At 46.1% G+C, this 144,179-nt stretch overlaps 2 protein-coding genes across 3 annotated transcripts; one reads left to right on the plus strand and one right to left on the minus strand.

Annotated features, from left to right (window-relative positions):
- Positions 1–7,440: 7,440 nt before the first annotated feature.
- Positions 7,441–30,207, minus strand: lrp11 (low density lipoprotein receptor-related protein 11). Its single transcript, XM_041182387.1, has 8 exons — positions 29,491–30,207; positions 27,881–28,038; positions 23,487–23,628; positions 16,908–17,033; positions 16,580–16,774; positions 11,787–11,957; positions 8,945–9,046; positions 7,441–8,490 (listed from the first exon to the last, which is right to left on the minus strand). The coding sequence occupies exons 1-8, from the start codon at positions 30,026–30,028 to the stop codon at positions 8,336–8,338; spliced, it is 1,587 nt and encodes a 528-aa protein (XP_041038321.1). The 5' UTR covers positions 30,029–30,207; the 3' UTR covers positions 7,441–8,335.
- Positions 30,208–43,612: 13,405 nt separating this feature from the next.
- On the plus strand, positions 43,613–67,895 carry iyd (iodotyrosine deiodinase). Of its 2 annotated transcripts, XM_041182722.1 has the most exons (6): positions 43,613–43,799; positions 45,298–45,326; positions 52,476–52,629; positions 55,753–55,912; positions 61,268–61,421; positions 67,713–67,895. In XM_041182722.1, the coding sequence occupies exons 1-6, from the start codon at positions 43,613–43,615 to the stop codon at positions 67,893–67,895; spliced, it is 867 nt and encodes a 288-aa protein (XP_041038656.1). The 2 variants fall into 2 exon arrangements, with proteins under 2 accessions (XP_041038656.1, XP_041038654.1); XM_041182720.1 differs by lacking the exon at positions 45,298–45,326 and having other exon boundaries at positions 52,441–52,629.
- Positions 67,896–144,179: the final 76,284 nt, after the last annotated feature.

The raw sequence follows: 144,179 nt of genomic DNA on the forward strand, positions 1-144,179 counted from the left end.
GGGCGGTGGAATTCATGAGGAACTTTCAAAATGGATAATTGGATAAATACTTGAAGGGGAAAATTTACAGGGAGATGGGGAAAAGAGGAGGAGGAGGAGGGTATTAATTGGATGGCTCATTCACAGAGCTGACAGAGACACAAGGGACTGAATGGCTGCTTGTCTTGCAGTTTGATTGTGTAATCTGGATTTGTTGGGATTACACTTGGGGACATGTTGTTGACCTGTTCCTGGTGATTCTCACAGACTCTATCACTTCTTCCTCTTCTTCGCTCTGGTGGTCATGGATCAGCTTAATCCCATTTTGTGGAATTTTGTCATGATGGGGGATGAACTACAATAAAACCCAGAGATAAAAACAAAAAAACTGCGGATGCTGGAAATCCAAAACAAAAACAGAATTACCTGGAAAAACTCAGCAGGTCTGGCAGCATCGGCGGAGAAGAAAAGAGTTGACATTTCGAGTCCTCATGACCCTTCGACAGAACTTGAGTTCGAGTCCAAGAAAGAGCTGAAATATAAGCTGGTTTAAGGTGTGTATGTGGGGGGCGGACACACACCTTAAACCAGCTTATATTTCAGCTCTTTCTTGGACTCGAACTCAAGTTCTGTCGAAGGGTCATGAGGACTCGAAACGTCAACAATAAAACCCTTGTAGGTAAGTGCAATTTCTTTGCAAGTCTGTGCCTGCAGATGAGGAGGAATTTCTTCTCTCAGCAGGTCGTTAGTCTGTGGAATTTTCTTGCCCGGAGAGCAGTGGAGGCTGGGTCATTGAGTATATTCAAGGCTGAGTTAGTCAGATTTTTGATCGACAAGAGAGTCAAGGGTTATAGGAGACAGGCAGGATAGTGGAGTTGAGGCCACAATCAGTTCAGCCATGAACTTATTGAATGGTGGAACAGGCTCCAGGAGTCGAATGGCCTACTCCTGCTCTTATTTCTTGTGATCTTACGATACTGACAACTGGGAGACAGTTGCTCATGGACATTCCTCTGGAGACTGATTGTTTGGAAGGGTGTTGGAAGAGGTAAGCAGAAACAAGGACCTCAACTGGCCAAGGAAAGCCCGAGAAGACAGGCACCTTCTCAGCCCATTGTCCTCTTCAGCAAATGAGGCAGAGGCTGCAATGCCAGAGTGGAGCTCCTAAGCCACAGCAGGCAATGCTTAACACAGAGATGACCACCACAGCGCAAACTATTGTTTTATGAAATGGAAGGCAGCCACCAGGTGCCAGTGGAAAGTTTCTCTAAATCAACTTTAATCTAAAACCTTTGTAATTTTGAAGGCCTATTAAATCTCCCCTTCAGCTTCTCTGCTCTAAGGGGATTGGCCACCCGTTAATCTGATACTATGGCCCCTAGTTCTAGATTCCCCAATGAGGGGAAAAATCCTCCCAGCATCTACCCTGTCAAGCCCCCCTCAGAATCTCTTATGTTTTAATAAGGTCCCTTCATATTCTTCTAAACTCCAATGAGCATAGGCTCAAACTTTCCTCAAAGATAACTTCTTCATCCCAGGAATCAACCTATTAAATGTTCTCTGAACTGCCTCCAATAAAAGTATATCTCTCCTTGAATAAGGACACTAAAACATACTTTAGGTGTGATCTCACCAATGCCCTGTACAGTTGTAACAAGACTTCCCTACTTTTATACTCCATCCCCCATGCAGTAAAGGCCAACAATCCCCATTTGCCTTCCTAATTACTTGCTGTGCTTGCCTGCTAACTTTCTGTATTTAAAAACAAAAAACTGCGGATGCTGGAAATCTAAAACAAAAACAGAATTACCTGGAAAAACTCAGCAGGTCTGGCAGCATCGGCGGAGAAGAGTTGACGTTTCGAGTCCTCATGACCCTTCAGCAGAACTGGGTGAATCCAAGGAGAGGGGTGAAATATAAGCTGGTTTAAGGGGGTGGGGATGTTGGGTGGGGGGAGAGAAGTGGAGCGGGGTGGTGTGGTTGTAGGGACAAGCAAACAGTGATAAGAGCAGATAATCAAAATATGTCACGGACAAAAGAACACAAAGGTGTTGAAGTTGGTGATATTATCTAAACAAATGTGCTAATTAAGAATGGATGGTAGGGCACTCAAGGTATAGCTCTAGTGGGGGTGGGGGGGGGGCATAAAAGATTTAAAAATAATGTAAATAGGTGGGAAAAGAAAAATCTATATAAATTATCGGAAAAAAAAGGAAGGGGGAAGAAACAGAGAGGGGGTGGGGACGGAGGAGGGAGTTCAAGACCTAAAGTTGTTGAATTCAATATTCAGTCTGGAAGGCTGTAAAGTGCCTAGTTGGAAGATGAGGTGCTGTTCCTCCAGTTTGCGTTGGGCTTCACTGGAACAATGCAGCAGGCCAAGGACAGACATGTGGGCAAGAAAGCAGGGTGGTGTTAAAATGGCAAGTGAGCCCGGAGACGAAGACGGCGGAAGAAGAGTTCAGCATCGTGCCAAGCCCAAAATTCATTGAGATGAGGGTGTAAGGGTATGAAACTAAGTCCTTTGCTGAGCACTGAACGTTTAGCGTGATCCTTATACCCGTTCAGCGGATCCTTTTACCCACCTCCAATATTCTCCCTCCACCTGGATCCCTCCTTCTGGATTCTTACCTTCTCTTGATCTTTTCATTGAGAACTGTCGGCGCGACATTAGTCGTCTCAATTTCTCTGCTCCTCTCACCCATTCTAAGCTGTCTCTCTCTGAACTTACTGCACTCCGTTCTCTCAGGTCCAACCCCAACATTGTCATCAAACCCGCTGACAAGGGTGGCGCTGTTGTTGTCTGGCGCACTGACCTCTACCTCGCAGAGGCTGAGCATCAACTTGCAGACACTTCCTCCTACCTCTCCCTGGACCATGACCCCACCACTGAACATCAAGCCATTGTTTCCAGGACTCCTCTGGAGATCTTCCTCCCACAGCTTCCAACTTGATAGTCACCCAACCTCGGACGGCCCGCTTCTACCTCCTACCCAAAATCCACAAACAGAACTGTCCCGGTAGACTGATTGTCAGCTTGCTCCTGCCCCACAGAACTCATTTCTCGTTATCTTGGCTCCCTTCTCTCTCCCCTTGTCCAGACCTTTCCCACCTACATCCGTGATTCCTCTGACACCTTACGTCACATCAACAATTTCCAGTTCCCTGGCCCCAACCGCTTCCTCTTCACCATGGATGTCCAATCCCTCTACACCTCCATCCCCCACCAGAATGGTCTGAGGGCCCTTAGCTTCTTCCTCAAACAGAGGCCCGACCAATCCCCATCCACCACTACTCTCCTCCGTCTGGCTGAACTTGTTCTCACACTGAACAATTTCTTCTTCAACTCCTCTCACTTCCTCCAAATAAAAGGTGTGGCTATGGGTACCCGCATGGGCCCCAGCTATGCCTGTCTCTTTATGCGGTATGTGGAACATTCCTTGTTCCAATCCTACTCTGGCCCCCTTCCACAACTCTTTCTCCGGTACATCGATGATTACTTCGGTGCTGCTTCATGCTCTCGTCGGGACTTGGAAAAAATTATTAATTTTGCTTCCAATCTCCACCCCTCCATCATTTTCACCTGGTCCATCTCTGACACTTCCCTTCCCTGACCTCTCTGTCTCAATCTCTGGTGATAGACTGTCCACCAATATCCATTACAAGCCTACCGACTCCCACAGCTACCTCGACTACAGCTCCTCACACCCCACTTCCTGTAAGGACTCCATCCCATTCTCTCAGTTCCTTCGCCTCCGTCGCATGTGTTCTGATGCTGCTACCTTCAAAAACAGTTCCTCTGACATGTCCTCCTTCTTCCTTAACCGAGGTTTTCCACCCACGGTTGTTGACAGGGCCCTCAACCGTGTCCGGCCCATCTCCAGCGCATCTGGCCTCATGCCCTCTCCTCCCTCCCAGAAACATGATAGGGTCCCCCTTGTCCTCACTTATCACCCCACCAGCCTCCGCATTCAAAGGATCATCCTCCGCCATTTCTGCCAACTCCAACATGATGCCACCACCGAACACATCTTCCCTTCACCCCCCCGGCGGCATTCCGTAGGGATCATTCCCTCCGGGACACCGTGGTCCCCATCGCCATCACCCCCTACTCCTCAACCCCCACCTATGGCACCTCCCCATGCCCACGCAAAAGATGCAACACCTGCCCCTTCACTTCTTCTCTCCTCACCGTCCAAGGGCCCAAACACTCCTTTCAAGTGAAGCAGCATTTCACTTGCATTTCCCCCAACTTAGTCTACTGCATTCGTTGCTCCCAATGTGGTTTCCTCTACATTGGAGAGACCAAACATAAACTGGGCGACCATGTTGCAGAACACCTGCGGTCTGTCCGCAAAAATGACCCAAACCTCCCTGTCGCTTGCCATTTTAACACTCCACCCTGCTCTCTTGCCCACATGTCTGTCCTTGGCTTGCTGCATTGTTCCAGTGAAGCCCAATGCAAACTGGAGGAACAGCACCTCATCTTCCAACTAGGCACTTTACAGCCTTCCAGACTGAATATTGAATTCAACAACATTAGATCTTGAACTCCCTCCTTCATCCCCACCCCCCTTGTTTCTTCCCCCTTCCTTTTGTTTTTTTCCAATAATTTATATAGATTTTTCTTTTCCCACCTATTTCCATTATTTTTAAATCTTTTATGTCCCCCCACCCCCACTAGAGCTATACCTTGAGTGCCCTACCCTCCATTCTTAATTAGCACATTCGTTTAGATAATATCACCACCTTCAATACCTGTGTTCTTTTGCTCGTCTGTGACATCTTTTGATTATCTGCTCCTATCACTGCTTGCTTCTCCCTACAACCACACCACCCCCAAACCAGCTTATATTTCACCCCTCTCCTTGGATTCACCCAGTTCTGAAGGGTCATGAGGACTCGAAAGGTCAACTCTTTTCTTCTCCGCCGATGCTGCCAGACCTGCTGAGTTTTTCCAGGTAATTCTGTTTTTAACTTTCTGTATTTCAGGTACGAGGACACCCAGGTCCCTCTGTACCACAGCATTCTGTAGTCTGACTGTCTCTCTTTTTCAGTAATATTTAGCTTTACATTTCTTCCTACCAAAGTGGATAACCTCACATTTTTCCACATGAAATTCCATTTGCCAGATTTTTGCCCAGATGCTTAACCTATCTACAACTCTTTGCAGACTCTGTGTCCCCCTCACAACTTGCTTTCCCACCTACCTATGCATTGTTAACAAAGTTGGCTACAATACGCTTGGTTCCTTCATTTAAGTTATTAGAATATTGTAAATAGTTGAGGTCCCAGCACTGATCCCTGTGCACCTTCCACCCCCACCTGGTGGTTACATTTTGCTAATCTGAAAATGATCCATTTATCCTGACTCTGTTTCCTGTTAGTTAGCCAATTCTTAATCCATACTAATAAAACACCCCTAACATCATGAGCTTAGCTTGTGTATTAACCTTTTATGTGGCACCTTGTCAAATGCCATTTTGGAAATCCAAATATACCACACCTACGCATTATATTCTCAAAGAACTCTTAATAAATTTGTCAAACACAACTGCCCTTTCACAAAGCCATGTTGACTCTGCCTGATTGTATTATGGCTTTCTAAATGTCCTGCTGCTTTCTTAATAATGGATTCCAGCATTTTCCCAGTGACAGATGTTAGGCTAACTGGGCAAGTCTTGTTGAAATCTGGCCATTTGTTTTTGTGATGTATTGTTTACAGACGAACAGGCGACAATGGTACCACCAAACCTCCCCCCCCACCATGACAGAGTAAATTAAAGTCGCTACGATTTCTGCAGTACCTTTCTTTCAAGCCCCTATTATTTCTTGATTTAAATCCTGTCCTACAATGTAACTACTGTTAGGAAGCCTAGAGGCTTATAAAATTGTAGTTATGGTACTGGACTGCTTCTCCATAGAGGTTGAGAATTCAAAGCCCTTGGTGGTTAAATTGGATTCAAAACAAATCTGGTTATCTATAGGCTAGCTCCAGATAAAAGTAACTTGACAGTTGTCAGATTGGTATAAAACCCCAACACTAAAGTACATCAAGGAAGGAAACCTGCTGCCTCTATCTGGTCTGGTCCCTTGAGCAATAAATGTTGCCTTACTGGTATTGCTTATATCCCCAGAACAGTTTTTGTTATTAAAGAATGGATGGATCTTTAGCCTTACTGATGTAGAATGTGAATAAATGGATGAATCACCACCTCAGGATAATTTTCCTCTATCTTGCCATCCTTTCAGGTACTTACAGTTTGTATCATCTTCATTATGGAGTGCACATTACCGCAACCTCTGCATATTGCCTGCCACTGAATGGGCTTTCAGTAGGGAGACACCAAAACTTTCTTTGATTCGAAGTCAGCTGGAAAGTGAGATGCTTTAAATCCCTGAACGCGACTCATTTCTCGCTTCTAGACAGTAGCGCTCATTTTGGCAAGGGAGATACTGTGAACGTAGATGGAGCAGGACCTTTCTACATTTCCTTGTTGAGTCCTGCTTGTCTCATTCATGGTGCTCAACATCTTGACTTCCATCTCATTCTTCCTCCTCTAGGCACTACCCAGTTCTTGTGCAGTGTTTTGTCTTCTCTGGAACCCCACTCCAGAGACTTGAGGATGTAATTCAAGCTCGTACTTCAATGCACAGCTGAGTGAATGCTGCACTGTTGGAAGTGCCTTTTTTCAGATGAGGCAATAGATCAAAGTTCGCTTTCTCAGGTTGTTGTAAAAGATCCCGTCACACTATTTTGAAGAACAACATGGGAGTTCTCCCAGTGACCTGGCCAACGTTTATCCCTCAACCAACATCACTAAAACAGATTATGTGGTTATTATCACAATGTTGTTTGTGGGACCAGTGCCCAGGTCGTTACCACGCACTGGGAGTGGGGAGAGTGGGGGAAGGGAGGGGCTGCTACTGCAGTCAGATTATTTTTCTGGATCTTGGAGAATTAAAATTATTCAAGAAACTCTGTTGGGCCTCTTCTCTTCCATTGCCTGTGGACTGGTCAGAGTGTGTACAATGAAAACTCTGGTCAATTAAAATGGTAATTGGGTCCATTGAAGAACCCCTGTTAAAGAAAAACTTGCTTTTATATAAAGCTATTCATGACCACAAGACATCTCAAAGCACTTCAGAGCCAATGAAGAGCTTTTTCTAATATTAACAGACATCCATTACCTGAAACATCATCAATGTTAACATCAGTTCATTTCTCATTAACACCAGGCAGTGATTCAGAATTGACTCAAGTGTTCTTATGAGGGAGTACCTTCAGCTCATGGACGGCAGTAGTTCAAGAAGCCCAGCATCATTTCCTCAGAAGCAATTAGAGATGGGCAATAAATGCCTTTGATACCACATCCTAAGATTTTTTTTTAATAAACAGATTCAAAAGCAGCGATCTTTCCTAGCTGTGAGTGAAGCAAATAATTTTGTCGAGTTGATCTGGAGTCACACTGGGTAAAAGCCATTTATTAGGGATGAACCAGGAGCCAAGAATTGTTGGTATTCAGTGGAATCATTAAAGAGGAAACTCCTCCAATTTTACAAAGTTCAACAGTTTGTGCACAATATACTGTCTGTACTAAACTAGCAAACTGATGGGCCAAATGGTCTCCTTCTGGGCTAGGAGTTTCTCCGATTTTGTGTAATTTGCAGAATTGCATTTTATCGCTACTTTGCTTCTGATATTCTGCAGTCATGTTGCTGGCTTTCTGACTGCTGCTAAATGTCTCCAGCAGGAATGACCCAGAAGCTAAGACAGCAGGTGGAACAAACACTGGCACAAATTTGCATTAAAATAATGTAGTGCTCCCAGCATTACCAAAAGGGAGAGCAGGAATCTGTCCTCAGACAGAGAGAAACTGCAGCTTTCTCAGGAGCAGGCTGAGAGTGGAGGGGATTCACCCAATGCACACCCCCTGAAGGATTGCACAGCAGGGGGAACTTATTGATCAGTGGGATGGTTGAACTCCTTATCAAACAGGACAAAGCTCTTCTCAATAAGCAAGTGAGGCAGGAGCAGAAGTCAACTGGTGTAAAAGTTTCACATTAAGGTAGAGAGTGAAAAACACTTGATCAGCCACCAAGTCTTACTGACAGAGCTACTTAGAAGTACATCACTATGGCAAGAGCACGGGCTTGGTCTGAAAATTGGTTCTGAAGAAAGGCCCAACACCTGCCAGATTTGCCTGTGTGACTAGGAAGGAAAAAACTCAAAGGGCTCTACTGCGTTCCACATATTGATTTGAACAAACACACATTCACATTGATTTGTTTTACATCGAGAACCACACTGCTACGATGATTGTTATTAAGAGGGACCTTTTCTTGTATCACTCCTGGCTCATAGGTACATGCCATTGATTAGGTAGTCCGACTCTTCGGATGTTATGGGTCGGAGCTTCTTTAGTTTGTGCCTCACCAACTGCAGCCGGCAGCCGATCATCAGCAGGAGCAGGGCGGTGATGGCAAGTCCCAGGGCGAGGGGTAGCACGGCACCTGCAAGGCAAAATCAGTCAAATAGTCAGCATCCTTTTCTGCACATTCAAGGAAATTGGGGGGGGGGGTAAATAAGGCAGAGTTCGGGGGGCAAGTGGGGTAGAGATAGGGGGAGGTGGGGCGTGTGGTAGAGACAAGAAGGGTAAGGTAGAGAGGCAGCATGGGGCAAAGAATGGGCCAGTGAGCCCCATACACACAGCATCCTCACACCCACGCACAGACCCCATTCACCCTCATGCCACAGCCCCTCTGCTGCTCAGTGTTTCTTGGCTACATTCAGTCCCAAACCATTAACCAAGAAGAGACTTCTGAAAGGGAACCTCAGTCAACACGTGTTTCCTGGAGAATTAGGGGTGCTGACCTCTGCTGGGAGCTCCAGCTGAGTATAACTCCACACTGGGGGTTGGGGTTCAATGAATTGCACCTGATGAAAAGAAACACACACACTACTGACCTGACTCCGGGATTGGGTGACCTCCTCTCCCGTGGCTGACCTTAGACATCATGACATCGTCCCGACTTGTTTCAACTGAGCTCGTCTCTAGAGAGTTGTCACCTGAACAACATGGAAAAACAAACTCAACAACAAGGCTGTGCCAACCCACTTAGCGGACCTGCTTACAGGTGTTTGCCCAATTGAAACAACTGGGTCACAATGAGAGAGAAAATAGGATAATGTAATAGTGAGAGACATAATACATGCCTGCTAACAGGTCTGATTGGCATTATTACATAAATATATATATATAAAGAACTTGAATTACTGAGCAATTTTCACATCCTCAATATGTCCCAAAGTGCTACAAAGCCAAGAAGTTAATTTTGGAAATGCAATCACTGTTGTCAAACACAACAACCAACCTGCACACAACAAAGTCCCAGTAACCAAATATGAATGAATTGTCGGGTTCTTCCAGCATGGAACAGAAACCCAACCCTGTATATATTTAAAAACTTTATCCTTATTACTATTTTTTATTTTTAAACTGGACTTTTCTGCAAAACAAAGACAAGAAAGATGGTTGACCCACTGTCTGGAAATTATTCCCATCAGTCTCCAGGACAAAAGAATTATCTTAATTTCGGGAATGCCACACCTCATTATTCCTAAGGAGCTTCTAACAGACCACCTGGGACTGTACAGACCAATTTCAAAAGGAGTGACAGGAATGCCATTTGTATTTGATAGATCAACCATGCTAGCTGAGTCCGTGGGTCTGCTGAGGCAATGGCTTCCCAAATACCAGACCCTCAACAAGAATGGCAACCCTTTCAACCCATAATGGCTGAGACATCATCAGTTTTGAAAACAAAGCCAAATTTCAGATGCTGGATAAACATCCTTTGTTGAAATCATTGTGGAGAAGGAAGGTCACATGAACCAAGATCCCGTCATTTTGAGCAGTTTAATATTACCTTTCTGCACTATGGAGCCAGTCTGCTGTTTAACATACAACTGGCAGGCCACATAAAAGCAAGCTCTGTCCAGATTGGACCACCAGCCCATCTAACCTGTATCTACTGGAAGATTTTATATCCTCATCTACAGAATTGACACAACCTCTGTGTGCCTTCTTTCATCTTGCCGAAAAAGCAAATCTTACAACACCGGTCTCTAGCCAGCTGACCATCAAATGCCTATGTGAAAGACTTCCTCATTAGACTTTGACTCTGGGAGTCTGGAACTCACATGAACCAATATTCATTTTCTATCTGGTCCTTATACTATAAAATTTCCTTTTCTCTATTCCTCCCTTTACTGTGTGAATACGGAGTAGGACGTTGCTAACACTCCTATTCATGGGTTTTGAATGTGTACAATAACTAACCTGCTGCGTTAATCCTAATTCGAGTTTGCTGTGGGATTATTAGTGAAATTGGATCACACATAAACCGAGAGGTAGAGAAACTACATCACCGCTTATTCTTAGAAAAAAATTAATTCGAAACACCTTCTACTTATGGACAGGCAGTAAGAGAAACAGTGCTGTTTGAACTGATTGCCTCTTGCCTGTAACAGAAAGAATAGTTAACCCATCTTTGATGGTGTCTGTCAAGATGGGAATGTTGGTCAGGAGATTGAGGGAAGTCCCAGTGGCTAGGATTGTCAATCATGAATTTCTAGCAAGGAGAAGCATGAAGCATAGTTATCAGTTCCAAGGCATTTGTTTAGAAGGAATGACTGGGGTGGAATTGTTCCCTTAGGCAAAGGTGGCAGTGAAACACCTATCCAGGCAATACTGAGAACATGAGCAGGGCAGGGTGAGATGTAATCAGGAGAGTGAGCAGGACAATAACATAAAAACACAAGAAATAATAGCAGGAGTCATATATCCCTTCAAGCCTCCTCCGCCATTCAGTAAGTTCATGGCTGATCTTTGACCTCAATTTCACTTTCTCACTCTACCCCTATACCCCTCGATTCCCTTAGAGTCCAAAAATCTATCAATCTCAGCCTTGAATATACTCAACAACTGAGCATCCATAACCCTCTGAGAGAAGAAATTTCCTAATAACAGGAGAATGAGCAGGGCAGTGAGATTTAACAGGTTAAGTGTGTAGAACAGCGTGAAATCTAACAGGAGAGTGAGCACTACTTTCAGCACTGTTCCCCAAAGCTCCTGATTTTGATTAAATTAGGGCAACATCCGATAGTGCAACTGCCATCAGCTCGTTCTTCCACAGGTCACAGTCACTGAACCAGATTCTATTGCTTCAGCCATGACAGCCTTGTCTCATTGGTAGAATTCTTGTCTCTGTGTCAGAAGGTTGGGGGTTCTAGTGCCATTCCAGAGAGGAGCACAAAAATCTAGGTTGACACACCAGTGCAGTACCCAGGGAGAAATGTCTTTCAATTGAGAGGTTAAACTGAGAACCCATCTGTCCAGTCAGGTGGACATAAGAGATCCCACAGCATACTTTGGAGGGGAGGAGTTATCTCCAGTGCAGTGGCCATTTCCTATCCCTCAAGAGCACTGCAAAACAGATTAATCTGGCCATCATCATCACACTGCTGATTTCTGGGAGATGGCTGCATGCAAATTGGCTGTCACATTTTCCACATTACAACAGTGACTACACTTCAAAACAAAAAGTTCTTCACTGGTTGCAGAGCACTTTGGGTCATCCATAGGTTGTAAAAGTGCCATACAAATGAAAACCTTTCTTTCATTCATGACCAAACCTACTGTATTGTCCAAGTTCTCGAATTACAAGCTGCTACGGCACCTTGCGCACAGACCTTCGTTTCAAAGAACAAAAAGCATTGCAACTGTGCTCGGGTTTTCTGAGTTTACCTTGCACTTCTGCACATTCATTCTTACAGTCCAGTTCCTGTAGGAAGTTATTCCGATTTCCCTGGCATCCACTGTAAATGAAGTGTCTGCAGGTTTGCGAGGCGCTATCGAAATACCAGCGTGGGAAATGGCCCTCGCAGGGACCTGTGGCAGGAGCAGCCAAGCAGTAATCTGCAAAAAAAAAAATCAATAACTTGCATTTATGTAGCATACTTATTGTCATAAAACTTAACAGACAAAAATTGATACCAAGCTTAATAAGGAGAAACCAGGACACAGGACTAAAAGGTTGGTCAAAAAAGGTAGGTTTTAAGGAGCATCATAAAGAAGGAAAGAGAGGTAGTGAGGCAAAGAAGTATAGGGAGGGAAGATGAGAGATTAGGTCCTAGGCAGCTGAAGATATGGCCACCAATGGAGGATGAAGGAAATTAGGAGTGTACGAGATGTCAGAATTGGAGGACCATATAATTCTGGGAAGGTTGTAGGGCTGGAGTAGGTTACAGAGATAGGGAAGGGCGAAGCCATGGAGAGATTGGAAAACAAAGATGAGAATTTTAAAAATTTGAGGTACTAACAGATCTGGAGTCAACGTAGATCACTGAACCCAGGATGTGCAGGACTTGGTGAAAGTTAAAGCAGGATTTTGGATGAGCTTAAGTTTATGCAAAGTGCAAGAGCAGCCAAGAAAGCACTGGAAGATTGTTGGAGGGACAGGCCAATTACGTTTCACGGTACATCGAAGCAAGAAGCGATATAAAAGAGGGAGCAGGAAGAAGGGGAAGTTTAATGTGGTAGCTGCAGGGTATTCAATATTTGGGGGGATAGAGAGCATTGTTTTTAAACAGGATCGAGTGTCCCATATGGACTGGAGGCTTCCTGGATGGAAAGGATATTGGAAAAGGAGCGGGGGGAATTCATGTTCGGTAAAACAACGCAGGAAAGAATGTGCAAGAACTAAGTGCTAAATTTAAGAACAGGACCTCAAGGTAATCCTCTCTAGATTAGCCTGAGTAGCATGCAAACTGACCAAGGGATAAAGTACATTAGGGAGGTGAACATGTGGTTGAAGCTGTGGTGTGGGAAAGAGGGGATCTTTAAAACGGGAATGGTGGAAGGTGGATGCGGGGAAAAGTTAGTAGATGTAGTAGTTCAAAAACAAATGGCAGGGAACAGAGTAGAGTAACAGTCAGAAATTCTACTTTTAGGCACTACAGGTAGAGGGAAAACTAAAAGCTGTGAAGTAATTAAACCAGGAGAGAGAAATGAGAAGTGAGAGAGTAAAGAATTAGAGCGGAAGCAGAAGTTAGAGTGTGGCCCAAATAAGCGTCCTTTATACGACAGCAGAGTCTAAGGAACAAATTTAGTGAATTATATGCGCTAATTCAACTTGGAGGGTGTGATATATGGTAGATGTTAGAGAGACATGGCTGTAAGAAGGTGAGGACTAGAAATTAAATATACCAGGTTATAAGGTCGACAGGAAAGTTGGAAAAGTGGTAAATGGGGATAAGTTACCTTAGTAATTAAGGATAGAATCACTTCAATGATAAGACGGGAGATAAACAGGCAGTGGAAATTTTTTGGTTAGAACTAAGAAATAGAAAAGTATTTAAGGTTGTAACATCCATACCAATTGGGATAAACAGGAAAACACATGTCAGAAAGTTGTGAATTTTTTGAGTCTGTCTGGGATGGTTTTCTGCAATAATATGTCCTAGTGCCAACAATGGGGACCATGACATATTACACATAGTAATAAGTAATGATCCAGATTTAATTGACAGCCTAACAATGCACGAACACTTATCTAATAGTCACCATAATGCGGTTAGGGACAGCAGAATCTGGGGGCTCATGTGCAAAGACCTTTGAAGATAGCAGGACATATTAAGAGAGTAATTAGCAAAGCATATGGGATCTTGGGGTTCATAATATAAATGCTGAGTAGAAAATTAGGGAAGTTATGCTGAATCTTTATAAAGCTCTGGTTAGGTTACAACTAGAGTATTGCGTTCACTTCTGGTCATCACACTTTGGGAAGGACGTGGGGAGTCCTTGAGAGGGTGCAGAGATTTGCCAGAGTGGTAAATGATTTCAGAAGGAAACAGGTTGGGCATTTGAGGGAAATAAACTTGCAGAGCTACAGGGATAGAACGGGGTAAATGGATCTGACAGGATTGCTCTACAGAGAGCTAACCTGGACTCAACATGTTGAATAGCCTCCTTCTGGGCTATAATGGCTCTATAATATGACTAAGTTAAATGTGATGTTTGAAAGGGAGAAATGTAAAACAGCTATTAAGATTCCAGAATTAGGTAAGGCTGACTTCAATGGAATGAGACAGAGGCTGTCCAAAGTAAACTGAGCAATTTATAAATGGGTAAAATAGTAGAAGATCAGTCGGAGGTAATGGGAGGTGGAACCAGTTTATAACCTCAAGGGAAAAAGTGGTCTACTTTCCAATTAAGATATCCATGGACAACAAAGGAGGTAAGAGACAACATAAAACTAAAAGAAAAAGTGTACAAAAATCAAAAAAGACAGATACTGATGAATGGGGAAGATACAAAGAACAGCAAAGGGTGACAAAACACATAATGAAAGCTGAAGAGTATGAAAACAAACTGGCAAAGGAGATCAAAATCAACCCAAAACATTTTCCAATTACATTGGATCAGGACCAGGGCCCCTTAAAGAATGATGACGGTGGTATTATCAATAAAATTAAGGAAATGGCAGGCATCCTGAATCAGTATTTACAGTAGAGGAACAGGTCAGCATGCCAGACATCCCAAGGAAGCTATTCAGAGTTTTAAAGGAAGTAGGTGAGAACACTGCTGATGCCCTGACAGTAATCTTCCAAAGTTCTCTCAATTCAGAAACCTTTGCTTTAGATTGGAAAATTATGCATGTCACTCTGCTATTTTACAAAGGTGAGCAGGTATCCTGGGAAATATAGACTTGTTATCCTTTTACCTGTTGTCGGGAAATTACTTGTTCATAATTAAGGATATAATCAAGAGATGTACGTAGGGATAGTGCAGGAAGATGGATGTTGAGATAGATGATCAGCCAGAATCATATTGAAAGGTGGAGCTGGCTCGAAGGGCTGACTCCTTTTCCTATTTCTTTTGTTGTTCTGTGTACTTTTAATAATTATGCAGAAATGCATAATCATGCCCCAAAAATGGGCTAAAACACTTCACACAGAACAAGTTTGTTTGAAGTGCCATACGAGCATATGAATTAGGAGCAGGAGTAAGCTACTGGCACCTGCTCCAGCATTCAATAAGATCATGGCTGATCTGATTGTAACTTCAAAGCCACATTCTCGTCTACCCCTGATAACCTTTCACCCCCCCTTGCTTATCAAGAATCTATCTACCTCTGCCTTAAAATTATTCAAAAGCTGTTTCCATGACTAATGTAGTGTAGATAAACATGGTGTTTACTTTGTGCACAGCCTGAATCCAGTACATGGCCAGTTAGTCTGCTTTCATTCACAGTTTGTTGAGGAAGGACCGAGGCAGGGGCTACCTACTTTGTTTCCAATTGCATCTCAAGTGTTTAACTGAATCAGTGGAATAGGCAGATGGGGCCTCAGTTTAACATGTCACATAAAGGGTGACAATGACAGCTATGACAATTCTGCACTCCCTCAGTACTGCACTGAAGTACACGCCTAGATTATATGTGCTTTCGTGGAGGGAAAAACAGTTAAAATTGCAGATCTGTGACCTTTCATCTGAACTGAGGGAAGTTAGAAATATAGGTTTTCAGCAAATGAAGGGTGGGGGCGGGAAAGGGGGTGGGCAGCATCTGTAATAAAGTGAAGGGCAGGAGTGATTAAATGACAAAACATTTCATGGTTCAAAAGTCAAAGGAGTGGAAATGGGTATAGTAAAGAAACAGAAGATGCATCAAGTTGAGGTGTGAATAGCTAGAAGTTATGAAACAAGAGAAAAAAAAACAAACCAGCAAAAAGAAAAATACACAAAACAAGAAGGGGGCAAAGATGATCTCAAATTGTTGAACTCAATATTGAGTCCAGAAGTCTGCTGAGTGCTGAATTGAAAGATCAGGTGCTGTTCCTCAAGTTTGTGTTGAGGGTCAATGGAACGGTGTAGCAGGCCAAGGACGGAAAGGTCAGAATAGGAACAAGGTGGAGAATTGAAATGACAAGTGGTAGGAAGCTCAGGGTCATTCTTGCGGACTGAACAGGAGTGTTCTACAAAGTGATCGCCCCATCACCCCCCCCAGTGTAAAGGTAAAGCTCGAGGAACAGAGCCTCATCTTTTGACTCAGTGCTCCACAGCTTTCTGGACTCAACATTGAGTTCAACAATTTTAGATCATAATCTCTGCCCCATCTTGTTTCGCGTGTGTATTTTTGTTAGTTGGTTTTTCTCCTGTTTCTTTCAGCAGCAGCAGCTTTCTTAAAAAGCAAGGAGATGCAACACCTGCCCTTTTACCTTCCTCCCTTCAGACCATCCAATTCCCCACACACTCCTTCCAAGTCAAGCAACGATTTACTTGTACTTTTTTCAATTTAATATACAGAGTTCGCTGCACACGATGTTGTCTTTGCTACATTGGGGAGACTAAACAGAGACCAATTTGACTTGTTAAGCTCTGAAGGGTCATACAGATTCGAAACATCTGTTTCTCTCTCCATGAGATGCTGTCAGACCTGCTGAGTTTTTCCAGCATTTTCTGTTTTTATTTCAGATTTCCAGCATCCGCTGTATTTTGCTTTTCTATTATTGACTTGTTAATTGTTTGCTTACACGTACCTGGAAGCTGACCAGTGTTGGACTTGTCCCCGCCTTCCACTCTTGAGGACTGTGTCATCCCAGTATCGAGCTGCTCCACAGGTTTTCGATTCTCTGTTGAAGCCTTCTGAAAGCTGTCAGATGGCCATATGACACCATCTTGTCCTGAGCTAGCAGCAAGCGTCGTATGAGTCACTGACTTACGACCTACATTAACTTTAGCAAAAAAAAAATCCCATCAGTTTATATCATCAATTTTTTGTTCTCCCCAACCTCATCACCCCCACAACCCTACCAATTAATGAATGTGAGGTCAAAACTTTGACCCATGATTAGGGATTGTGCTTACAGCTTTGGCAGAAAGTTTCATCAGAGCTGTCAGGGCACTGGGCTGTCCCATCACAAGCCATAGTGATATCGATGCAGCAGCCGTCATCACAGATGAACTGGTACCGTGAACAAACTCCTGTACAGTCTGTGAAGGGGAAAAAAAATGCATCAGGAGACTCACTAATGCTGCAGAAGCCTACATTAAAACATGAGACAGGCCAACCTTGCAACTGCGGCTACACTGGGGAAACATCTTACATTTCTACATTGACTTTCTCTTTCTAGTTATATTTTAATGCCCACCACCCCTGCCCCAACCCCAAGCAACTTATGCACATAAAAAGAAATATAGAGTACAGACTCCCAAATATTTGGGTCCGGGTTTCCCACTTGTACCCATGCTCCCCCCACAATTTTCCCATTGATGGGAAACTGGATGGAATTTTGCTTTTCATTTTCAGGAAGCCAGTGTTGGTGGCAAGCTCAAAATGTAATGTCCATCCCTAGTTGCCTCTTGAACTATTACAGCAGTTTGATACATCTGAGGGGTTTGTTAGGCCACTTCAGAGGGTGATTAAGAGTCAATCCCATTCACTAGGATGTCACATATAGGCCTGCCCAGGTAAGGATGGCAGGTTTCCTTCCCTTAAGGATATTAATGAATCAGTTGGGTTTCTACAAAAATCCAACATGTTCATTGCCATTTCTTTTTTCACTGATTCCAGATTTGCAATTTTCAGATTTTTTTTCACTGAATTTAAATTCTCAAACTGACATGGTGGACTTGCACTCTAATTCTTTGGATCAAGAGTCAAGGCCTCCCAATTACTGGTCTAATAACATAACCGCTACACTACTCTACCCATGGCAGGAGTCACAGGGTAACTTAAACCTGCTTGTTTAAACCGTACTGATGGTGTGATAAGTTACTTAAGATCCAGATGTCAGCGATGCCAAGCTTAAGCTGTTCAATGGCAGGTGGGGGAGGGATGGAATTGGTATTAGTTCATCTTGCAGTTCTGCAAAGCTGTTATCTTTTTGCCAGTTGAAATCTTTGACAATTGAAAGGAGCTGAAAAAGTCATTTCATTTTGCTTGAAGCAATTGTTGTTCCGTAAAGCAAATAAAATCAGCCCTTTGACATTGTTCAAGCTCACAAAGCAACCGTGACTCACATTAATGGAGTGGGCACAGATTGGCTAATGATGGAACAAAAGCAAAACATTATAGATGCTAGAAATCTGAAATAAAAACAGAGTTACTCCATCCTACCCTGACCCCTCTGTCCTTGGCTTCCTGCATTGTTCAAATGAAGCTCAAGGAACAGTGTTTAATTTTTTGATTGCGCACTTCACTGCCTGCCTGCCTAAACATGAGATTCAACTGCTTTACATCATAATCATCACTCCCTTTTCTCAAACCAGCAGGTGCTGGTTATGATTCTGCAAGAACCATTTACACCTCCACTATACTCATATTTTGTTTCTTTACTTGTCTCATTACCAACTCCATTTGCTTCCCCATATCACAGACCTTTAATCTTTCTTTCCCCCCCACTCCTTTTCCCTGACTTGACACTTGCTTAAAAACTGTTCAATCTCGACCTTCATCCATTGCTGAAGAAGAACGATTATTGACCTGAAAGGTTAACTATGTTGATGCTGCCTGACCTGATGAGCGTTTCTAGTCTTTTTGGTTTTTATTGATGGTTAATGCTGAAGATGTCCCTGCATTGACTCCGTAGAATAGGAAGGGACTGGAGCCTTTAACAAGCAGTGGTGATGCAGTGCTTATGGTGGAGAAGGCAGCAGAACTTGAGTGACAAGTTATTACAAGTCATGTAAAGGAAGACTTAGGTTGGATGTTTGATTGTTCTTCTTTACCCAGAGAAATATGGACCTATGGAACTCATGTGGTGAATGTCATTTTGGCCGAGTTCCTTTAAGTAAGAGCTGGATCTGTTTCTGCTGGGGTGGAGATCACCAAGAGCAGGGGGTAGATAACTGGTCACATTAGTCATGGTCAAAGTTGTGTCCTGCACAGGTTTTGATCACCTAAGAGGGATGGAGATAACATTCTTCAGTCCTTTCCCTTTAATTGGCCTGGATTTTTTAACTGGCTTTTTATCTCTCCTAGGAGATTACATGGTTCAGGTTGTGTGGGGGGGGTGGTGGAATCTGTATGTTGATACATTGGACATCACGATTGTTTGGAGCAGGCCGAATGGACCAGCATGTTTCCTGTCTGCCATTTTTGCATGTTTGGTTATAACTTACCTTGTATAGTGAAGCCTCTTCAAGCACTGCTTCTCAATCAAATGCTGGGGGGTGAGTCCCATGTCGTATGTTCTGGTCTGGGGTCACTGGTGAGTGGGCGGCAAGTATCTCCAGTGATGCCGGAGCTGAATTGGCCTCCTTTTCTTGCTCCTCCTCTCCTTCCTCCAAAAGAAAAGCAAAAAATACAGGGGAATTCCCAAAGGGAAACACTGACTGAAATGGTGGGACCAGACTGAGGCCTGATCAACCTCCAGGGAAAACCTCCCAACCCCACCTACCCGCTCCCCACCATCGGCCACACTGCTGGATCAATAAACCTCAGGCATCGGCCAGTTAGCTTGGCACAGGAATAAGGAGGTTTAATTGAAGATGTACTGTGACTGTAAAACGTTTGGGAGCTGCGCAGCCACACAATAGGAAGGAGGCCAAGGCCTTGGAGAGGGTGCAGAGGAGATTTACCAGAATGATACCGTGGATGAGGGACTTCAGTTAAGTGGAGAGACCAGAGAACCTGGTATATTCTCCTTAACGCAGAAACAATTATGGGGAGATTTAATACAGGTGTTCTAAATTCTGAAGGGAATTGATCAAGTAAATAAAGAGAAACTGTTTCCACAGACCAAAGGATCAATCACCAGAGAACACAGATGTAAGATAACTGTCAAAAGAACCAGTGAGGATTTTACGTAGTGAGTATGATCCGTAAGGCATTGCCTGAAATGGTGGTAGAAGCAGATTCAACAGTAATTTTCAAAAGGGAATTAGATATATACTTGAAAAAGAAAAAAAAATACAGAGCTTTGGGGAAAGAGTGAAGAATGGGACAACTGGATAGCTTTCAAAGAGTTGGCACAGGTACGATGGACCGAATGGCCTCGTTCTGTGCTGCATGATTCCATGATCTTGCAGTTGTAGCTTTACCCAAGAAACCCAAGGTGGTCTGTATGGCTAAGTTACTTTGTTCTCTTGGGGATATGGGCATTTTTGGCTAGCTGCCTTCTCCTTGAAGCACTGCAGCCCTTGTGCTGATGGTACTCAAGGATATATGGAGATTGGCCTCATTTGGAAATGTGGCGGATAAGCAGTTCCTTCAAGCACACTGGCTGGATAATTAGTGATTGTGTCACCAACTTCTATATCTACTGCAATTGTTTCAACATTTGAGGTCTGGTACAGGCAGAGTAGGGTGAGCAGAGAGAGTTACAGAAATACAGTATCAGGAGCAGAAACCTGGCTGTGTTGAACTCTTCCTTAGCAGTTAGCCCTTCAAGGCTGACAATGCTCCTCTGATAAGATACCACAGATTCTGTAGTTGAAGCACCTCACAAGATGCCCAATGTGTGTTTGTGAAACAAAGAAGGATAGAATGTACATGAGAGGGAGCATAAGGGAGAAGTGAGAGAGCAATTGAAAGTGAGAAAGGGAACAAGGGAGAACTATTGCGTGTAAGTGAGACAGTGAGGAGGAGTGAGAGGGCTAGTGTGTAAGAGGGTGCTCCTGTGAGAGAGAGAGAGAGAGCACGGGGAGAGGTTTTATGTGCAAGAGAAAGCGAGTAGTTCTGAGAGCGTGTGACAGTGAGTGTACGAGACTGGGGAGTGAGAAAAGGTGATAGTGAGTACATGTGAGAGAGGGGGAGAACGAGGGTGTGAGAGGTTGAGAATGAGTGCAAGGGGGAGTGAGCACCTGGAGAGTAAGCATGAGGAGATGGTATGTGTAAGAAAGGGCAAATGTTTCCGACAGCATGTGAAAGGGGGTGAGTGTATGAGAAGGAGAATGTGGGAGATAGAGTGAGAGTGAATACAGGTGAGAGAGGATAACAACAGGAGTGTGAGGGGGTGAGAGTGAGTACAAGAGTAAGTTTGAGAGAAGGCGAGTGGAAGTGTAGGTTGAGACACAGACATGCAGTACAAGGCTGACAATGGATTAACACAGTATTAGCCCATTCAGTTAACATGTAGGTCATCTCCCCAGGTAAAAAACTAAAAATAACCTGAAATGCTCATTGTATTAGAACGTGCCAAAAATATCCTGCAGAATTAGTTTAGGTCTGAACACAAAGATTAAACTGCATATGACACAGCCACACATGCATACACAAATGAGCACACAGAAATACGCAATGCAATCCACACAGTGCACAATATGGGCACAGTAACACAGGACAACACAAAAATGCACATAGCAACATATAATGATACACCAAAACATAACAAGCAAACATGGAAATGCACAACATCACACACAAATGTGTACAGAAACATACGGAAGCTGCAAAGCAACATGAAGACAATGCACACAACACATAAAACAGGAAAAAGCAGCTAAAAATGCATACCAGCTGCAATACAAACACAGCAACACAGAGCAACATGCAAAATACAGCTGACTACTCAAAGGGGTGGATTTCAATTTCCAGTATAGATTAGTACATATCGTTTAAAGCTATTGCCCTCCAGAATGCCTACAGTAAATGGCCATTCCGCAGGCACAGGCAACATAATTTTAAGTTCACAGAAGGTGTGGTGATTGGGGAGGTGAAGAGTGACGTCCATCAGAAAACTCTGAAAACTAACACCTCCAACTAATTAACAGCGGTTTTTGCTTTCTGCTTCCAGCTAGCTGACATAGTCATCTCCTGTTTTCTTCCAGCAGCAACCTTGAAAAGCAGAGTACAGCTGGACCTTTTCAAATTCACACCACTTAAAAGAGGATGCAATTAGTCTGTTCCATCCCCAGCACCATTACCACAAAAGACCGCTGTGATTCAAGGAAAAAGCCCGACTCTAACCTTCTGAAGGCAACTAGGGATAAGATGACAAACTTTGGTTGGATATATTCTGGAAGCTATCACATAACATCCTGCCATTGGTCACCTGACATCTCCATCTTTGCACCGCCCTGATTGGATTATTCTTGAAAGGCAGTCTTTTTCCCCTCACCTATTATTTTTCTTAAACATATCTATGATTTTTCTCCCACAGTTGCTCCCAAAAGATTAATCTTTAATTCATGGAGATTCCTGAAAAGTCCAATATAGGTGGGTAACCTTAACTAAGGACAGACAATAAAGTCTTCAGTGGAGGTTGGTGTGAAGAACCAATGAGACACCAGCCAGAAAATCTCGAAAGAAATCCTAAGCCAAACACACACCATTTAAGTGCAACCAATAGGTACCCATTGTCTAAAGATTCCTGGGGACTAAGAGTTCACCATCTCCTTTTTACATTTGTTTATATTCCTGCCATGCCCTCAGTGCTGGGACAAACTATGGGCTCTAACGATGAGAGAGTTGTACAAGCACCCTAGAGATGGGTTGCGAGATTTCTGTTCCACCCTGTTTTTTTTCCAGCCTTCAGCCCACAGCTTCCAGCTCAGTGAGGAACCCTGACCACATGCTCTGTATGGACTGAATCCTTCCAGTGTCTGGGGGTAGTACGCTGCTAAGACTGAGGTCAGGGAGGGAAACCTTGTCTGTGGACTGTTGGAGGTCTGGTTTTTGAACACTTCAATAGTGCACCTGAGGGAATTCAGCTGCTTTCTATAAACGTACTTCACAAATATTTCCATCCTGCATTGTGACAAACACATGAAGCTACCTAAAGGTGCCTATGAAGATATCAAAATAATTAAAAAGGCTAATGGAATGTTAGTCTTTACTTCAAGGGGATTGGAATACAAAGAGGTGAAGTTATGATATGTCAAACAAAGCTTTGGTTAGACCCCGCTTAGGTGCTGCATTCAGTTTTGGGAACTGCAACTTGGGCTTGGAAAAGGTGCCGTGCAGATTCACTTGAATCTACTAGGATTAAAAGGACTAAATTATGAGAAAAGGTTGCACAGAATAAGCTTGTAATTCCTTTAGTTGGGATGAATAAGGTTGAACTAATTGAAGTACTAAAGATGATTAGAGGAGTTGAAAGGGTTGATAGAGAGAAACTATTTACTCCTGCTGAGGGAATTGAGAACAAGGATGCATAATCTGAGAAATTGAGTTAGGCTGTTCAAGGGTAGTGTCATGAAGTACTTCTTCACATGAAGGATAGTGAAAATGTGGATCTTTCTCTCCCAAAATGGCAGTGGAAGCTTGTTCAATTGAAAATTTCAAAATGGAGATTTTTGATAGGCAGGGATATTAAGAATTATGGAACCGAGGTGGGAAAATGGAGTGAAGATACAGAAAAGTCATGATTTATTTGAATAGTAGAATTATTCTGAGGGGTTGATAGGCCAACACCTGTTCCTACATGCTTTACAGAGTAGCAAGGAATGGGTTGGGTGTCATTCAGTGGTATGGGCTTCGTGTTAAGTCACGAGAGAACTGACCTGTCGTTTGTTGCTTTGGTGGCATCACAGTGACGGTGACATTGTCATCGCTTTTTTGTCCAATCGTATCAGTGACCGACAACTGAATCACATACATGCCCTCTCGTAAACCACTCAATTTCAACATGCCAGGCTGAGGAGACTAAAAGAGCAACAAGAAATATATTCACAAGAGGTTCTTTAAATCTTTACTATCAAAAACATATGAAAGCATGTAGTAATTATAACATGTCAGCTGTGGCTCAGAGGTAGCACGTTAGCCTCTGAGTTAGCACGTTTAGGGTTCAAACCTCAAGAACATATAATCCAGGTTGACATTTCTATTATTTTTATTTTTGTAAACCTATTGTTTGGAAATAAATTTAACTGGTAATTTTAGCCAGGGCAATATATGTTAAGGTGGTGCTTATTGGAGAGGTCAAGAGAGCATGGTGGATAGTCCCCGTTGTGATAGAGTGCTCCCTTGTTGAAGATGAAGTCTTTCAGATGAGATGTTAAAACGAGGCACCACCTGCCCTCTCAGGTAGGTTTAAAAGATCCTGTAGCACTATTTGGAGTAGAGCAGGGGAGTTTGCCCAGGGTCCCAGGCAACATTCAGCCCTCATCCAGATAATCCAAGTATAGATCAACTGGATCATTTATCTGTTATTTGTGGTATTTCACTTTGTGCCAGATTGGCTGCCCCAATCTAGAGATTGCGTGAAAAATTTAGGCTGACACTCCAGTGCAATACTGAAGTTGGAGTTGTAGTTAAATTGGCTGTTCGCCAAGATAAAACAGATCAGAGACATGTTTCTGTGAGCTCCTTGCCATATATTCAGACTGCTTTTAATTGTATGTGAAGCTAAAATTAGGCTCTATGTAGGAGGCAAAACCACGAACAAGGTCATACCAGGTATAAACATCATACCAGGAAACGCTGCAGGTTGTTCAACTGTGTTTAAACGATCCTCTGATGATTTTTAAATATTTATGGATTAATTTCTCCCTGTTGTTTTATACATTTTTGACATATCTGCATCTTTTGCTTCTGTGTAAATCTAATTTATGCAAATCCATTTGACTTGTAGTTTTAGCCTGAGCAATATGTATTAATGTTTTGTTCATGTGCCTGTTCCAAGGATTCAGGAGTGCATAGCTAACAGCAAGATTAATCTGTGGGATACAATGCCCCTGTGAATTAGGTGACTTAACCCTGTGGGATACTGCTCCTATTTACTGCTTTCTTAAAATCATTCTCAGGATATGGGTGCCAGTTATTGCCGATCCCTTGTTGCCCTTGAGATGGTTGTGGTGAACTGCCTCCTTGGACTGAAGTAGTCTTTTTGGGGAAGATGCTCCTGCAATGCCGTTAGACAGGAACTGTTAGGATTTTGACCCAGTGATGATAAAGGAACAGTGATATATGTTTAAGTCCAGATTGTATGTAACTTGGAATGATGGTGTTTCCATGCACTGCTTGTCCTTGTCCTTCCAGATGGAGGTAGTCACAGGTCTGGGAGGTGCTGCAAAGGAGTAACTCTTTCGAGTACAAACACGTTTCCATCTGTTTCAGATGAAGTTACATTGTTTCATAGTTTGCCATTGTGAGATTTGAACTCTTGATACTCTTTTGAGTAAACCTGTTTCCATCTGTTTCAGATGAAGTTACATTGTTTCATAGTTTGCCATTGTGAGATTTGAACTCTTGATCTTAGGGTTACAAACCCAGTACCATAACCACTTGGCTATTTAGGCCAAGCAACATTCAGGTCTTTTTACCAGCCTCCTAACTCCTGCAGGTCTGGCAGCATCTGTAACTCTTTCGAGTACAAACCCGTTTCCATCTGTTTCAGATGAAGTTACATTGTTTCATAGTTTGCCATTGTGAGATTTGAACTCTCGATCTCAGGGTTACAAACCCAGTACCATAACCACTTGGCTATTAAAGGAGTATGTTAAAGGACTGGAAGTTTCAGATTAGAAGGGACTCAGGTGAATTGAATACAACAGTAAGGGTGGGAGTATAACAGTAATTAGAGTCAATGTTGCGTTATTACCAGTCTTAACTCACAGAAACTGTTTGAAAGATTTACATTTATACAGTGCCTTTTATGACTTCAGGGTGTCCCAACACACTTTAATCAATAAGTAGTCATTGAATTGTAGTCATTGTTCTAATCTAGGAAACACAGCAGCCAATTTCCATAAAGCAAGGTCACACAAAAACAATGAGATAGCGAGCAGATATGCTGTTTCACTGATGTCGGTTAAAGGGTAAGTGTTGGTCAGGTCACAAGGGAAAGCTCCTCTGCTCTTCTTCAAAATAGTGCTGTAGAATGTTTTCGGTAGCGAGAAACAGAAAATTGTTGGCACTGGAGGCCATTCTGCCCACTGTAACTTTGCTGGCTGAAACCGAGCTATTCAATCTAACCCCACTTTTCAGCTCTTGGCCGGTGGCCCTGTGGTTTTCAGCACTTCAGTTGCTATTCCAAGTACTTTTTAAATGCTATGAGGGTTTCTGCTTTGACCAGCCTGTCAGGCAGAGTTCCAGACCCCCACCACCCTCTGGGTGAAAACATTTCTCAACTCCCATCTAATCCTTCTGCTAATTACTTTACATCCAACTGAGGGGGGCAGATGGGACATTGGTTTAACATCTCAATTCAAAAGACAGAACTCCCTAGGAGTATCAGCCTAGATTTTGTGCTTTTGTTTCTGGAATAGAACTTGAAGCCACAACCTTCTGACTCAGAGGTGAGTGTGCTGCCACTGAGCCATGGCAATGGTAAGTAAATCTCAACTTAATACTTCATGTTAGCACATTAGGGTGCACTGGATTCTCCTTTAAGTGTCTTGCATTACTTTCATATTGTGTGACAACTGTGCAGAGGTTTTCTGATCACAGTATGAAAGCAGGAAATATACTCCACATTATCTGGTAAAAACCAGTAACAGTTTTATCTACAACATATATAGACAGAGTGCAAGTTAGCAGAGGTGGCACTGGGGTCCACAGTGAGAATGTAGGAAGGAGGAAGTATACATAGGATGGCATTTTGCAGGTTAGAAGGGAGAGTTACAAGAGAAGGTTGAGAGAAGCACCAACCAGAACAGTAATCAATAAATTAAAGGTTGTGACAGAGGGAAGAGGTAAAATATTTGAACTACCCATCAAATGACATCCTTTACCTCGTATCCTGCCTAGATGCTGGAGCAGAATTCAAAACCTGGACAGACTTCATGGGGAGTTGAAAGCTGTTTAGAGGAGGAGAAAAATACGAAGGAGAACCTGAGCTTGGTTGGTTAAAGAGACTTGGGAGAGCTAATTCAGATCACAGGTGTCAAGAACAGCAATGGATGAAGATACAGTATGGGTGGTGCCATTATAGGGAAGAAGCAGTTGAGACTGAGGAGAGCAATAAAGCAACAGTATGTGGAATGATGAATTACTATTTCCTAATATTGTGTTTCAGCCATTATTCTGCTTTATCCAAGTTACTGCCTTTAAATTCAGGAGTGTGAGCATAATTCAGTAAGAAAAAATGACGACTGTTTGGCATGGTCACAAAGCAAGCTTCTTATCTCACACAGCAGGCTGCCAGCAAGTTATTTACTGGGCCTAGTGCTCCACTATTGACTTCTTTGTCCTTCACATCCCATACGAACAGTGTACAAGTTACAGAGTGTCACAGTAACAACAAACAAAGAGGGAACATAGAACACGCTAGTGAAGCTGCATTGATGTCCAGCTGAATGTGAAATTCCAGCGAGGAAGTGGGTGCTTGCTTCACTGCAGCAAATTACACTGTAAAGCAGATCGCTACATTGTACTGTCATCTCCCGCTGGGGAGAACTGCACCTTTCCCCTGGCACCTGGGCAAATTCCAGGCTCTGAGAAAATGCCAGAATGATTATTGAGCTACAAAATTACAATTCCAAGATTATAATGCAAAGCATTTATGTGCGATATGAAGATCACAGACAGATGCAGGACAGTATTCACATCAGAACTATTCATTGGATTCTTGTTTCAGAGATTCATTCTTGTAAACACAATCAGACAAAGATACAAACTTGAGCTCTTGGGCACTTTAATCACTCAGGCTTCCTCACAGGGGTTTTGATGATAGGACATTGACCTGAAACATTAACTTCGTTTCTTTCTCCATGCTGCTGCCTGATTTGCTATCTCCAGCATTTTCTGTATTTTATCTCAAAGGTTTGCTGATATATGGCCAGACCATAATGACTTGCACAGAAACAGATTTCATTTGGGGAAGAAGACTGGTGCTGTTAATTCTGGCTCATCGCAGCTGTACCCTTGGCCCTTTCATTTGAAAGGCAGTGCAGGGACAACCCAGTATAGGCCTGTGGGGAGAAATGTTTCAGGAGACATCTCAGAAATCAATTACCTTCATATCAACCGAAGGATCGCCTTGTAGTAAGGTCCATTCATAGCGAACAATTCCCTGATCATCGGCACTTCCTCGTCCGTCCAGCAGTATCCAGTCAGTGGGCAGCAGCAAGACCACGTCCTGGCCTGCATCACAGTGGGGGGCTTCATCATTTCCTGCAGAAGAGCAAAGAAAGGGCAAGATATAGATAAGACCACCTCGCTGAGGCCTGATGGAGGGAGCGCTTTAGACGAGAAGTGCACGCACTAAACATTTCGAAAAGTGGGGTAAGTTGTGAGGTGCCTTGCATGGTTCAATTGGTAGCATTCTCGCTCCCAAGTCAGTGCCGGGTTTGAGCTCCATTCTAGGGACGCGAGGACAAAATCTAAGCTGACAATTTAATACAGTACTGATGGAGTATTGAACTGTTGGAAAGGCCTTCTATCAGATGAGACATGGGCGGAATTTTATGGTCCCGCCAAGTCAATAGACTTTTAAGCGGCTCGCTGCATTTTACAGCCCCATTGCCACCATGACAGGGCCATTAAACTCTGCCCATGAATTCGAGACTCCTTCTACCCTCTTAGGTGGGTGCAAAAGATCATGGCACTATTCTGAAGAAAGTCAAATAGTATTTTAATTGCAAGTTCTATCTTTTGCTCCTCAAGTAGTTGGATCATGCTCCCTGGTCCTTTTCTCCATTCCATCCACACTGAAGGTGGGGGAGAGAGGCAGTTAGTAGGGATGGTGGTTAGCTCACATTATCCCTCCCTTCTTCTCCAGGTTGTTGAGCTACCTCTGATGGACAATCAGGGATCCAGGGAATGTAAGGCTCCAACCTATTCTCGACTCCCCCTGAGGAACTAGTTTCTATCTACACTCCCAACCCCTTTTAATTGTCAGAAACACCCCAATTTGATCTCTCCTACATTGTCTACCCTGGTGGGAGTACAAAGTTTTGGCAGCCTGCCCTCCCCATTCAGCCCTTTTAAGGGTGGCGCTCACAAAGATGCAACAGGCCAAAGGTGCTCGGCTACAGCTACATCTTGACCACGACTCGGTGGACCCTATGAGTGCAACGTTTTTAATGAATCCCTTCACCATTATAAACCAGGGCAGAAACCCATCTGCTCACCAGGAGTGGGTAATTGAAGAGGTGCAGGATAGTTGGTGAGGGTGAGGGAGGGGTGAGGTGAGGGGTGAGGGTGGAGGGAGGGTGAGGGAGGAGTGAGGGTGAGGGAGAGGGGGTGAGAGTGAGGGGGGTGAGAGTGAGAGAGTGAGGGGGTAAGGGTGAGGGGAGTGAGGGGGTAAGGGTGAGGGGAGTGAGGGGGTAAGGGTGAGGGGAGTGAGGGAGGGGCGGGTGAGAGGGGTGAGGGGGCTGGAGAGTGAGGGGGAAGGGGGTGAGGGGGGTGAAGTTGAGGGATGGGGAGGGCGAGTGAGGGATGGGGAGGGGGGGGGAGTGAGGTGGCTGCACTGCTCCCCATTCCACAGGGTCATCACTGAAGGGGGGAGAGATTCAGTGTTCAGCCTGTGGGTATGAGTCCCGATGCCGGCTGCAGCCTCCCCCCCCCCAGGTCCTTTGGTACAGACAGTGGGTCAGAGACTGAGGGAGGCGACTAGGCCCTTACGGTTGCCATGGCGACGGGGCTCCGGCCGCTGGCTGGCGTTGTCAGTCCGGGAGAAGCTGCTGTAGCCCTGGTGCGGGGAGAAGTGGCAAACATCGCGGCCTCGGTACGTGCAGTTGAAGAGGTAGCAGCTGAGGGCGGCCGGGCTGTTGGTCCTGGGCCCCAGGCCCCGCGCCCAGTCCAAGCCTCGGCCTCCCCGGGCCCCCTCCACCACGGCCACGGTGCAGCCGGGGAGGATGCAGCAGGCCCGCAGGCACTGGCCCGGGCTGGCGACGCCGGCCGGGGCGCTGAGGAAAGCGGCCCCGGCGCCCAGCGAGTCCCGGGTCCGGATGATATAGTCCTGCATCAGGCCGAAGCCGGACTCGCAGCGGCCCCCCGAAGCCTCGGCCTCCGCGCCCCAGCCTCCGCCCGCCCTCCGCAGCTGCTGGCCGAACTCGCTGAGCACCAGCGGCCCCGCCCCGGGCCCGGCGCCTCTCGCCGCCGCCTGCAGCCACACGCAGGCCGCCAACAGCCGGCAGGCTAGCGGCCAAGCTCCGGGCATGGTTCCCCAGCGGCGGCCGAGGCCTCAGCGGCTCATGGTCCGGACCGATAGCCGAGCAGGAGGGGCCGGGGTGGGGAAGACAAGAGAAGCGGCGAGATGATGACGACAACAACAAGTTAAGGGGCTAGGCCCGGCCGGCCAACAACACAGACAGAAGGGAATAGGAGGGAGGGACTAGGAAAGGGAGGGATTAGAGAGAGGGAGGGGGAGGAGAGAGGAGGGGTGGGGGGGGGGTGGGGGAGGAGAGAGGAGGGGTGGGGGGGGGGGGTGGGGGGAGGAGAGAGGAGGGGTGGGGGGGGGTGGGGGAGGAGAGAGGAGGGGTGGGGGGGGTGGGGGAGGAGAGAGGAGGGGTGGGGGGGGTGGGGGAGGAGAGAGGAGGGGTGGGGGGGAGGAGAGAGGAGGGGTGGGGGGGGGAGGAGAGAGGAGGGGTGGGGGGGAGGAGAGAGGAGGGGTGGGGGGGAGGAGAGAGGAGGGGTGGGGGGGGGAGGAGAGAGGAGGGGTGGGGGGGGGAGGAGAGAGGAGGGGTGGGGGGAGGAGAGAGGAGGGGTGGGGGGGGGAGGGGGGTGGGGGGGAGGAGAGGGGGGGTTGGGGGGGGAGGAGAGGGGGGAGGAGAGGGGGGGTGGGGGGGAGGGGGGTGGGGGGGGAGGAGAGAGGGGGGTTGGGGGGGAGGAGAGGGGGGAGGAGAGGGGGAGGAGAGGGGGGGTGGGGGGGTGGGGGGGAGGAGAGGGGGGGTGGGGGGGAGGAGAGGGGGGGTGGGGGGGTGGGGGGGAGGAGAGGGGGGGTGGGGGGGAGGAGAGAGAGGGGGTGGGGGGGAGGAGGGGGGGGTGGGGGGGAGGAGAGAGGGGGGGTGGGGGTGGGGGTGTGGGGGGGAGGAGAGAGGGGGGGTGGGGGTGGGGGTGTGGGGGGGAGGAGAGAGGGGGGGTGGGGGTGGGGGTGTGGGGGGGAGGAGAGAGGGGGGTGGGGGTGGGGGTGTGGGGTGGGGGTGTGGGGGGGAGGAGAGGGGGGGTGGGGGGGGAGGAGAGGGGGGGTGGGGGGGGAGGAGAGAGGGGGGGTGGGGGGGGAGGAGAGAGGGGGGGTGGGGGGGGAGAGAGGGGGGTTGGGGGGGGGAGGAGAGAGGGGGGGTTGGGGGGGAGGAGAGGGGGGGAGGAGAGGGGGGGTGGGGGGGAGGAGAGAGGGGATGGGGGGGAGGAGAGAGGGGGGGTGGGGGTGGGGGTGTGGGGGGGAGGAGAGAGGGGGGGTGGGGGTGGGAGTGTGGGGGGGAGGAGAGAGGGGGGGGTGGGGGTGGGGGTGTGGGGGGAGGAGAGAGGGGGGGTGGGGGTGGGGGTGTGGGGGGGAGGAGAGAGGGGGGGTGGGGGTGGGGGTGTGGGGGGGAGGAGGGGGGGTGGGGGGGAGGAGAGAGGGGGGGAGGAGAGGGAGAGGAGGGGTGGAGGGGGGGTGGGGAGAGGGGAGAGGAGGGGTGGTGGGGGGAGAGGAGGGAGGAGGGGTGGGTGGGGCGGGGAGGAGAGAGGAGGGGTGGGGGGGAGGAGAGAGGAGGGGTGGGGGGGCGGGGAGGGGTGGGGGGGGAGGATGGGTGGGTAGCGCATGGAGGGGAGGGGAAGGTGGGGGGAACGGGGGGCAGTATGGGGCGGGGATGGGGGAGGAGGGGAGGGTGTGGGGGATGGGGAGGAGGGGAGGTTGGGGGGGAGTGTGGGCAGTGTGGGGGGGGATGGGGAGGAGGGGGAGGGGGTGGAGTGGAGGGGAAGGGGATGGGGGAGGGGGAAGGGGATGGGGGAAGGACGTGGGGGGATGGGGTTGGGGGGAGGGGGAAGGGGATGGGGGAGGGGGAAGGGGATGGGGGAAGGACGTGGGGGGATGGGGTTGGGGGGAGGGGAAGGGGATGGGGAGGGGGAAGGGGATGGGGGAAGGACGTGGGGGGATGGGGTTGGGGGGAGGGGATGGGGTGGAGGGGAGGGGGTGGGGTGGAGGGGAAGGGGATGGATGGGGAATGGGGAGGGGAGGGGATGGGTGGGGGATGGGGAGGGGAGGGGAGGGGATGGGGGAGGGTTGGAGGGGAGGGGTTGGGGGGATGGGGTTGAGGGGAAGGGGATGGGTGGGGGGATGGGGAGAGGGTGGAGGGGAGGGGAGGGGACAGGGATGGGGGGAGGGGATGGGGGGAGGGTGGGGGGAGGGGGAGGGTTGGGGGAGGGAGGGGCGAGGGGAAGGGGAGGGTTGGGGCGATGGGGAAGGGGATGGGTGGGGGGATGGGGAGGGGGTGGAGGGGAGGGGACGGGAATGGGGGGAGGGGATGGGGTGAGGGAGAGGGGAAAGGGGTGGGGGGGAAGAGGAGGGGATGGGGAGGGGGTGGGCTGGAGGGGAGGGGCAGGGGATGGGGGGAGCGGATGGGGGGAAGGGGGTGGGGGTGGGTGTGGGGGGAAGAGATGGGGGGAGGTTGTGGGGGAGGGGTGGGGAGAAGGGATGGGGGAGGGTATGGGGGAAGGGGATGGGGGAGGGGGTGTGGGTGGGGGGAGGGGGATGGGGGAAGGGGTGGGGGGGAGGAGGATGGGGGGAGGGGGTGGGCGTTGGAGGGAGGGGGATGGGGGGAAGGGGTGGGGGGTGTCTGGGGGAAGGGGAGGGGATGGGGGGAGGGGGTGGGAGGAAGGGGAGGGGGAAGGGGATGGGGTGAGGGTGGGGGGGGGAGGGTGTTGGGGCAAGGGGTGGGAGAGGTTGGGGGGGAGGGACAGGGGGAGGGGATGTGGGGAGGGGATGGGGGGAGGGGGCTGGGGGGAAGGGGATGGGGGGAGGGGGTGTGGATGGGGGGAGGGGGTGTGGATGGGGGGAGGGGGAAGGGGTGGGGGAGGGGGTGTGGGTGGGGGTAGGGGGAAGGGGTGGGGGAGGGGGAAGGGGATGGGGGGAGTGGAGGGGAAGGGGATGTGGGGAGGGGGTGGGGGGAAGGGGAAGGGGTGGGGGAGGGGGAAGGGGATGGGGGGAGTGGAGGGGAAGGGGATGTGGGGAGGGCGTGGGGGGAAGGGAAAGGGAAGGGGATAGGGGGAGGGGAGGGGGTGGGGGGAAGGGAAAGGGAAGGGGATGGGGTGAGGGGGAAGGGGATGGGGGAGTGGGAAGGGGAGAGGGGGGGAGAGGGAAGGGGGATGGCGGGGTGTTGGAGGAGGGGGAGGGGATCGGGGGAGGGGGAGGGGGTGGGGGGAGGGGAGGAAGGGGAGGGGGTGGGGGGGGAAGGGGGAGGGTGTGCTGTGGGGGGAGGGTAGGGGGAAGGGGTGGGGGGGCGGGGGAAGGGGGAGAGGGAAGGGGTAGGGGGATGGCGGGGTGTTGGAGGAGGGGGAGGGGGTGAGGGGAGGAAGGGGTAGGGGAGGTGGGAGGGGTGGAGGGAGGGGTGGGGGGGTGGGGGGAGGGGAGGATGGAGGGGTGGATTGGTGGGGGGAGGGGCGAGAGGGAGGGGAGGTGAGGGTGAGAGGTGAGGTGGGAGGGAGGGGGGAGAGGGGAGGGTAGGGGGAGGGGGAGAGGGCAGTGGGTGGGGGGGGAGGGCAGAGCGTGTGGGGGGGAGGGGGAGGACAGGGCGAGGGGCAGAGGGGGAGGGCAGGGGGTGGGAGAAGGGGGAGGGGAGGGGGAGAAGAGTGAGGGGAGGGGGAGAAGAGTGAGGGGAGGGGGAGAAGAGTGAGGGGAGGCGGAGGGGAAGGGGGGAGGAGGGGAGGGGAAGGGGGAAGGGGGGTTGTGGAGGGGTTGGGGGAGGGGAGAGGGCGGGGAGGGGTTGGGGTTGGAGGGGGAGGGGTGGAGGAGTGTGGGGAGGGGAGGGGTGTGAGGGGGAGGGGTGGAGGGTGGAGTGGTGGAGGGGAGCGGAAGGGGAGGGGGAGGGGGAGGGGGAGGGGAAGGGGGTAGGGAGAGTGAAGGGGAGGGGGTGAGGAGGGGAGGGGGTAGGGAAAGTGAAGGGGAGGGGAGTGAAGGGGACGGGAGGGGGAGGATTGAGGGGGGAGAGTGAGGAGGAGGGAGAGTGAAGTGAAGGGGGAGGGGGAGGGAGAGTGTGGGGGAGACGGGAGGGAGAGTGGAGGGAGACTGTAGGGGAGGGGAAGGGGGAGGGGGGAGGGATAGTGAAGGGAAGGGGGAGGGGGGAGGGAGAGTGTAGGGGAGGGGAGAGGGGAGGGAGAGTGAAGGGGAGGGGGGAGGCAGAGTGAAGGGGAGGGGGAGAGGGGAGGAAGAGTGAAGGGGGAGGGGGATGGGTGGAGGGGGAGGTGGGAGGTGGAGAGGGGGACATGGGGGAAGGGAGTAGGAGGGGGAGGGCAAGAGCTTGAAGGGGGGGGGAGGGAGAGTGGGAATGGGGAGGGTGAGGGGGGAGGGAGAGTGAAGGGCAGGTGGAGGGAGAGTGAAGGGGGAGGGGACGGATGGGGGAGTGAGGGGAGGGGTTGGGGGAGTGAGGTGAGGGGAGAGTGGAGGGGGATGGAGGAGTGGGAGGGAGGGCAAGGGGAGAGGGGAGGGAGTAGGGAGGGAGGGAGGGGGATGGGAGGGCAAAGGAGGGTGGGGGAGGGAGGGCAGAGGAGGGGGGGGAGGGAGGGCAGAGGAGGGAAGGCAGAGGGGAGAGGGGTTGGGGGGAAGGGAGAGAAGAGTGAGGTAGGCAAGAGAGGGGTGAGGGAGGGTAAGAGGGAGCAAAGGGGTAAGGGAGGGGAGAAGTGAGAGAGGGAGGGGGTAGTTGGGGATCTAGGGGGAGAGAGAATTGCTGGAGGGAGAGGGGAAAGCGGGTGGGAGAGGCGTGAGCGTGGGAGGGAAGAGATAGGGAGGAAGATGGAGGTAGAGTTGGCGTGAGGTGGAGAGAGGAGGGAGTGGGAGGGAGTGGGGAGGGAGAGAGAAGGGGAGAGGGAGAGGTTTGCTTAAGGGAGAACGATGAGCGGGTAAGAGAGAAAGACCGAGGGGGAGGGAGGGAGTGTGGTAGGACTGGTGAAGAGGGAGGGAGGGAGAGATCTATCGGGTGACAAGCATTCAATCGTGAGGTAAGGATGGAAATATAGTTTCAACACTTAGAAACGGACAGGAGATTCAATGCTGATAAGCAAAAAAACGTGTTCAACTCTGAGAAACAGAGAGTGGGGAGATCAATCCTGAGCTAATTAAAGGGACAGAGGCTGAATTCTGAGATCAGGAGATGCAGAAGTGTTCAAACATGGGATAGGTAGAGAAACTGAGGTTTTATCCTGAGTGAAGGAGAGAGGTGGAAGATATGGGTGTATAATTGGAAAATCCCTGAAAATGAGCACAGGAATTGTGATGCACAAGTGCACCCATCTGTAAATTTTGAAATTGTGCCCTGTACACCAAATTCTAGATCATTAATATATATCAGGAACAGCAAAGGTCTTAACATGGACCCCTAGGGATACTCCACTACAAACCTTCCTCCAGTCTGAAAAATATCCATAACCACTACTCTCTGTTTCCTGTCACTCAGCCAATTTTGTATCCATGTTAATACTGTCCCTTTTATTCCATGAGCTTTAACTTTGTTCACGTGTCTGTTGTGCAGCACTTTATCAAATGCCTTTTGGAAGTTCATGTACACCACATCAGCTACATTACTCTCATCAACTCTGTTACCTCTTCAAACAGCTCCAGCAAATTAGTCAAACATGATTTATCCTTAACAAATTCATGCTGGCTTTCCTTAATTAACACGCATTTGCCCAAATGACTTAATTTTGTCTCGAATTATTGGTTCAAGAAGCTTCCCCACCACTGAAGTCAAATTGACTGACCTGTAGTTGCTGGGCTTATCTTTACACCCTTTTTAGAACAAGGATGTAACATTTGCAATTCTTCAGTTCTCTGGCATCATCTAAATCTAAGGAAGACTGGAGAATTTTGACCAGTGTCTCTGCAATTTCTAGTTTCAGCAGGCATGTCTTGAGATTGCTTGAGAGATCAGCAGCCAGTGTGGTTGGTAGGATGTGGGCCCAGTGCAGGAAGTGTTTCAATGACCTTCTGAGGTCTGGCAACGTATAGTAACAAATGTATAGTAACAAATTTGCAAGGAAATTATAGAAAGGTGCAAGAATTATAGACTAATTATGATAGGGGCTTTAATTATCCAAATATAGGCTGGGATAGTAGTGTGAAGGGCAAGGATTCCTAGAGTGTTTCAGGAGAATTTTCTACAGCTGTATGTTTCCAGTCCAATGTGGAAGGTGACACTGCTGGACCTGGTTCTTGGGAGGTGGGCCAAGTGGATCAAGTATCGATAGAAGAACAGGAGAGGACAATGATTATTTTATAAGGTTTAAGTTGGCTATGGAAAAGGACAAGCAGCAATCCAGAGTAAGAATAATTAACTAGGAAAAAGCCAACCATAATGGGTAAGAATGAACCTGAGCCATATAAACTGGAATCAAATGTTGGCAGGCAAAATGATAACTGAACATTGGCTGCCTTTTTAGAAGAGAGAGTTTGGGCACAGTTAGTGTATATTCTCATGAAAGAAAAGGTAGGGAAAACAACTCCAGAGCACCCTGGTTGGTGAAAGAGATAGGCATTAAGATGACGAATAAAAAGTGTGCTTACGATGGATGTCAAGTGGATAGTACAACCAAGAACCGGGTTGAATATAGAAAGTTCAGGGGGGAAGTGAAAAAATAAGTGAAGCAAAGAGAGAGTAAGGAAGGGGACTGACAGATAACATAAAAGGGAATCCCAAAGTCATCTACAGGCATATAAATAGTGAAAAGGGTAAAAGAAGGAGTGGGGCTGATTAGGGATCAAAAAAGGGATTTATGCACGGAGGCAGGGTATTAAATGAATACTTTTCATCTGTCTTTATTACTACACCATATTTCCACATGGCAGTCTGTGCCTATAACTCACCAATCTTATTTACCACACTGTAGACTTGCAGCAACAGCCCGAAGAAATAATCCACCAAATATAGATGAGGCTGGTCGGGGACTTCATGTCATTTAATGTCAGCTGTACAAGGTTAAGAGAGGACATAAGCTTAAGACTGGGGATCCAAAATGGCAGCACCGATATCAGCTCAGTCTTACATGCTGATTGACATCATGATCTGCCTGCTCTGCATGTTGTGTGGAGTCATTAGGGACATGTGTGCAAATTCCTTTAAGAAGATGGCACCTGATGCAATTTGTGTCATAAGTGTGCATGCACATTAGGGACACCATTTTTGTAGTTAAAGATGCTTTCTGTCACCCAATAAATGAACCCTACAGAGCTGAATTTCACCCCAGGATCTCAACCCTGAGAAGAGGAGATGGCTGGGGATTGAACTCTTGAGGTTAGAGAGAGGAACAGTGGTTCAACTTGAGAAAAACAGAAGATCAATATGCTCAACACCAAGATAAGGAGAAGGGCAAAGGATTGAATCTTGAGCCAAGGAGCGGACAATGGGCTTATCCCTAAGACATAGATAGAGGTAATGGTTCACTCCTGAGCTAAGGGATAAGATTTTGACGAAATCATCGGGACCATTTCCAGATCCCAATTCCACTTGAGGTTGTTGCACAACCTGTATAGATTTTGAGGAGACGACCAATTCATGGATTGCCTCTGCGATATGTGTTCATTTAGGAATGATGGACGTGAGCTAAAATTGGTGGGTCCCATTTCAAGGGCACCCAAAGCCATCAAATGTGGCTGCAGCCAGACACTGAGGGAACAGGATTTCATTGCATATACATGGCAGTTGTTCAGGATAGGGTAGTCCCACAATTCAGCATCTCCTCCCTGGAGGTCATGCTAGAGGTGGTGAGAGCCAGGAAGAATATCATATTTACAGGAAGGGGAAGGCCAACCAGACAAACTAAGCAGGCATGTTTGGAGGTCGCTTGAGAGATCAGCAGCCACAGTGTGGTTAGTAGGATGTGTGCCCAGTGCAGGAAGTGTTTCAATGACCTGAGGTCTGGCAAGGTGAGTAAAGTACAAAGCCAAGCTGGCAGCCAGGGGGTTCTTAAAGGGACTGCACACCTCTGAGTCGGAGGGCTTTAAGTCAAGCAGTGTATAGGCAGACTGAGGAGATGTGTGCCAAGTGCCACCCCTAAGCTGAGGGAAGGGATGAAATCAATGTAGCATTTGGAGGATGATCAATTAAACTCGGGAACAGTGCAATGCCAGGATCAAAATATCTGAATGTGGATGATGATCAGATGGAAAGTTTTACTTTTTCTTTAACCTCACATTGCAGGAGAAGAGATCATACAATGCCCGCGGGGACCACTCGATTAGATGGAATCGCATAGATAGGAACAGAAGGCCATTCAGCCCGTTGAGCCTGCTCCGCCATTCAATATGATCATGGCTGATCGAACATTTCAATGCCTTTTACCCACACTGTCCCCCTAACTCTTTACGTTACTGTTAATCAGAAATCTATCAATCTCTACCTTAAACGCATTCAATGACTGAACTTCCACGGCCCTTTTGGGTAAAGAATTCCCAAGATTCATGGCCCTCTAAGTAAAGAAATTTCTCCTCCTCATCGCCCTAATTGGCTTCCTCCTTATTTTGAAATTGTGTCCCCTGGTTCTATACTCACCAACCAGGGGAAACATCTTACCTGTGTCTACCCTGTCTATTCCTTTAAGTATTTTGAGATCACCTCACATTCTTCGAAACTCTAGGGAACACAGACCCAGTTTGCCAATCTCTCTTCATAAGACAGTCCCGCCATCCCTGGAACAAGTCTGCACTCCCTCTATGGTAATAATATCCTTTCTGAAGTAAGGGGACCAAAACTGCACACAGTACTCCAGGTGCTATCTAACCAAGCTTCTATACAATTGAAGCAAGACTTCACTATCCCTGCACTCAAATCCTCTTGCGATAAAGACTAAAATTCCATTAGCCTTTCTAATAGCTTGCTGCACATGCATGTTAGCCTTCAGTGACTTATGGACAAGGACACCCAGGTCCCTTTATACATCTACATTTTCTCTTACCATTTAGGAAATACCTTGCACATCTGTTTCTTCTACCAAAGTGGATAATCTCACATTTTTCCACATTATATTCCATCTGCCATGTTCTTGCCCACTCACTAACTCTGCCCAAATCCTCCTTTAGCCGCTTTACATCTTCCTCATAACCCACATTCCTGCCTAGTTTTGTATAATCCGTGAATTTGGAAATATTACATTTGGTCCCAGCATCCAAATCATTGATGTATATTGTGAACAGCGGGGGCCCAAGTACTGACCCTTGCGGTACTCCACTAGTCACAACCTGCCAACACAAGAATGACCCGTTTATTCCTACTCTCTGTTTTCTGCCTGTTAGCCAATCCTTAATCCATGCCAGTATATGGCCTCCTATTCCATGTACTTTTATTTTGCTAATCAACCTCGTGTGGGGGACTTTATCAAAAGCCTTCTGAAAATCCAAGTATACTGTCCATTGACTCCTCTTTACCAATTTTGTTATTAACATCCTCAAAAAACTCCAACAAGTTCGTCAAACATGATTTCCCATTCACAAATCCATGATGACTATGCCCAATCAGATTAAGATTATCCAAGTATCCATTTATCACATCCTTTATCATAGATTCTAGCATTTTCCCCACTACCGATGTAAGGCTAACAGGCTTGTAGTTTCCTGTTTTCTCTCTCCTTCCCTTCTTAAATAGTGGGGTGACATTTGTTACCTTCCAATCTTCAGGAACCATTCCAGAATCTACAGAATTTTGGAAGATGATCACCCCAATGCATCCACTATATAGCAACCTCCTTCAACACTGGGTTGCAGCATATAAGATCCTGGGGACTTATAAACTTTCAGTCCCATTAATTTCTCCAATACAACTTTCTTATTCTAATTTCCTTCAATTCCTCATTCTCCCTAGTCCCCTGGATCTCTAAATCTGGGAGATTTCCTGTATCTTCCTCAGTGATCTTGGCCTTCCTTTGCTGTACTCTAAAAGCCTCCCAATCCTCAGGTTTGCTACTTTTTCTGGCAACTTTATAAACCTTTATTAATCTTATACAATCCTTAACTTCCTTGTCAGCCACAGTTGACTTTTCTTGGGGTTTTGCATCTTGAATGAATGTAAAGGTGCTGTAAGCTATATAATAGTTCTTTGAAGACTATCCATTGCCTATGTACAGGCATATCTTTTAATGTATTTTCCGAATCCCCCTCAGCCTATTTGTCCTTCATGCCTTTATAATTTCCTTTATTCAACTTTAACACCCTTGCTTCAGAGTGAACTACCTCACTTTCAAACAATGTCAAATTCTATCAAATTGTGGTTACTTATCCCTAAAGGTTCTTTTACATCTTATAGCATGGAAACTGGCAATTCAGTTTAACTGATCTATGCCAATATTTATGATTTAGACGAACCTTCTTCCACTCCTCTTTATACAACTCTATCAGCATATTCTTCTTTTCCTTTCTCCCTTATTTACTAATCTTTCTTCCTCTTAGATGATCCAGGATTTTCAACCTGTTTGCTTCTGAGGCCCCCCACCCCCCGATATAAAAATTCCATTGAACCCCTTGTAACACAACACAACTATTTTTATGCATTAAGATTAGTTATATAATTAAACACATATACTCATTAATGTTTTTGTTTTACTTATTTAATGTTGAACAATTTCATCAAGATAAATAAAAATGGTTAAAAAGTGAGAAACGATTAACCGAAAAGTTGCATTCGGAGGACAAGTACAAAATAGGAAATGTTTCACTAAAAAGCTGGGAAACGATAAACCAAAACATGCAGAAAATAGAAAGTTGAAAATAATTTTCAGAGACTAATGAGGGGGGGGCATGATTGAGGTGTATAAAATTATAAGGGACATAGATAGGGTAGACAGGAAGGAACTTTTCCCCTTGGTGGAGGGATCAATAACCAGGGGGCATAGACTTAAGGTAAAGGGCAGGAGGTTTAGAGGGGATGTGAGGCAGAATTTTTTCACCCAGGGGGTGATGGGAACCTGGGACTCACTGCCTGAAAGGGTGGTAGAGGCAGAAACCCTCATAACATTTAAGAAGTATTTGGATGTGCACTTGCGATGCCATGGCATACAAGGCTATGGGTCTAATGCTGGAAAATGGGATTAGAATAGTTAGACACTTGTTTGGCTGGCACAGACTCGATGGGCCTAAAGGCCTTTTTCTGTGCTGTAAACCTCTAACTAAACCTGAATTGGGACGTGACTAACCAAGTGCCTGGTTGGAATAATGTGCTGCCCTCTTTGGGTGGTGATCAGAATTACACTGACTGGTTATTGATTTCCAATTGTTCATTTCTCCTGATTTTGCATGGCCGGGACTGGGTGAATTTTGTTCTGGAATTCTAAGCGCAATTTCCTCCAGGCGTGGATTTTTAGGAAGTGTTGGTGCTGCCATGTGCTACTGACCTGCACTGGCTCCAGTTGAGAAAGGGGAGAGGGCAAAGCGGTGACTCCACTGATGTGCTATGTGCGTGATGAGCCAGTTCTGGTAATAACTTCAGGTTGGAACATTGGGTTTCTTCCAGGTCTACAGCAGATGAAAGGGCTTTCTGAGCTGGGGAGGGCAGGACCAAGCCTGTGTAGATGCACCTTTGCTGGGTGAAGTGACAGCAGTAAATCATCTGTGACTGATCTTGGGGGGCATCATTTGTGTTAGCCAAGGTGAAGGGGCACCCAACGGTAGAACTAACCAGGTCAGCCACTGGCAGTCCTCGGAATCAATCAAGGCAGATCTGTTAAAAGCACAGCAATCAAGGTGACCATCATGCCTCGGTGATTGATTTGCACTTCAGTGATTAGGGATTTGGACTGCAGTGATTAAGGAACGCAACTCACCACCACTGTCTCAAAGGCAATTAGGGATGGGCAATAAATGCTGGCCTAATCAACAATGCCCAGATCCCGTAAATGAATAAAAAAAGCAAGTCTATCTGGTCATGTTGAGCGGCAGGTCCAATGAATATGAATTTGGACCCGTCATTAAGAATGGCCTGCATCTTGTTGATATATTCACGCTGGTTAAGGATGACTATTCCCGTCTGTCAGGTTTATTGATGTGTATGTCTGGAGTGGTCTTAAGGCCTCGCAACATTGTAAGACATTTGCATAGCATGTGAAAATCATTGCAGTGGTTCAAGAAGCCAGCTCACCACCACCTTCTCAAGGGCAACTCGGGATGGACAATAAATTCTGGCACATCCAGCAAAGCCCACATCCTGTGAATAAATAAATAAAAGGCATTCGGAATCCCGCAATATGCGTGTGCCAGATCAGCTAGGCGCACTTTCAAGGATTCAACGTCTTCAGTGGATGCTGGTTTCTGGTGGGATAGCTGGGTGTAGAGGAATTCGAACTCAGCAAATACCTCTTCCCATTTGAATTGGGGTGAAGGCACACCAAAATTGAAACCATGCACAAGAACAAACTTCTCGCTTTCTGAGATTTGTTCCATGTTTAGTGGCGTCTTTAATTGCATTGCCAAACCGCAACTGCTTAAGTGAATTTATAGTGCGAACATGTTTGAACTGGGTACTGTTTATGGTGTGGTCATCTATTGCGCCAACATAGCGGCATAAACGGATCAAATCAAACAATGAAAGAATTTGAGCAAAAGGTGAAGCTAGCTGTTTCACGCTGCTACTATGCAGTAGCAACATGAACGGTATTCACCACTAACAGGATGCTGCCGCCAAGCCAAAAAGATGCCTGCCAATCTCACAAATGAGTAATGCAGTGTATGAATTTCAGTGCCAGTGAGATGCTAGGTATGTAGGCCATACCTTCCAAAGATTGGCTGGTTGTATCAAACAGCATATCGCTTCCGCTGTTTGCAATGGGCAAGGTACAAACCATACCCAACCAGCTTGTGCTTGCAAAACTCAAAACACATTGTCCAACATTAGATGTGATCCCGTGATTGGACAAAATTTGCTGTATAATCCTCAATGTGCTAAAAATCACACTGGCAACCAATTTAAGATTGTCAGTCAGGCTCTCAGTGTGACACACATTTGCATGTACTAGAAGCTACATATATTAATACACAGGGCCCTGTTCTTTGCAGACAGAAAGAACATGTACACACATTGCACCTGTTTCAGCTAAACAAAATAAGAGATAGCCATTTGCTGGTTCAATTCCCTGGGCAATGCCTTAACTAATCGGAGTAAAGATGGCTGGTTTAAATTTCAAACAATGCTTGGCAGTTAACTGGCAGTTACCATTAACTGCTGCATTCTCCATGGCATCACCTCTACCAATCAAAGTCCACTTGCCAACCAATCAGCACTCTCTTCTCATACAGTATAAAGTTGTTGCTTCCCCTGACATTGGTATTCTTGTGATTGACCTGATGAGTGCAAGATGAAAAGCTTTGACAAAATGTCTTTTTCCAGCAATTCTCAAGTTCTGGGCTACCAATCGACTATTTGAATACTAGGTTTTGTAAATGGTTTTAATGAGCATTGCCACTTTAAAATTGTATGACTCAAGCAGTTTTCTTGTGATTGGTTGAAAACAAATATTCTTTAGTGCTGTTGGCTCAGCCTGTTTAAACTGAAACGTTGCAAAATAGCTGGTCACTCTTTCAGCTAGTTAGGTGAATGCGAAGGTGAGCAGAACTCAAGACAATAAACTGCTCACCATGGCTCTCTTCTCTTCCCTGACCCCTGTTATTATTGCAGTGATTTGCATTTGTTTGGCTGTCCTGTGGAGCAGTATCAAAAAAGAAACGGGAGAGAGAAAAGTCAAAACTGAAGAGAGAACCAGTTCCAGACGCTGGGCAGATGAAGACTTAGGAGATGAGACAGAGCTTATGGTGGATGAGAATGGTAAGATTAAATATGAAAATAGCATTGGACACCAATTTAATCATGAAGATGGTGGTGAAATTAATCTTTGGTGGGGGAGAAAACACAGGAACAGGGGTAGGCCATTGAGCCCCTTAATTCTAATCTGCCATTTGTAACTTAACCTGATTTAATTCCCTTGATTCGATAACCATTGATGCCCTGTTCTAAAAAATTATCAATCTCAGTTTTGAAATTTTCAATTGACCCAACCTCAGCAGCTTTTTGGATGAGAGTTGTAGCTTTCCTCCATTGTGAAGGAATATTTCAGAATATCTCTGAGCAGCCTAGCTCCAACTTTAAGGTTATGTCTCTGTGTCCTGCCCTCCTCCACCAGAGGAAATAGTTTCTCTCTACCTAACCTATCAACTCCATTAATTATCTTCAACACACAATTTAGCTCACCTCTCAATCTTCTATGTTTATCTATCTATTCATCCTATCTTCATAATTTAATCTTTTTAGCCCTGGTGTGTCTGCACTGCATCCCCTCCAAAGTCAAACCTTTCTGAGGTGCTCTGTGAAGAACTAAACACAGTACTCTAAATGGCGTGTAACCAGGGGTAGAATTTCCCCCCGTTGGGGGGGTTGTGTGGGGGCGGGCGGGCACAGACCTGATCGGTGCCCCCAATCGGGTCTTTGCCTCCATTTTACGTGGCTGGGCCAATTAAGCTGTGCCCTCCCTGTGCAGACTGCGGGGGGGGGGGGGTTCCCTGAGTCGGGAATGTGCTCTGTTGTGCATGCACGCAAAAGAGTGCAGAAATCTCCCTGAGGCACAGATTAGTTTAAAGTTTCTAAAATGTAATAAAGGGGAGAAAAATCTTTAGACCATGTCCCCTCATGTGAAACTGTCACATAAGCTGGGACACGTGTATTAATTTTATTAAAATTTTTACCAAGATTTCAAAAACATTCATGAAACCTCATCCCGCCTGTGGATGAGGTCCCATGAAAAATGCGAAGGCTGCCTGGGCTCTTTGCCTACTTGCCAACCTTAAGGTTGGATGGGCAGCTCCATTAATTATTTTAATTGTTAGCTAAATGGCCTTAATAGACTTTTGACAGTTTGGCAGGCGCACAGCCGAGTTGGCTGTGCACCTGCCGAACTCAAAATCTAAATGATGCGCGGTGACATTGCAACACATGCCCGACTTCACTCCTCATCATCTTACGCCTCAGAGAGCGGGCCCCATCCTCGCTTGCCGAGCTGAGAAGTCTCCCCCAAAGGTTGATAAAAGTGCCAAATAACGTTCATCCTTTGTATTCCAGCTCCCTTAAGATAAAGTTACCTCTTTTGGTTTCTAGAAAGGTCACTGGGTTTAAATTTTTTTGGCGTGGTATTGAACAGCATTTGCAACATTGTTATCCAGAAGTGCTGAGTGGATGATCCACCTCAGCCTCCTCCTGAGGTCCCCAACATCACAGATGCCAGTCTTCAGCCAATTCAATTCACCCCAGTGGCTGAAACCACTGGATACAGCAAAGGCTATGGGTTGTGACAATATCCCGGCAGTATTACTGAAGACTTGTGCCCCAGAACTAGCCAGGCCCCTAATCAAGTTGCTTCAGTACACTGGCTACAACACTGTCATCTACCCAAGAATGTGGAAAGTTGCCCAGATATGTCCTGTCCATAAAAATCAGAACAAATCCAATCTGGCCAATTCCACCCCATGAGTCTACTCTCGATCAAATGCCATTGTTGCTAACACCTCCCATCGCTTTGCTTTCAGGTAACACTTACAAAGCAATAACCTGCTCACTGATGCTTAATTTGGTTTCCACCAGAGTCACTCAGCTTCTGGTCTCATTACATGGACAAAAGAGGTGAATTGAGACTGACTGTCCTTGAATTCAAGGCAACATTTGTGGTGTCAAGGAGCCCTAGCAAAATTAAAGTCAGTTGGAATTAGGGAGAAAATTCTTCACTGGTTGGAGTCATACCTAGCACAAAGGAAGATGGTTGTGGTTGTTGGAGGCCAATTATCTCAGGACCAGGACATCGCTGCAGTAGTTCCTCCAGGTAGTGTCTGAGGCCCAGCCATCTTCTGCTGCTTCACCAAAGACCTCCATCATAAGGTCAGAAATGGGAATGTTCACAAATGCTTACACATTGTTCAGCACCATTCACGATGCAGAAAGACCTGAACAACTTTCAGGTGTAGGCTGACAAGTGGAAGTAACATTTGCACCACACAAGTGCCAGGCAATGACCATGTTCAACAAGAGAGAATCTAACCATCTCCCTTTGATGTTCAATGGCATTGTCATCACTGAATCCCCCACTATCAACATCCTGGGGGGGGGGGGGGGGGGGGGGGGGGGGGGGTTACCATTGACCGGGATGCTGGCCAGTTAATCATTGGAAAGTGAAACCTAGAGGTAACATAGGGATAGATGAGAGTCTCATCAGCAGATGAACTGAGGTAGGGTCAGAGACAGGCGATGTTATAAAGTTTCAAGTAACTCGCCTTCTCTTCAAATAATGCCATGAGATCTAACATCGACCTGAAAGGCAGATGGTGCCAATATTTAATGTTTCACTTGCAGTATTGCCTCAGTCCTCCAACACGAGTGTCATCCCTAGTTTAACCAAAAACCTCCTGACTGAGAGGTGAGTTTGGTGTCTAGAACTGCTGCCATTTTTGAAAGGGGTACAGAGCAACAGCATGATATTAAAATAGTCTTTGTCCCACACAAGAAAAATTGGTGTGAGGGAAAACATGTATTTCCCCTCCCAGAAGGGAAAAAAAAACAGTAAAGACTGGGAAATAAGAGTAGTGGTCTGAACTGTTTTTTCCTTCTGGGCTGTTTATGGAGCTGGCACAGAAAATATGTCTTTTAGCTATTAACTCAGTAAATGATCAACCTACTTGCAACACATTCAGTAAAGATAACTTCAGTGATTAAGCCTTCAACCTTTGGCAACTGATGTCAAGGTCAGAAATCAGCTTGTGATGTTTATGTACAAATACATGGACATCACAACATAGAAACAGGTATTTGGCCCAACTTGTCCATACCAGTGTTTAAACTTTACACAAGCTGCCTCCCACTCCTCTTTATTCAATGCCATTAGCATAACCTTCTTTTTCCTTCTCCTTCATGTGTCTATATAGATTCCCATTAAATACTTCATCCTCTGCAACTACGTATTGTGGAAGTGATTTCCACATTTTAACCACTTCTCTGGATAATGAAGTTTTTGCTGAATTCCTTATAAGAACATAAGAAATAGGAGCAGGAGTAGGCTGTTCTGCCCCTCAAGTCTGCCCCACCATTCAATATGATCATGGCTGATCTGGCCCAGGCCTCAACTCCTCTTTCATACCAGCTCCCCATAGCCCTCAACTCCCCGATATTTCAAAAATCTATCTACCTCCTCTTTAATTACTTTCAGTGATCTAGCCTCCACTCTGGGATAGAGAATTGCAGACATTCACTACCCTCAGAGAAGAATTTCCTTTGCATCTCAATTTTAAATGAGTGTCCTCTTATTCTGTAACTATGCCCCTTAGTCCGAGATTCCCCACTAGTGGAAACATCTTCTCAACATCTACCCTGTCAAGCCCCCTCAGAACTTTGAACATTTCAATAAGATCACCCCTCATTCTTCTAAACTCTAATGAATAAAAGCCTAACTTGTTTAGCTATTCTTGATAAGTCAACCCCTTCATCCCAGGAATCAGCCTAGTGAATCTCTTTTGAACTGCCTCCAATCCCAGTATATACTTTCTTAAATACGGGGACAAAAACTGTACACAGTACTCCAAGTGCAGCCTCACCAACACCCTGTACAGTTATAACAAGACTCCCCTATTTTTAAATTCCAACTCCCTAGCAATACAGGCCAAAATTTCATTTGCATTCTTAATTACTTGCTGCACCTGCATGCTAGTTTTCTATGTTTCATGCACAAGAACACCCAGATCCCCCTGTGCTGCATATTTTTGGGTCTTCCTCCATTTAACTAATAGTCTGCCTTTTGATTCTTCCTACCAAAGTGCATGACCTCACACTTTCATACATTAAACTCCATCTGTCAAGTTTTTGCCCACTCACTCAACCTATCTATATCCCCTTGCAGATTTGTTATGCCCTCATCATGACATGCCCTCCTACCTATTTTTGTATCATCAGCAATTTTGGATACATTACACACTGCCCCCTTCTCCAAGTCATTAATATAGATAGTAAATAATTGAGGGACTAGGAATGATCCTTGTGGCACTCCACTAGTTATGTCTTTCCAACCTGAAAAAGACCCATTAATCCTGACTCTCTGTCTTCTGTGTATTAACCAATCCTCAATCCAATTTAATACATTACCCCCAATACCGTGAACTCCTATCTTGTGCAATAACCTTTTATGTGGCACCTTATTAAATGCCTTCTGGAAATCCAAATACACTACATCTACCAGTTCCCCTTTATCAACTCTGCTTGTTATATCCTCAAAGAACTCTAGCAAATTTGTCAAATATGATTTCCCCTTCACAAAACGATGTTGATTCTGTTTGATTGTGTTAAGCTTTTCTAAATGTCCTGCTATTTCTTCCTTAATAATGGACTCTAGCATTTTCCCAATGACAGATGTTAGGCTGACTGGCCTATAGTTTCCTGCTTTTTGTCTCCCTCCCTTCTTGAACAGGGGTGTCACATTAGCAGTTTTCCAATCCGCTAGGACCCTCCCGGAATCCAGTGGGATCTGGAATATTTTGACCAATGCCTCCACTATCTCTGCAGTGACTTCCTTTAAAACCCTTGGATGCAGGCCATCAGGTCCTGGTGACTTGTCAGTCTTTTGTCCCATTAGTTTGTCAAATACTTTGTCCCTTGTGATAGAGGCTATTACAAGATCTTTCCTCGCATTAGCTCCTTGCTTATCTGATATCTTTGGGATGTTTATAGTGTCCTCCAACGTGAAGACTGATGCAAAATATTGGTTTAAATTATCTGCCATTTCCCTGTTCCCCATTATCAATTCTCCAGTCGCATCCTCCAAGGGTCCCATGCTCACTTAGCCACTCTCTTTCTTTTCATATACCGTAGAAGCTCTTGCTGTATGTTTTCATATTTCTTGCCAATTTACTCTCATAATCAATTTTCTACCTCTTAATTAGCTTTTTAGTCATCCGCTGCTGGTTCCTAAAACATTCCCAATCCTCTGGCCTACCACTAGTTTTCGCCACTTTGTATGCCTTAGTTTTTGATTGGATACTCTCCTTGACCACCTTTGTTAACCACAAAGGGTGATTCATCCTTCTCATGAAGTCCTTCTTTTTGACTGGGATACATTTTTGCTGAGCGTTATGAAATATCTGCTTAAATGTCTGCCACTTCTCATCCACTAACCTTCCCCTTAATCCATTTTCCCAGCCCGCTTTAGACAACTCTTTCTTCATACCTCTGTAACTGCCCTTATTTAAGTTAAGGACACTGGTTTGAGACCCGAGTTGCTTGCCCACAAACTTAATTTGAAATTCTGCCATGTTATAATTGTTCTCCCCAGAGGACCCTTAACTAAGATATTTCTTCTTAATCTCACCCCATTACACATTACTAGATCTCAAATAGCCTGTTCCCGGGTAGGCTCTGCAACATATTGATCTGAGAAACAGTCCCTGATGCACTCTGCAATTTGTCTTCCATGTTACCCCAGCCAATCTGATTTGTCCAGTCAATATGCAGATTAAAATTACTCATGGCAATTGTAGCACCCTTCTTACAAGCCTCCATTATTTCCAGATTTATACTTCATCCTACAGTAATTCAACTCTTCAGGGACCTATAGATGACTCCCACCTGTGACTTCTTCCCCTTGCAATTCCTTATTTCCACCCAAACTGATCCAACATCATGATCTATTGCACTGTTTTCACTACTCAGCACTGCACCACTGCACTGACACCTTCCTATATTAACAAAGCTACCCCACCTCCTTTTCTTTTTTGCCTATTTTTCAAGAAAAACATCGAATACCCTTGAATATTGAATTCCCATCTTGGTCATCTTGCAACCACATCTCTGAAATAGCTATCAAATCATATTCATTGATTTCTATTTGTGGGTAAATAAGATTAGAGAGGTAAATGCATGGCTCAAAGATTTGTGTGGGAGAAATGGGTTATTGAAGTTATTAGTGACTGTCTTGTACTTATGATCCTAATCTTTGTCTCCCTCCTTTAGTAAAAGGAGTATGCCAACCATTACACTCACCATCCTTTAGAATGCAAGAATAAGAGCTCTATTATTTAACGTTAGATTTATTAAGATGAGAATTTAACCTCTCAAGCTATGATAAAGGGCACTAAGGTGCCAAAGTGGACAAGGTGCCAAAAAGATTTACAAGAATGAAAGCAGAATTGTACCCATCAGAAAAGTGAAGGCTGAAGAGTAAGCTGATTGAGGTGTTTAAGGTTACGAAAGTGTTTGATTGGGTCCACATAGACTGGTCTGTGCCAATGGTGTGCTCCATCACAGGCCTCCTCCCACCCTATCCTAACCCTACGAGCGTGTCCTTCTAATCCTTTGTTGCTCATGCACTTTTCTACTTATCCCTTAAATGCATAAATGTTATTTGCCTTAACTATTCCATACGATAGCGAGTTCCACATTCTAACCACTCTCTGAGTAAAATAAGTTCAAGTTTTAAAGGTGTACTTTTGTTGCTCTTTGCTACTTTCAAAAGGTGCTTCCTGCCAAGATTGAATTTGTGGGACTTACCGCATGACTTCTTGAAGTTGTCTTAGACACATTGTTTAGGCTTGACAAAGGCAGCTCTCTTCCAACTTCTCTCCGTTCTTCTGTAGATTGTTCAGTGTGGAGGACACTCTATTCACTGGACCATTGCTGCTTGTCATGACTAACACTTATTCCATTAGCTCCTGGAACGCTGGACACTTGAAGTTGAAAAGATGAGAAGTAAATGGAAGTTGAAGTGGTTACATTAGTATTCTTTCATGTGACTGAACTGGTTATATCAGTAGTTATTCATGCAGAATCATAGAATGATACAGCACAAAAAGATGCCATTTGGCCCATCGTGCCTGAGCTGTCTCTCTAGTAGAGCTATCCTATTAATCTCGCACCCCTCTTTTTTCCTTATAGCCCTGTAAATGTATTCCTTCAAGTATTCAATTTTCCTTTGATTGCTGCTATTGAACCTGCTTCCACCACCCTTTCAGACAGTTCACAACAGATCACTGTGTAAAATTATAGCCGGAATTTTCCAGGCCCTAAAGAAGAGTCATATAGACTCAAAACATTAACTCTGTTTCTCCCTCAGATGCTGCCAGACCTGCTGAGTTTTTCCAGCATTTGCTGTTTTTATTTCACCTTAAGCCTGTGTCCACTGGTCACCAACCCTTTGCCATTGGAAACAGTTTTTTCTGATTAATTGTGTCAAAACCATTTATGAGTTGGAACACCTTCAGCCTTCTCTGCTTTAAGAACAATTCCAGCCCTTGCGTATAACTGAAATTCCTCATCACTGATACCATTCCAGTAAATCTCTCCTGCACTCCCTGAAGGCGGTGACTGAGGGGATTATGATATTCAACGTGTGATTAAGCTAGTTACATCAGGAGTCACTCATTTGAGCTGGTTGTAGTAGCCACTGTGTGATTGAAATGGCTTCATCACTTGTCACTGGGGAGAAATTTCCCTTTTTGGCTGATTTGCTCTTGAAAAATTCCAATGTGTTGAAAATTGGGAGGTGACTCTTTGGGTACTCCGCTGACACACAAGACTCACCTGAGAGCATATTCATATAGTCATCTAAAGGGGCAAGCAGCCTGTCAGCCTGAAACAAGCACAAGGCTGCTTTACAGTGCAAACTGGCGTCATATGCTCACCATAGGAAACATGCAAAATCTGTGAATAAATGGGCAAAACAAGCACCGTCTGGCTCCACAAAAATACAGAAGGCCATTGCTGGGTCACCTCACCTCCCACCCTGTGGCTCAGTCAGCCTCCCCTGCTCCTAAGGACCTATCTATGGGCCAGTTCAGTACCAGAGCTGACCAAGATTCATTAGGCCTTAACCAACAAACTGCACTGAGCCTGTTTGTTGCTCATGACTAACTCCTTCCATTTACATGCAGGGTCTCAGGGCTGGAATGGGCCTGCCACTGAAATTGCCTGTTGTAGGTAAGAGTCAAGTTCCTCCCTCACTGTGCAATTGAAGGAGTAAATCACCGAGGCTTTTAAAATTACATTTCAGGGCTCTCTTGACTATGGATGCAGCCAGTGTAGAAGCCATTTTTAAAAAAGGGGAGTCAGAGCTCATTCAGGTAACTACAGGCCGGTTAATTGAATGGGTTTGAGGTTGAACTTGACTTAATGTGATCGTGCAAGTCAACAGCCTGTTTTAATTTGCATTGAGTTTTATTTGCATTGACTTCAGTCTGTCACACTTCAAGTCATAGAGGACATGAGGTCTGCCTGCTGGACTGGCCAGTGACTTGGGACTAAGTATCCTCTAGGCCAAAATGTTGTGACTATTTTGTGCTCTGGCAGCTTTAATTCAGATATTTATTTGTCTTATGTCCCACAGCAAGTGTTTAATTCTACATGGTTCTGTGTAATTCACCAAATTTTACTCTGGCCCTTTCATTTCCAGCTGGGGATTTTCTTGAAAAAGACCTTGAAGTGCAGCATATTCCATATTCAGCACCGCGTTACTCAGAGGATGAAATGATCTGCAGAGCTAATAAGTTTTACCAGCAGATGAATGCACGAAGGAGTATCCGCTTTATCAGTGAGGAAATGGTACCCAGGGAAGTGATTGACAGTATCATTAGGACAGCAGGTATGACCAGGTCACTTCAGTCTCAGCATCAACAAAAAAAAAGGAAATTCAAGAGAATTCCAGAGCAGAGAGTTTCAATTTAGTAGGAATTTGATGGTTACCTGGCACTGTTGGATATCATGAAGATGTTAGGTTCAATCCTTCCTATTCTACCCATTTATTCTTCATCCCTTCTTCCTTCCTCTCCCCTTCTTTCCTCCATTCTTACCATCAATTGTTCTTCCCAACCTCTGCTTCCTCCCTTCTTCCTTTCCTTCCTCCATTCCTCTCTCCCTCCTTCCTCACTTGATCTCTCTCCCTTTCTCCTTCTTTCCTACATCCTTTTCCTTCCCTTTTACCCTCCCACTTCTTCATTTCTCTATCTGATTCCTTCTGCCATGTCTCCAACCTCACTCCCTCCTTCTTACCCATCCTTTTGAAGTGTAACAACTATTGTAATGTAGGAAACACAGCAGTCAATTTGCACAACAAAATCCCATAAACATAAACCAATGACATCATCAGTTTTAATGATGTTGATTGAGGGATACATATTGCCCAGGACAGGGGGAGAACTCCTCTTCTCTTCTTCGATATCTTTTATGTCCACTTGAGAGGGTTTAATCTCTTGTGAAAGATGACACCTCTGACAGCGCAGCTCTCCCTCAGTACTGCACTGAAGTATCATCCCAAATTATATGGTCAAGTATCTGGAGTGGGTCTCTGAACCACAGCCTTCTGGTACAGAGGTGAGAGTACCACCACGGAGCCACAGGAATATAGGCCCTTGAAATATCAAGGGGACAGAAGGGTTCATGAAGACTGCAAATAAAACTGACTCTCCATAGAACAGCAGTCGTCTGGGCAAAGAAGCTTTTAAGAGATCTTTAAGCAGAGTCAGCAGAGGAGCACTGACTTGTTACTTACTTCTTTCTCTAAGGCTGTGGTGACCTCAGGGCTCTTTTTAAACAATACTTTCATGGGATGTGAGCATTGCTGGCTAGGCCAACATTTATTGCTCATCCCTAGTTGCCCTTGAGAACGTGATGGCGCAGTCCCTGTGGTGTAGGTACACTCACAGTGCTATTGGGAAGGGAGTTCCAGAATTTAGACCCAATGACAGTAAGGAAATAGTGATATAGTTCCAAGTCAGGATGGTGTATTCTTTGGAGGGGAACTTGCAGGTGATGGTTCCCATGTGTCTGCTGCCCTTGACCTTTTAGGTGGTAGAGGTCACTGGTTTGGAAGCTGCTGTTGAGGGATCCTTGACGAGTTGTTACAGTTCACCTTGTAGATGGTGCACATTGCTGCCACTATGTATCGCCAGTGGTGGGAGTGAATGTTTCATTTGGTGGATGGGGTGCTGATCAAGTGGGCTACTTTGTTCTGGATGGTATTGAGTTTCTTGAGTGTTGTTGGAGCTGCACTCATCTAGGCAAGTGGAGATTATTCCATCACACTGCTGACTTCTGGTGGACAGGTTCTGGGGAGACAGGAGGTGAGTTATTCTCCAAAGAATTCCCTCCTGGGACCTGGTCTTTTAGCCACGGTATTTATATGGCTAGTCCAGTTCAGTTTCTAGTCAATGGCAACCCCCAGGATTCAGTGATGGTGGTACCATCAAATGTCAAGGGGGGTGTGGGGTGATGGTTCAATTCTCGCATCGAAATATAGGACTTAGGAGCAGGATTAGGCCCTTCAGCCCTTTGAGCCTGCTCTACCATTCAATGAGATCATGGCTGATCTTGTTGTGGTCTTAACTGCACTTTTCTGTCTGCCCCTCATAATCCTTGACAAGTTTTAGATAGACAAGGGAATCTAACTCAGCCTTGAATCAATTCAAAGGCCCAGCCTCTGCTGCTTCTTGGGGAAGAGTATTCCACATACTAACAACCCTTTGAGAGAAATACATTTCTCCTTCTCCATCTTAATTGGGAGACTTCTTATTCTTAAACAGTGTCCCCTCGATCTAGTCTCTCCCACAATGGAAACATCCTTTCAGCATCCACCCTGTCAAGTCCCCTCAGGATCTTATATGTTTCATTAAGATCACCTCTCACTCTTCTAAACTCCAATGGGTATAGGCCCAACCTGTTCAACCTTCCGCCATAAGATAAGCCCCTCATCCCAGGAATGAGTTGAGTGAACATTCTCTGTATTGCTTGTAATGCAATCATGGAGATAGTCATATCCTGGCTCTTGTGTCGTGTGAATTTTAACTGCCATATATCAGTCCAAGTCTGAACGTTATCCAGGTTTTGCCACCTATGGACATGGACTGCTTCAGCATCTGACGAGTTAAAAATGGTACTGAACACTGTGTGCATCAGCGAACATCTCCACTTCTCCACTTCTGACCTTATGATGGAGTGAAGGTCATTGATGAAGCAACTGAAGATGGTTGGGCCTAGGACACTACCCTGAGGAACTCCTGCAGTGATGTCCTGTGACTGAGATATTTGGCCTCCAACAACCACAATCATCTTCCTTTGTGCCAGCCAGTGGAGAGCTTACCTCCCCTGACCCCTTGATTTCCATTGACGTCAATTTTGCTAGGGTTCTATGATGCCCTACTTGATGCCTTAATGTTGCCTTGATGAGTACTTTGAAAAATAAATTTATGCCGCAGAGGTAAAGACCAGAAAGCAAACTAAAAAAGACACATTTTAAACTGGGGAAAGTACCTGTAAACTATAACTGTTTCCAGGGGAAGTCCTCAGTTTTGGAAAGAGCAGAGTTGATGAATCAGTTTGAGAATTGGGCTGGGGGCGAGGGCAGTGGTGTCATCAATGGAAAGAATATTTATTGTGGACGTTTCACAGGAGAAACATTCCACTGGCAAAATGGGACACAGATTTAAGATACCTGGCCAAAATAGATATCTTTTTTGCAGTGAATTGTTCTATGGAATGCATTGCCTGAAAGTGAGCAAATTCGATAGTAACTTTCAAAACAGAATTCGGTATACACTTGAAAGGGAAACATTAGGGAAAGCAATGGGGAAAAGGCAGGGAAATGGAACTGATTGGAATGCTTTGAGAGCTGGCACGGGTACAATGGGCCAAATGACCGCCTCCTGTCCTGTAATGTTCTATGATTCTATTTTGGTCTCATTAAATAAGTCAATTTTCTGCTTTCTTAAAGGCACTGCTCCAAGTGGAGCACATACAGAACCCTGGACCTTTGTAGTTATAGAAGACCCAGAGACAAAACATCAAATTCGTGCAATAATTGAGGAGGAAGAAGAAATTAACTATAAAAAGAGAATGGGAAAGAAATGGGTCTCTGACTTAAAGCAAATGAGGTAGGTCCAATCATGCGATGAGTTGCTCTGCTGAATGATTGATGGGACTATTCCATTGATGTTTACCTTTCACTGTGGGCTGATTTTAAATGACCGATAAAGGAAAGAACTTATATCTATACAGGGCCTTTCATGGCAGCAGAAGTACTTTACTGTCAATGAAGTACTTTCAAAGTCACTGTTGTAAAGCAGGAAATGTGACACCCAATTCCTGCACAGCAAGCTGCCACAATCATCAAATAAATAAATGACAATATCATTTGCTTTAGACATTGTTTGAGGGATAAATATTAGCCTGGGCAGCAGGAGAAATCCACTGCTTTTCAATCAGATAGAGCCATGGGATGGTACTTCATGATCGCACCTATGGAGAGTGCGGAGAGTATTTAATCAGACAGGATGGTGGTGAATGGGAATCCTGCCTCCATCCTGATTAAGCCAGTGGTGGGAAAGCCCATGGATGGCCTTCCTGCCCTACCTTCAATTGATGCCCTTAAATGGTCAATTGATGGCCATTTAAGGGCCTTATCCTGAATCCACTTGCATTAAACCAGTGGCAGGTGGGCCTGTTGCCACGAGGCAAGCAAACCTGTGTGGTTTGCTTGTGGTTTGTCGGGGGTGACGGGGGTCACTCATGCGAAGGCACTTGGTGCCTGATTAAAGGGTCATGCTGAGGGCCAACCCCTGCCCTTGCTGCTGACCCCCGACAATCCCTCCCCCATGACCCTCACCCTGCAAAACCCCTTACGCACCACTTACCTCTGGCCTGAGTAGCTCCACGATCCTGGGCCTCCAATGGCTGTTGTTCTGGCAGCCACTGCCTCCCTGGTGGTGCTGCTGAAGAAAAGAGCTGCCAGCCTATGGTTGACCAGCAACTCTTCCAGGGCGGGACTTCCCGCCCTGGGGCCCTGACCGTGTGGAAGGCCCACAGCTGGCCTGTCAAGTGCCTGATTAGTTCATAATACGGTGGACCTTCCCAAAAGGAAGCAATATGGGTCTCTCACCAACTGTCTAGCTGGCAACTGAAACCTCAGTCGCCTCCATAAAATTCCCCATGGTATCTTTTACATCCACAGGAGAAGGTAGATGGGGACTCGTGTTAATAACTGATCAGAAAGATGGCACTTCTGAGTGCTGCTTTTCCTTGGCACTTGGCTAACCTTTGTGCTGAGGTCTCTGGAATGATGCTTGAACCCACCAGCTTTCTGACTCAGAGGCATTTAGTTGATCCAGTGTCACCTGTTAAGTGTCAGCACTACAAATTCCCTTTCAAGGGCATGACTAACAAGATACAAACAGGTGGTCTGATTAAACTAGAAAATGCTTTAAGTGAAACAACAGCAGAATCCTGATCTTATGTTCCCCTTCTGTTCAGCGTGAACATAGGTACATAAGAGCAGGAGTAAGCCATTCAGCCTGTTGAGCCTGCACTGCCATTCAGTTCGATTATGGTGATCATCTTCCTCAAAACCACTTTTCTGCACTATTCCCATATCCCTTGATGTCATTAATATCCAGAAATCTATCAATTTCTCTCTTGAACATACACAATGATTGAGCTTCCACAGCCTTCTGGGTAGAGAATTCCAAAGATTCACCACCCTCTGAGTGAAGAAATTCCTTCTCATCTCAGTCCTAAATGGCCATCCCCTTGTTCTGAGACTATACCCTTTGTTCTAGACTCACCAGTCTAGGAAACATCCTATCCACATCTAACCTGTCATGCCCTGTAAGAATTTTGCAAGTTTCAAATAGACTACCTCTCATTCTGTGAAACCCTAGGGAATACAGGCCCAGTTTCCTCAAGCTGTCCTCATAAGACAATCCTGCCATCCCAGGGCCTAGTCTGGTGAACCTTCGTTGTACTTCTTCCATGGCAAGTAAAAACATACCAATCATACACATATGTGGTGATGATAAGACTATATACAGTTAGATTTAACTAGGAGACTAAGTATGATACATATAATCTCTATCGCTACTGCTTGCAGACTGACTACAAGTCATGGGACTAATACATCATCTCTTGTCTCAAGGTGGTAGTGATTGAAAGCAGTTTAAGATATGTACCCTTAAAGGTACGTGCACACCATATCACAACAGATGCGACCTTACCAATTAAATTAAGATGTTATTACTAGTTGATGCCCTGTGGTGCTTACCTGTCACAAATGGTCTCCGAGTGTACTGACGGGCACAGCATGTTTCCATTCCAAGGCCATGCAAAATACTGCAGAAAAGAGGCAGGCCACTAGAGCAACCCACTCACTCTCTTGGCCCCATCCATTCCGGACCTCTTAAGTCGGCATCTTGGCCAGAACCAGGAGCAGCTTCAAGAGAAAGCCATCTGTGTTTACCCGTCTTGCCCTCTCCCTAACCAGGTGGCCAGAGGAGTGTGGGCCTGAAGTGCAGCCAGATGTTGAGGAGCATCCCCCTCAGATAAATGAATAGGGGTTTCCACCCTTCACACTTTGAGGACATGTTGAAAACAGGTCGCTTTTCCTTTGGCGCTGGGGCGGCAGATAGCTTTGGTGAAAATGTAGCTGTCAATACCAAGATATTTAAACAAATCCCCTAAACCTTCAGTTAAAGTTTGAGAAATTAGTTGTGAATTGGTGATTCAAAAATCTTCAAGAAAATTGGTGAGGAAACCAGGGTAGGGGTGGGGAGAAGTTCCTTTATGTTGTGATATAGAATGCTCTGCCTGAAAGTGTGGTGCAAGCAAATTCAATAGTAAATTTCAAAAGGGAATTGAGTGCACACTTGAACAGGAGAAATTTGTAGGGCTTTGAGGAAAGAGCTGGGCGCTGTGGGACTAATAGGTTAGTTTTCAAAGAGTTAGCTAAGGCAGGGTGGGATGAATGGCCTCCTTGTTCAAAAAATGTTGTAAGGATAAGCCCAGCAATTACAGACCAATCAGTTTAACTTCAGTGGTGGGGAAGCTTCCAGAAACAATTATTCGGGATAGAATTAGTAGTCACGTGGAAAAAGGTAGGTTGATTAGGTAGAGCCATCATGGATTTCCTAAGGGAAAATCATGTTTAACTAACTTGCTGGAGTTTTTTAAAGAGGTAACAGAGAGAGTGGATGAGGGTAATGCTGTTGATGTGATGTACATGGACTTTCAAAAGGCCTCCGATAAAGTGTCACACAACGGACTTGTGAGAAAATTTACAGCCCATGGAATAAAAGGGAAAGTAGCAATGTGGATACAAAATTGGCTGAAAAATAGGAGGCAGAGAGCAATGGTCAATAGATATTTTTTGAGCTGGAGGAAGGTTTGTAGTGGAGTTCCCCAGGGGTTGGTATTGGGGCCCTTGCTTTTCCTGATATATATTAATGATCTAGATCTCGGTGTGCAGGGGACAATTTCAAAGTTTGCGGAGATTATTATGACCAATGCTGTTGGTAAAGCTGAGTTATTTAGAAATCCCAGAGGGAAACTTTAAACAACTGTCGTAACTTTTAATTTTAAGTATTATGTTTGAGATGCAACTCTAAATTCAGGAATCAGACCACTAGCTCTCGAGAGGTTTTATATTAAACTAAATGAAACATTTTATTAATTTACAACACGTTAAACACAGATACCTGGCTATAAAGTACTACTATCATAACTTTTAACAAATACCCAAACTAAGCTTCATTAAGGCAATAGCAACCCATCGACTTAACCAAACACCAGGCAAAGCATTTTCACCTTATGAGTTCAAAAATGAGGTTCTTTTCACTTTGGTTCCAGTGGAGATAGTTGGAAGTTTATAGGTGCTGTTGATCTCACATTGCTTCTGCTCTACACACATGACTGCTGAAGTTTTACCTAGCACTGCTGATTGAATGTAAATTCTCATTGTATCACCAGCCTCTTTCAACTCCACCTTTTAGCAATAAAACCCCTTTCATAGTATCAATTTTATTAGTAATATAAACATAATGCTTGGCATCTGCTAGTTAGGTAGTAGTTTTCACCCCACTTGTTGAATGCTGTATACAAAAAATGCAAATGCACACTTACATGTCAAAACTAGTGCACATCAAAGCACTCAGATTAGCTGGCTTTAATCCAATTAAGACACACCCACAGACAAAACCTCTATTTTAAAATTAAAATATTTTCCAATAATATTATACGCATTAATAGCTTCATGACAGGGAGACAAAACTTGGAAGCATTGTAAACTGTGAGGAGGACAGTGTAGAACTTCAAAAAGACATAGACAATTTGATGGAATGGACAGATAGATGGCAGATGAAGTTCAATGTGGAGAAGTGTGAGGTGATGGATTTTGGTAGGAAGAACATGAAGAGACAATATAAAATAAGGAATACAATTCTTAAGGGGCTGCAGGGAAGAGGGACCTGGGTGTATTTGTGCATAGATCATTTAAGGCATTTAAGGTAGCAAGACAGCTAGAGAGCGCAGTTAGTAAAGCATATGGTATTCTGGGCTTTATTAATAAGGGCATAGAATACAAGAGCAAGGAGGTTATGCTGAGCTTATATAAGACACTAGTTAGACCTCAGCTGGAATATTGAGTAAAATTCTGGACACCACACTATAAGAAGGATGTGAACACATTGGAGGGAGTGCAGAAGAGGTTTACAAGAGTAGTTTCAGGGATGAGGTTAAGAAGATAAATTGGGTCTGTTCTCCTTGGACAGGAGAAGGCTAACAGGAGATTTGATAGAGGTATGCAAAATAAAGAGGGGGCTGGATAGGCTAGATAGGGAGAAACTGTTCCTGCTCATAGGAGGATCGAGAATGGGAGGGCACAGATTTAAAGTGATTTTGCAAAAGAAGTAAATGTGATTTGAGAAAAAGCTTTTTTACACAGCGAGTAGTTCAGGTCTGGAATGCACTGCCTGCAAATGCGGTGGAGGCAGGTTCAATCGAGGCATTCAAGAGAGCATTAGATGATTGTTTCTATTCAAATAATGTGCAGGGTTATGGGGAAAAGGCAGGAGAGTTAAAATGCTCAGAGAGCTGGTGCAGACACGATGGGCCAAATGGCCTCCTTCTGCACTGTAATATTCTGAGATTCTGTGCTGTATGGTTCTAAAGTTAGGATAGTATAGGGACAGTTGGTTTAAAAACAACAGAACACAATGGGAGCCTGACACAAAATAGTTCAAAAAGTCCATAGATTAATTTTAGGAATTAGAGCTTTGTAAGATTGACGCCTGCATTTTTTTTTGCTGTTGGCTTTTGTTTGCTGTTACTGATTGGAGGAGTCTCCCCTCAGTAAATAAATTTAAGCCCAAAACCTCAGGCCTGTGCTTCATGAGGTTGTCAACACTGCAAATGACTTGGAAAAGAAGCTATGTGAACTACATACTACTTTTCTCCCATTGTAGGACGAACTGGATTAAAGATTACCTCGATGCTGCGCCCTATCTCATCCTTGTATTTAAGCAAACCTATGGAATCTTACCCACTGGCAAGAAGACCCATTACTATAATGAGATCAGTGTTTCAATTTCCTGTGGAATTCTCCTGGCAGCTCTGCAGGTAATTCTAAACGCAGTCAGTAGGTTCTGCATGTTTATTGCATCACTCCCCAAATTTTCACTTCAGCAGTTCCTCCTTCCCATGCAATCTCTGCTTTCATTCCAGGCAGGGGGTGCATCTCAAGCAAAAATGAGCTTAAAGATGCAATGATTACAGATAGGAGAGAAATTTGAAGGGTAGGGGTAGAGTAAACTGATACCAATTCTTAATAAAAACCCTGCCCATCAGATACACCTCTGGTCATTAACTATGCCATGGGCAGGCACTAATTAAAATATATCCACGGGTGTAATGTGCAATTTTGCAGTCTGGACAGTAGTCTAGTTTTTGATAAGAATTTCAGTGATTATAAATAGAGGGATCAGCGTTTAGAACCTATTATAAATGGGCTCTAACTGCTGGTATTTCCATTCATAATGTTCTACTCATCTATCCATCTTTTTATGTCCTAATTGCCTGTTTCAATTTACAATGGGTTCGAACTGCTGGTATTTCCAGTTGTAATGTGTTCAATCTGTCAGTCTATCTATCCATAATTTTTTAACTGTCTGTTCCTCCATTTATAGTAGTTTCTAACTGCCATTCTTTCAAATCATAATGAATTTTAACTGCTGGTTCCTCCCAGTATAATGGTTTCAAACTGCTGGTGTCTCTGTTTATAATTAGCTCTGGTTCCAAGTCTTTTCATTTTAACAGGTTCTAGCTAAAGTTCTCCATTTATAGTGAGATTTAACTGTTGGTCTCTACATTTATAATTGCTCTAACTACCTTCTTCATTTATGATGGGTTCCAATTGACTGTATTTCCAATTACAATGGGTTCAAATTGTTGGTTGATCATAATGGGTTCTAACTGCCTGTATCTCTATTTTAATTCATTCTAATTGCTTGCCTGTTGATTCAAAATGGGTTCCAACAACTGGTGTTCAATGGTGGTATCTCCATTTGTAATATTTCTAACTGCCTGTCTTTCCATTTTTTAATGGGTTGTAAATGCTGGCCTCTTCATTTATAATGGCGTTTATAGCTATTGCTTCAACTGATAATGGGTTCCAACTGGTGGTACCTCCATTTATGGTTGATTCAAACAACTGTCACCTATTTCTAACAGGTTCCAACTCTGGAGGCTTTCCATTTACACTGGATTTTTATGACCAGTCCCTATTTATACTCAGCCCTTTATACTTCAGATAAACATTCCCTTCAGGTTAGGGTTGCCAACTGTGACTCTATGTATTCCTGAAGGTTTCATCACATAATTTCCAGCCCTTGTTTGGCCAACATGTCCATCCTAGTGACGCACTGCCTTCATATACAACTAGAAAGCATAAAGACTCATTATCCAATTGGATGAAGCTCGACTGTCAGCCAAACAGCCTTTCTCAGCACTCCCCGTCACCCGGCTACTGCCCCTCCCCCCCAACCATTTTCAATATTTTAATATCTGCTAAAGAGTAATGTTCAAAGAAAATTATTTAAAAAAATGTCCTTATGATTTTTCTCCAGGGCTGCACACAGCAGTGTCCTGGAGATTGGTCTTCAATTTCCTGGAGGCTCCAGGTCAGGCTTGTCTGATGTGTGGCCCGTGGGCCAGATGCGGCCAGCAAAGCCCCTCTGTACAGATCTCTGAACCAATTTTCAAAATTCCGGTCAAACAGATGAGTTTCAATGGAAGATTCTGTATTTCTCTTCTGCGTTTGCTGCTATCAGCAGCAAATGGGGTGCAGAAGCAGGCTCTGATTGGTGGAGAAGCGAACAAGGGCATTGGTGAGTGTGCTGAGGGCTGCTGAGCTGAGGGAAGTGAAGGCATGGCCGGGCTGGAGCCCGGGGAGCCAAGCAACACCAGGGCTGGAGTTGGGGAGCCAGGTAAGTCGGGCCCAGGGAGGGTGAAGTTGCTTCGGGCCTGGGGAGGAGACGGTGCATTGGTGAGTATGTGGGACTGGTTGAGTGTATTTGTGTGTGTGTGTGTGTATTTGTGAGACTGAGTGGGTGTGTGGGTGGGGAGTGTGAGTCTGCCTTATGCCCAGTCTCAGGTTTCTCACTCACTGTCACCACCAGACACCAACCAATATAGACGCACCCACTCACAGTGGGTGAGGGTGAGTGAGTGAGCACCATAAGGCTGGGTGTGACATGCACACGCACACTTTTATTAATTACTCGCCTAACAATTTATTGCTATGACATTGCTGTACTTTTGCCCAGCAATTGTTTTTTTTTCCTTAAAACCTCAGCTTGTTTTTGAAAATCAGTTTATTGTTGTGCCAAACCTTATCTTTCAGAAATTTGCCTGTCAGCCCTTGAATGAGAAAAATATGCAAACGTGGGCCCTGCAGTGAGAAGGTTGGACAAGCCTACTCTAGATCAATGGGCTGGAGGGTTGACAACCTTACTTCAGCGGGTGAAACAGCAACTCATATCAATTTATATTGTCAATTCTGATTGACGACATACAGTCACATTTGATATCTGATAACTAGCTTGAAAAATTTAAAGCTACAGGATCTCTTGCTATCCAGAAAATCATGGTCGCTTGTTAGAAAAACTAGCAAATCCCATCTGGGTGCTCTCTTTTGCTGTGAAATGTGGTGTCCTAGCAACAGTCCCCTTATCCTGGTACAGCCTTCTTTTGACCTGGGTATTTATCATTGCCTGCCTTTTGAGTTTCCAAACAGTCTTTATATATAATTGCGACACAATTCAATTTTCTGTTTTCTCCATATTCACATGCTAAATAAAATCCCAAAGCAGGCTGGGATACTTCAACCATTTGAAACACTTTAAACTATTTTAATAGAACACGTTATAAATCGAGTGTCCAATAGTTGGAATCCATTATAAATGTAGGAGCGGCAACTACAAAGCATTAGAGACACAAACAGTTAGATTACATTATAACGACCAAACCACCAGCTAGAAGGCTTTATAAATGACAACACTGTCAATTAGAAGCTGTAATTAATGGAGAGATCAAGGGCTGGATTTACATGACTGAAGCAGACCTGCCTTAGTTTAAAGGGATCCATTAGACCCAATGTTTGCTCTGGGGGCCAGGGATAGAATAGAGCTGGGCCTGACAACCCCAGCAGAACCTAGGCAGCTCCAGGTGTGGGTGAGTGTCGAGGTGAGGTGCTTAGAAGGCCTGCCTTGGTTCTTTGGGACTTTGTTAGAAGCAGTTGGGGCCTCTAAGCCTCCCCCCTCAAATCCCCTCTCTCCTCACCCACCCCAATGGCTCCTCTATGCTCACCCTCATACCCCCATGCCACCTACATGCAACTTATTCCCCACACCCAGCCCAATGACTCCTCATACCACCCTTGCAACCTCCATGCCAACTCCGTGCCAACTCATCTCCCGTCATACCCTCCATGGCCCCTCCATTGCCACTTACCTAATATCCACCATGGGCAAACCTCAGGAGCTAATGTGAAGATGAAAAAAATCCTCTAACTCGAATATGACTCTCTCTCATACAGACATGATAATGGCCAAACTTTCATTCATGAAATCCATTCAATGGTTTTAAAACTCAAGTGATTAATCCCTTATACAAACAAACTTTTAAACAGACCCAACATCAAAGACAGCTACCCCTTTAGCCTCTTTAAACTATCAAACTGTGAATTATAAGTGGACAGTTATGACTTCCTTGGGAGAACTGTAAACCAAAATAACTAAATTTGTCAAATGACCTCAAAGAAGAAATTATCAAGATGATTTCACTTTTTGCAACTTTGACTCTAACACAAATCTGAAGAAAACATGAATTAGCAGGCAAATGATATTTCAAATAGAAAGGTAAATCTCACTTTAAATAGTCAGTACAACAAACATATGTTTAGCAACCATAGGCATTGCATCACTCCTTGCACAAATGTGGCATTACTTAAACACACAGTTCCACACTATGTTCTTTATTCAGACAGAGTGGGTCAGGAGTCCAAGCTGATAACAGCTTTCACCTCTGAGCTTCACAGATACGATTATCATCAGCAAGGCTCACTTTTATGAACCCTTTTTCCCTCAGGTCAAAACACTCCTGATTGTGTAGCTTCCAGAGTTCCTCTTCAATTCAACCAACAACACCCTGGCTCATGGTTTGGCCACTTCTGGGAAAACATCCAGCTCTTATACATCTTGCAACTATTCACACAGCTTTTCAGGTTTTAGACCCTTTTAATTAGATCTCACTACCTCCAAGAGTTCCAGTCTCATTTTCTGCCAAACAGAAAAACTGACCGCTTCCTGAGAGAGATTTGCTTCTTCTCCTCACACGAATTCTCTGCATTCCTCTTTCTGCCTCAATTTGCTGTCTCTTTGTGTTGGCATCTGTGCCCTCACCCTCCAGCTCCTCTGCATGTAGCTCTGTTTTGTGTCTGCAGCTCTCCTTTGTGTCTGGCCATATGGTGCCCATATCATAATTTCCTTCCTGTTGGTGCTGCTTGCAGCTCAAGGGTCACCAGGTCACATGGACTATTATTTCTTATTATCCAAGAAAATTGTAATTCAGCTTTTAACAATTGATTCGAACTCTTAAAAGTCATTTTAAACATTCTTAAAAAAACAATGACAGATTCCACAGACATTTTAAAGAAATTACAAATTTTACTCCCTATACGGCCTCCCAGTCAAAGGCTGTCACAGGAGCAAGTACAAATGGAAATACCAGCAGTTAAAACCCAATTCAACAGCCAGTATTGCTCCCATGCATCTGTTGCCCTTGTCCTTTTAGGCGGCAGAGGTTGTGGGTTTGGAAGGAGCCTAGGTGAATTTCTACAGTGCATCTTGTGGATTGTACACATTTCTGGCACCGAAAGCCAGAGTTGGAGGGAGTGAATGTTTAAGGTGATGGCTAGGTGCCAATCAAGTGGATCAAGCTTCTTGAGTGTTATTGCACTCACCCAGGCAAGTGGAAAGTGTTCTGTTGCACTCCTGACTTGAAATGGAAAGATTTGGAGCTAGAACCCATTATAAATGGTGAGAGAGACTGCTTGAATCTATTATTCATGAAAAGGCACACAGTTTGAACCCGCCATCAACTGCAGTTAGAGCCCATTATAAGTGGAAAGTTTTGGAAATGAAATTTTGGGCCCTATTGTTGTTGGAAACAGAGATGATAGGGCCTAAAAATAGCAGTCCCAGCTGGTGTGGCAGTTTCCTGTCTGTTTTCCCACACTGGCCATTTTTTTGCTCAGACAGGTTCATTAAAAGCTTGGTTAGACTCAGATAAAGTAGGCTGTATGGGATTTCTAGTCAGCTTCCAGTTTCCCAACATAAAGAGCAGGAGGCAAGCTGCCAGCGGCCCAGCGTCAGGCCGCCTGCCACATTCCAGACAGGCCACAGGGTTTCATTGCCTGCCAGGGTAGGGATGCAGCCAAAGGCTGCCCAGTAGAGGGATGTCCCTCTGTAGAGAGAGTCCCTCACCCCATCCCCACATTGATAGTCTGTCTCCATGTTGAATTGTTGTCGAGTTATTTCCTTTCTACTGTGGCCTGTAGGCTGTTACCCTAAAGCTGGAAGGTCTCTGAATGACCATCCAGCTTCAAGAGTCCATCTGCCCCTCTTAGTCGGACTGTAGCGCTGTACTCCAGAACTAACCGCACCCTTAGCTAAGCTATCCCATTTCAGCTACAACACTGACATTACCCAACAAAGTGGAAAATTGCAAAAGTATGTCCTGTCTACAGAAAGCAGGACAAATGCAATCCAGTCAATTACTATCACATCGTCTCTCAATCATTGACAAAGTGAGGGAAGGTATCATCGACAGTGCTATCAAGTGACACCGACCCACCAATAACCTGCTCAGTTGGGGTTCCAATAGGACTTACCTAACAGCAATGTGGGTGCACCAACACTATGTGGACAGCAGCATTTCAAAGAAGAAGCTCACCACCACCTTCTCAATGGCAATTAGTGATGGGCAATAAATGTTGGCCTTGATGTTCACATTCCATGAGTGAATAAAAAGTATGACCTCAGAGCCACAGCTTGAGAGGATGGCCACATCATGCTTCAGGAATGTCATGGTTGTGTCATAGCCTTCTCTATGCAGACTTTTGGATTCAGTCACCAAATGGCCAGTAGGAGGGGATTGGCTGCAATTGCTGACCAAGACAGCAACATATCTTGGAGCAACATGCAAAATACCAATTCCAAGCTGGAGCAGAACCTGCTGAACTAAAAACGTATTCTCCTTGTTTTTTACCTAACAGCCCAAATCAATGTTAAATTTGTACAATAACATTTTAATGCAGCATTTCTGTTTCCCCCCCTCCCCCACCAACTACAGAATGCTGGCCTTGTGACAGTCACTACGACCCCTCTGAACTGCGGTCCTCGAGTGCGTGTTATCCTTGGGCGCCCAGCAAATGAAAAGCTGCTGCTGCTGCTGCCAGTTGGTTACCCAGCGGAAGGTGCTACTGTGCCAGACTTCAAACGCAAGCCACTGGATGAGATCATGGTGTTTGTGTAGATACTTCCAGCTTTGTTCACACACTGCTTTTAGTGAGAGTTAAAGGAAGCTGTGCTGCATTCCCAATATTGGCAGTTTTGAGAAAGTTATGCTCTATGGCCATTGTACCGAGTTTGGGTCAGGTGTGCTACATTTGAAACGTTGGGATTTGGGCAAGGTGGATTATTTTCAAAATTTTGTGATTTTGATTAAGGTGTAATAATTCCCAATCATGGAAGTTTAAACAAGGTGTTTATATTCCCAAGAATAGGAGATGGAACAAGGGGCTGAATTTCCTGGTCAGCGAGTGGGGGCGGGGTTCACTTGCTAATGTGTAAAATGATGTGCAGTGACGTCAGGCAGGCATCCCAACATCAGCTGCACACCCGCCGAACTGTCAAAGGCCTATTAAGGCCTGTTAGAAACTAATTAAAACAATTAAATGAGCTGCTCGTCCAACTGGAGCTATATTCACTAGCATGAGGTACTGGGAGTAATGCAGAGATTGCTAGCTTTAAGATTCTCTTAATTTCCTCATGAGCTCCAGAAACCATGATTGCAGGACCTCAGCCCTTTTTCTTCCTAATTCATTGGTTCTCACATGGACCTTGACTTCTGGCTGTTAGTCAGAATGTCAGGTAGACTGATACTCCTCCAAGTCAGCACAGTTAATAGTGCTTTAGTAACTGAAGTGTCTCCACAAAGCTTCTGAAGACAGAACTGCCTCTCAACCAGACTCCTAATATTGGAAGTCTAGTGCATTTCGTCCGAACTCTTACTATTGGGAATCCAATACACTTTGACTGATTTTCCATTATTAGGAGCTGGTACACCTTGTCCAAACACCCATTATAGGCAATCTAGTTCACCATATCCAAATCTCCATTATTGGGAATATTGAACGCCTTGGGCTGAATTTTCTCCCCGTTGGGGAGTGGGGTTGGGGTTGTGTGGGGGCGGGCAGGACCGATTGGGTGTGCGCCGCCATTTTAGGTGGGCGGACCAATTAAGGCATGCCCAGCATGCACGTGAAAAAGTGCCTCAGGGGGATTTGTTTAAGTTTAAAATTTCTAAATAAAGTATTTGAAAACTTTTAAAACATGTCCTCTCAGTGTCACATGAGCTGGGGTATATCAATGAGTCTTTAAAATTTTTATTGAATTTTTAAACACTTCATGAAACCTCATCATGCCTGTGGATGTGGTTCCATGAAAAATGCAAAGGCCGCCTGGGCTCTTCGCCTGCCCACCAAACATTAAGGTTGGACAAGCAGCTCATTTAATTGTTTTAATTAGTTTCTAACAGGCCTTAATAGGCCTTTGACAGTTCGTCGGGTGTGCAGCTGATGTTGGGACGCCTGCCTGGTGTCACTGCGCATCATTTTACATGTTAGCAAGTGAACCCCGCCCCCACTCGCTGACCAAGAAATTCAGCCCCTTGTTCCAACTCCTATTCTTGGGAATATAAACACCTTGTTTAAACTTCCGTGATTGGGAATTTATTACACCTTAATCAAAATCACAAAATTTTGAAAATAGTCCACCTTGCCCAAATCCCAATGTTTCAAATGTAGCACACCTGACCCAAACTCGGTACAATGGCAATAGAGCATAACTTTCTCAAAACTGCCAATATTGGGAATGCAGCACAGCTTCCTTTAACTCTCACTAAAAGCAGTGTGTGAACAAAGCTGGGAGTATCTGCTAAACAGAGTGGCAGTGAGAATTTGATAACCGTGCGAATTTGGTGCAAAGGGAGAAGGGGGTTAAGTGTTTTAAAACCAAGGGACAACAGTTAATCGATAATTAGCTATATCTAAGTGGTTAAGAATTAAAATGAACTAAGTAGAGGATATCAGAAGTAGATAGACTTTTAAGCAAAATTGCGGGCAAGCCGCAATTCCTGTGCCATTTAAGAACTCTAGGATACTTCATAGAACCTGGATAACCACGTCTGAGGGAAATGCCTCCAGTTAGTCAAACTCAAGCTCAGGGTCTCTAAGCCTGAGGAGTGGCTGGAGTCATTGCAAGGCCTAAGGGAGGCTGAGAGCTTCCTGGAGCACATGTTCCAGGAGGTGTTCCTCCCATAACAAAGGAGGGTTCAGGAAAATACTAAGCGCGTGGCCCGTACCAGCATGATAGGAAGAGGTAGACAGACCAGGAATCCTCTGGATATGTGGCTCTCAAACTGGTTTTCAGTGCTGAAGAGTGTGATGATATCTCAGCTGGGTGGGTGGGCGAGGGAGTGGATGGTGGGGGTGGTGGTGGGAGAAATGCTGTTGACCATAAGGAATTTGGTACTCATGGGGCGAGATAGGTGTTTCTGCAACTGCTGAAGTGAGTCCCACATGCTGTCTCTCCTCCCTGGTGCCAATGTAAAAAGCATAATGGAGAGGATGCAGAGCATTTTGAGGGGAGAAGGGGAACAGCCAGAAGTCAAGGTCCATGTGAGAACCAATGAATTAGGAAGAAAAAGGGCTGAGGTCCTGCAATCATGGTTTCTGGAGCTCATGAGGAAATTAAGAGAATCTCAAAGCTAGCAATCTCTGCATTACTCCCAGTACCTCATGCTAGTGAATATAGGAATACCAGGGTAAAACTGATTAATAGATCACTGGAGAAATGGTGCAGAAGGGAGGGTTAGTGAATGAGTGGGTTGTCTTATGAGGAAAGATTGGACAGACTGGGCTTGTTTCCACTTGAGTTTAGAAGGGTGAAGAGCGATTTGATTGAAGTATACAAGATCCTGAACGGCCATGACAAGGCGGATGACGATAGGATGTTTCCTCTTGTGGGTGAGTCCAGAACTAGGAGGCACTGTTTTAAAATTAGGGGTCGCTCTTTTAGGACAGAGATGAGGAGAAATATTTTCTCTCAGAGAGTTGTGCGACTTTGGAATTCTCTGCCTCAGAAGGTGGTGGAAGCGGGGTCATTGAATATTTTTAAGGCAGAGGCAGATAGATTCTTGTTAGGCAAGGGAATCAAAGGTTATCGGGGTTAGATGGGAAAGTGGAAATCGAAACACAAGAAAATCAGCCTCTGGATTTGGCCTTCCAACTCATTGTGAAGAGTTAACAGAAGGCATGGGGACATCACACAGAGCTGTTGGAAGCCCTAAAAGGATTGGCATGTGAGTCGGAGGAGTGCGTCCACCTGATCTCTGATGAAGTGCCCACATGGGTGTAAGGAGGTCTCCATGGGGAGGATGGCAGACACTGTGGAGAAACTGGCCCAACAGAACGTGGAGCTGTGTGCAGATGTGCAGTCCATCGTGGGAGACTTGGGTAAGTCCCTGCAGTGGTAACGCGAGGGGGAAATGGGGCACCTCGACATCCCTCCAGGTGCTCCTTCCCCTCAAGGAGTCAGGCTGGGGCCCCCGGGCACCCAAAGGGTGGAGGAGCAGTGGCTGGACACCCCTGGGTCATCCACTCAGGAATCTCAGAGGCTGTCCTCTCCTTCCAAGTCCCCTTTGTCTGTGAGCCCCTCAACCTCATTCTCTGTCATCGCAGAGGGACCAACATGTGTGTGGCAGGGCCTTTTAGAGCCTCGTGCAAGCATTCTCCCACTCACGCAGATCCTTCCCGTATCACACTCATCTCATTATCCTGAGCATTTTGAATGCTGCATGCTAGGGTTCGCTTTTAATTGTCCATCTGAGATGACCTGCACCTTCGCCCATGCAATGATCACACTCCCATGCAGCACCTGATCTTGCCCACCACGACTGTTGTTTCACTTTCGATTTTGACAGCATGGACTTGATTTGCTTTTTCATAAACTCCCGCATCTTTTCCCCTCCCCCAGTCACCCATTTCCTTTTCCCCATCACAGTTGACTCCCCCGGAATCACCTTCGACCTCCCCTCTGTGACCTACCAGCCACAACCCTTTTCTTTTGGGGATGCCCGGGTGAAATTGCATGTTCCCTTCCTTCCCGAAAATCCCACCCCATCCACAGTCACCTCCCCGACTCTCTCCTTCCCACCCCCAGGGTCCATGTCTGCCTCTGAGTCCCCACCAATGACCCTTGCTGTCCCTTCTACTGCTACCATCTCCTCTCACCCTATTGCCTCTCTCTGCCCTTGGTCATTCTAGTCACTCTCTCTAACTACACCCACCCTCAGTTCACTCCCCAGGAGGTAGTCATGGACTCATCAGAGCACTTCCCTGAACGTTCATCTGGATATTCCCCCCTTTGGAACCATCGCCCACCCCCCCACCGGCCCCCCACCCCCCAACCCCCCACCCCCGACTCCCCCCACTTCCCACTTGATCACCATCCCCCGGACTCCACCCCTGCTTAGTCGAGAATGATCTCAGGAATGAAAGGCTTAACATATGAGGAACGTTTGAGGACTCTGGGTCTCTACTCAATGGAGCTTAGAAGGATGAGGGGGGGATCTGATTGAAACTTAAAGAATACTGAAAGGCCTGGATAGAGTGGACGTGGGGAAGATGTTTCCACTAGTAGGAGAGACTAGGACCCGAGGGCACAGCTTCAGAGTAAAGGGAAGACCTTTTAGAACAGAGATGAGGAGAAACTTCTTTAGCCAGAGAGTGGTGAATCTATGGAATTCATTGCCACAGAAGGCAGTGGAGGCCAGGTCATTGAGTGTACTTAAGACCGAAATAGATCGGTTCTTGATTGGTAAGGGGATCAAAGGTTACGGGGAGAAGGCGGGAGAATGGAGTTGAGAAACTTATCAGCCATGATTGAATGGCGGAGCAGACTTGATGGGCCGAATGGCTAAATTTCTGCTCCTGTGTCTTATGGTCTTAGTCCTTCACCACCCCACCCCCCGACTCTTTCCTCCAGCCTTACTTCTACCTCCAGCCTTACTCCCTCCCCTCTCTGCACTCCTTCCTCCCTCTGAACTTCTTCCCTCACACCTACCTCCCTAGTTGCCAGCTTCTCCTGTTAACTCCTCCTCCTCACACTGTCTTCCCCACCCCCATCCCCCATCACCTCACCCCCCCACCCTCCTTCCATATCCCAGAATGCCTCATTGATACATCTTAGGTGTTCTGGAGAATTCAAATGCCTATTTGTGTCTTTCTAGTGACTGCTGATGCCTGGAGCAAGTTACTTAAAAATGACAAAAGAGAGCAAATGACATGCAGCCTCAATTACAAAGTTACTCCAACATGAAATCTGTATAAAATGTGTAAAAAAATCAGTGCATAGAAACCACCAGTGTGTTAGAACTCAGGTAAGAGGATACACCTATGAGATGCAGCATGACACATGTTCATAAGGAATAAAAATCACAAGGACTACAGAAATACAATACCGATTACAGAACCAAAGTAACGCAAAGGTCTGTTGCATACTTTGAAAGAAAGTGACTACTCTTTTAAGACACCACAAGTTAAACTAAACTAATTTGTACATAGAGCAGGATGTTTGAAAGCTCACAGCTGTTTCCTTCAGACATTAGGGTCTTCTAACTCAAGTATAAATGATAAGTGTTAATAGTTAGGGAATATAATGGTTCCATACTCTAGCTTATTCAACTTTGACGAGCTTTGCAGCATTTGCTTTGACAATTAAACTATAAGGGAACTCATCTTTGCCCTGTAATCAAGCTATTAAAAGGTAACCCACTTTGGCAAAGGCAAAATACTGCAGATGCTGGAAATCTGAAACAAAAACAAAAAATGCTGGAAAACCTCAGCAGGTCTAACAGCATCTGTGAAGAGAAAGACAGAGTTAATGTTTTGAGTCCATATGACTCTTCTTCAGAGCTCTGAAGAGCCTTACTTTGACCTAAGGCAATATGGCACATTTTACTTGTCAAGGAGGGTGTAACTATAAAGGCTCAAATGGGTATGATACTCGTCTCTTGGACTGACTACAATTAATCAGAATATCATATTATGTCAATTGATAGACTTCAATTACTTGATCATGATATGTAACTGAACTAAAACTAATTATTAAACATGGGCCTTTCCTACAACTAGCAGTAAAGGAGGAGGCAGTAGAAATATCCAATATGATAAAAATAGATAAGTGAAGGTACTTAAAAGTTGTCAGTCCTCAAAGTAGAAAAGTCACCTGGTCCAGGTTGGATGTCTCCAAGGCTAGTGAGGAAAGTAAGGGTGGAAATTGCAGAGGCTCTGGTCAAAATATTCCTATCTTCCTTGGATATGGAGGTGATGCCAGAGGACTGCAGGATTGCAAATGTGTTACACTCCTGATTGAGAAAAAGAGAGGGATGGGCCGTATGAAATCAGAAATTGCTGGAAATACTCAGCAGGTCTGACAGCATCTGTGGAGTGAGAAACAGAGTTAACGTTTCAGGTCTGTGATCTTTCAAGGTCATTTAAAATCCTGTTAGAAAAGTTAAAGCCCATGGGATTAAAGGGGATGTGGGATCATAGATGTAAAATTAGCTGAGGGTCAGAAAGCAGGGGGTAGTGGTAATTGGTTACTTTTCAAACTGGAGAAAGATAAATGGTGGTGTTTCCTCAGCATCAGTATTAGGATCATTGCCCCTTGGATATATAATGATGTTGTCAAGGATTTACAAAGCATAATTTCAAAGTTTGCAGATGACATAAAAATTGATTAAGTATAAACAATAGGCAGAACATTAAAAGACTTGAGGAGGATATATTGGTGAAATAACCAAATTGATGATAGCTATCCAAGGCTGTGTTTATTTGTGCCACAAGATTAAAGGGAGCACTTCCTGCACATGCTCAGTTGCAGTCTGTGTTAGTGCCCGGGTGCCAGCTGGCAGCATAAAAACAAACAATTTAGCTTGACACAGACTAACAATAAAGTTCAAGTTATCCATTTTTAGGTCTGTGCAGTGCTTAACCAACTGTAAGTTCTTGTATTTAGTCCATCTAGCATTTAGCAAATATTCTCTCTGTTAAACATGCTTCTGGCAGTTCAGTAAATGTGAAGATGTATAATCAGTAAATTTTAGTAAATGAGATTCTCAGCTTCCAATGTAGATTGTAATTTTTAGTTTAATGACACTTATTTGATAAAAATCAATAAAACAAATTGACTAAAATATTTAAGAAAAATGTATTACCCCACATTGGATTGAAAATGGGATTAAGAGTCCCATTATCTACCAGTGGAACTAGCTGGGCTGTGTAGAAACTCCCTGCCCAAAACCTTAAAACGATGGATCTAGCCTAAGGAGGCAGCACTCACATAAAATCTCATTGAGATTGCGATCTCATCTGGGATATTTTGTTGCTGGCAAACTATGTTTTTCTGTGTACGCAATGCTACACAGGAGTGCTACTGTGGAATTCCCATTATGGTGCCACTTGGTGGTGTTATTGACAACATACACACATGTAAGTATTGAATTTTAACATTGGAATTCCCATGGGTTTCAATGAGAATACGTAGCCTTTGATAGATCCAAACTCCTGCCGTCAACCAGAGATGGCGTTAGGAAAAGTTGCGCATGTACCGGTGGTTATGGTATGGGCTGAATGCACATGCACAAATTTTTCAGATGTCTCAATGGCAGCACTCACAATGAAAAGGTAATTCAGAGAACTGTGAAGTGATACATTTTTTAAGCAACGACTTGGGATGACTCATTGCTGCATGGTGTGCTGAATGCGTAGTGCAGGCACCACAGTGTGTGATATCAGAGTTCATTGGGGGTGATGGTGGCAGAGTGGTAATGTCACTGGACTAGAAAACTAAAGGCTCAGGCTAATGCAATAGGGGCATGGGTTCCACCACAGCAGCTGATGGAATTTAAATTCAGTTAATAAATCTGGAATATAAAGTTAGCTGTGGTAATGGTAACCATGAAACTATCATTGATTGTTGTAAAAACCCATCTGGTTCACAAATGGAAATCTGCCATCCTTAACATGTGATTCCAATCTTAACTGACCTCTGAAATGCCCGAATAAGCCATTCAGGTTGAGGGCTATTAGGGATGGGCAACAAATGGTGACCTTGCTAGTAATGTCCACATCCCATAAAAAAAAATACCCTTTTTAAAATGTATATCGGCTGATTTTCTGAGAGATTCTGACAGGAAGAAAGAGGAAATGTAACATAACCTAAATGGTACATTTTTAAAGGAGGTGGAAGAACAAAGAGATCTGGGTGTACGTACAGAAATCTTTAAAGGTGGGAGGACAAGTTGAGAAGGCTGTGAAAAGCAGAAAATGGCGGAAATACTCAGCAGGTGAGGCAGCATCTGTGAAGAAAGAAACAGAGTTAATGTTTTAATTGATGACCTTTCATCAGAACAGTGGGTACCTGATCTAACATTAGAAGGGAAATAGAAAGCAATAGAGGTGAACAAGGTAAAACTGACAAACAGAAATCCCGTCAAAGAAAAGAGTAACACCTCTTCAAGTTGAAGTGGCAGCGAATTGAACACTAATTCGAAAACAAAATAGTGTGCATGCTGGAAATCGGAAATGATAACAGAAAACACTGGAAATACTCAGCAGGTTAGGCAGAATTGGTGGAGGGAGAAACAGAGTTAACATTTCAGGTCCATAAGAGGCATAGAGAAATTTTGTTCCCAGCGGGTGGGAAGGGGAAACCTACCTCTGAACCCAAGCAGGCTTGGCTGGTTGTGGCTGAGAAGGTGAGCAGCAGGAGTGTGGTCCCTCACTCGTGGATGCAATGCTGGAAAAAGTTCAATAACCTCACCAGGGCAGGAAAGATGAGCCACATTCAAGTGCTAATCCCCTTACTCTGACTTCTCCAACCTTCTCTTGCACAATACCCCTCAGACCAACACAACTTTCAGGCCCACCCATCATTCTCTCAGCACCTCTTCATATCCCCATCTGAACATCCACCATTGACACTCATCCTCATCCTATTGCCAGCTCACACCGATCCCACACAGTCACTGTCCACACATGTTGTCAAATTCCATCAACATATTCCATTTCTCACACTCCTAACTCTTATAGGAGAAAAGACCACAGAACACCAGGGGATGACAGAGAAGCTGGCATGACCCTCCAGTCATAGTCATCCTGACCTGGAGATAAGTAGCGTCTCAGAATGCATGGCCATTAGCAATGGAGAGGTTGGGCTCTCCCAACTGGTGACAGAATTAGATATCACATAGCCACATGGCGCACAATCCACTTAAGTTGACTTTATTCCAGCAACCACTGAAAAAAGATGATCTGCACATTGTTGACTTTGAACCCTTTCACCTTGGCCATTCTACTCCTTGGTTTTCTCCTCCCCAGTTCCTTCAAACATCATTCCGAGATGGAGGAGGAGAAAGACACCACAGGGGAACCGTACATTCTAAGGAAGCAACATCGCACATTTCATGTGCAGCCACCATCAGCTCAGTTACATACACTTCAATGGGACCTTCAAGACAAGTAGCTGGGTTGTCACATGGTGACCCACATGTCACAATTGAGCAGGAACAGGTATTGGAGATGGGGATAGTAGTGGCATGTCCCCCTCGGAAGCTACAGGACCCTTCAGGCTCTGCTCAGCTGACCTTGGGAATTGTCGATGGAGGGTAGGATTCTGGAGGAGTAGAAGAAGATTTGCAAGGTTCTATCAGTATTTCCAGAGCACCGTGCACGAGAGAGTCTCTGATCAAAAGCCATCAAACCGAAACGTTAACTCTGTTTCTCTCTCTACAGACGCTGCCAGGCCTGCTGATAATTTCCAGCATTTTCAGTTTTTATTTCACATTTCCAGCATCTGCAGTATTTTGCACTCATTCTGACTGGCCTCATCAGAAGTGAAGGGATATATGTCCTATGAGAGGTGCAAAGTAAGGCTGATTAACTGTTCCCATGCTGTTGAGAAGACTGACAGCTGGGAAATGCAAAATGAAGTTTAAAAAAAGTCCAACATAGCTGAAATAATGACCTCCAAAGTTTTGGAAATCACCTCTGAAGCAGTGAAAGCACACTCTCAGAACAAGTCCTGTGAGCAAAAGCCTAGGTAAAGAAGCAGTTGCCAGATCCCGGTATTGTATTTGAAGGCTTTCCAGCCCTGTCATATGCTCAGCCCCAACAATCCCCACTGTCTTCTCGCTTTGTTCTACCCGACAAGTTTCAGACAGCTCAGGAAAGTTGTGTGCTGGCAGTTAAAGCCAGAATCCAAGCTTAAGTATGCAGCCAATTGCCTTTTATCACATTAATTCTAGACCCGCCTGTTCCATGGGGTTTTCCAGCGTGCTAACAAGTGCATGAGTTAAATGCGAAAGTTGGCAAAATCCTGTCAGCTTTCCGACACGGTGGCACCCATCCTTCCGGAAAGATTAAAATGCCACTGATTAACTTTGTTGCTTTTTCCACAGAAGCTAACGGATCTGTTGAATATTTCAGATTTCCAGCATTTTGATTTTGTTTAATATAGAGGAATAGACTGCAAAATGAATGAACTTATGCTAAAGCTGTATAAAACACTGGTTAGGCCTCAGTTGGAGTATTGGGTTCAATTCAGGAAGATTGTCGAGACCTTCCAGTGGGCACAGAGAAGAGTTAAGAACATAGGGAAGAATTTCCCTGCTGGTGTTCGGGGTGGGCCCCACACGTCCGTGTGTAAAAAGACGTGCGGTGACGTTGGGCGAGTGTCCCAATGTTACTGTGCACCATCGCGATATTTCGTTGGGCGGGTGCGCGATGACGTCCGATGTGCGCCCGCCATTAATTAACCGGCCACTTAAAGCCCTTGACTCCCCAATTGAAGCCGATTTTTCGGTGCCTGTGCAATCTTTGGGTTGGCGCACGGGCGCAACAGGCAGGCGGGTAGAAGACCTTTATACAAACCTCATCCATGGGCCGGATAAGAGGGCTCACTGGGGTCGTGTTCTCTCAAGTATTGATTTTTCAAAGTTATTGAAACTTGCCTGTGTGATCTGCAATACGTCAAAACACATACCAGCTGCTTTGTCTGGACTCTTAACCTTCAGGTCAGCACTCTGCAGTGAAGAATCTTTCTTGGGCCTGCAGGTTTCAGGAAGCCTTCCCATAGCCTGGGAATGGGAGCTGAACTCTCCACTAGAGGCACCTCCTCTGAGGAGGAAGGGAGGGCTAGAAGGGGGAGGAGGCCGGTAGTGGACATTCAGCCTCCAGGGGAGCCACCTTTGGGAGGACAGGCACAGGCACAAGGGGCGTTGGGCCAAGAGGTATACCAAGGTGGAAGGGGCCACAGGAGACACCACTATCCTGCTGCCAGGGTATACAGACGGCGAAGCAGCTACCTCAGTATGTCTGAGGTGCAGTGCCAAAGAAGGCTCTGTCTCTCAAGGGAGACAATCAACTATATCAGTCAGATGATTGGGCCTGAGATCTCCGCTAACTGTGTGGGTGGACACTCCATGCCTGTAGTGCTAAAGGTCACAGCTGCCCTCAACTTCTATGCCTCTGGCTCCTTCCAGGGCTCGGTGGGTGATCTTTGCAGTGTCTCTCAATCAGCTGTCCTCACTTGTGTCAATCAGATTACAGACACTCTGTTTAGGCTGCATTGATCTTCATCCACTTCTGTTGGAACCAGGCAAGCCAGACAGAGCGAGCCAGAGGCTTTGCGGCCATTGCTGGCTTCCCCCGCGTCCAGGGTGCTATAGGCTGCACACATGTGGCCATCAAGGTGCCAGCAGGTGAGCGCGGTGCCTTCATCAACACGACTGGCTTCCACTCCATGAACGTGCAGATAGTGTGTGATCACAGGATGCTGATCTTACAAGTCTGTGCAAGGTACCCAGGCAGTTCCCACGATGCCTACATCCTCAGACACTCCCAGGTGCCGGGGCTCTTCAGTGCTCCAGCCCGGTTTGATGGATGGCTGCTGGGTGACAAGGGTCATCCCCTCAGAAGGTGGCTCATGACGCCTCTCCGCCATCCAAGAACAGAAGCTGAGCAGCGCTACAATAGGAACCACGTCTCCACAAGGGATGTTGCAGAGAGAACCATCGCTCTTCTCAAGATGTGCTTCCGATGCCTGGACCGCTTAGGCTGCGCACTCCAATACCCCCCAGATCGGTGATAGATGCTGCATGCTGCACTCTCCACAATCTTGCGCTGGAAAGGGGGTATGCAGTGGATGATGAAGACGTCAGCGCAGTGGCTGCAGCTGCACATGAGCAGTCCAGCAGTGAGTCCGAGGATGAACATGCACAGGGAAATGCTGAGAGAGTAGGCACTGACCCAGGCATACTGCAGGGAGGCAGGGACACCAGGGAGGCTTTAATCCAACGAACCTTCAGCTAGCAAACCACAGATGGACCTCCTGGACAAGCCTGGGCTGTAGGCTCCATACTCGATAGCTGAGTGCCAAATCTTCCAGGTTAGGAACAGTAACAAAGGGCCTTGTTAATAAAGCTGAATGTCCCACAAAGCACTCCTAACATTTTTGGAAACCATTCACATACAGAAGAAAAGAGGCACCTTCAGCCATGGTCACATATCTGAATTTAATATCACAGGCAAAGAAACTTAATGAAACAAAATGACAAGAGTGTTCCAAATCAAAGTAAATCATAAAGACCTAATCTCGGGCCAACACAAAAGCACCAATGATAAACACACAGCGCCTAAGGTGCCTTATGTTTACATTTCTGGGTGCTGGGTCTTGGTGCTGCTCCATCGCTGGGAGTGGCATCTGAGACAGCCTGCTGACCAATTGCCAGTGGGAGATTGAGGAACAGTTATGTAGGCAGATTTTGGAAAGATGTAAAAGCAATAGGGTTGTTGTGGTGGGTGATTTTAACTTTCCCTATATTGTCTGGGAATCACTTAGTGCTAGGGGTTTGGATGGTGCAGAATTTGTAAGGTGCATCCAGGAGGGCTTCCTGAGACAATATGTAGATCTTCCAACTAGGGAAGGGGCAATATTGGACCTGGTATTAGGGAATGAACCCGGCCAGGTGGTCGAAGTTTCAGTAGGAGAGCATTTCGGGAAAAGTTACCATAGTTCAGTAAGTTTCAAGGTACTGGTGGATAAGGATAAGAAGAGTCCTCGGGTTAAGGTGCTTAATTGGGGGAAGGCTAATTATAACAATATTAGGCAGGAACTGAGGAATCTAGACTGGAGGCGGATGTTTGAGGGCAAATCAACAACTGACATGTGGGGGGCTTTCAAACGTCAGTTGATAAGAATTCAGGACCGGCATGTTCCTGCTAGGATGAAGGATAAGCATGGCAAGTTTCAGGAAGCTTGGATAACGAAGGATATTGTGAGATTAGTCAAAAAGAAAAGGGAAGCATTCGTAAGGGCTAGAAGGCTGGGAACAGATGAAGCCTGTGGAGAATATAAAGAAAGTAGGAAGAAACTTAAGCAAGGAGTCAGGAGGGCTAAAAGGGGTCATGAAAAGTCATTGGCAACCAGGATTAAGGAAAATCCCAAGGCTTTTTATACATATGTAAAAAGCAAGAGGGTAGCCAGGGAAAGGGTAGGCCCACTCAGGGTCAGAGATGGGAATCTGTGTGTGGAGCCAGAAGAAATGGGAGAGATACTAAATGAGTACTTCTCATCAGTATTCACCAAAGAGAAGGACTTAGCAGTCGATTTGTCTAGGGAAGAGTGTGTAGATAGCCTGGATCATGTTGAGATCAAAAAAGAGGAGGTGTTAGGCATCTTGAAGAATATTAAGGTGGATAAGTCCCCAGGGCTAGATAGGATCTACCCCAGAGTACTGAGGGAGGCAAGGGAGGAGATTGCTGGGGCCTTGACAGAAATCTTTGTATCCTCACTGGCTACGGGTGAGGTCCCAGAGGACTGGAGAATGGCCAATGTTGTTCCATTGTTTAAGAAGGGTAGCAGGGATAATCCAGGAAATTACAGGCCAGTGTGCCTTACATCAGTGGTAGGGAAATTATTGGAGAAGATTCTTCGTGACAGGATTTACTACCATTTGGAAGCAAATGGGCATATTAGTGAGAGGCAGCATGGTTTTGTGAAGGGGAGGTCGTGTCTCACTGACTTGATTGAGTTTATCGAGGAAGTGACAAAGATGATCGACGATGGAAGGGCAGTGGATGTTATATACATGGATTTCAGTAAGGCATTTGACAAGGTCCCTCATGGCAGACTGGTACAGAAGGTAAAGTCGCACGGGATCAGAGGTGAGCTGGCAAGATGGATACAGAATTGGCTTCGTCGTAGAAGACAGAGGGTAGCAGTGGAAGGGTGCTTTTCTGAATGGAGAGCTGTGACCAGTGATGTTCCACAGGGATCAGTGCTGGGACCTTTGCTGTTTGTAGTATACATAAATGATTTGGAGGAAAATGTAACTGGGCTAATTAGTAAGTTTGCAGACGACACTAAGGTTGGAGGAGTTGCAGATAATGAAGAGGATTGTCAAAGGATACAATGGGATATAGATTGGTTGGAAATTGGGCGGAGAAATGGCAGATGGAGTTTAATCCGGACAAATGCATGGTAACGCATTTTGGAAGGTCTAATACAGGCAGGAATTATACAGTAAATGGCAGAACCCTTAAGTGCATTGATGGGCTGAGGGATCTGGGTGTACAGGTCCATAGGTCACTGAAAGTGGCAATGCAGGTGGATAAGGTAGTCAGGAAGGCATATGGCATGCTTGCCTTCATTGGCAGGGGTATTGAGTATAAAAGCTGGGAAGTCATGCTGCAGCTGTATAGAACCTTGGTTAGGCCACACTTGGAATATTGCATGCAAATCTGGTTGCCACATTACCAGAAGGATATGGAGGTGTTGGAGAGGGTGCAGAGGAGGTTTACCAGGATGCTGCCTGGTCTGGAGGTTATTAGTTATGAGGAGAGGTTGGAGAAACTCGGGTTGTTCTCACTAGAGCGACGGAGATTGAGGGGCGACTTGATAGAAGTTTACAAAATTATGAGTGGCATGGACAGAGTAGATAGTCAGAAGCTTTTTCCCAGGGTGGATGAGTCAATTACTAGGGGACATAGATTTAAGGTGAGAGGAGAAAACTATAGAGGAGATGTGCGGGGCAAGTTTTTTTACGTAGAGGGTAGTGAGTGTCTGGAATTCGCTGCCAGAGGAGGTGGTGGAAGCAGGTATGATAGTGGTGTTTAAGAGGCGGCTTGACAAATACATGAATAGGATGGGAATAGAGGGATATGGACGCCGGAAATGCAAAATGTTTTAGTTGACGGGCAATATGGTCGGCGCAGGCTTGGATGGCTGAAGGGCCTGTTCCTGTGCTGTACTTTTCTCTGTTCTTCTTTGCTGACTCTGCTATCCTGTTGGCCTTGATGACCTTGGCCGTCGTCCTCTGGCTCGTGGAGCCTGTGCTGGCCCCGCCTGGGAGGGAGTGGCCAGTTCCACAGCTGGCATCTCCCCAGTTGCTGCAGCCTCACTAGATGCTGCGGTCACTGGGAGAGGGGTGGAGGAGCTGCCGCCTTCATCCAGAGCGCCCTGAGAGGAGCCCACAGAGACAACAGGCAGCTGCTGCGCTGACGTGATGTCGCTTCGGACCTCCCTGTTCACCATGGATGGATGGGCACCAAGCTGAGAAACTTGGTGCCCAAACCATCTCCCACACTGGCACTGAACAGCTGAGGTCAATGCCGACGTGAGGGCTTGCCGGTCTGAGCGCATCCTCAGGAAGCTCTGACGAGTCTCCTGGAGGAAGCTCTCCACGAGAGTTGCCGTTCTCTCCATGGAGGACGCATGGCACTTGGATATGTGGCTCATTGCTTCAGCGATTGTCCATGCAGACTCCTCCACCACAGAGACCAAACCAAGCATAGCCTCATGTATCTCCCCCAGATGCTCCCACACACCCGGCTGCATTTCCTGCCCCTGCTGCATTGCGGATGACTCCAGAGACACATCATCAGGCACCGACTGAGCATGTGCCTGGTCCCCTGCAGTCCTCCAACTGCTGGCGCCATGGGCACTCTCTGTCTCTGCCAGCTCCTCCAATGCCTGTGAAATGCCCTCACCATTGTGCCCTGGGATACCAGTCGATGATCTAACTCCCATGAAGTTGCTAGTATCTGCGCTGGTGCCTGCCTGGCAGAGATGGTGTGACACTGGTGAGACTTCAGGGCCCTCAGGTGTGAGAGGGGCCTCAGCTGCTCCTCCTCCCGGCCCTGCTCCGCTGATGCTGAAAGGAAGAACAAGGACATTGGCTCAGTTAACATGGAGACAATCACAATGTGCATCCCTGTCTCCCGGATCATTACGCACTCATCTTTCCATGAGCAATGGTCAAGCCATGTTGCAAACTTAGATCATTTAATCTTCAGCAGTGCTATGGCTGTCGGGAGAACAATGCTGACCTCACTGCTGGGCATACATACCTGGCCGTGGCACCCCAGCCTCACCGACACCAGTGGACCTGGGAAATGGCGCCTCTCCAAATCCAGGGCCTCCTGCTCAAACTGGCTGAGAATGGCTAACTGCGCCTGGCCACCGCCAATCCTCACATGTCGTGCAGCATTATGAACACTCTTCTCCTGAAAATGAGAGAAGAGCATTGATTTGTGCAAATTGTACATGGACTCTCTTCACGCACGGCCCACCCCAACCAAAGTGGGACATATCAGTCCACCAGTGCCTCCTCAACCCCCTGCTGCCGAACACTCTCATAAGGGTGTTAGGCCTGTTCCCCAACCCCACCCCCCGTCATGGCCACATGCTGCCTACATCACATTAGGCACCACACGGTATATCCTTCCATAGCAAGGAGGCACAAGCATATGGAGCACAGAGGGCAGAAGATGGTTTGTTGCCACACCACCTTGAAGCTCCCCTCCCAGCATGTCATCACCCTGACTTGGACATGTCCTGCAGTTCAAGCACAGTGCCTAGGTGCAGCTCCTCCCGGTTGTCCCCAAAACAGTCATGTGGGTCTCTCATGCTGCAGGCGCAGAACCCATCTCTTCACCACCCTCTCAGGCTGACCTTGGCATGGGGAATATCTGCTGGCCCACCCAGCAAAGGACACATGTCATCAATGATTCAATGCAGTCACTACACTCAGACTTGGTGGGTGCAGCAGGGAGGAAAGCTGACCTGCTGGGTTAAGTGACCAATGTCAAACTTGTTCTCATCCTTCCAGAGTGCAACAAATCATTGAAGTACTTGCGACACTGGATCCAGGTGCGCCGCACCACATCATGGGAGCTCACCATCTCTGCCACCTCCTCCCAGGTACGTTCCGTCATGTAGGGGGGCCTCTTCCACCTGTCCTGGGGAACCAGCACCTCCCGCCGAGCTGCCACCTCCTCGAGGAGGGTAGCAAGGCAATCATCAGAAAAACGAGGGCCCCCTCCCGCCCTACCCTCCGGCCTGGCCTGCCCCGATGGCCTACCCTCCGGACTTGTGTAACCTCTCTGCAGAGCCCTTCGCCCAGCCATTGCGAGCAGCCTTTCCAAGGCTGTCAGGCCTTCCTATATACAGGCCGCAGGGTCGCCGTTGGGCTCGGCGGCCTGAGCTCGCCTGCCACCACCTGCCCATTCCCGCTACGCATGGGAGTCATGAAGTACGCTTAATTGGCCCACCCGCATAAGATGGCAGCGCAGACCTGATCGCGAGCGGCAATCGGGCCCTTACCCACTCCCACTCCACGCTCCCCTCGCCATCCAGAAAATAGTGTCACGACGGTGAGGACACGTGTCAGGACCCGGCCTTTCCCACGTCTCGGCTGATCGTAACAGGGTTTTTTGCAATTTACAAGGAAGAAAGTATTAATTCAGTGTTAGTACTTAACCATTTACATGTTGATTGCAAAGAAACCAGTCTGACAGGCTTTCTTGAGTTTAAACACAAATGTGTTAGTTTTTATTGCACTGGAAACCCACCCAGGTAAAGAAATTAAGATATTTTAAAAGTTAAACCTATGTTCTGATTCTCCGACACATATACATACATACACAAGCATGACAAATTGCAAGTTATACAGTAGCAGAGGTTAATTTGTGGCCAAATTAATGTTCAGTGACAAAAGCTAAAAATAGAGAGTTCACTGCTTATGATTCCTTCGCTGTCGTTCATGGCTGAGGCAGATTTTCAAACAGTGGTCCTGGTTTTTCCCTGGAAACGTTGCTTTGGGGATTTTAAAGTGTCCTTCAAATTTCTTGGTCTATTTCCCCTGGTATGATATAAGCAAGCAGAGCTCCTTTCATTTGAAATTCACTATCACTGTGCTGTATTCCAAAATGTAATAGAGATAGGGCTCCAAACTTGAGAACAACAGCTGGCAGAGGGGGAGATGGTGTAACAGCTCCATTTACAGATTTCCTCCACTGGACTGCCCAACAGCAACCATGTTGTTGTAATAAAAGACATTTCAAAATGTCTTTTATTCATCATTAAGGGCCTGTCCCTCAATGATGAATAATCCACAGATGCTAATTAATTAGCTCATATTTGGACAGACCTTGGCTATTATATTATGGCCTAGGTGATTAGTTTATTTAATGTTCCAGCCATTACATCTGAATGGACCATTCTTCCCTGTGATGAGCTAGGAAGAACACATCGACACCTATATAGCCATTGTCCTGATAGACTTTCTGTCTTGCCTGAAAGGTAGCTTTACAGTAGTGCAAATCGTGAGAGTTATTTGCAAGTTTCAGTTCATCTTTGGAGTAGCTCTTGACATCAGAAGGTGTGAAATTCCACAGGAGGTTTGCCTTGGCATATCCCAATTGTAATCCACATTGGATACTTCCAGAAACTGACCACTTCTGATACCAGATGTGTCAGGTGACCTGTGACAGCCATTTTAAATCAGGTTCTTTGCTTGCTTTAAAAATGTCTTTTCAAAGAAGTTCAATATATATCTGACCAGCCAGTGAACTTAAAAGAATCATATTACACATGCACACACCACATCATCATGAAAATAAGGTCAAGTGTAATGTATCCAAGTTCACTGAGGGTACAGAGCTCAGTGGGAAATTAATCTGTGAGGAGGATGCAAAGAGATTGCAAAAGGCTATAAACTGGTTACATAATCTTATTATAACTTTCTCCTTCACGAGGGATTTCAAATCTTCACATTTGACCTTGTCATGGAATTCTCTAAAAAGCTGTTCTAACTGGGACTGCCTCAATGACTGCACATCTCCCAATGGTTTAATCTCTTCTCCTGAGACTGCATTCCATGGGATTCACAAAGCTCCATTCCAGCATTTAATCACTGACATAATTTCAGCTCTTTAGCAGACAGCTATCTTCACTGTGGATGCTGCCTCTGGATTTCACTAAGCTCCAATCTCCCCGACTGTACTGACGTATCAATGGTTCCCAGGGCTTCCTCTAAGCCCTAGCCCTCTTTTAGCATGGAGCCTGTGATCTTCCACCGCCTTCCTAGCTCCCCAAGACTTCTCTTGAGTCCTAACTGCATGGAGCTATCAAATATTTCCTGGAACTTCTCCTGAGCCCCAGCTACACAAAGCCAGCTATTAGCAACATATTTTCAGCCTGGAGCCACTTATTCTACCTCTCAGCACACCCAGTCACCTGGGCCTACCTTTGCCCACCACCAGGAGTCCTGTTGTGGGGTTTCTATGCCACAACCACCACCATACAAATACCCTGGTGATCTCTCAAACAGTCCCTGAAGAGCCCAGAACATTTGGCTGGCCATGTGCAGCCTGTCCTGCTCCAAGCATGCAATGGAACACCCAGGGCATGCCAGCTGAAATTTTCCAGCCGGCAGGAAGAGTTCAGGGATGGAAGAGGGAAGCCTGGCAGATCTCCCTGCTCGGGTCTCAGGTGGGAAAAGGGAGATTCTTCTATCATTTCCAGATTGGGTGTGCCAACCCCCCCTTGAATGTCTGATCCTTCTCCCCCCCCTGCCACCCCCCCTCCCCCAACTACCGTACACTCGGTGCTCTCTTCCCCTGGTCTCCACATTGTCATGACTCACTGGGGAGAGTGCGCTGTAATATCAGCCCCACTGTTCCCCGAGCCGCGACAAATGTGAAAAGTTTGACCAAAGCACCAGATTGCTCAATTCTACCTAACTGTTTAACAGGTTAACAGAATACAAGCACCAGGTTTGTAAACTTTATAAGTAAATAACCGTTTATTGAACAAATTGTCTTTAGCTAGGGGCAAAAGAAAGGAATATGAACTACTAATTTCTAACACTATAACTTAAACTCTATCTCCTCCTTAAATCCCTATACACACACACACACACAAGACACACAAAACATGGATTTTAAGGGCGGGATAAAACAATTCAATAGCACCGATCTGGAGTACAGGATTCAATGGATTGATTTTGATCGTTATCTTCCAAATTCCTTTCAGTTCTTGTTGGTGACACGAGGTGGTCCTCCAGCACTTTCAGTGTTTAGTTCACTGGTTGAGAATGTGCTTTTCAATGTCTCTAACAGTGGTTTTCCCATTTTCCTTTTTACAGGGGTTTCCTCAGAGAGAGATTGGGTTATAGAGACATGAGAAAAAGAGATTTTAGATGTTTTCTCTTTGCAGGCCAGGAGCTTTCTACTGCCCTGCTCTTCACACAAAGCCTTTGTCACCTGGTCAGGAGCCAATTAAAATGCTGTTGTCAGGCAGCTCCCTTGGTCCAGGACTCCTTTCCGGCACCATCCTGTCTTTCATGGCATACACTGTTCCAGGATTGCAACTTTGTATATATCTCCCATTCTGTCCCAGTAGGTGCGTCTTTCAACCTGCAGCCATTGTAATTTTACCACAGTCCAACAGAAAATAAAAATATATGTTCTTTACGACAGTCCAACAGAAATAAAAAAAGATATGTTCCTTACACCATCACCACTCCCAACCAACCCTTTCTCCCCTCACATCTTGGGCCTCCACTCCTTTCCCCCTGATGAGATCCCACACCTACCTGGTCCTGTGGGCTCTGGCATTCAGGCCGGTGGGACTGCCTGTAGTCCCATCAGTGGCCACCACTCCCAATAGCACTGCTGGCGCTACATAGCTCTCTGAGGCTGGGCTTCCTCCTGAGTGAGGGTGGGAGTCTTGTTAAATGGCTGCAGGGCAGCCAGCATTGGCAGGGATGCATTCCCTACTGACTCTTCAGATGGTGGCTGGGAAACCCCGCCATGTGGAAAATTCTGTCCGACAGGATGTAGAAAAGAACAACATGAACAACTCCGGTTAAACATCTCTAATGCTAATGAATGCAAGTTATCACCAATGTTATGCTATAGATCAGCTGATTAAAAATAGGAAAGAGAACAATTTGCCTATGACGAAGTAGAAAGGGTATATGAGAGCAGGGAAGTTATTTTAACTGGGGACTTAAATTGACTTAATATACACTGGGAGTTCCCGAGAGGCTTTGGGTCAGGCTTGACCAATGTGGTACATGACCACTTTTTGATCCAGTGTATCAAGGGAGCCATGAGAAACAATGCTGATCCAGATGTGGTATTCATTAATGACCAAGAGGGTGTACAATTAATGGAAATTGTGTCACCCTTGGGTGACAGTAACTAGAGTAATAAGTGTTCACATAATCTGGGAAGTCAGGACAGATATATAATATTAGAAGGGTTAATTTTAATCCAATGAGGGAACAACTAAGGTGAATAAACTGTAGGCAGGTTCAGTAGAAGTGAAGTAGAACGCTTTTAATCCTGAGCAGGTTAGAATGAGAGGAAGTTACTGAGTAAGGTAAACACAGGGCTTGGTAATGGGGTCACCACTATTTCTAATTCAGATAAATCATTTGGTTTCAGAAACTCAATTCGAATTGTTCAGATTTGCTGAAGACATCAATCTGGGAGAGAAAATGAAATTAGAAGAGGCAGCTCAGAAACTACAGAATGAGTTAGACAAGATATTTCATTCAGCAGGGGTACGAAGTGGCCTTAACTCCACTTTCTGGCCTGTCCTCCATAACCCTCAATTCCCTTGTTGATCAAAACCCTATCTAACTCAGCCTTGAACATATTCAATGACCCAACCACCACTGGTCACTGGGGAAGAGAATTCCAAATACCAAGGACCCTCTGAAAGAAGAAATTTGTCCTCACCTTTGTCTTGAGTGGGAGAACCCTTATTTTGAATCTATGTGCTGTAGTTCATAGTGTCTTGGGATGAAGGCCCCAGGGTGCCTTTGGGTTCCCAATGGTACCTCCCTGAATCCTCGAGGAGAAAAAGGCACCTTGGAGGGAAATTGAGGTGCCCTGTTCCCCTCTCACTACTGCTGCAATGCACCCATGGCTACTGGGACCGAGTGCAGATCCATGCACATATCCGGCAGCCATTGTGCGTCCCACTGGACCTGGGTCTCCAATGTTGCTGCCGCCCTCTCCATGGAGGCAGCCTAGAGCCCCGGCATCAGACAGAACATGGACGGATTCCTCCGCCCTTCACTCCGGTCAGTGCATGGTCTCTAGCATCTCTGCCTGATGTTTCCCTGCCTGTCTCTGCATCTCCAACAGGTTTCTTCACAGAAAAGCCAGAGATTTGTTGCCTGCATGGGGCAGGTGGATCTCGGCTGTCACTTCCCCCGTCAGCTGTGGATCAGTTTCAGTAAGGCGCTCACCAGGCTGTGACCCTGAGCCTACTTTAGAATCTGGACCCACTTTGTGCAGAGGGACAGTCCTGCTCCTCCCTGGTTGTCTCAGCGGCCTGCTCCTCACACAGGGTGAGGACTCTGATGTCAGGAATGCTGCCTCCAGTCTTGGACTGGTCCTGTTTATTTGTGGGTGTTCTCGTCCTGCAGAAAAACAGAAGGATTGATTATCATCCCAATGGTTTCATGAGCAGTTCAGGAGCATGTATGCCAACGGCAGCTGCTCAACCCTCCCCAGTAAGTGACTAAGAAGCAGGATATTTCCTGCAACTGATAGAAGATTGAGAGCATGAAGTGGCTGGCACATATGCAGTGCACATGTCGCATCTGCTGGTGAGCGCTGGAACCCAAACTCCTGTCTGACATCCCTGTGCACTTGTACACTTACGTGCCTGATGCCCTCATGAGTGTCAGTTTGCAGTGGGTAGACCCTGCGGAGCGCAGCAGATCGTTCATCTTCTTCCTGCACTGCTGGGCATTTCTGTGCTGGGCCCCATGGGCGCTAACTTCCACTGTGACCTCCGCCCAGGCCACCATGATCAGACAGGAGGGCCTCCTGCTGCCATCCCAGGGAAACAGCCGCTCCCGGCTTTCCTGGACAGCCTGGAGGAGAATCGGCAGGGAGGATTCGCTGAACCTTGGGGACACACGTAGTCCAGTCCGCGACATCCTGCTCTCGGCAGAATCCGGAGCTCCTGGCCTGCAGTGGATGAATGGCTCCACGGGGGCCCTTTAAATATGGTGCCCAGACCTTTGATCCCATGAGGTAATGGCGGGATGATGATTCCCTGCCCAACTCCACCACGAGATTCCGAGAGCTCCTCACGGATGCATATGTAGTGAGCTGACAAGCGTCAGCCGTCCCGGTCCCCAGCGGAAATCACTCTGATTTCCACACCCGCCATCGAACCTAGACTTCAGAGCGGAAGATTCCGGCTGTGGTTCCTGAGACATATGATGAGGGTTAGTTGGACAAGACCCACAACAAATGAGGAGGTTTTGAGGTAAACAGGCAAACAAGAAGAACTTTTACAAATGATCAGCCAGAGACAACTACAATTCCTTGGGTATTTAAGATGGAGATAGATAGGTTCTTGATTGGTAAGGGGATCAAAGGTTACAGGGAGAAGGCGGGAGAATGGGGTTGAGAAACTTATCAGCCATGATTGAATGGCGGAGCAGACTCGATGGGCCGAATGGCCTAATTTCTGCTCCTATGTTTTATGGTCTTATGGCATGCACTTAGGAGAGAGAAGCTAAAACATCTAGTAATGATGGTAAAATTGAGGGCAGCAGAGCAACAGAGAAACAAAGAAAGAAATACACCGACAGTTTTCGAAGCAGAACAGGCGCAGGATCGGAGAATGACGCCAGGATGTTGATTGTTAACAAAGACCGTGAAAGATGGTGAACCCTGACTGCCTACATTGTAAAGCATAGCATCTGACGAAGTAATAGAAATGGGTTGTCACCTCCTGTCTCTCCTTTTTATAATGGAATTTAGCTGTCAGTCTTTTTTATTCATTATGTGTTCTTATTGCTGGTCTCTCTATTCATAATTTTTTCCCACTTCTCCTCTCTCCAGCTGCAGCAGTTTTGAACTGTAGGTGGGTTCTCATTGGCTACTCTCTATTTAAATTGGGCTGCATTTTATAATGGTCTATAACAGCTGGTGTCCCAATTTTATAATGGGTTTTAATTGCTTGCTATGAAATATGATGGGCTCTATACATTGCTATTACCATTGATTATGGTAATTAATGGTCAATGTCTCAATTTAGAATGGATTCTGGCCGCTGGTCTACTGATTTAGAATGGATTCCAACTGCTGGCATTCCAATTCATAATGGGTTCTGTCTGTCGTCTGTCTTGCCATTTATTATGGCTTTGATTCCATAGCACTATGGGTGCGCTGCATCAGACTCCATTTATAGAGGTTTAATGCTCCAATGTTAGAAGCATAAAAATGTATGCAGATTGGGAAAATTGTAACACTGATTGACTGTAACAGTGATATATCGACCTGATCACCCAGCTAACACACTCTCTCAACATCACATAGCTGAACATGTGTTCAGCATTAGGAAGTGGTGCCCCCAGTCTCAGGTTAGTTAGAATCATAGAATGATTATAGTGTAGGAGGAGACCCTTCAGCCCTTCGTGCCTGTGTTGGCTCTCTCTCCCACACCCGCATCATTTCCCTGTAGTCCTGCATTTTTCTTCTTTTCAGATAATTATCCAATTACCTTTTGAAAGCCACAACTGAGTCTGCCTCCACTACACTCTCAGAGAGAGCATTCCAGATCCTAACCACTTGCTGTGAAAAAAAGTCTTATTCTCATTTCACCTTTAGTTCTTTTGTCAGTCATGCAAAATATTTGTCCTCTAATTCTTGACCCTTCCACCAATAGGAACAGTTTTGCCCTACCTGCACTGTACAGACCACTCATGATTTTGAATGCCTTTCTTAAGTCTTCTCTCAGCCTTCTCTTCTCTAAGGACAACAGCACCAGCTTCTCCATTCTATCCTTACAACTGAAGTCCCTCATTCCTGGGAATCATTCTTGTAAACTTTCTCTGCACCCTTTCTAATGACTTCACATCCTTCCTAAAACACGGCGCCCAGAATTCGATGCAGGCTCCAGTAAAGGCTGAATCAATGTTTTATAAAGGTTCACTAGAACTTCCTTACTTTTTTATTCTATGCATCAATTTATAGAGCCAAGGGTCCTCTACGCCTTTCTTAACCAGCCCTGCCAACTTCAATGATTTGTGCGCATATACCCCCAAGTCCCTCTGCTCCTGAACCCCCTTTAGAATAGTCATTTGGTAGTACAGAACTTGGATATTGCTGAAAAAAAAAGGCATTTTGTCCAAGCTTTTCACCTTGTACTCATCAGGACAATTCATAAAGATACAATGTTAGGTAAAATAACAAATTTATACTGTATGAGAAGAGAGTGCTGGTTGGTCAGCAAGTGGACCCTGATTGGTAGAGGCATTGCCATGGAGAATGCATCAGTTAATGATGACTGTCAGTTAACTTGAAATTTAAACCAGGCAGTTTGACTCTGATTGGTCAAGGCATGGCCCTGAGGAATGAACAAGTGAATGGCTATCACTTATTTTGTTTAGCTAAAAACATATGTGTACATGTTCTTTCTGTCTGCAAAGAACAGGGCCCTGTGTATTAAAATATGTAGCTTCCAGAACACACAGACGAGCCACACTGCAAACTCGACTGACAATCTTAAATTGGTTGTCAGTGTAATTCTTAGCACACCAAGAATTATTTAGCAAATGTTACCCAGTCGTGGAATCACATCAAATGTTGGACACTGTGTTTTGAGTTTTGCAAGCACGGGCTGGTTGGGTACAGTCTGTTCAGGTGCTATATAAATGCAAGTCCGTTCTTTCTTTAAGCTTAAATGAACTTTACAATATAAATTATTGTGTTAATTAAAACCATTTTAGTTGTAATATTTTGAAAATAAATAAAATGACAACTAATAATTACCCATGTAAAAATGCAGCCAGCTTGTGAAAAATCTATTTATGGGGTACAGTAACTTTGTTCGATACAACTGCTTGAGGAGCGAGCTCACAAGGGTGAACACAGATGAGGTTGCACCCATTATTTTCTTGGGATAAATCGCAGGAAGAAAGACTTCCTTCTGAGGGGGTAATGTGGTGTTATGATCGTGTCGCAGCCAAGGTCTTCCAATGTGTTCACTTCCCACTTTCCAGCTCCATGTAGGATAATTCCCATTTTTCTCTTGTTTGATGGTGAGTAGAACTCTGAGCAATGATCATGGTGCAGTCTGAAAGGAAAACCAGAAAGTTTGATTTTTTGTTCCTTTTACTAGTATTCTACTGATTTGGCTATTGTAGATTAATATCCACTGACTTTGTGGACTGCTTCTGTGTATTTGTTCATTATGTGTTGTGTTAAGTCTACTAACACCGCTAGATCTTTTTCAGCTTCATCCTTATCATTTTGTATACCATTGACCGAGCGTTCATTGTCTAAATTTCCTTCCTACCTGTTGTACCTTGCACTTGTCTCCATTGCGTTACACCCACTCAATGGTGAGTGTGGGTGTTGGACTGCAATTTACACTCTTGTCACCCCACCCCTCCTCTTCCCGTTTTCAGAGTCCAGGCTAGCTGGGGCTGCCTGATGAAGGTCGACTGAACCAGCATCTGTTTGCCAGGCAGTCCCGGCTCTCTGGTGAAGACCTCCTCCTCCCTTACTGGAAGAGCAACCCTTGTAAATCACCCCCCACTACCCCTCCCCACCTCTGGCACGCATCCACCCTGTGCCTTCTTGACGTCCTCCTGTGCCCTCCTCTCTCTCTGCCTCTCTTCTATCTCTCTTTTCAACACCTGGCGGGGGAGATCATTTCAGTCCCTTTATCTCCCCCTGCTTTCCTGTCGCTAACATCTTTTTCTCGGGGTGGGTGTAGCTTGACTGCCCCATGGCAGCTTCATTGTCACTGGTGACGGGGCCTCCCAAAGCCACCTACGCAGAGTCAGTGGCCTCCTCAGCTCCTGCTGCTTCTCTGGCCCCGTCAGCCTTTCATTTATTTGCGAAACAACTTGGGGTGAAAAGCTGCACCCACCCCGAGATGACCATCGAGGCCTGCGTCAGGGCAATGGGTGGGGTCGTCAGCCCCTCGGCCATCGTCACCACCTCGAAAACGTGCAGTAAAGTCCTCATTTTCCTGTGGACCGAGCAGGCGGTGCACCTGGCCCTGGAAAAGAGGCTCACTGTGGGCGGGACCTTTCTGGCGGTGGACCCCCTTGAGGCCACCGCCCAGAGGCTTATTATTTCCAATGTCCCACCCTTTGTCCCCAGGGAGCTCCTCCTCCCCCACCTCCATCAACTGAGGGAGGTTAGGTCAGGGGTTGTGCCGATCCTGCTCGGCCTCAAGGATATGGCCCTCCGCTATGTCTACTCCTTCCGGCGCCAGGTTTTCATCCACTTGGCCAGGGAGGAGTGCGTGGAGAGGGCTTTTAATTTAGATTTCAGGGGGGCTGCCTACAGAGTGTTCTGGACCACAGATGGCATGCGGTGCCAGGTCTGGAAGGAGGTGGGGCACGTGAGTAAGAACTGCCCCGCTTCCAAGCCATCTCGGCTGCCGGTGAGGTGGGGGGAGAGCCCCCGTGCCATAAGAAGGCGCAGAGGAAGACCCGCAATCTGGGGGCTGCCCCTGAGACTCCCAAGGCCCCTCAAAACCACCCAGACATCTAAGCCCCTGAAGATCCCGGCTCGGGGGGGAATAATAACATCCGGCCCTGGCGACGTTTCTGCACATTTCCTGGGCCCGTGTGTGCCTCAGATCCATGTGCTGGGCCTGGCGTCGTGCCCATGTGGGTTCCCGGGGCCGGCGGGGGTGAGGACCTGAGCCAGTGGTCCCATTAAAAAGGGTAGGGGGGAGCACCCGGGGAGGCTGGATGAGGCGGAGGGGTCCTCCCAGATGGAGGTCTCCCCAGCCCCCAGCCTGCCCCGGAAGAGATGTCACCCCTCGGAGGGGGAGAACATTCTGACTGATGAGGTCGGGTGTGTCCCCTCCCCCAGTGAAGGTATCTCCACCCCATAAGTCTTCGCTCTGCCCTCTGTGGTCCCCTGAGCAGGGCTTCTCAGAGGCTGATGAGGGCACTGCCCTTGTGGAGGTGCCCCACCCTGACCCACCTTGTACCCCCGAGATGCCCTTTGGCCCACCAGGGGACTGCAGCACTCCCTTCTTAGCCCCAACAATTGGGCCATTGGCTGGCTGTGGTGAAGGAGGCCACCCTGCTCCCTCCCAACCTTCAGCGCTGGGCGTCACCATCTTAGGTCCGGAGCTTTTTCCGGACTCGCCAGATGACCCGGTGCCTGGGGGGGAGCGGTGCTCTGAGCCACTGCCGCCCTCTGACCCCAATCCCCAAGAGGAGACCAGAGAGGACCCTTCTGCCCTTGATCCTGGGGATGGGATTGAGGTGGAGATGCAGCCAACTGGCGGCTCCGAACCAGCCCCCGTATTCAACACAGGGGATGGGCTGGATGCTGGAGGTGACGACCTGGAGGACAGAGTTTCGGTGGTGAGCACTGGGGACAACTTAGAATCATGATCAGGTGAGGTGGTGGATTCCCTGGTGCCCCCACCGACTCTCCCCTCATCCCCATTAGGGAGCTCCAGGATTTCTTAGTGAATAATCGTGGTCACCGAGACAGTGTCCAGTTGGCCATGGACCGTTGGCCTTTGTTTCTGCTGGTGTTCTGGTCCACTCGCAAGGCCCTAGAGGCCCCCGAGTTGGGCAGGAATGCCCAGCGGAGGGTCCATACGTTTCTTGCTGGGCCCCTGAAGGAGAGGAAGACTTGAAAAAGTCCTCGCCTTCTTTTATTTATTCTCAGTGATGGGTAGCACCTATTTCTGACAATGAAGACTACCATAGCCAGCCTCAACATCCACAGTATTAGGGACGCATGGCGAATGTTCCATAACGTCTTGGTCCTCCGAGATGGGAAGTATATGCTGTGCTTCCAGCAGGAAACCCATACCGTTCTGGGAGACAAAGCTACATAGCTCCTGGAGTGGCGAAGGGGGGGTCTACGTGAGCCACCTAGCCTCCAATTCTGGCCGGGTGGCTGTCTTGTTGGCCCCACATTTTCAGCTGGAGATCTTGGGAGTCAAGGAGCCGGTGCCAGGCTGGTTGCTGCACCTGACTGCGCGCCCGGGGGGCACAGCACTTCACTTTGAGGAAATGTCCACTCATCTGGGCTCCATCGATGCGGGCGAGTGCTTCGTCTTCGGGGGGGGGATTTCAACTGTACCCTCGATGCCCGGGAGCGTCACGATACCCAGCACCGCATGCTAGGTTTGAGTAAGTTGCGGGACCTGGTCAGGTCCTTCAACTTGGTGGACGTCTGGCGAAATCTCCATCCCAACTCCAGCGTTTTCACATTCATATCATCTGGAGTCAGAGCGTCCAGACTCGAACGCCTTTATGTTTCAAAGGCGTACATGTCCTGCGTTCCATTGGCTTCTCTGCAGCGGGTGCCGTGCACAGACCACCATCTGGTGTGGGCAGAGCTCGCTCCGTTCTGCGCTTGGATGGGGTCCACGTACTGGCACTTTAACAAGATGATGCTGGAGGACGAGCGGTTCCTGGACTAGTTCCATTGTTTCTGGGCTGGCTGGAGAAGGCTATGGTGGGATGTGGGCAAGGCTCACGTCTGCGTTTTCTGTCAGAGGTATGCGAGGGGGTCGACAAAGAGGTGGCAATCCAGGGTCGAGGAGTTGGAGAAGGAGGTGCTCGACCTGGAGGCACGTTTCCATCTGCCCGATGTGGACCCTGGCCCTGCGATTGGTGGATGATGAGGAGGAGGGCGCGCTGCAGGACCTGCAGCTCGTCGGGTCCCCTGGTGTGTACGTGAGGTTATGGATCCGGTTCCTCACGGACCTGGACCGCGGCTCCCACTTCTTCTACTCGCTGGAAAAAAGGCACGGGGTCCGTCAGCAGCTCCTTACGCTGCTGGCCGACGACGGATCCCTTGTCTTGGATCTGGAGGGCATAGTGCCATTGCCTGAGATTATTACACTGCCCTGTTCTGTCCGGAACCGTCCAGCGAGGATGCTCACAGAGTTTTGAAGGAGGACCTACCGCAGGTTGGCGCGGAGGATGCTGGAAAGCTTGACTCCCCTATAAGTCTGGAGGAACTGACTGGCGCCCTCGACAGCCTCTCCAGGGGCAAATCCCCGGGGCTGGATGGGCTGACTGTGGAGTTCTTCAGGGCGTTCTGGGACGTCCGGGGGAGCAACTACATGGGGGTCCTGGGGGAGAGTATTGCAACCGGGGAAATGCCCCTTTCTTGGCGTAGAGTGGTCATTGCCCTGCTGCCTAAGAAGGGGAATCTCGGCCTTCTTAAAAACTGCCGCCCGGTCTCCCTCCTCCGCATGGATTATAAAATTTTTGCCAGGGCCATGTCTTCTCGCCTTGGCACCGTGCTGGACCACATGGTCCACACTGACCAGTCCTACACCATCCCCGGCTGTACCATTTTTGGTAATATCTATCTGGTCCGGGACATTATCCATTATTCCCAGAGGGCTGGTCTGTTGAATGCCTTCCTGTCTCTTGATCAGGAGAAGGAATTCGACAGGGTGGATCATGAATATTTATTTGGGACTCTGTGAGTATTTGAGCTCGGGACGCATTTTGTCGCCCGGATCCGACTTCTGTACGTTGCCACAGAGTGTCGAGTTAAGGTTAACAGGTCCCTGATGGTGCCCCTTCGCTTTGGGAGAGGGGTGTGTCAGGGCTGCCTCCTGTCTGGCCAATTGTATTCTGTCTGCCTGTGGAGGTGGTGGTGTGTGCGTCAGCTCCACCTCTGACTTCTGAGCAGTTTGAATCGCTCCCACTCCCTGGGTTCTAGACCTTGGACTTATTTGGGGGTTGTGACAAAGTGCAGCAGACAACTGGTTTTGGTGCAAGAAAAAAGCTAAGTTTATTGAAGTCACAAATGAACTTATAACATTAGGATTATACTGATATTATACAGACTTACAAAGTACACTTAGTTAAGAATGGGGAACACGGCATAACAAGGGAAAATCATGCTACTAATTCCGTACCCCTGTCCCATCCCCAAAACCTAACTAAATTGAACTAGGAGAAGTCAGGGATCATGCTCACCAACCTAAGGTTCCTTAACAATTTGAAATCCAGCCAGGTAAGCCGGTTGTAGTTTTGGGGTACGCTCTTTGAGTCCTCAGGGGCCTGCTGTCCCCACGTGGTCCTGGTCTGTGGAATCTGCGAAGGTTCCTCAGTTGAGTGGAGGGCGCGGTTGTGGGTGGTTGATGTTCGTGGAGGGCTGCAGTTGCGGCCTTGTTGTCTTTGGTTGAGCCAGCCACCCCATGACCCTCGCTGTGATGTTGCCTGCGGGCCTGCAAACCTCCAGATCTTCTTGCTTAAACTCTGTTTCAACCGTTTCAAAACTGGCCCCCCTCCTGCTAGCTGGTTTCTCTCTCTCACCTTCGTAACTGACTGGGCCAGTTATACTGTCTTTCGAATTTCTTATCGGAATCCAAATCAAGATTAGTTCTTAGTTTGACTTTGGTGGGCTTCCCTCGGTGATTGTTGTCTCATTGTTTTTAATGGGCTTGCATGATGTTTATCGTTGTCTTTCTGCCCCGTAACTAGGTTTGAACTGAAAGCCATTGCATGTGTGCAGTATTGATGGGTTTGCATAATTGCATTGATTGTGCCTTCCTGCCTTAGTAGTTAGTAGCAATTATTTATGCAAGATTTTGATCGGCTTTAGTTTCGTATAACATGAAGTCTTTCTCTGGTTTGATTGTTTCAAAGGGAAGAATGCGTATTCTGCCTGCTCTTGTTGTCTGGTTTCAGGCAAAAAAAAAACCACACTGCACTCAACAAGCCTGGGCATGTCCTAGCCTCCTGTCTGCAGGGTTTTACACTTAACTCAGTAGTTTAAAAGTCCAAAAGTCATATCCTTGTTGTTTATATGAAAAATGTGGGAATTTTGAGAACCCTTCACGTGTGGAGCCTTTCCTGTGCTTCTTGCAGAGAAGGTTGTCAGGATTGGTTCTGCAAGGGCTGGGCATCGGGGTGGTCCTTTCGGCTTATGCCGATGATGTGCTCCTTATGTTTAGCAACCCGGCTGACCTGTGGAGGATGCGCGAGTGCCAGGAGGTCTGCTCTGCCGCTTCTTCTGCCAGGGTCAACTGGGATAAGTGTTCTGGACTCCTGGTCGGCCCGTGGCAGATGGATCCCCTACCCGAGGAGCTCAGGCCTTTCACCTGGAGCAGGACCAGCCTCCTCTACCTGGGGGTCCATCTCTGCCCTGCTGAGGAATCCTGGCCAGTGAATTGGTGGAACTGGAGGCCAAAGTCACCACACGCCTGCGGCACTGGACAGGACTGCTCTGAGTGCTGTCTTACTGGGGTCAAGTTCTGGTCATAAACCAGCTGATCGCCGCCATGTTGTGGTATCGGCTGGTCACTTTGACCCCTTCCCCGGACTTTGTCACAAAAATCCAGGAAATGCTCATCGACTTCTTCTGGGACAAAAGACTGCACTGGGTCACTGAGGTTCTGACTCTCCCACTTAGGGAGGGCGGTCAGGCGCTGGTGTGCCTACGCACACAGGTGGCGACTTTCCGCCTTCAGACCCTGCAGCGATACCTTTACGCTGAGCCCCCTCCGAGATGGTGTGCCCTGGCGACGTATTTCTTCTGTCAGGTGCACGGCCTGAATTATGACGTGCAGCTCCTGTTTATAGAACAGCTGGGCCTCGGTGGCTCCTTGCAGGCGTTGCCCGTCTTTTACCAGGAACTGATCAAAGTCTGGAACATGGTCGCCTCACGACGCAGCTCTCCCCCGTCAGGAGTAGTGGCTATCGTCAGAGAGCCACTGCTCAGGAATCCTCCAATCCGTCCTTTTCAGTGGCTGGCGGAGAGGAGAGCTGTGGTTGCCGAGGTGATCAGGATCATTGACGTTCTGGGTGGCAGAGGAGTGGGCTGGATGCTTCCGCAGGAGTTGGCACGTCGCATGTCCGTGAATGTCCGGCTCGTGGCCGATGCCACTCAGGACCCGCGGTGGTCTTCTGTCTGAGTGAGCCCCTGTTTGGACAGAATTTCACATTGGCCCCAAGCCCCGAACCCTCCCTCGGGTGCTGGTGCCCCGCAATATGAGCCGCCTCGGGGAAATGTCCTCCCTGTCCTTTAGCACGGTGCGGAGGGGTTTCCTGTATGGACCGCTGCTGCACACCCTTCACTTCCTTGCCCTCGCCCGCTGCCTGGACCCGCCCTGGCGTGCCTTGTTGCTGTCCGGCGGCGGAGGCCCCCACTGGGAGGCCCTCTACAGATGTGTCCTCCCGCTTTCCATCGGGGACCTGGGTTGGAGGGTGTTGCATGCAGCAGTCCTATATAATCGTAGGATGTGTCGGTTCACGGACTTCCAAGATACCCCCTGTGCCTTTTGCGGCCTTGTCGAGTCCATGGACAATGTCTATATAGAGTGTTGTAGGCTGCACTCCCTTTTCAGTTATTTAAAGAACCTTTTACTGTTGTTTTGTTTGCGCTTCAGTCCCACACTCCTGATCTATGGACACCTGGTGTGGAGGGGTCCGGGAGAGAGGAGGGCATCCTCGTGAACCTGCTCCTGGGCCTGGTCAAGTTGGCCATTAACAGGTCTAAGCAGCGGGCGATCGAGGGGGTCGTCCCACCCAACTGTGTGCCTCTTTTCTGTGGCTGCGTTCATGGCCGGGTGTCCCTGGAGAAGTGTCTGCCGGCACTCTCGATGCCTCCCATGCCTGGTGGGCACCACAGGGACTGGGGTGTTTTATTGACTCTCAAATCACATTTTGGCTTAATGTTTTTAAGTTTCCTTTAAATTCTGTCTTTAGTTTTACAGCCTTCCTAATTTAGGCGCTGCATTTATTTTGTCCCTCACTTTGCTAATTTAGCTTAATTGGTTGACTCCCAAAAGAGTTAATTCTTCTTAACTGTCCTAACCCTGCAGCTGCGTCTTGGTGCTCCCTGAACATCTACAGTGGAGGTGGTAGCAGCTGCTGACTGTGACAGCCTGTCCGTGATGTCTTTGGCGGGCGTCCTGTGGAGGGCCGAGACATGGAGGGCCCCGGCCTGCTTTTGGGATCCTGGTGTGTGGCAGGGTCACCTCTTCAGTCTGTGGAGATGGGGCTGTGGAGGTCACAGGAAGAAGGGATTCAGATGGGCTGGTCACTCCTTGAGTCACCTGGGTGGATGGCCCCTGAGTGTGCACCTGCTGATCCTCCTCCCTATGGGTTCCCAAGGGCCCCGATTGACTCCATGAGCGGAAGGGGAAGCTGGAGTGAGATTGAACTGCCCAGCACCCCTCTTGTGTATACACTGTTGGAGGCCAACTATGGCATCGACGATGGAGTTAAGTCTATGCAGCAGTGCAGGAGCGACGACCTGGACTAAGGTCTCCGTGGCAGCCGCCATCCTGTCAGTGTTGACCTCAGTGCAATGCCAGTGCTATCTCCTCAGCCTGAAGACAAGATGGACTCCTCCATCGTGCCTTGCAACCTGAGGAGTGCAGTGGACATCCCTTCCTGGTGTTCCCGAGCTTGCCTTTGCAGCTCCAGCAACTGAGACACGACCAAGTCCAGAGGCTCGTCATCTGACTCAGACTCAGCCGTATTCTGGCCTTCAGCAGTCCTCCAAGTGCCGGGGACCTGGGAAGTTCCTGCTTCTGCCTGCTGTGGATCAGAAAGTGCAATGTGCTCACCAGACTGTGGTCCCGAGGCTACACTAAAGCTAGGTCCCACCAATGCATGTGTCTCTGTGCTGGTGGAGGGTGTGGATGAGCGCTGTGATGGGACTTCAGGGAGGATGCCTTCAGGTTCCTCTTCAGAGGTTTCTTCAGAGCTTGATTGGAGGCTCTGGGTCGTGGACTCCATCTGCGCTTCACAGATGTGCCTGTGAAAGCAAGGGGAAATAATTAATGCATGGCAGTGGCCTGTACAAGAGGACACATCACTCACAGCATGGTTGCGCTGCTGGATCCTCACTTGGTAGAGCAGCGCCAACCTCACCGTCAGCCCAGGACTAGTCCCGGTCATCACCGGGCAGCTGGATGGCTCTGTTTTCAAATTCTGTCAGAGCTTTGAATTCTGGTATCCCTTCACCTGTCTGCGACATTTCCCTCCTGTTGTGAGCCAGTTTGTCCTACGTGGATAGAGATGGGGAGAGTGGATCAGGATGCCTGCCGGGCCAGATGATAAGTATGCCTGGCCTGTGTGGGTGGTGAGTGGTCTCATGGTTGGGATGAGGACAATGATGGTGAGTGTAAAAGAGTGAATGGTGATGTCCCTTGCACTGGCAGTGAGTGAGCGCCCTGTGGATGTGTGATGGGTTTCTCAGTGTGTGATAGGGAGTGATGAAAAGAGTGACTTACCCTGGTGGAATGGAGGGGATCATTCATTCTTTTGCGGCACTGGGTGGCTGTCCTCCTCTGCAGGGTGTTTGCACTGACCATCACTGTCACTGCCTCCCAAGCCGGGTTGGTGACTTTGCTGCCCATCCTGCAGCCAGAGCGGGGATACAGCACATCCCGGCGGGCCTCCACAGCATCCAGCAGTCGCTCGAGGGACCCATCACTGAAGCAGGGAGCTGCAGTCTTTTTTCCTTTGCTGGCCATGTCCATGTCTCCTGGGCAGCGGTGGTGAGCTGGTGGTGATGAGCACTTTGCTGGTGGTTGCCTTTTAAAGATGGTGGCCGGCATGATGCAACAGCGAGGTAATGGAGAGCAGGTGAATGAGAGCCCACTCACCATGGAAACAGCGTGTTTCACGAGAGGCAGGCTCAGGAAGATACGGCGTGAAAAGCCGCCATTTTCATCTGCGGGAAGGACTCCATTTCACCCGCCCACTGCTGCACTTAGTGCTATTCTGGGAAAACTCAGCCCCTGATCTCTGGAATTTTCTCCCTGAACCTCCCTCCCTTCCTTTATGCTGCTCTTTCAAACTTACCTCTTTTACCAAGTTTTGACTAGTGCAACAGGAGAAATATTTACAAAGGTCATAAAACCTTTTAAAAGTACCTTTTAAAACAGATTATTCACAGCTGTTAATACTGCAGAAGATTAATATCCCCTTTCAGATTTCTGAAAGGATCATTCACTCTGCGACACCCTGGTTCACTCTTCAGTTGTTCCGAGACCCCCCACCCCTTCTGAAAGCCCCTCGCATGCAAATGCATGGGATGCAACATGTGTTCTTTTATCTCCTCCCTTCCCATCGTCTAGGGGCCCAAACACTCCCTGGAGAGATTTACTTGTGCTTCTTTCAGTTCAGTGTGCTCTATTCAGTGCTTACGGTGCAGTCTCCTCTACATAGGGGAGATCAAATGCTGATTGTGTCATCACTCTCTGGAACACCTTCGTCCAGTCTGCAAGCGTGACTCAGAGCACCGGTCATTTTAATTCTCTGCTCCACTCCCACTCTCACCTCTCTGTCCTCGGCCTCCAACTCTGTTCCAATGAAACCCTTCATAAGCTTGGGGAACAGCCTCTTTTGATGAGGTACTTTACAGCCTTCTAGAGTCAACGTTTAAAAGTCATAAACATTGCTTCCATTTTTAAACAATCACAACAGGAGGAGGCAGTGGTGTCGTGGTCTTGTCACTGGGCTGGTAATCCAGAGACCCATGGTAATTCTCTGGGGAACCAGGTTTGAATCCCACCAGGGCAGATGGTGGAATCTGAATTCAATAAAAATCTGGCATTAAAAGTCCAGCGATGACCATGAAACCATTGTCACTTATCATAGAAACCCATCTGGTTCACTGATGCCCTTTAGTGAAGGAAATCTGCCATCCTCACCAACATGTGACTCCAGACCCACAATAATGTGGTTGGCTCTTAAACACCCTCTGAAATAGTCTAGCAAGCTACTCAGTTGTATCAAACTTTTAAACATTCAATAAAAAGGAATGAAACCAGAGGGACCACTTGGCATCGACCTAGGCACCAGAAACTACAATGGCAAACTCAGCCCTTTCAACCTTGCAAAATCCTTCTTACTAATGTCTTGGGGATAGTGCTAAAAGTAGGAGAGCTGTCTTACAGACCAGTCAAACAACAGCCTGACAGTCATACTCACTGAATCATAGCTGACAGATAATGTACCAGGCATCACCATCACCATCCCTGTCCCAACAGCAGAGCAGACTCAGCAGAGGTGGTGGCACAGTGGTATGCAGTCGCAAAGGAGTTTCCCTGGGAGCCCCCAACATCGACTCCAGCCCGCAGGAGATCCCATGGCATCAGGTGAAACATGAGCAAGGAAACCTCCTGCTGATTACCATTGTTATGGCACAGCCGATGGTAAATGCATAGTTGTTCAAATCCCAAAGGGAATCCTGAAACAACTGTAACAACTTGTTTTGCAATTTGTATAAATTTCGAGATGTGTGCCTCGAATTTAATAGTAATAAGACTACCGAGTCTTATAGATTTCCACAAAACTAGATTAAACATTTATTAACAAAAAAGTTATTTTTAAGCACATTTATTATCTACAAATTACTACTATAATAACTTTAAAACCCCCTAATTAATTTAACTCCTAGTTACACTTTTGTTAAGGCAAAAGTAAGACACACAGATTTTAAAAGACCCAGGCAAAGTGACACACAATACCCCAAACCAGTCGAATTCAAAGTGAGTTTTCTTAGCTTCACTTGTTTGGAAACAGCAGCTTAAGGCATAGATGCTGAAGGCTTTTCACACTTGTTAGTTCTTAAAAATGCCGACCCTTATACACAGCCTTTGCTTCTTTTTACATATCATCCCCTTTGAATGCAAATTCCCATTGATTCACTATGTCTTTGGACTTTAATTCTTGATCATAAAAATGTATCATAGCATTGATTTTACCAGTAACCTTTGAGAAAAATAAACACACAGTTTATGAACTTCATCTGGTTAGTGACACATTTCACTCCCTCTCTTTGAATCCAAGCTAGTCTGGTTTATTTCAAAATGCAAATATTCCTTCACCCCTATGTTTACCTACTTAACATTTCAAACCTGGCTCATTTCCTAAAACATCAAAGCCTACAGACCAGCTGCATTTGATCCAATTACGTCTCCCATACACACACACAGACACATGTACCACTATTTTACAATAAATTGCAATAACATTATGGGCAGAATTTTGCTCTTGCTGGGGTGGGCTCAGCGGTGGCAGGCAGGGATGGTTAGGAAGCTGACCGCTGCCAGCAATTGGACCGTGTCCGCAATTTCACTCTGGCGGGCCAATTAAGGCCAGCCCAGCATGAAACGGGAGCGGCAGCGCTCAGGGCTTCCTGTGCGGGTGGGGGAGGAGGGCAAGCATGAACTTGACACATGCGTGCAAGTGTGTGCTTGAAAATGAACTGTTTTAAAAATTAGAAATATAGATTAAAAAGTGTTATAAAACATGTCCCCACTCATGTTACTCTGTGTGGATATAACCTCCTGCTAACCTCCTCCTTGTCCCCTTCCTCCTCCTCCCTCTTCAAGCATCTTATCCTCCTCTGTTGATGCCTCTGCTCAATTTGGTAAAAAATAGCATCAGTAGCTCTTACTAGTGGACATTGTCACGTGAGTAGGGACAGGTTATAAATGAAACTTTTTAAAAACTTTAATTTTTATTTAACGTTTGAAACCCCATCCTGCCCATGGATGAGGTTTCCAAAAAATTGCAAAGCTCACTTGGCTTTTTTACCTGCCCAACAACGGTAAGGTTGGACGGGCAGCGGAAAATTGGTTTCAATGACCTTGTTAATGGCCTTAATAGGCCTTTTAATTGTCGGCGGGTGTGCTGCTGACCAAACTTCGTGTGAATGCGCGTTGATGTTGGGACGCTTATCATTTTACGCTCAAGCAGGTCGGGTGCACACCCGCCCACCGAGATAAAAACTCTCTTCTATGAGAATTATTATATCTTCCTGACAACCATGTACCACTCCACCCCAGCTGATTTAAACAGTTCTCTTCCATGTTGAACACCACTTGGAGGAAATAGTGAGATTGGCAAGGGATTTGAATGTACTCTGGTTGGGGAACTTCAATGTCTATTACCAAGAGTGGCCATGCCCCTAGCCAAGCTGTTCCAGTACAGCTACAACACAGGCATCTCCCCTACAATGTGGAAAATTGCCCAGGTATGTCCTGTACACAAAAAGCAGGGCAAATCCAACCCGATCAATTACCGCCCCATCAGTCTCTTTTCCATCATCAGTAAAGTGATGGAAGGGGTCATCAACAGTGCCATCCAGCAGCATTTGCTTAGCAATAACCTGCTCACTGATGCACAGTTTGGGTTCCACTGGAGTCACTCTGTTTCTGACCTCATTGCAGCCTTGGTTCAAAAATAGACAAAAGAGCTGAAATCCAGTAGTGAGGCAAGAATGACTGCCCTTGATATCAAGGCAACATTTGATCGAGTGTGGCATCAAGGAGCCCTAGCAAATCTGGAGGCAATGGGAATCAGGTGTTAAACCCTCTTCTGGTTGGAGTCATACCTAGCACAAAGGATGATGGTTGTGGTTGTTGGAGATCGATCATCTCAGCTCCAGGACATCACTGCAGGAGTTCCTGAGGGTAGTGTCCTAGGCCCAACCATCTTCAGCTGTTTCATCAATGACCTTCCTCCCATCATAAGGTCCGAACTGGGAATGTTCACTGCAGTGAGTCACTCAGCTCCTGACTCCCCAAAGCTTGTCCACCATCTACAAGGCACAAATCAGGAGTGTGATGGAATACTCTCCACTTACCTGGATGAGTGCAGCTCTGGCAACACTCAAGCAGCTTGACACCATCTAAGACTAGACAGCCCGCATGATTGGCATACCTTCTACAAACATTTGCTCCCTCCACCACCAACGATCAGTAGCAACAGTGTGTAACATCTACAAGGTGCACTGCAGAAACTCCCCAAGGCTTCTCAGACAGTAATTTCCAAACCCAAACCTGGAAGATCCCCTCCAAGCCACTCACTATCCTAATTTGGAAATATATCGCCATTCTTTCACTGTCACTGGGTCAAAATCCTGGAACTCCCTCCCTAACAGCACCATGGTATAGCTACACCACAGGGACTGCAGAAGTTCAAGAAGGCAGCTCACCACCACCTTCTCAAAGGCAATTAGAGATGGCAATAAATGTTGGCCTAGCCAGCGAAGCCCACATCCTGTAGTTGAATAAAATAAAAAGCATTCAACAATGATTCTGCTATTGCCATTTACCCATATTTTGTTTCTTTTCTTGTCCCATTATCATCTCCTTTTAACTTTCGCCATTATCTGTTTGTCTTTTAATCTCTCCTGCCTTTCATCCTATCCCAGGCATTCCCTTCAACTCCTTTCTCCCATCCCTGCTTTCCCTGCATCCCAATTGCTTAAAACCTGTTTTAGTTACATGGAGCCCATATATTTGGTGTTACTGGTGCTATTTTTTACCAAATTGAGCAGAGGCGTTGACATAGGAGGGTAAGATGCTTGAAGAAGGAGGAGGAGGAAGGGGAGAAAGACTCTTAGCAGGAGGTGTTATGATTTGTTGTGGTCTGTTGCATCTTACATACCTCATCATCAGGTAAACAGCGAGCAGCCGAGGAGGAAAGGAGAAAGGGGGAAGGGAGGAGGGATCCAGACCACAGACCTTCCAGCCAGGCTGTCCGTGATCAGCTCACCTGACTGTGGGACTGATCAACACAACCTCAATTCCCCATTCACTACCTACCCCTCCCTCTATTATTGACCATCACAACACCAGCTTGGACACAATCTGGAAATAAAAGCCACCACAAAACAAGCATTTCAAACCATTTTTAAAAATCAAAACATCCAATATTCCACATAAACATCACAAACCACCTGCGTGCCTTCCATCTGTGCCTGTCTTCCTTCTAACTTTGTCTGGCCTAGTGCTCCTCTGCACTGCTACCCCAGTGGGAATAGAATGGCCAGTGGAAAACTGCTGACTTTCACTTGGGGAATTTGCAGGTGGCCCATGCAGATCAACCTCAAGCAGCTGTCGCCTTCGAAGGCTCGGCTTTGGACTGTGTATCTTTCATCCAGTCACTGACTTCCCTGTTATTCTAAAGAGTTTTTCTCTAACTGCTCAATCGGAACCTCTCGAAATTTTGAACACTTCTGTGACATTTCCTCTTTATCTCCTCTGCACTAAGGGGAACAATCCCAGCTTTTCTGGTTTCTCTACATAATTGAAGTCCCTTGCCTCTGACACTATACTGATAAATCTGCTCTGCATCCTCTCCAAACATTGACATCCTTCCTAAACTGGTATAACTTCCTGCTTTTGTATTTCATTCCTCAATGTATGAAGCCAAGGAACAGCATTGATCCAATTGAATAGCTGAACAGGCTCAAGGGGCTTATATGTCCTGTTCCTACAATGAAATGTTGACTATCTACAGGTCAGGGAAATGAAGAAGAGACTGTCTAGAGCTTATTTGAGTTCCATGAGGATGATGAGGTCTCTGGACAAGGCCGAGATATAGATTAAAATGGCATCAAAAACCATGAGAAGGTTCAAAGTGAAAGATTAGCAATTCAGCTGGTCATACAGTATTATTAGTGCTCTTTAAATTCGAGGGACACAATTGAAAGGTTATGGTGGGCAACTAGTTCAACCATTCACTGCCCGATCTGGCTGGATCACATAAAGCACCAACGTGTCCTACGCTCATCTGCTAAAACTGTTCACTATTCCATCCTGGAATGCAAAGATAACCCCACCTACCATTTTTCTACTTAAAGCCATCTTCTTAAAACCCTTTACCCTGTCAGCCCTCTCCCCCTTCCCCCCTCACCTCCAGCATAAAGTGGAAGGAGCTCATGGACCTCTTTGTCACTAAGATCACTGCCATCCAATCAGCTGCTTCTGCTTCTTCCCCCTCTTCCAATAGGCCACTAGGCGATCCTTCCTCTAAAGACCCCAGCCCCCCATCGCACTAACCCTGAACTTGTATCTTTCTCTAGTTTTCTCCCAACTCCCCTCATGCGCTCTCCAAGCTCATGTTGTCCATGAGACCCACATCCTGTTCCCTGGACCTGATACAACTAAACTGCTGGCCACCCACCATCCCCTTCTGGTCACAATGTTACCTGATATTGGTCCGGAACTACCATCGAGTGGCAATCAGAGTCGGATTGCCATTCTGCTCCTTGTTTCAAACTTTAGAATCCAGCCACTCTTTACTCGGCCAACAGTCCGACTCAGTCTCGGCGAGGGATCTCTGGTGCAATGGTTTCCCAACGCCTTGTATCAAGGGCTGGAGAGGAGAAGGTAAGGAAGCCACCCCCCCATTTTTACTGCACTAGCTATTGGTTGGTCGGTGGGTGGGGGGGGTGGTCAGTGAGGGTGTAGGGATCAAGTGGTCACTGGGGGACTGGGTGTTGAGTACTTAGTGGAGGGATGGGGGTTCAGGTCATCAGTGAGTTGGGGAGTCCGGTGGGGAGGGTTGGGTGGGGGGTCAGTTTGGAGAGGTGGGTTCAGTACTATACTTACCCAGGAATTAGAAGTGGTTCCTATTCTTCTAACTTTTCCTGGGTAACTTTTCTGGTAAGACAGCCAGAACCATCCGAAGTTTGTGATTTAGATTGTACTTTCGGATGGTTTCCAGCACATGGCAACTTCCCAACAGAAGCTTGAACTTCCTGGACAATTGCTGAGCAATCATTACCTGGGGACTTCCAGGGCTGGGGTGGGGGTTTCTCAGTGCATCTTTGGGGTACTCCTCCATTATTATGCCCTGGAGCTCAGAAGTTATGAGTCATCATTAATGGTTCTGTCTTCAGCTGCTGTCCCTCTGTCCCTAAGTCTGCCTCTTCACCCCCCTCCTCAAAAGAGCCCTCGATTAACCCATCCTTTCAGACAGCTGCCCCATCCACAACCTCCCTTTCCACATTAACATCCTTGAACATATCGTCTCCCAAACCCAGGCCCATTTTTCCTGGGAAACCATCTTTGAATATCTCCAATCAGGTCACAGAAACAAAACTCTTTTTTTTACCAGAGTTGCAGATGACATTCTATTTGTGTGTGTAATAAAGGTAAACTATCCCTTCTCATCCTGTTTACAGCCTTTGACCCCGTTAACCACAGCATCCTCTTCAATTCCTCTCCACTGTCATTAGAACTGGGTGGCACTGCACTCACTTGGTTCCATTTAAGGGTTCCACACACACTGACTCTCACTGGGGTAAGGGTTCCACACACATTGACTCTCACTGGGATAAGGGTTCCACACACACTGACTCTCACTGGGGTAAGGGTTCCACACACACTGACTCTCACTGGGGTAAGGGTTCCACACACACTGACTCTCACTGGGGTAAGGGTTCCACACACACTGACTCTCACTGGGGTAAGGGTTCCACACACACTGACTCTCACTGGGGTAAGGGTTCCACATACACTGACTCTCACTGGGGTAAGGGTTCTACAGACACTGACTCTCACTGGGTTAAGGGTTCCACAAACACTGACTCTCACTGGGGTAAGGGTTCCACATACACTGACTCTCACTGGGGTAAGGGTTCCACACACACTGACTCTCACTGGGGTAAGAGTTCCACACACACTGACTCTCTACTGCGGTAAGGGTTCCACACACACTGACTCTCACTGGGGTAAGGGTTCCACACACACTGACTCTCACTGGGATAAGGGTTCCACACACACTGACTCTCACTGGGATAAGGGTTCCACATACACTGACTCTCACTGGGGTAAGGGTTCCACACACACTGACTCTCACTGGGGTAAGGGTTCCACATACACTGACTCTCACTGGGGTAAGGGTTCCACACACACTGACTCTCGCTGGGGTAAGAGTTCCACACACACTGACTCTCTACTGCGGTAAAGGTTCCACACACACTGACTCTCACTGATATACGGGCTCCACACACAATGACTCTCACTAGGGTAAGGTTCCACACATACTAGGGCAAGGGTTTCATATACGCTGACTCCCACTGGGTTACGGGTTCCACACACACTGACTCTCACTGGGGTACAGGTTCCACACACACCGATTCTCTCCTGGTTGCTGGTTCCACAAACACTGACTCTCCCTGGGGTCCAGCTTCCACACACAATGACTCTCACTGAGATACGGGTTCCACACATGCTGACTCTCACTGGGATACGGGTTCCACACACACACTGACTCTCACTGGGGTACAGTTTCCACACATACTGACTCTCACTGGGCTACAGATTCCACACACACCGATTCTAACCTGGGTGCGGGTTCCACACACGCTGACTCTCACTGGGGTAAGGGTTCCACACACACTGACTCTCACTGGGGTACAGGTTCCACACACACACACTGACTCTCACTGGGGTCTGGGTTGCACACACACTGACTCTCACTGTGGTAAGGGTTCTACACACACTGGCTCTCACACGGGTACGGGTTGCACACACACTGACTCTCACTGGGGTCCAGGTTCCACACACATTGACTCTCACTGGGGTCCAAGTTCCACACACACTGACTCTCATGGGATATGGGTTCCACACACACTGAGTCTGACTGGAGTAGGGGTTCCACACACACTGACTCTCACTGGGGTCCAGGTTCCACACACACTGACTCTGACTGGGGTCCAGGTTCCATACACATTGACTCTCACTGGGGTCCGGGTTCCACACACACTGATTCTCACTGGAGTAGGGGTTCCACACACACTGACTCTCACTGGGATAAGGGTTCCACACACACTGACTCTCACTGGAGTAGGGGTTCCACACACACTGACTCTGACTGGGGTCCAGGTTCCACACACACTGACTCTGACTGGGGTCCAGGTTCCACACACACTGACTCTCACTGGGGTCCGGGTTCCACACACACTGACTCTCACTGGGATAAGGATTCCACACACACTGACTCTCACTGGGGTCCAGGTTCCACACACACTGACTCTCACTGGAGTAGGGGTTCCACACACACTGACTCTGACTGGGGTCCAGGTTCCACACACACTGACTCTGACTGGGGTCCAGGTTCCACACACACTGACTCTGATTGGGGTCCAGGTTCCACACACACTGACTCTCACTGGGGTCCGGGTTCCACACACACTGACTCTCACTGGGATAAGGATTCCACACACACTGACTCTCACTGGGGTCCAGGTTCCACACACACTGACTCTCACTGGAGTAGGGGTTCCACACACACTGACTCTGACTGGGGTCCAGGTTCCACACACACTGACTCTGACTGGGGTCCAGGTTCCACACACACTGACTCTCACTGGGGTCCGGGTTCCACACACACTGACTCTCACTGGAGTAGGGGTTCTACAAACACTGACTCTCACTGGGATAAGGGTTCCACACACACTGACTCTCACTGGGGTCCAGGTTCCACACACACTGACTCTGACTGGGGTCCAGGTTCCACACACACTGACTCTCACTGGGGTCCGGGTTCCACACACACTGACTCTCACTGGAGTAGGGGTTCTACAAACACTGACTCTCACTGGGATAAGGGTTCCACACACACTGGCTCTCACTGGGGTCCAGGTTCCACACACACTGACTCTCACTGGGGTCCGGGTTCCACACACACTTATTCTCACTGGGATAGGGGTTCCACACACATTGACTTTCACTGGGGTAAGGTTACAGCATTAGAGGAGAGATATGAAAGGATGAGGCCACAGAGGGAATTGAAAAGAAGGATGAGAATTTTAAAATCAAGATGTTGCTTGGCCAGGAACCAATGTATGTCAGCGAGCACAGGGTGATTGGTGAATGGGACTTGGTGTGAGTTAAGACGTGGGTAGCGGAGTTTTGGGACATCTAAAGTTTAGAGAGCGTGGAATGTGGGAGACCAGTCTGGAGTGAATTGGAGGTAATGATGGCATGAATGAGGGTTTCAGCAGCAGACAAGCTGAAAAAGGGGCAAAGTTGGGAAATGTTACAGGGGTGGAAATAAGTGGTCTTCATAATGGTGCAAATATGAGGTTGGAAGCTTATCTCGGTGTTGAAAGGTTGTGAACAGACTGGCTTAATTTCAAATTAAAACATAAAATGCTGGAATTACTCAACAGGTCAGCAGCATCTTTAGGGAGAGAAACAGGTGACACTTTCAGGTCGATGACACTTCTCTGTTTCTCTCCACAAATGCTGCCTGACCTGTTGAGTATTTCCAACATTTCCTGATTTTACTTCACATTTCCAGCATCTGCAGTATTTTCTTTTAGTTTCATCTCAGATTGTTACCAGGGAAAGGGATGGAGTTGACAGCTACAGAATGGAGTTGGAGTGGGAACCAAAAAACGATGGCTTCAGTATTCCAATGTTCAATTGAAGGATCATCGATTACTGGGTGCTGATACGCAGTCTGATAGCTTCGCAATAATGAGGAGTCAAGAGAAATGCTGGTGAGGTAGGTCTGGGTGTCATAGGGTACATATGAAAATTAACACCGTGCCTTCTGATGATGTCACCGAGGTGCAGCCTGTAGATAAGAAATAGGAGGGGCCGAAGCTAGATCCTTAGGAGTCACCAGAGGTAACACTACGGGGCCTTTGCAAGTGATTCTCTGATTACTATTCGATAGATAAGAATGGAACCAGGTGAGAGCAGTGGAGGAGGATGCTCTGGCCAACTGTGTCAAAGGGTGCAGACAGTTCAAAGATGACGGGGAGGGGATGTTTACCTTTGTCACAGTTCCACAGGATGTCATTTGTCATCTTGAGCTGTTTTGGCACTGGCGCAGGGGCGCAAACCTGATTGGAGGAATTCAAACATGGAATTGCAGAAAAAGTGGGAACAGATTTGGGAGGCGACATGATATTCAAGGACTTTGGAGAGGAGAGGAAGGTTTGGGATGGGGCAATAGTTTGCAAGAAAGATGGGGTAAACAGGTGATGGTGAGCCAACACCTGGTTTACATCCCTCCCATCGAAGTCAAGTAACAATGGGGAGAAGGTAAAACAGGCTGTTGAATCACCATCACCTGTAAGCACTATTACACAAAGTCAAGATCAACCCCATTATACTTCCTGAGCTAGTTTCTCCCTTTCCTTTCAAACCTGCACCATTCATTATGTGGAATTAGTGAGGAATAGAATTAATTTACCGAGAATCTAATCTACCAGTTATCTGATCCCAGCATTAGGTTTAGGACAAGGTCAAAATCTTCCCTTTTATCCAAAAATATATTTATCGGATCCTGACAAATCCTGCTTTAACTTTCACCTGACTATACTGTGTAGATTTGAGGAAGGTTCTGATTCACATTTTCAAAGCCCCTTGGATATGTTTATTCAACAGGAGTTGAGCTGGTTAGGAGCAATGATATTCAAGTTCTGTCGAAGGGTCATGAGGACTCGAAACGTCAACTCTTTTGTTCTCCGCCGATGCTGCCAGACCTGCTGAGTTTTTCCAGGTAATTCTGTTTTTATATTGCTACCCAGTCCGGGTTGAAATTTGTAGCTTTCTCCCCATCTTTTAATGAAATTCAGGATGGCAGTAAAGGGATATTTCACAGTGTTCATCACCTCCTCTCTGAACTTCCTCTGCGTGACTGTGTAAGTAAATGTGTTGGTTCAGGAACTGGATAACTGAAGCATTGTTCCCATGATATCTCCCACAAGATAAGCAGTTGTCATTGCTTGATACCTTCAAGTAAATCGCTGAATCACTAGAATTACAACACGTGTCACCCATAACAGGATAAAACTGCCCGATATGGTGAAGAGCAATATGATGGATCTTCTTCGATTCTTCATTTCTGGATCATTCTGCCCTCTCAGTTTCCTGCGGACTATACTGGCCAGCAGGATGTGCCTGAGGTGAGTGTTGAGCAGCAGTATCAGCACGAAGGAGAGCACTGGAGTGAAAATGCGATCCATCCAGTCGAAAGCCTTCCACACAGGTGAATAGAAGTAGTCATATGTTACATGACAAAAGTAAGTGAAATTGTACACATTGTACTTAAAATACAACGGGATGTTGGTTAACAAACTCAACACACTCACTGTTGTGATCACGGTGGCTGCACTTTTCTCAATGCAGAATTTCATCTTCAGTTTCTGGAAGCGAATGTCCACCATACGGTCAAAGCTGAAGGTGACTGTGAGCCAGACAGAGCTGGTCACAGCCACGAAAGCGACCACTTCTCGGATGTTACAGACCGGCGAGTACACAATTAAATGATGCAGACCTAAGAAATTCACTTTGGTCACCACGACATCAATAATGATGACCTGTAGATCCACCACGGCCATAGAAACCAGGTACCAAGTGACACCTTTGGAAAGACCGCACCTCCCTCGCGGTAGTATCACGATTGCGACGAAGTTAACTGCACATTTTAAGCAGAAAGTATCACAAAATTGTCCATTGAGAAGGAGCTGAGATCCGGAAAGCAAAAAGGATAAATGTTAGAATTTACATTTTACAACTGAGATTAAATAAATGGACTGGAGATTTTTTCCAAATGGGTCAGCAGGTAAGATTGTTAATGAACATGGAGAAGGTAATTAATGTGGAATTATATTAATGGGTCAGGTTAAATTAATCAGAACAGACTCATTGCTGTGGCACTGGGGTTTCTATTGTTGTCCTCAGGGCCTTGGGCTGGGAGTGGGATTGGATATGCGCTAAGGTACCAGTTGAATACTACAGGAGCTCACAATATGGGCTGTAAAAGTGACAATTTGGATGACTCATGAGGCCTATAATGGAACTACAGCTCATGGCTTGTCAATGCTTTCAGAGCATGAGGAAAGGTGAGGAATGGGCAGCTATATCTACATTAATTCCAATACAGAGCACACATTCAGATTCAAACTTCAATAAAATAGAGTCATACAACACTGAGACACTCCTTGCCTGTGTTTGCTCTTGCTCAGTGGAAACACACTTGCTTTGAGTGAGAAGATTGTGGAGTCAATTCCCATTCCAGAGATTTGAGCACAGAATGAATACTGATACTGCGGTGAGCACTGAAGGAAAGTTACACTGTTTTGGGTGCTGTATTTCATTGCCCTTCTGCCCTTCTAGGTGGATGGAAAAGATCCCAGCCATTTTATTTAAAAAGAGCAGGAGAGTTCTCCAGGCATCCAGAACAATATTTATTCCTCAATAAATATCCTGAAATTTTGTACATAGCAGGTTTCCATAAACAGCAAATTGATAATGATCAGATAATCTGTTTGTGTGATCTTGGCTGAAGGATCAATATTGGACAGGGCACCAGGGATAACTCCCCTTCTCATCATCGTAATAGTGTCATCCACATGAGAGAGGAGATGAGGCTTCAGTTTAATGTTTCACCCTAAAGGCAGCACCTCCAACAGTGCAGCACTTCCTCCGTACTGCACAGAAATGCCAGCCTTGTTTTTTGTGCTCATGTCCTGGATTGGGACTTGAAACTAGAATCGTCTGACCGAGAGGCAAATGTGCCCCTGACTGAGTGATTGACACATAATGGGCCAGTTACAACAGTGAGGACACTTCAAAATCACTTCATTGACTGTAAAACAGTTTAGGACATCCTAAGGTTGTGAATGGTGCTATATAAATGCAAGTTCTTTCTTGTATATAATTCATTAGTCAGTGTTAGCAAATATTGCAAAGGCATTGAAAGGACTTCTTACCACATCTCTCATACTATTGAAGAAAAATACATCAAGCAATATAGGCGAATACTTATATTTATACATACATATAGAGAAAGATAAAAGTTACAATGTGTCCTCACTGCACCCTGGAAATAAATCAAATGGATCCTGGAAATCAATAAATCCATGGTCAGTTAGAATCCAAAACCTAGAGTAGAACAAACAGAAAAATATTGAATGAAGCAGATTGACCTCAGTAAGACTGAATATCTGAAGTGGTGGAGAGGCTGCAATTAGAATAAGGGAAACATTAAAGAATGCCAATGATCAACAGGATTTGAAATAATCAGCACAGACATAAAAACTCATAAGAAATCCTACACCAGCAAGTTTCATTATCAGAGCAGTCAAACCACCAATAGCTATCATAACTCAATAGAATTCCAACGACTCCAAGGATGCGATAGAAAATGGGTTCAATATCAAAGAGCCAAAATATTGGATCGTATATATTCATGTTGTCCTTTAGTGTGAAACAGTTTTCATTGACACTGTCAGCCCATCAGTGGAGCCCTATATTCATACAGGTGAGAGACACACACTGAGACCATGAGGCTTACGTAAACATTGTTAGTAGTTCCAGGATTTCGCGTAAACAGATTAGCACCATGCATGAAACCTCAATTAGTTAAACAACAACAGAATAATTTTATTTACACTTGATAAACACCAGCCCAAGCAGTGGAATAGACACATTATGGAACTGGCAACGGAAAAGGGACCATTCAACTTATCATATCCGCCCTGGCTGTTGAAAGGATGATCCACTCACACCCATTTCCCTCTCCTTCCCCATATCTTTTCCTCGTAGAAAAAAACTTTAATGGATTCTCCATCCTGTTGGGTGCTGCAAACTCTAATAACCCTGTACACACACACATACACACAATCTCCCACACTCTGCGTTCCATCTATTGGTGATGAGATTAAACAAATGTTCTCGATGCTGATGGAACAGTGGAAATGATTTTTCCACTGTCTGTTCATCTCATATTTGACCCCTCGGTCTAATCTTCCCAAACGTTCCTCATGCAAAGTGTTGCAACTATTATAACATATTCGGAATTCTACAAATTTCCTGTTGACATTTCCTGTTAACTTTTCCCACTCTAAATTCCTGAACCCACATTTATAATGGAAGCTGCCAATGTAAAACTCACACACTGTCGTCTCACCCTCCTGCAAGTGGATTCACTGCAGCATCACACCTGATGAGAGAGTGTGATTGAGGTGTGAACAGTTTATAAGGGGAGGGAGGTGTGAGAGTTCTAGCTCACGCTGAGAACACATGAGAGTGAGGAGGGAATGGAGGGAAGTGAGGATGGAGTGAGGAAGGAACAGAGTGAGCAAGTGTTGGAATGATGAGTGAAAAGAATGAGGTGTGAACAGTGTGAAGAGGAAACAAAGTGAGCCACGATTCTAAAATGGGAACTTCTTGAATAAGAATTCCATAGTGAAGGAACTGCTAATTTCCAGAGGTACCGGCAAAATGAATGATGATTTAGCCAAGTTATTATATTCACTTAAATCTTAACCTCCTCCACACCTAAAACGCCTTGAGACCTTTTCACTCCTCTAATTCTGGCCTCTTGTGTGTTCCCTTTTCCCTTCATTCCACTATATGTTACACAGCCTTCACCAGTCTTGATCTGAAACTGTGGAATTTCCCCCCAAATCCATTCAACTCTCTCTCTCCTTTAAACTCCTTTAAACATATTCCTTTGACTCACTGTTCTAAAGGCCAGGATTTTACTAACCCCAGAGGTGGAGAGGGAGACATGGGAGCCAGTAAAATTGTGGGGAGCCATGTCGGATTGACTCCAAGACATGGTATGTTCTGCCATCAAGGCACTTTACTGATGGCAGGACCAGATGTAGAGAGGCTTCCTAGCCCAGGAATGCACCAAGGAACAGTTGACTGCCACACATGCTAGAAGCTACATATATTCACACACAGGGCCCTGATCTTTGCAAACAGAAAGAACATGTCCATGAATTACGCTTTTTTCAACTAAGCAAGAGCTTGGAGAGCAGCCATTCTCTTGTTTGTTCCCAATGGCAATGCCGTGGCAACTCCTTAACCAAGCAGAGTCAACTTACCTGGTTTGAACTTCAAAAAAAGCTGAGCAGTTCACAGTTCCCTGGTGTATTCTCCATGGCAACACCTCTACCAATCAGAGTCCATTTGCCAACCAATCAGCACCCTCTTCCCATGTAGTATAAATTGTTGTTCTTTTTGAGATTTGCTATTCTTGCAAATCTGTCCTGATGAGGGCAAGAAACAAAAGCTTTGACAGCATGTCTCTTTTTTCAGCAATACTCAAGTTCTGTCCTATGAAGTAACCATCTGTAATTATGCTCCGCGCACCAAATCTTGTCCATCCAACACCCGTCTGTTCACAATCTTACATTGATTCTGGCTTCAGCAACATCTTATCCTTGTTTTCGAATCTCTCTATGGCCCTGCTATTTCCTATCCCTGTAACCTCCTCCAGTCAACATCCCTTCAGGATATCTGCATTACTCCAAATCTGGTCTCTTGATTATCCCCAATTTTAATCATCCCACCTTTGGTGGCTGTGCCTTCAGCTGTTGGTTCTTGTAAGTGCGCAGGTAGTGGAAGTAGTTGAAATGCTAGTGAAGAGTGTCCAGAGCACAATAACCTTGCGTCTAGCCTGAGGGCTATTGCTGCATGCAGTTAGCATACACCTTGAGAGGCATATCAGAACCAAGTTTATTAACATAAATTGGAATTGGAGACATAGCTCAAAGAATCAGCCTGTCAGGAATATATGTACATCCTTTGATGTAGGACATGGGGAGCTTAGAGAAACCTCACAATACTCTAGAACGGTTCAATGGGAAAATGAAAAGGAGGATGAGGCAAAATCCACTTGAAAAGCTTTCACTTCTCCCTTGAAACTTAGCAAATTGATGTTTTCTGAAAAGAGAGACATGTTTCCGAAGCCTTTCATCATGTGCCCATCAGGACAAATGCAAGAAAGCCAAATTTCAAACAGTGGGGCTAAACCTCCTCATTCCTCCTAGTTTCTTACCTGAAATCCTGTCCTGCCCAAATTTCCTGGGACTGAGGTTGGGTGTGGGGCAGGGTTGAGCCTCAATGGGGGCAGGGGGTGGGGGGAGGAGCATGGCGGGTTGGGCCTCATTGGGGATGTGGCAGGTCGGGCCTCGTGGGGTGAATGTGGTGGATTAGATCTCATGGGGGTTGTGGTAGGTTGGGCCTCATGGGGGATGTGGCAGGTCAGGGAGTTTGGGTCAGGATAAAGTGGGGCGGGTTGGGGAATTGGGCCTTGGGGGTTGGGTCAGGTTGGGCCTTGGTGTGGGTAATGGGTCAGGCCTCAGAATGGGTGTTGGGCCTGGGTGGAATGGTGATGGGTCCAGTCAGTTTGGGCTTCGGGAGGGGGAGGATCAGGTTGGGTCAGGCCTGGGAAGACATGATGCAGGTGACAGTTGGGCCAGCTGGGGTTGGAGGGGAAGAGTCCCTGTTGAGGTGGGAGAGCCCTAAGGAGAGGGGGGTAGTCAGGTGCAGGGGTTTGGAGGGAGACCCCTGGGGCCTTTGGGATAGTGGGGGAGTGCCGTGAGGGGGTGGTTTGGGGGAATCCCCTAGGGGTTCAGGGGTGTGGCTGCAGTGCAGTGGGGGGTCTGTGTGGGTCTGTTCAATAGTTACCCAGAAATTAGAAGAAGTTTTAATTCTTCTAACTTTTTCAGGGTAACTATGGTGTAACCGAGTCGGAACCATCCGAGGTTTGTGATTTAAATCACGTTTTCGGATGGTTCCCAGCACAGGAAAATTGCTCAGGGGAAGTTGGCAATTTGGGCAATTGCCATGCAGACATTACCTGGGAACTTCCAAAGAGGATTCCCCAGCGCATCTTTGGGGTAGTGCCCCAATACGATGCTGGGGAGTTTGGCAGTTATGGCTCGATCACAGCAATTTAAACTACAGGGGGAAAGGATGCTGATTGGCTGAGGCATTGCTATGGAGAAAGCAGTAGGGAGTATAGGATCCCCAAACTTCTGGCTAATTCAATAAAGGTGCAAGGATTTTCCTTTTGTCGGCAGAGAACGGGTCCCTGTTTACATATCTGTGTTGCTTCTTAGAAGCATAAATGAGCCATTTTACAAGTTTGACTGATTATCTTAAATTCATTGTTAATGTAGCTATTTTCACACTCAGAATTGTTTAGCAAGTGCTCACAATCGCAGAATCAAATCTCACAGTAACTGTGCTGTTTTGGATTTTGCAAGCCTGCTGGTTGAGTACAGTCTGTATTCTGCCTGTTATGAACAACTGAAGGGACATGTTATTTAATTCAATCAGCCAATCATTGGAACATCTGGCCTATAACAGATCTTATGAGCTGGATTTTCATGCAGTCAGGGAGACTCAGTGGACCTTTAAAAATTATGGACAGGACCTGATTCCCGCCCACTTTCCCAGTGTCCCCATTTTTCACCAGCACAGGAGGACAGTACGGGCAGCTTACACTCCTAACCTGGATGGTTTCATTGCAGAGGTATGCATGTCTTAGTCCCCCCACAAGTTTTGTGGAGTTGGGCCATCTTTTCAAGGACTTGTTATTAACGGCCCCTCAAAGGTGTCATGAACCATAACTTGGATGAGGGAAACTTTTCAAAAGTAACTCCAAAAGGTCATACCCATGCCCCCTAGCAACCCCCAATGGCTGTCGTACTCTCCATGCCAACCCCTGCCCCTTTACCCACCACTAATGGCCCCTAACACCTTTAATGCCAACTCTTGGAACTTCCAAGCCCTACAATTTGCGTAGAACCATTAAATCCTAAATTAATAATGGCATGTTTGGAAAAGTATTTTAAAAAAACAGCCATTCATTCATAACTTTTGGAAAAAACCACTATTACTACAATCCTATAACTGTGTCAATCAATCAGATCTTTAACATTTGAATAGCAGAAACTACAAGCACTTGACACCCCTTCATCTTGTGTAAGTAAACATTCAACCATTGACACATAGTTCTAAGAAAAATAAGCTGTCAATGAAGCAATGTATCCTCTTGTGTACTGCTGGTTCAACAGATAAATGGATGTCTGGGTTCTCAGCCAATCAAGTATAATGATGCTTGACTGAGAGCCCAGACTTATATTAGTTTGTTGAAACAACAGTTTTTAAAGAAAGTTATGAATGAGTGGCTGTTTTTCAAAATTTTTCATGTAAGCCTTTGTCACTAAAGTGTTCATTGGTTCTGTACAGAGTGTATATTGGGTTAATGGGCATGGAAGTGCTATGAGTTGGCATGGAGGTTATGAGGGGTTGTTGGGGGTAGGTGGAGGAGCAAGGGTTGTAATCAATGGCACGAACTGCAATTGGTGAAGGGTGAGGGGGCATGTGTTCACACGTGTTAGCATGGGGAGTTGGTAGGGATGGGCAAGGGCTAGAAGGCTGAATACTTAACAACACAACAGGGGTAAAGTCCCAGAGAACCAAGGTGGGCCTTTTAAACAGCCCTTCCCGGCACTCAGCGGGTAAGCTACCAGTTCCCTAAACAGGGTATATATGGGGAGGTACTGGTAGGGTTGTATGCTGCTGAGGGATTGTATGCTGCTGAGGTGCTGGGGAGGTTGCAGGACTCATCAGTAGCAGCCTTCTTAAGATGCACGAGGAGGAAGAGAATGGTGAGATCAACACACTCTGTGCCAACTCTTTGCCTGCTGTCTGGAACCCGTAAACCACAACTGTCATGTGTCACACAACTTTTCTGTATAATTTGTTAATGTATCATATCTAAACTGTTACTTCTCAATAAATTTAATTAAATCATCTTAAAATTACTTATGGCTAGCTGACTATCTATTTCGGTATCTGTGGCTGCCAAACCCCAGGAAATCTTACATCACCACCACCAGAATGAAAATAGCATCTTTCCAGGCATATTTTCCCAAGGCAGGCGACCAAAAAATTTCCTGACTCCCACTATATGCATCTAACATGAAAATCCAGCTCAATATTTTAAAGGTACAATCCTGAGGATGTCAGTGTGAGAGGAAGTTTTTGAGTAGAGTAATCTCAGCGCTTGGTTCTGGGGCCACTAGTATTTTTAAAGGAGATTCAGAAGCTCAATGGAAAGTGGTCAGATTTGCTCAAGATACTGAACTGGGAGAGACAGTGGCATCGGAAGTAACAGCTTAGAAACTACAGAATGACTTGGACAAGATATTTCAGTCAACAAAACAATGGTGAGTGAAATTTAATGGGGACAGCGTAAAGTGTTACAGGTGGGAAAGGAATCTAGGAAACAAGTACTCAGTCAATGTTGTACAAATCAATAAGGATAAAACTGAAATAGACCTCACAGTCTCTGTAGATGCAACTAAATAACATTAACCAATGCAGAGCAGCAATTAAAAAAGCCAATAAGATATTAAATTGTTATAATCAAATCAGTACAATATGAGTTAAAGGAACAGATGACAATAATTTCTGGAGCACTTTTCAGATCACACCAAGAATACTGTGTCGCGTTCAGTTTGCCTTCAAAAAAACAAGAAATGGGAATTACTTGAATTAGAGCTCAAGAGTGGGAAGTAAACACCTCGGATGTAACTCTATCATAAAACCACAATGCCTCCCAAGAAGGAAATCTTTCCTCTTGTGATTTATCCCTGGTAAATAACAAGGTAAAAACTCCCTTGCTTTCACACATGTGAACTTTCTGTTCAAGCAGTTGTATTGAACACTGTTACAGTGTGCCTTAAACAGATTTTTCACAGTTTTGCCAAATCTATGTGTTGGCAGTTATTATTTGTCATTATAATTATTTTTAAAATAACATTCAATGAAATTGGTTTTAAATAATTCAATGATTTATTTTGCAAACTCCATTTAAGTTTAAAGAATTGTGAGTTTGCATTTATACAGTAACTTTCCCAACCTCACTACATCCCAAATCACTTCACGGCCAATGAAATAATTTGAAGTGTAGTCATTGTTCTAATTTAGGGAATGTGGCAGCCAATTTGGACCCAGCAAGTCCTCACAAACAACAGTCAGATAAGTGATCAGACAATCTGATTTGGGTGATATTGGTTGAGATATAAATATTGTCCAGGAGACTGGGGACAAACCATTGCTCTTCTTCAAACTAGTGTTATGGAGTCTTTTACATCCGGCTGAGAGGTCAGACAGGACTCAGCTTATCAGCTCACCTGAAGTGCAACACAGACAGTGCAGCAGAGCCTTGTTTATGTGCTTGAACACAGAACACCCTGACTCAGAGGTGAGAATACGACCCTGCACTGAGCCAAGACTGACACTGACAGTAAGTATCAATTCTGAGCGCAGAATGTAAGGTGGAATCCAGTGGATCGCTCAGAATGTTGTGGTGCTTTATTTTCAGTTGTTTTGATTATTTGACACATTTAATAATTGCCACAAATGGATGCATTATGGCATTTCTCAGCTTCTCTCTGAATTTAGACTGAGCCAGTGCATAAATACACGTGTTTGTACAGGAGCTCAGCAGTTGAAACATATCTCCGGTGTAGTCCGCAAAAAGTAAGGGATCCGTGTATTGATCTGGATCGTAATGCCTGTCAGTAATTCGGGAAATGAGGAAAAATACAACATACGGCATCCACAACACGATAAAAGCACCAGAAATGGAGAATGGTAAAATGATGGATTTCCTTCGGCTCTGCATCTCTGGATCATCGCTGTTCTGGTTGTTGTGTTGACCTCGCAGTGCTCTGCGGGTTCGATTAACCATCACAATGTGTCTAACAGTCAGAGCGTTGAGAAATAAAATCAGAAAGTATGGCAAGAATGGATTTAAAATTGTATCAAGCCAGTCAAAAGTGACCCATCCTGGCCAAGGAAAGTAGGTCGGTTTGAATTGAGCTCCCCACTCCACATTGTTAATTACATAGGCAGGTTCAAAAGCAAAATACTGGGGGATGTTTTTGAAACAGAACACAACACACTCGGTCGCTATAACCACAGCTGCAGTTTTCTCCCTGCAATACTTCTCTCTAAACTTTGGACAACAAACGAGGACAAAGCGATCAACAGTAAAAGCCACCGTCAACCAAACAGAGCAGTCAATAACCGCATAGTTGATAACCTCATTAATGCTCAGTATGGATGGGATGCCCAGAAATGAAAATGGAAAATAATAACAAAGTATATAATAGATTATCACATTGAAAATGATGACCAGTAGGTCCACTGTTGTCATTCCCACCAGGTAAAGAGTGATCCCTTTGGATAGACCACAGCCTCCTCGAGACAATAGAATAATTGTCAGGAAATTAGCTGCAAAGAAAAGAGCAAAATCTCCACATTAATTACATAGCATTGTTTGGAAATTATAGCACAGAATCAGGTCATTCGCCCAACAGTTCTGTGCCTCTGTGAGTGTTCCACAAGTGCTTCCTCCCACCCTACTTCATCTCATCATATCAAGATATCCTTTTATTCCTTTCTTCCTCATGTACTTATTCAGCTTCCCCCAACTGACGGAACTCACCATATCTGTCTGGGTGTGATGATACTGCCCAGATTGAAATAAACAAATTCCTCTCCCAAAACAGAGAATATTGGAAACATGATCTGAGGTTTAGGATTTCATAAATCAAACTCCATCTCATCTGCCTTCTCTCATCCTGTTTTGCATGATACAAGGATAATGTTGACCAATCATAGCAATCAATCTCTATCAATGAGTCTACAACAGTCCCAGGCATGAGACAAGGATAAAAGCCTCCCCCTGTAGTGGGGAGCTTTGGGAAGCATAGGGCTGAAATCACCTGTTCCCCCAAACATGGAACACTTCCCACATGTCATGACTCAATTTCCTCACTCACTGTATCCCAAAATGTTTATGAAATAGGTAAACTGTACATACTGCAGAAAGTGCTCTTCATTGAAGGAAGACCTGAATCTGGATTCAGCATGACGAGAGGAACTCTCAGGTTTTATACATTGAGAGATACATCAATAGCAAGAACAGAGTCAATGACTGATTGAAAACATCAAAAACAACCAGCTTCAGCTACTTACCAGGAACTCCAAATATTACAAGAAAATGATAATAAATGAAAGCTGTTTGCTCGATTGTTGATAGCTTCATTTTCAGAGAGAGGGGACAACACCAAACGGTGACAACAGATCTGAAGCAGCAGCCTTTCTTCATTAGTGACAGCCTCTTATATAAAGCAGCTAAAACCCTCTGTGGTTACAGTGGGAGTGGAATTAGTTTGAGGTCTTTGAACAAACAGGTATATTTAATCTTAACAGATATTGGGTAAGACAATTTTTAAGATCTCATCAGGGTTAAAGCCAAACAATTTCAGTTGAAGAAGAACTGCCCAAATCATCCGGTCTCCTATGTGGGAATTATGGTGCGGACCTAAGTGGAACTGCCCAGGAAGTTTAAACTTCTCATGGGTAATTGCCCTGCTGCCTGGGACCCTGTGTGAATATCTCCGATTCTGGGCTAGATCAGAGACTTCAGACAATTCCATGGGACTTACCTGGATATTAAAACCTGGTCTAACACCTAGGTGGCTACACAACTGGCATCTCCTCTAAACAAATCTCAATCACCTGATTACCCCCCCACCAATCACCTGACTGCTCCCCAACCACCTAACAACCCCCTGACCACCTGACCACCTTCTCAACTACCTGAAATACCCCCCCAACCCAAGTTCGAAAAAGGTTGTAAGGATAAGCCCAGCAATTACAGACCGGGCAGTTTAACTTCAGTGATGGGCAAGATTCTAGAAACAATTATTCAGAATAGAATTAGTAGTGACATGGAAAAATATGGGTTGATAAGGAAGAGCCAGCATGGATTTCTAAAGGTGAAATCATGTTTAAATAACATGATGGAGTTTTTTGAAGAGGTAACAAAAAAAGTCGATGGGGTTAATGCTGTTGATGTGGTGTACATGGACTTTCAAAACATATTTGACACAGTGCCACACAACAGACTTGTGAGAAAAGTTATTGCTCATGGAATAAAAGGGACAGTAGTAACATGGATACAAAATTGGCTGAAAAATAGGAAACAGAGTAATGGTCAATGGATATTTTTCAGGCTGGAGGAATGTTTGTAGTGGAGTTCCCCAGGGGTCGATATTGGGGCCCTTGCTTTTCCTGATATATATTAATAACCTGGATTTTGGTGTGGAGGGGGCAATTTCAAAGTTTGTGGATGATACAAAGCTTGGGAGCGTTGTGAACTATCTGGAGGATGGTGTTGAACTTCAAGAGGATATAGACAGGTTGGTGGAGTGGGCAGATAGGTGGCAGATGAAGTTCAGTGCGGAGAAGTGTGAAGGGATGCATTTTGGTAGGAAGAACATGGACAGACAATATAAAATAAGGGTTGAAATTTTGAAGGTGGTGCAGGTGCAGAAAGACTTGGGTGTATATGTACTTAGATCATTGAAGGTGGCAGGACAGATGAAGAGAGCAGTTAATAAAGCATATAGTAACCTGGGCTTTATTAATAGGGACATAGAGTACAAGAGCAGGAAGATTATGCTGAATTTATACAAGACACTCATTAGACCTCAGCTGGAATGTTGCATGCAGTCTGGGCAGCATATTATAGGAAGGATGTGAACGCATTGGAGGGAGTGCAGAAGGGTTTTAAGGAATGGTTCCAGGGATACTTCAGCTATGAGGATAGATTAGAGAAGTTGGGACCATTCTTCTTGGAGAGAAGAGGGCTGAGAAGAGATTTGATTGAGATGTTCAAAATCATGAGGGGGCTGGACATAATAGATGGGGAGAAGATGTTCTCACTGGTAAAATGATAAAGAACGAGAGGGCACAGATTTAAAGTGATTTGCAAAAGAAACAATGTGATGTGAGAAAAAACTTTTTCACATAACGAGTGGTTCAGGTCTGGAATGCACTGCCTGGAAGTGTGATAGAGGCAGGTTCAATTGAGGCATTCTAAAGCACATTGTTTCTATTCAAATAATCATCTAATGTGCAATGCTACGGGGAGAAGGCACAAGGTCATAATGTTCATTTGGAGAGCAGGTGCAGACATGATAGGCTGAATGGTCTCCTTCTGTGCCATTCTATGAATCAACCAACTACTCCTCCAACCATTTGACAGACCCCCAACCACCAAACTACCCCTCAACTACTTGACTACCCACCCGACCAGACTTGACAATCCCCCCAACAAGACCCAACTACCCACTTGACTACTAGACCACCCATCTCACCCAATGACCCACCTCATCCACCTACCCACTCACTGACCTACCCACTCATCCACCTAACCACCTACACACCTTACCATTTCAAACACCTACCCATTCACCCAATTCAAATACCTACACACTTACCCACCTACCCACTCACCCAACTCACCCATCCTAGCCACCTAACACCCTCATCCACCTATAAATCTACCCAGCACTGCACTGGCCCATCTACCACCCTCATCCACCTACCCACTCTCCCAACTCACTCAACTACAACTCACATACCTACCTATCTCACCCATTCACTCACATACCCACATCACTCACTTATCCACTCACCCAACTACCCACTCACCCACCTAAAATCCTTACCCACCTTACCACTCTCCCAATTCACTCAACTACCCACCTCATCCACTTAACCATCTCACCTGCCTGACCCACTACCTACCTTGACTGACCTACCCACTCACCCATCTAGTCACATGCCCATCACCCACAACACGCACCTACCCACATCAGCTGACTACCTACTCACCTCACACACCCATTGACTCACCCACCTAACCAATCATCCACCTACATATCTCACCCATTTATCAACTCACCCATCTATCCATTTTCACACTGATCACCCTCATCCACCTACCCACCAAACCCACTTAACCACCTCATCCAGTTGAACTCCCCTAACCACACACCCACCTACACACTTCACCCAACAACCCATTTACAAATCCATTCACTAACACTGAAGAAAATACTGGACCTTTAAACTTACCATACAGCAGCTAGTGCTACAGAGAGGGGCATATCCTCTTCCCCCGACTGTACTCTAGTCCAGTGGAGTTCCCCGGGAGACACTGTGCTGCGCATTTCTTTCACTGCTTGGATTGAAGATCCCAGGAGAAATGCACAGCAGCATCAGGTCGGGGAAATCTTCATGCCCCGTGGCAAATACGCAGCCCTTGCTGCTGCACAGCAGATTCAGGTCATTGTTCTGAAAGCATCAATAAAGGAAAAGTCAACTCTTCATGGGCTGATTGATACATTAAGAAATGGGGGGTGGGGAAGAGAGGGTTATGAATTGAAATATTATTGTGAATGTCCAGTTTATGGTTCATCTTAATATTTTAAAGGTAATTTTTAGATCTTGGAAGTGGTAAAGGGGAGGTAATTAAAATGCTGGGTTTGAGAGATTGCCAAAACATTTAAAAAAATGACAGTTTAAAAGGTGACCCATGTATTTTTAATTAAGTCAGAATAGAAGATAAAGAGCTAGAAAACAGCAGGTGGGCTTTTAGCTGGAGAACTGGAGACCTGATGTCTGCAATCCTTGCAATAAGGGCAGTCCAAAGAGATTTTTTTGTTTTTGTAGTTAGAGGGAAATGATTTTTAAAACATTCAGTAAACCCTGAAAAGTTGTGAAACCCATTGACTTCATCAGGTCAAAGATGAAATTGTAAATGGGGCATAACTAATCTAAAGTACAGTTTGAAGACATCCTAGAGCAGGCTCCATCATTATGGAGAAGGCTGGAGCTTAGGGAAGCTCTGTGGTTTCAATCTATCTGGGTGTTTGCTGAGAGAGTTTTTAGTTGCCATTTGGACCTCATGTGGTTTGCAGCTCACTGAGAGAAGGTAGCTAAAGTACATGACAGTTAGATAGAATTGCACTGTAAATAATTTCATCATTGACCATGTGGAATGTGGATGAGACTTAATCCCAGTTTGTGGAGGTGCAGAAGCTGGAAGTTAGCCTAGTCTGAAGCTAGTGAGACAATATACAATAAACCTCACAATGCCTTCTTGTAGAGGATATTAATCAGCTGAATTAGACTGGAAGTTTTGAAAAGTAACCAGACCCAGAGACTAAGGCCTCCACAGTCAAGAGAAGATAAATGAAAGATTTACCTCTGAGAATTGTTGAAGTTAAAGAGAATTCTTCAGAGGACTGTGGTAAACTTATGGTGCTCCCTAAGAAGTAAATAACTTTAAGATTAAATTGTTTTATAAGAGGATTTTTAGGGGAAGAAGGGAGTAAACCTGAGCATATGGCATACATAAATATAAAACATATTGTTTATTAATAGTGCTTGTTTAGCTTAATTTTTGAATAAACAATGATGTTTGTCGTACTTCTTAAAAAGGTGTTGTGGCATCTCTGCTGGGGGGAGAGGGCAATGCCCCAGGATATTAGTAATGCAAAGTTTTTGACCCTGTACAAGTCCAAGGGTGACCACAGTGATTGCAGCAACTAATGAGGCACAATCCTGCTGAGCATTGTGGGAAAGTTATTTGCCCGTGTTGCCCTTGTCTGGCTGCAGTTCCTGGCTGAACGCTCCTGCCAGAATCCCAGTGTGGTTTCAGAATTGGAAGATCTACACTTGATATGATTGTCACAGTTGTGCTGCTGCAAGAGAAATGATGGGAACAAAGGGGACCATCATTTGTTGTCTTCATTGATCTCACTAAGGCATCATCCATGTGAGCAGAGGTGGTCTATTTAAGCTGCTCAATGTGATCTCCTCTTTCCACACCAACATGATGGGTAAGGTCAGCTATGGTAGGATAAAATTGGAACCATTTGAGATCTGCAATGGGGTTAGATTGTGTTTTGGCACCGATACTGTTTGGCATATTCTTCTCTTTGCTATTGACATGTTCCCTCAGGCTATCTACAGTGGGTGTCCACTTACATACCAGAACTGAGGGAAAGCTGTTCAGCATTGTTCACCTGAAATCCAAGACAAAGTTACGCCAAGTCCTTATCTACATTGATGATGTCGCACTCGTAATCCATACCTTCAGCAGCAAATGGGCTGGCTCTCTCTCACTGGGAAAGCATTTGATTTGACCATCAGCATCAGAAAGACAAATGTCATGGTCCAGGATGTTACCGTACCACCATCTATCAGCATTGACAATGTGATGTTGAAGATTATTGATAGCCTCACATATCCAGGCTCTACAATCACCAGCAAACTGTCACTTGATGCTGAAATCAACATGCACATCACAAAATCTGCAGCTTTTATGACCAAGCTGGGTAAGAGTGTGTGGAACAACAGCAACCTGACTGAGAACACCAAACTATGAGTCTGCCAAGCCTGTATCCTCTTTGCACTCCTCTACAATGGTGAGACTTGGACAGCATACACCAGGCAGGAGAAAAGGCTGAACAGTTTCCACCTTCATTGTCTCAGACATATCCTTGTCATCTCTTGGCAAGAGAGGGTCACCAACTCAGAGGTCTGGGAGTGTGCTAATTGCACCAACACATACTCCTTATAAATCCAACAATATCTGCACTGGTGTAACCATGCTCATTGGATGGATGATGGATGTATCACCAAAGACCTTCCATATGGCAAACTGATCACTGGGTCATGACCCCCCAGGTGTCCATACCTCCACTACAAGGGCACCTCAAAGTGAGGTATGAAGGTGATAGAAATTAGCACTGAAACCTGGGAGACAGTAGTTGACTGCTGTGACTTCTGGAAGCTGAGTTTGGAAGGATTGAGCAGAAATGGAAAGTTCCACTGTCTAAGAAGAGGCACAGGGAAAACAGCAGCCAGTGAATCGTGCAACTTCTCCGGCCTCTGTCTTCATCTGCAGCAAATGTGGCAGAGATTGCTATGCCAGATGGAGATCCTGAGCTGCACCAGGTGACACTTAACACAGAGTCGACCACCACCACACAAACCATCATCTTACAAGATGGAAGCTACCAACAGTTTGTATCAGTCTCACAGTCGAGCATGAGATGAGCATCCAAACTCATAATAGTGTCATCTCTAAGCCCGCATTTTTCAACCTCCCTAACATCACTCAACCTCATCCCTGTCTTAGTTCACCTGCTACTGAAACCCTTAGCCGTGCCTTTGTTACCTCTAGACTTGACCTCTAAAGCACTCCTGGCTGGACTCCCACATCCTACACTCTGTAAACTGGAGATCGTTCAAAGCTTTGCCTCCCATGTCTTAATGTGCAGTAAGTCCTGTTCCACTAACACCCCTGTGTTTGCTGTCCTAAATTGGCTCTCTGGCCAAGCTGCATCCCAAATTTAAAATTTTCATCCTTGTTTTCAAATCCCTTTATGGCCTTGCCCCTCGCTATCTCTGTACTCTCTGACAGCATCAGATCCCTTCAATGGTAACTCCTCTAATTCTGGCCTCTTGTGCATTCCCAATCATTATTGCTCCAACATCAGTCTCTGTGCCTTCAGCTGCCTAGGCCCCAAGCTCTGGAATTCCATCCCTGCACCTCTCCGCCTCTCTACCTTGATTTCCTCCTATAAAACAATTCTTAAAACCTATCTCTTTGACCAAGCTTCTGGACATCTGAACTAATATCTCCTCTTGTGTCTCGTTGTCATGCTTTGTTTTATAATGCTCCTGCCACACATTGTTGTATGTTTCCTTACTTTAAATGTGCCATATAAATTTGACACAGTTGTGCAATAAAATCTCATGATGAATGTTTGGCTGAGCTCCAAATCTCTCAATGGACTTAGCTCAGCAGGGGTTTTTGACACAGCGTTCAAGATTTCAGATGTATTCACACTGACAGTTTTGTGAACTCCAGAAGAATAAATTTAAAGTGCTTTTTAAATGACTGCTTATTTTGACTGATTTACGAACATCTCAAAGACTTTCCAATGTTACTTTTGGCCTCATGAGTTCTGTACATAGTTGATACTGGTTGTCGGGTGTGGCGCGGGTAAGGATGATGTGGACATATGGGGCATGGGGGACTGACCTGCACTCTTATTCCACGTTATTGAAGATTGCTGGTGATGGGATTGAGGGCTGGAGTCCCAGAATCAGTTCACGCCCACCATTTTAAAAGTACGCCTGACACTTGCTTGAACTCTGTTATTTTCATTGATAGCATTTGCTTTTATTGTGATGAGTTTAGCAGGTCTATTTCATAAACACTGACATTTGCAGAAGAGATTGTTTTCAGTCCAGTTCAGTTTATATAATGCATGACAGGAATATGGTCAAGCAACGAACATGTGGAAATGCATGTGAAATTTACACTGAAGAATGGGTCTCAGACAATTGCAATTAATTCATTCTAAAAGGATTTCCCATGCCCTGCATTCATCACTCAAATGTCTAGTGTGACGTGACACATTACAACATTGTCAATTTTTGATATTTCTCAACATTACTGGTCTTAATATTGTTATATTTTGGCTGTAGTGATGTTTGTTCCAGATCAGTTCATGTCTTTTTAAGCATTGCTAAATGTTCCAGGTAGGGGTGAATGTTGTGACCAAATTTAATAATATATTTGAACCAATCTCTACAGCAGTAACTCTTTTGAGTAGAAACACATTTCCATCTGTTTCAGATGAAGTTACATTGTTTCATGGTTTGCCATTGTGAGATTTGAATTGTTGATCTTGAGGTTATAAACCCAGTACCATAACCACTTGGCTATTTAGGCCAAGCCTCTCTACAGTAGTAACATGCTCGAATAATATTCATCAAGTAACTACTTAGTCATTCCCAACCTACTACAGACTATTACCTGCCTACAATTAATTATAGCTGAAACAAGTCACAAAGTAGTGTAATTGCTCTTTTAACTCAGTTTCTTTATTCCAACAGATGCATTTCCTAATTAAGCACTTTTCCCCATAGGTGGTTAGTGAATAACTATTACCAGTATGTTTAATTCTCTCCTGATTGTTTTAGTCAGTTTCTCTGTGGAATGTGTATCAATGCCTTTATTTAAAATGTTGTCCCACTCAACTGACCACAATCACCATTTCATGTGTTGCTTTTGTTACTTAAGTATGTCTGAGACCCATTCTTCAGTGCAAGTTCAACATGCATTTCCATATGTTTGTTACTTCACACACAACAAAGCACATTTGCACACTCACACCGCTATCCCAATATCATTTCAGATCATCATTTATTTTCTCAAAAATAATAACCTGTTGTACTCTGCTTGGCGTTTTGTCATTTAAACATTGTTCCAAATTCAAAGAGTGGTGTTGTTGGGCTGACAGTTTTTATCAATGTTCATTTTCCTTTCCTTCTAAACAAAACTTTTTTGATATCCGATCATGGGTCCAGGTTTCCTATGAAGTTTTCTGCGCCTGACCATTTTGCATAATTTTATTCGGGACTTCCAATTCCGGCTGCAGCAGCAATGGGGCAGCGCAGACATCCCCATGGGAGAGCAGCGAGCGGAGAAGACTGGCCAAGATAGGACATGCCCCCTTTTCACAACATTAACTCCTGTATTCAGAGGAGACATTAAAGGTCTCAATCCTTTCAATGGGTGTGTAAGTGGGTTCTTGAGGGGTGAGTGGGTAAATTGGTGGTCGGATGAGAGCAGGTAATCAGATTGGGTCGGGATAGTGATCAGATTGGTTCAGAGGGCTAGTCAGGTCGGGTCGAGGGAGTAGTCAGGTTGTGGGGATAGTGGTAAGACAGAGTTGGCTCAGGTTGGGGTGGTCGATTGTGGTGCTCAGTTCAGCTATAATGGCTAATCACTGAGTTAAACCAGATGTTCCCTTCCTACCAGCACGCTGGGTGTTCCTACAACACTTGGGTTGCAGCGGTTCAAGAGAGCGGCACACCACCACCTTCTCAAGGGCAATTACAGATGGGCAATAAGTGCTGACCTAGCCAACAATGCTCATACCCCATGAATGAGTAATAAAAATATCAAACCATGTAACATTTCCAGGGTAAATACCCAAGTAAGTGCTATCTTTGGAGCCCAAGTGTCCGGCACTGAGATCAGTGTAAGAGACTTTCATGGTGGGACCCGGGCAGTGCAAATCAGCTCATCAGAAGCTTAAATTTCCTGGGCAATTACATTGCATATGCATGTACCAGGACTTGCACGGGATCCTGTTCACATGTCACAGACTTCAGTCCAGTTTTCGCTGCTCTGGACATTGGAAGATTCGGGCCCTGGTGTTTTTACTGGTGTTTTGTATTGAGGGCGGAGATGCTTATAACTCGTTTTAAGGCAGTAGTGATATCTCCCATTATCAGGCACTTTGATTCGAATGATAACAAATGGCCTGAATGAGATAATGCCAACTCTTTGAAAGGGAAAAGCTTTAGTCCAAGCTGTGCTGTGACATTTGATGTCTGAAGTTAAGTTCTTCAATTCTTACAGCTGCTAACTCTTTTGCAGTGGTATCAGTGTTCATGTGGCCCTGGAAACTATGATCACCCTGAGAAAAAATCACAAAGAATCCATTGTGGCTCTGCCCAAGAGCCCAATGAGTTAATTTGTTCAATTACATCTGTCAATTTATATACTTATCATTATAATTTAATGTTTGTTCTAATTAATGGGGTTGTGGTATATTTGTACTCACAATTACAGATTTAATACAGGCCCAGATTTAAAATGGTTACAAAAAATGATCACATATTCAACAGGTTGGAGGAAGAAGTTGAGAAAAGAAAATGATTTAAAAAATGATTTTGTTTCTGTACTCCCAGCAAATAAATACTTTAATGAGACCTGGCATCAAAATGCACAAATATATTTTCAGTAATTTACTCATCCAATCACCTCACAGCAGCCAGCTCCTGTTGTTTCAGATCTCCTCCTGACTCATGTCAGGATCCCGCCTCTTGTCACCAGAAAGCATCTCTGATGTGTTCAAGCTTTTATATCTCCTTTCAGGGGATGGATTTGAGTTACTATATTGACATGTCATTCTGTCCTGTTAACCTTCTCTTTAAAACACTTGCCCAATCATATGTTCAGCTCTTACACCATGAGGTTTGAATTCACTCAGAATGTTGTCTATTTTTCTTCAGCCTTCTTTTAGTAATTTTCTATCATGAAAAGACCCCTTGTCAATCTTCAGATAAAGATGTTTGTAGAATGTTTGTTAGCAGAACATTAACCCCTGTATGGTCCAAGCTGTGCAGTCTCCAATGTCGATCCCTCAGAAATGCAAAACCAATGTTTCTCTTCATCTACATTTTCTCTGTTCCTTCTCAAGAACATTGATTTAGTTTCACTGCCTTACCACAGTTCAGCCAGTTTAATTTTTAAAAATTGAAGTGAATTCCGGAGATCTGTGGCATGCCTTGGTTTGGTTCAAGAGAAATGATTGAACCCTCAGATCCTGAAATGTACAGTGGAAATCTTGAGCGGCAATAAAAAGTAGAATGGGGTTTGAAACTTAAGTAATTATAAAATGTGGTGTTAATTTAATAGGTCTTGCTTTGTTTAAGTCTTGTACATAAACAAAGGTATAACACAGCTCTCCTCAGTGTTCCAGCTAGTCTCTGAGCTATGAGATTGCTTGGGACCCTTCCACTAGCATTCAGATAGGAAACCCTCTAACTCTCCTTCACCTCATGATTGTGGAGTCTCCAGATCAAGCTTGGGCCTCACTGCATTCCTGTTTGCCCTTCAGATCAGAAAACACCTCCCTGCTTTTCCTAGATGGAAGTTCACCTGGAGGGATGTCCAGGGGCATCATTCACCTCTCGATGGCTCAATTCTGCACTGGGTTGATGGCGACAGCGATGGTCTACAGGTGAGTGCTAAAACCAGGCACCCACTGAAGGATCTCCTGGATCGGCCTCTTCCTGATGGTCACCAACCTCTATATGGAAGAAGCAACGTGCTCGCCCACCTGAGACATGGAAGAGGTCATGGCCTGAAGGGTCTGCTCCATCACCCACCATGTTTGTTCAAAGCCTCAGCCAGCTCTGCTAGATTCTCCATGTTTATGACTCTAGCAGACTGTGGCCTTCATCAGGGGCCCTTTATCAGCCTGGGGCACAATATGCGCCTGTCCTCCAACAGTCCTCCCACTGTCCATGGCCTGAGCTATCACAGCCTCCATCATCTGCATCTGCTCTTCAGTGAGGTTCTCACCAACATGTGATCCAGAGTGGAATCGTGAGTGTCTACCCACCGAGGTGATAGTATCTGCTCTGGTGTTGGAACTGGGGAAAGATGTGACTCTGCGCCCTCTGAGACTTGTACACTCTCATCCTCAGGAGTTTCCTGGAGCCTCGCTGGTGGGTTCAACTGATACATCACCTTACATCGCACCTGCAAAGGAAAAGAACACACAGTTACCTCTTGTAACGCTGAACGCTCAACTCCTAACCATGGGTACAGCGCTTTTCCTTTGCAGTGTGAGCTCATGGCAAAGCGCTAATCATCTTCCCTCTCCACGCCAGTCACTTAAATCTCTGTATCAGAAATGGAACTGCTCTCCGGCCAACTCCAGGGCCTCCACCTCAATGGGGTGGGAGCACACAGGTGTCTTTAAACCCTCCACCAGGTGTTACCCTTTACCGCCTCTTAAGCCCTTTTAGGTCATTCATCCTCTTACACATTGGATCCAGTCTCAATGTTCTCTGATATTCTTCTGAATTGTGGTCAATGCAGGACACTAGTACATCACATGACTAGGTCTTTGTTAAGAGTCACGTCCACACTTGACAAGTGAGAAACATCACATGGCCCCAAGACTGTGCTGCAAGGACATCAAGGTTGATCAATTCTGGTCTCAGACCATCATACGCCAGAGCAATTAAAACTCATCGGGCCCGAATTTCCCCAGAGTGACAGTCAGCGTTGAATTGCCACTCGGTGCCCAATTATCTTTGTGGAATTTCTTCATTGCCTGTCTTGCCGACCTTCTGACTCAGGCTGGGTGAGATCCAGGCAGCGCAGTTCATTCCCGAGGCCCAGTGACAAATTCCAGCTCCACCGAATTGAAGGAGGACACGCCCCTTTTTTTACAGCACTAGCCATAAAAGGACCTCGGGCAGGGGGTGGGGTTGGTGTCAGGCCTCGGTGGATGGGGGAGAGGAGGTGGGGAGTTGATGGGGGTAGAGGTGGGGGTCGGGGGGGAGTCTGACCTGGGGCGGGGGGGGGGGGGGCATCTGGAAAAGGGTCAGACCTGAAGGGGGGTGTTGGGGGTCTGGACCTTGAAGGGGAGTGGGGAAGGGTCAGACCTTGGGCGGGGCTGGGGGTCGGAACTTGGGGGCTGGTGGAGATGTGGGACCACAGGGGGTGGGGTTGTCGGAACTCGGTGGGGGGTGGGGGCGGTGTGTCGGGTGGGGTAAGCTGATCAGACCTTAGGTGTTGTTGAGGGAGTCAGAGCTTGGGGTAGGGGGATCGTTGGTGGGGTGGTGGTGGCGAGGTGGTGAGGGTGTTGGAGGTCTCGTGAATGTTGGAGGTCTGGGATGGTCAGTTTGGGTCAGGGGGTTCAGGTCGGTGAAGGGGGGGTTGGTTGGGAGAATGAGAGTCGGGCCCGCATGAGGTGGGGTTGTCCTGAGTAGGAGGTGGAATCCCATAGTGGGGGTTGGGGGTGGGGAATACCAGGGCGGGGTGGTTAGCTGGGGCAGTGGGGTGTGTCTCCTGGTGGGTTTGGGAGTGAGGGGAGAGTCATGTAGGGGGTCAGGGATTTGAAGCAAGTCCCCTGGGGGTGGGGTCAGTCTGCATCTTTACAATATTTACCCAGAGTTAGAAGAGATTTTAATTCTTCTAACCTTTTCTGAGTAACTATTAGTATAACCTTGTCAGAACCATCTGAAGTTTGTGACTTAAATCACATTTTTGGATGGTTCCCAGCGCAGGCAATTGCCCAGAGGAAGTTTGCGCTTCTGGGAAATTGCTGTACAAACCCTTACCTGGGAGTTTCCGAGACAGATTCCCCAGCGCATCTTTGGGGTATCCCCCAATCCGACACTGGAGAACACTGAAGTTACAGCCCATCAGTTTGTGTTCCCTAAGATTGAAAAGGCCTTTTGTGTAAAGAAAAGCAGTTGCTAAACATTCAGCCTTATGTCTTTAATTAATGTAGTTTAACTTGTGATGTTTTGAGGAGCAGTCACTTTTCTTCACAGTATATAACCATCTTTGTTTCCATAAGCTTAGAATTAAGGATCTGTAACCAGCTTTTGTACTGATATAGTTCTCTTGTATTTATTCCTTATGAATGTGGAATGTATAATGCTGTATCTTGTATGTGTATCTTTTTACCTTCACTTTAACACATCAGTTATCTTTATGCACTGAATTTATATGGATTTTATGCAATTTCCGTAACTTTGTAACTTCTGTAAGATTCCGCTCTGCTCTGTACTCTTCTCCTATTTTAATTAACTTATACCAAGCACAGACAGATACCATAAAGACATATAAGGGCAAAGCAGCTCTCTTAAACAAAGCACACTGCTAAGCACCTGTCTGAATGAGAGTTCCACAGGACATATGACATTGATACCTGAAGGAGTGATGGGTCCAAAATGTTCATCATTAGACCTAGACATCACGTGCTCTCTTACCTCAAATAAGCAAACACTGAACCTACCTTAACACCCCTGCTATCTCAGTTAAAAGCTGTAAAATTTACTGGAATAACAGAAAAAGCTAGAATGAGAGGGAATGGTCTCACACATAATTGACATCAGAGGGCCAGTCAGGAGACAACAGGAAACTACATCAATACATGACCATCATCCTTGAGAAATCAATCAGTGAATGATCATGCACCGCCTAAGCCAATCAGGGACTGATCATGTGCCGCACATGCCATAATTCAACAACAACACTGATCATGCACATGGGTTGTGGTTTGAAAAGAGTTTAAAAAAAACACCAGCTTTGAGTGCCAGGCAAACACTGAATTTGAAACTGAAAACTGCTTTCCAGCTGGGAGCTGAAGAGCAGAGGACTCCAGTGAGAGAGAGAGAGAGAGATAGACAGAGAGAGAGAGAGAGGGAGGGAGGGAGAGAAGACCACACTCACGAGGGACACCTATTAGACTTCAAAGGTGAGGTGCATGGGGGAGGGGAATGTTGCCCTGTGGTTGAGGTGGCTTTGGGGACTGGACAAAGCTTGCCTTGTGATTGAGGCAACTTTGGTGGGGGGCAAAAGTCACCCTGAGGTTGAAGGTAGAGCATGTGGGGTGGGGTAGGTGTTGAGCGAGGGAAGCAGCCAGGCATTAGGGACACCTTGTTAGAAGTGCCCATTCCTCTGCAGCTGAGACAGTTCAGGCACAGCCACATTGATATGATTGGAGTCGGGCCTCTAGCTTATCTGCCCACTCAAGCAACGCAGAGGCATCAAAGTACCACCAAGTTCTCCAGATCTTTTCACCCCTCAGGCACAGACTGCAAACTAATGAGTGTTTTAGTGGACTGTAGAACAATTGTACAATCTCCTTGCGAAAGCTGGCCATGGAGCAGTCACTGGTGGAGGCGCTCACAGCCCCTTACAATCCATCATTCCTGGTTTGGACCAGTCTCCCCTATGGTTCAAGCTAACAGTGCAGCCTTGCAGTGTAGGATAGGAGAATACCTGTGCCTGAGCTGAGAGCACAGCATGCAATCCAATGGGCAAAGCTGCCTCCACTCAGTCGGGTGGAGGGGGTGGGGTTTCGGGCAGCCAAGCAGTGACTAATCTATGGCCATCCAAGTGGTGGCCAGCAGTTTCCAGGATGCATTAAGGAGCCATCAGACTTAACCAAGAGAGGTTCTTAGTGCACCCATGCTAACCCACGTGTCTCTTTCTTTCATTCTGAAGGAGGAATACATCAGGAACATGGAGCCTGGTGAACTAGCTGTATGGCTCATGACATACAGAGCGTGAAGATGATGGAGAAGAGAGCGTTTGAGGCACCTGGCTGTACAGAGGGAGGAGCACCCTCTGGAAGAAGGGGCAGCTGGGGCTACTGCACAGGCAGCTGAAAAGCCACAGTGTGCCGTCGCTGTTTGGTGCCTAGATAGACCCAGGTCTATAGCCATCACCTTTCATTCCTGCAGATGACCGAGAAGCAATATAACTGAAGACTGCGCGTGTTCAGGGAACTAGTTGGTCACATCTGCCACCTGTTGCAGGATTTGGCACCACAGGGACATGGAGAGCATTCACTGCCAGTGGCGCGAAGGTGACAGCAATGCTCAATTTCTATGCTACTGGCTCCTTTCAGGGCTCCACTGATGACCTCTGTGGGTTATCACAAAACTCCACCCATAAACGCATCCATGAGGCCAAAGAATCCATCTTCGTGAGGGCACACAACATTGTGCATTTCCGGACCAGGTGAGCCAGGATGCAAGAGCGATTGGATTTGCCCAGTTCTCGGGTTTCCCACAGGTGCAGGTGCCATCGACTGCACTCACGTAGTGCTCAGATCTCCATTGCAACACGTGGGAAACTATGTCAACTGCAAAGGATTCCATTTGCTGAATATGCAGCTGGTGTGCGACCACCACAAATGCATCCTGCAGGTCTTCACACGGTTTCCAGGGAGTGTCCACGTCTCCTACATTCTCAGTTGGTCACAAATTCCTGACATCTTCCAGGTGCCTGGACCAGTCTGGTGAAGCTCTGCAAAAAACTCTGCTGCAACCGGGGGATGAGATGGATGAGGAGGAGATGCAAGAGCTGGCGGTCTCCTCTGATGAGGAAGCCGATGGTGATGAAGCTACATGGAAAATTGCCCAGGTACGTCCGATATACAAAAAGCAGGACAAATCCAACCCGGTCAATTACTGCCCCATCAGTCTACTCACCATCATCAGTAAAATGATGGAAGGGGTCATAAACGGTGCTAACATGTGGCACTTGGTCAATAATAACGTCCTCACTGAAGCCCAGTTTGGATTCTGCCAGGGTCAGTCAGTTCCTGACCTCAATAGAGCCTTGGTTCAAACATGGACAAAAGAGCTGAATCCAGAGGTGAGGTGAGAGTGATTGGCCTTGACATCAAGGCCACATTTTACCGAGTGTGGCATCAAGGAGCCCGAGCAAAACTGGAGTCAGTGGAAACCAGGGAGAAAACTCTTCGCTGGTTGGAGTCATACCGAGCACAAGGATGATGTTTGTGGTTGTTTGAGGTCAGTCATCTCAGCTACAGGAGTTCCTCAGTATAGTGTCCTCAGCCGAACCACCTTCAGCTGCATCATCAATGACCTCCCTCCCATCATAAGGTCAGAAGTGGGGATATTCACTGCCGATTGCACAATGTTCAGCACCATTCTCAACTCCTCAGATACTGACGCAGTCCATGTCCAAATGCAGCAAGACCTGGACAATATGCAGGCTTGGGCTGAGAAGTGGCAAGTAACATTCTCCCACACATGAGCCAGGCAATGACCATCTCCAGCAAGAGAGAATCTAACCATCACCCCTTGATATTCAATGACATTACCGTCACTGAATCTCTCACTGCCAACATCCTGGCAGTTGCCATTGACCAGAAATTGAACTGAACTGTGGCCACAAGAGCATGGCAGAGGCTAGGAATCCCATGATGAGTAAATAACTTCCTGACTCCTCAAAGCCTGTCCTAACAGCACTGTGGATGTACCTACAGCACATGGACTGCAGCGGTTCAAGAAGGCAGCTCACTACCACCTTTTCCAGGGCAACTAGCGGTGGGCAATAAATGCTGGCCCAGCAGTGAAGCCCACATCCCATGAATGAATTAAAAACTGGTCCTCGAAGGTGAGGATGACAGTGATGAGGCCCATGCTCTGGCCAAAAGAGGGAGGCGTGCTCAGGAGGCCCTCATAGCTGCTAGATTCGTGGAGGATGATGACAAGGAGACACCTTAGATCCTCATGTTGCATCTGTGAGCATTTGACTCTTGTCTGGCTTATGGCAGTGCACATACCCTCTGTGATAATGCTCTTGTTATGGAGACATAATGGAGACCCTAATCGTCACTCAATTGCAAGGGGATGATGACGACATGCAGTGAGGACACTCCATTGATCTTCACATAGTGCTTGAGGATGTCTGACTCCTGTCTGGCTGAGGGCAGCTTGCTTGCTCCACGTGATTAGCATCATATCATAGAGACGCAGCCATGAAACTATAAAAGCACCTGATCCTTGCCAGACTTCAGCATTGGAGTCATTCAGGACCACAGCGTCTCTGGTCACAGATACCAAAGAGATGGGTGCTGAGGGCACACAGAGAGTAAATGACGGAACGCTGTGACACCTGCCCACTACATTCTCTGGCAGCATTGACAAGCACCATCGAGGTGCAGGCATCAATAATGTGTCCAGGGAGTGTGAGGCCGGACAAACACTGTGGACTGAAGGCCGCACAAAGCACAGGGAAGAAGCCTTGGACTGAGACACCTGCCTTTATTTTGTGCAGAAAGGTTTCACATCTGAGTGACACGAAAACTGCTCATCAGAACAAGGAGTCATAGGCAGGAAGACATTCTTGGGAGTTTATTGACAATAGTGAACAGTATGTACAAGTTACTACCTCCCGTGCCCAGGCTGTGCAACTACTTCTTCTTAACTTTCCTAATCCTGCCGCTATGTCTTGGTGATCCACTGGACATCCACAGTGGACATGGAGACAGCCTGCTGACTATGACACCCTGTCTGT

The sequence above is a fragment of the Carcharodon carcharias genome, chromosome 2 (genome assembly GCF_017639515.1).
Source record: "Carcharodon carcharias isolate sCarCar2 chromosome 2, sCarCar2.pri, whole genome shotgun sequence".
Classification (NCBI taxonomy): domain Eukaryota; kingdom Metazoa; phylum Chordata; class Chondrichthyes; order Lamniformes; family Lamnidae; genus Carcharodon; species Carcharodon carcharias.

What these genes read in the sequence shown, in the direction of transcription:
- lrp11 (XM_041182387.1), bottom strand. Translation starts at nt 30,028, where the DNA reads ATGCCCGGAGCTTGGCCGCTAGCCTGCCGGCTGTTGGCGGCCTGCGTG. An exon ending in GCCCCGTCGCCATGGCAACC is followed by an intron (nt 28,039 to 29,490) that starts GTAAGGGCCTAG and finishes GCTCTTCTGCAG; the next exon opens with GAAATGATGAAGCCCCCCAC. An exon ending in ATCCTTCGGTTGATATGAAG is followed by an intron (nt 23,629 to 27,880) that starts GTAATTGATTTC and finishes TTGCTCTTTTAG; the next exon opens with TCTCCTCAGCCTGGCATGTT.
- iyd (XM_041182720.1), top strand. Translation starts at nt 43,613, where the DNA reads ATGGCTCTCTTCTCTTCCCTGACCCCTGTTATTATTGCAGTGATTTGC. An exon ending in CAGTATCATTAGGACAGCAG is followed by an intron (nt 52,630 to 55,752) that starts GTATGACCAGGT and finishes GCTTTCTTAAAG; the next exon opens with GCACTGCTCCAAGTGGAGCA. An exon ending in TTCTCCTGGCAGCTCTGCAG is followed by an intron (nt 61,422 to 67,712) that starts GTAATTCTAAAC and finishes CACCAACTACAG; the next exon opens with AATGCTGGCCTTGTGACAGT.